The sequence below is a fragment of the Trichosurus vulpecula genome, chromosome 1 (assembly GCF_011100635.1).
Source record: "Trichosurus vulpecula isolate mTriVul1 chromosome 1, mTriVul1.pri, whole genome shotgun sequence".
Lineage (NCBI taxonomy): Eukaryota > Metazoa > Chordata > Mammalia > Diprotodontia > Phalangeridae > Trichosurus > Trichosurus vulpecula.
The window spans coordinates 120,876,251-121,020,429 of record NC_050573.1 but is presented as its reverse complement, the minus strand read 5'-3'; the positions used below and the strand labels follow the sequence as shown (position 1 = coordinate 121,020,429).

The 144,179-nt window shown below is 38.6% G+C and overlaps 2 protein-coding genes across 2 annotated transcripts; one reads left to right on the top strand and one right to left on the bottom strand.

Moving 5' to 3' along the window:
- The first annotated feature begins 29,838 nt into the window (after positions 1-29,838).
- On the top strand, positions 29,839-88,484 carry COLEC10 (collectin subfamily member 10). Its single transcript, XM_036740821.1, has 6 exons — positions 29,839-30,078; positions 67,254-67,325; positions 69,812-69,883; positions 77,811-77,864; positions 81,907-82,002; positions 86,387-88,484. Exons 1-6 carry the CDS (start codon positions 29,931-29,933, stop codon positions 86,773-86,775), a joined length of 831 nt encoding a protein of 276 aa, XP_036596716.1. The 5' UTR covers positions 29,839-29,930; the 3' UTR covers positions 86,776-88,484.
- A 37,891-nt stretch (positions 88,485-126,375) lies between these two features.
- LOC118829739 (septin-10-like) lies at positions 126,376-127,677 on the bottom strand. Its single transcript, XM_036736638.1, has one exon. It carries the CDS (start codon positions 127,675-127,677, stop codon positions 126,376-126,378), a length of 1,302 nt encoding a protein of 433 aa, XP_036592533.1.
- Positions 127,678-144,179: the final 16,502 nt, after the last annotated feature.

Sequence of the window (144,179 nt, the reverse complement as noted above, 5' to 3'; positions counted from 1 at the left end):
ACCCTTATAGGCATGCTCAGAGCTTCTCAGAGGATGGAAGTAATATACAACTTAGTCTCAAGAAACCTATTATACAATGGGGTCATGGCAACCTGATTCAAGCTCTGTGGCCAACTCTGCATAATCTCTAGAGGTCAAGAAGATATGACTGCTCTATGAGACATATAGTCTATCTCTTCCAGACAGAAGGGAATTTTGTTTTTTTTTTTCATATTTTGACAACTAAGCCATGCATGTCAACCATATCTCCACATGTGAAATTAATAGATTGGGGAGAAGGTGAAGAATTCACTTTAGCTGTCTTACCACCTTACAGATGAAAAGCAGTAGATAGTATTGATTATGAAGATACTTGAAATATATGATAGGATTAGGAATGATGCAGTCCAATTTGGTGGCCAGAAGTATATCCAATGTCACTCTTTCTGTCTCCATTTCCAAGTTTTAATAAGGAATCCAAATGCCTATAATTTTTTTTTTTACTTCTTAGTCAGAAAATGCTTAATGGGGACAGTTTTTATTCATTCTTTTCATAGATAAATGCATAATTCAATTTCTATTTATAGTGACATTTTTAGAATTAGTGCGTGTACCGTTCATTAAAATTTGGAACCTACAAATAGATAACAGATGTGATATTTTCTGCCTTAAAATACAGATTTTAAAAAATTTTCTCATTTGGTGAGTTCTAACCCATAGCTCTTTGTTTACATGTTTGCTATTTTGGGTTTGTGTAATTCTAGAAACAACTAGTTTCAGACAGCTATGGTTTAGTGAACATGGGGAATTGCTTTAGCTAAAATTATTGTCACTTGTTTCTAAAAATCCTACTGAATAAATCTATGGTCTTCAGAAAAGCAGAAGTTATTTCCTATGACACATACTATTTGCTGAAAATTTACGGTAGATTGACTCATGTAACTTTGCATTGCACTTAGTTTAAAATACTATAGCTTTGCCTAGTAACAGAGCTGTGTCCATGGTCTCACTATGGCTTATGTGTTTATTTTGATAGAGTAGAGAAAGTTTACCTAATTATAGGCAGCTGCATTATTGGTTCTGAAGCAGGAAAAAAAGCCATCTCAACATTGATTTCTTCTGGAAATGAATCATGCCGTTGTATAAGCCTTGTCTGTCTATATCTGTGATGTTCTTCTCTCAGTGAGCATGAAGTTTGTCATTTTAAATAATGTCTGATGTCTAGTCCCAAGTCTATTTGTGGATTTAGCCTGTCTAAACTGCCAGCTGCTAAGTGTGGGTCACTCATCTATGTTTGGAATCCTCATTGTTGTCACTTTGTCATAGAAACCTGCCCTTGTTTTCCATTATAGAAGCCAACATGTAGATTTTAACAGAGTATGCCATGATTAATGGTGAATATCGTCACTGCATAGTTGTACAGCAAATTGGAATTTGGAACATCTGGATTTCTCATCTGGATGAATTCTGGATTTTATGTTTCAGCCAACTCCATCGCTCAATGTATATTTATAATATTTGATTGTCCATCACACTGTTCCCAGTCTGGCATTGTGGTGAAGAGGGTAGAACACTGAACTTAGACTCAGGAAGGACTGGGTTTATATCCCACCTCGAACACTTTCTAGCTATGTGATGCTGGAAATTTTCTTAACCTTTCTCAGCTTCAATTTCCCCATCTTTAAAATGGGGTTAATAAAAGCACCAACCACCCAGTGCTGCTGTACAAAATAAGCAAAATGCTTTGTAAACCTTAAAGCACTATGTAAATATTATGGTTACTGTTGCTGCTATTATTCAGTGCTACCTTGTAAAAGAAAATACGAGGTTTGGACACTTTGCAGCCCAAATTCAAGCTCCAGATCATGGATAGACATTTTCTCAATCCTCAAAAGATAAGAAGTATCACTGATTTCCACAGAAATGCAATTTAGGCCTTCAATTTGCATGTTAGCCACTCTCTTATTTAACTTGTCTATTATCCTCTTAATATCACCCTCTATCATGACCGAATTCCTGTTTTGTCCCTTTCTACTACAAAAATCACCTTGCTTTTCAGGTAAATGCACTCCTTAGCTCTCAGGTTGTACTTTTTTTAAAAAAAATAATGTTTATTTTTTATTTTTAGTTTACTATGCTCAGTTCCACGAGTTTTTGAGTTCCAAACTTTCTCTCCCTCCCTCTCCTCCCCCCTTCCCCCCAAGACAGCATGTAATCCAATGTAGTTTCTACATATACCTTCACATAGAATTTATTTACATAATAGTCCAGTTGTAAAGAAGAATTATAATCAATGGAATGAGTCATGAAAAAGAAGAAATGAAACCAAAAAAGAAGGGAAAAAAGAACTCAAATAGTTTGCCTCAATCTGCATTCAGACTCTAATTCTTTTTCTGCATGTGCATAGCTTTTTCCATCATGAGTCCTTTGGAGCTGTCTTTGAACCTTGCATTGATGAGAGGAGTCAAGTCTATCAAAGTTAGTCATCACAGATACCATGTGTCTGTAATCATATATAATGATCTCCTGGTTCTGCTCCCCTCACTCAGCTTCAGTTCATATATGTCATTCCAGGTTATAGTGAAGTCCGTCTGCTCCTCATTTCTTATAGCACAATAGTATTCCATTACATTCATATACCACAATTTGTTTAACCATTCCCCAATTGATGGGCATCCCCTTGATTTCCAATTCTTTGCCACCATAAAAAGAGCTGCTTTAAATATCTTTGTACATACGGGTCCCTTTCCCACTTGTACGATCTCTTTGGGATATAACCCTAGAAGTGGTATTGCTGGGTCAAAGGCTATGCACATTTTTATAGCCCTTTGCGCAGAGTTCTAAATTGTTCTCCTCAGGTTGTCCTCTTTGCTGCTCAAAGCCTCACATTCTGTAGATGAAAACTCCATGGGATGCACAAGAGAATTCATCCGCTCGCCTACTTCTAGTATGAAATAAGCCTCTCTTCACATGACATTATCAAGGAATCAGCTCTATGTGTATTGAGAGCTCAGGAACATCTTCAGAAAAGCTTTCAGGTGATGAGTCAGTCTTTTGGAATTAATCAGCCTTTCCTCTAGCTCTAGCCCCAAATGTCCGTTTGTATGCTATGCCCACAGATGATGTGAGGTGCTGGGTCAGGAGGGTTAGAAAACTGTCATTGTAAAGGGACAGACAGGCTCAGAGGCAAGCCTTGGTGTTAGCCATTGTTCTCTAGGATGTAAATATGTTGTATTTCCTGTTGAAACTGGATTATCACGTTTACAGTTGGTTACATTCCACTCTCTATCCAACCCATGAATTAGGTTAAGCCAGGAAATTATGTCTATGCTGTGGGATTGCAGTGCAGAACTCTAAGTCAAGAATTTGGATGCTGCTGGCTATTTTAAGTCTCTGATTGCACATAGGACAACAGGATAAATAATAATAATAACTAACATTTATGTATAATTTTAAGATTTATGAAATATTGATGCACCTTATCTCATTTGAGTCTCACAGCAATCAGGTGAAGTAGATATTACAAGTAAAACCCCATTTTACATATGAAGAAACTGAGGCACATTGAGGTTAAGTGCTTTGTTTAGAGCCACAAATTTAGCATCAGTGATAGAATCCAGCTCAGGTCTTCCTCCTTCAGAATCCATTATGAGGCAGAGATGGAATGTTTTCCAAAGTGCAACTGCCTCCCAAGCTATGCCAAATGGTGAGTTATTTTGTGTTTAGAATGCCAGTTATCAGCGGTCAGAACCCAAAGTTGTTAGGTGGGATCCAAAAAATAACATGGCATTTCATTTGCTAACTTTTCAGCCCCCACCTCTTTCCCCACCTTCCTCAAAGAACTAGCTTGAAGGTACTACATAGAACCTATTTTCTTAATGTGGTGTAGTAGAAAGAGGGTTCAGAACCAGAAGTTTTTATTAGGCTACTGTCTAGGTATATGAGTTTAAATAAACCATTTCAGCTCTAGACACCTTTGTTTTCTTAGCTGAAAAATGGAGGCTACAATACTTTTGTAACCCATGGTGCCTCCCAAACACGGAGAAATGCATGATGGAAAATGGAGTTCTGTTGACAGAGTGGAAACTTGGATTGCAATCACTAGGATGACCATTGGGATACCAAGGTGGGAGAAGAGTCAGGCAGAGGGGTTGGACAGATTTCCTCTACATCAGGAATTTGAAGGAGAGTGTAATGTTAATGGGATTTGAAGATCTTACCCACCTATTAATAGACCTCACTTGGAGTCCACTAGGGGAGGGACTTACCTTGAGGGGAAGCTTGCTGGCACAAAGGCTCACACTTTTTTGCCAATTTCTAATTAGTCATTGAGTCAGTGCCCTCTGGCTCTGAGAAGGGTATATATACTCTGGGGTGAGGTTTTGCTTTGGGGGCTCCCTTATGAGAAGGACCTTATGATTCTGTAGCCAGAGTGGCCTTTGTTTCCTTTGAGTGACTCAGCTTACCTCATTGAGCCTCGCTGGGCCATACCTAGGAGCAGAGAACTTCCTCTGTGACCTCTTCCGGGGCAGGAAGTCCAGAGACTCATGGCCTGCGAGCAGAGAACTTCCTGTGTGATGAGTCATGGGGATGGCTGAGGGGAGGTGTTAACTCCATAGCCATGCCCTGTTGGGTGTTAGCCTAGTCTACACTAGGGGGAGGGGCCAACTCAAGAACCAATCGGGCCTGGTCATTCAGGCAGTGCTTGATGATGTCAAAAACTCTATAAGAGGGGAGAGGACAGCTTGAAGAGCTCTCTTTCCTTTTCCGGTTGTCGTGGTAGCAGTGGAGAGCATGACTCTGGGCCAGCCCTTGCTCTCCGGCTGAGCCCAGATGTTGGTAACTATGAATTGTATTGGGTCTGTCTGTCGATATTTGTAACTTGCTTGTATTTTGGTTTTGAGGTTCGGGGTGCTGTTTTTGTTTTCCCCCAAACTAAATGAATGTTCTGAACCTCAGGGTGCTGGTTTTTTCCCCTGAAGTACATGAATGAATCTGTATTTGGTATGTCTCTTGATGCTTGTCTCTTTGCTCCCCTGAACTAACTGAATGCTAACTGAATGCTGGCGTTTTCCCCTGAACTAAATGAATGTTGTCTGTATGCTAACTGAGTGCTGGATTAAAGTAAGCTGGTCAACCCCTTCACCGTGCTTTCCTTGTTTAAGCAGATAAAAAGAACCTGTGCTTTCCCAGCATCCTGGCAGCCTCCTGGGTGCCAGCAGCCCCCTGGGTGCTGGCTGTGGAGGGGAATCTTACGCCCCCACAGAAGCTGCTAGCTGGGTTGTTAAAGCAGATTCCCTGGTCAAGACTCTGAGTGGCTGTATGTTCAGAGCTCTCTGACTGCCCAGAGGTAAAGGCTCTCTTGATCCAGTGGTTTATGTAAAGTGTATAGCAATATTGCTTTGATTCAGGCAGTAGAGCCCTGTCTGTTAGTCTCTATTTCTGTTTCTTTTTCTCTGTATTTTCTCTGTTTGCATTTTCTCTGAAGTTCAGGGTGCTGACTTTTCCCCTCAACTGGTGAATGTAATTAAAGATTGTTGACCCCTTAAATAGCTTATCTTTCCTAGTAAATCAGATCTAAGAACCTGTGCTAGCAGCCATCCTGGGTATGCCAGCGTGGTTGCCCTTACAGTGAGATGAAGAGGCTTGGCATAGATGAGTCTGAATGGAGAGCTAAATGAACTGAGTTCTGATCACATGGGCAGTGTTTTCATTTTCACTGTTGCTTATAGATGGGGAAGAGACTCAAGGGAGACCATGGGTGAGAGTGAAGGGATGGAGAGAATGCTGAATGAGGGGGTCCAATGGATGACTGGGTGATTATTTTGAGAAGATGCTGTTGCTTCCAGTCTACAAAGACCTTGAGGAATAGTGTGAGTCAAATAGGTTTGGGCTTAGAAAATTTCTCTATGGGACCCCATAAAAAGATGGCAAAGTACCTTAATTCCCTTGCCATTTTTCCCTTTGACTGAGGAGGCAGACATTTACCCTCAAATTTTCTCTTCTTTAAGTTTGTTCATAATTTCTGATTTAATTAGAATTTTGAAGTTGACTTGCTATAAATAAAATTATGATTTTTTAAAATCTCCTTTGGAAACATGTTTCCTTATTAATAATAGAAGATTACAAAAGAGGGAAATAGTGACTGGCCTTGGTATACTAGGTTAAAGTGGATTGGAAGGAAATTTGTATACTGAATAGGGACTGAATAATGATATGAGAAATTATTTTTATAAATGTGTCAAAGCAGGTATAAACATGCTGGATCCAGGGCTTTAGCCATAAAGTGAGTCAATTGCCATTTCTGTCTCATAGGAGGCTGAGCTTGGAGAGAATATGGGAAAGAAATATTTTCTTTTTCATTACCCTCACTCCTATACACAGAGAAATCTCTCTGTGGGGACTAGAGTTCAGCACAGTAACTAGAGAGTAGGAATTACTTTGTGGGAAGAAAGAGGAAATGTTTGGACCCTGCTGACAATGCCCACATTCCAAAGGTGGGAGCCATAAGAAGAAGTGATAGATTTCTTGCTTTCATTTTGAAACTCAAATTATATGTATATATACATATGTGTATACATGTATGTATGCATGTATGTGTATAATATTAAGTATTTTGTAATCATAATGCTTGGGGAAGCTAGGTAGAGAAATAAATAGAGTTCTGGGTCTGAACTCTTCCTGAGTTCAAATTTGGCCTCAGAGCCTTACTACTATGTGACTCAGGCAAGTCACTTAAACTTGTTTGCCTCAGTTTCTCATCTATAAAATGGGGTGGAGAAGGAAATGGCAAATCACTTCAGTATCTTTTGCCAAGAAAACTCCAAGTTGGGTCATGAAGAATTGGACATGACTGAAATGATTGAACAACCATAATGTTCAAAATTTATTAATCCAATTCAACACCTTCTTTGCTCAAGGCTTTGTGATTAGCATTAGGGGCACAGACGAATATGAAACAGTTCCTACCCTTGAAGAATTTTCATTCTACTTGGGTGATTCAACAAGTGCACATTTCAGTATAATACACAGAAGAATAAATGGGAAAAGGAATCTCAGACAAAATGTTCCAGGATTATTTGAGGAAAGAGGAAGCATTAACATCTAGGATGATTATAGATAAAATGAGACTTGAACAGAGCCTTGAAGGAAGAAAAGGAATCTAAAAGGCAGACATAAGGAGGGAATATATTCCAGGTATGGTGGTGTGACCTGCATGAGGGTACAGAGGTCAGAGATGGCATGTTGGATACAGGGAACAGTGAGTAGTCTAATTTGGAAATAACAGAGCACAGGAAGGGAGGTAATTTGATATAAGGATACCAAGGCAGGTTAGAGCCAGACTTTGGAATGTCTTAAATTCCACTAAGGAATTTTTATTTTATCATACAAATACTAGTGGGTCAAAGAAGGTTTTTGATCTGGGGAATGGCGTGATCAGATGCATGCCTCACAAAAATTGCTTTGACAGTCATGTGAGGATTGAAAAGGAAGAGGTTGTAGGCAAGGAGACATATTTGGCGGCTCTTATTACAAGTCTACATCTTCTTTCAAATGGAGTGGTCTTACAGAATTATCAAATTTCATAAGGGAGAGGACTATCAGAAGTCATCTTATTTAACCCATTTCTGGAAAAGAACTCTTTAAAAATTACTGACAAGTGACGAGCTTCCACTTAAAAATCTCCAGTGAGGGAAAACCACTCCCTACCCACCACAGAGGCTGCTTGTTTCACTTATGGTTAGCTCTTAAGTGTTAGAATTTTTTTTTCATTTAGTTATCTGTGCTTGACTATCCATGTAATAGTTAAGCTGAACTACTTACAAACATGTAACCTGGGTTTCAGTTTCTTAATCTGTAAAATGAGGTTGTTGGATTAGCTGATTTCTAAAGTTTCTTCTAGCTCTAAATCCTATGACATCTTTAATATATGCTTTTTAATGGCAGGGACTGTGTCTTACTTAAGTTTGTGAATACTTACTGTCATTAAATTGAAGTATCTCTTTTACAATATTTCATGGCAAAGTGGGTAGTGGGCTAGCTTCGAGTAGTGTTTGTTAACCTTTATTTTTGTAGTATGGACCCCTTTGACAGTCTCAGAATAATGCTTTTAAATGGATAAAACAAAATAAATAGGATTACAAAGAAAATCAGTTAGACCGAAATACAGTTAATAGAATATTAAAAAAAAACCAAATTCACAGAAATCGGGCTAAGAATCCCTTAGAGTCTACTAGCTTGGTTAACCTAGGCAAGTGACTTAACCTCTCAATTCCCCTGGTCAATGCTCTACAACTTTAAGGTACAGATGAGTTGCAGACTGATATGAGTGGAGAGAGTTTCCATATTAGGAATTCCTCCATACCAACTAAAACAGATCTGGACCAATATATATGTTACTCATTCCTTGGCACCCAGATTTGTGCAGAGGAGGACCTTAACAATTTTACTGAACTGAGTTGAGATCATGCACCGCCCCCTCCTAAGGACTTTTTCTAGCTTCAAACTTAAGGATGTTGGGCTGGTATGACTCCTGTGATGGATATTGACTGCTGAATTCATTTTTTTTCTCTTAGGCTTACTGAACATTAATCTGTCTTTTCCACTGAGCCCATAAAGATGAGTAAGAAAGTTCCTTCCTTTTCTTCTTTCACTTAAAGAATTCATTCTCCTTTATCAAGGTTCCTGTACAGAAGAGCTCAATCCTTCACTGGCAAGGATTTTCAGGTTTTAGAAGGAAAATCTGTGTGGGGATGATATTATGATGGGCACATATACAATCCCCAGTGTGATGGTTCTAGGGTTATTTGCGTGAAATTAGAATGTGAGATTGTTTCCCAAACTATAACACTTCTGAAGGATTACATAATGTCCAAAGTATTCTATAAAAATGCTTTAAAATCAAGTCATGCACTTTACAAGTGACAGTAGATTATAGTTAGAAGTTTGCAGAATATAAACATCCAGTTAGTAAAAAGGAACATCTCATTTAGTGAAGACATGCTTCCCAGAAATAATGACATAAATATTTATCTCCATAAAGCAGGAAATATTTTCCCATGACTGGACCATATTCATTGTTGCATTAGGTTAGTAAAAGCCAGAGAATTGTGGGCTTTTAAAAACTTTCAATATTTTCCTTAGACACGTCAGCTATCTTCAAAACTCATTTCAAGTACTACCTCTGTTATGAGGTCTTTCCTGATGTCCCCCAGTGCTCATGTTTCCCTTCCCAAAATTACCTTATTTATTTATATTTACTCATGTTCATGTTACATTCCCTGTGCCCCTTCCAGAATGTAAGCTTCTTGAGGACAGGAGGTTTTTGTTTGTTTTTGTCTTGAATCTCTGGCACTTATCATAGTGGCTGGCACAAATTTGGTACTTTAAAATGTTTGTTGATTGATTCCTTGAGTCTCTGCCTTGTGTATGTCAAGAGAGTGCAGAAATAGACTACATAATCCACCATGAGTTATGAAGCATCAAGTCCACTTATACAAACTTGAAAGATGTGGAAAGAATATATGGTAGGAGTAAGCAGCCTGCGGTGTCTTGCCAACTATGTCAGTTACTCAAACAATGGTGTACATGACATCATTGAGTACATATATAGCTAGTTCAAGAAGTGAGTCAGCCATGTAGTCAAGTGAAAAGTGATGGATAGTGGAGTCCAAGAGGTGCACTGAAATACAAAGAATATTAAAACAGCCAGAAGACCTCTAGGGCAATGTTTATATCTTTCGTGAAGGATTTGTGAAAGTACCTTGACAGTAATCACCCCAAATGAGAAGACATGGGTGAATTCAAAGATCTGCTTTGGTGGAGTATTAAATGTAAGCTCCTTGAGGGCAAGGCCTATTTCATTTTGGTCTCTATATCCGTAGTTCTTAAGACAGTGTCTGCCATATTGATTGATTTATAGTAGGCATGCCCAGACTAACAAGATCATGATTCTGTGAAAGTATTGAAATATGACTAAAAACAGAAATCCATGGCTGGGATATTGTGTCTAGCTCTAAGGACTATATTATAAAAAACACTTTGATAAACAGAAGCATGGCCTGAGGATAGCAACTAGGATAGTATATTATTCCATAAAAGATTTCTTTGAAGAAACTGGGCATGTTTAGCCTGGAGAAGAAAAGGCATGTGTAAGATCATCATTCTTCAAATATTTAAAACTGCTATATTTTTCCTATATAAGCCTTCTCTACTCCAGGCAAAACACTTAGTTCCTTTAATCCATCCTTTTATGGCATAGACAGCAGGTACCAGTTGAAAGGCTAGACATTCAGGTTAGATAGGTTAGCAGCAGATCACTAAACAGTTCCAAGGAAGTGTTAGGGATTTGACTATTTTTCTGACTCAACCAGTTTTCTAAAGTTCTGGCTTTCTATGGAGATGCTCACCTTCTCTGGACCCAGCCTGTGAGAGTCAGGCATTCAGCATAGATTTTTCTGGGTCCAACATGACCCTTCCTGGCTGAACCCTGTGAGTGTGGTTTGGAAACTATCACCCCTCTCAGAATGCAACATAGAAGACATCATATACTTCTAGCTTGGGGAGATTGCTTTGGTAGAAGGAAATATCTGCTCTGTCCAATGTACTGACTTCCATGTTTTCTCTTTGAGGCCACACATCTGCAAGTCCACAGGGAAACTATAGACACAGGGAAACTATAGATGGTTCCTGAGGCTTTGTGAATTGAGAACAGCATGAAAATGCTGTTTTTTCCTCCCAACCATTAACAGTAGTGGGAAAAGATTGGAAGGGTATAGTTGAGAATTGAACAGGCTTATAATGAGCACTAGTGGAATATTTTAGAGGGAAAATCTGTGGATGTTATGTGATGGTATCTTCTAAGGTCAAGGGCTCCCCAGGATTATGATGACTGTCAAAGTAGTAAGGAAACAAGCATTTTAAGTGCCTGCTATGTGACAAATTGTTGTGCTACATTCTTTACCAATATTAACTCATTTTATCCTTGCAATAGCCCTAGAAGAGAGGTGCTATTATCACCTCCACCTTATAGTTGAGGAAAACAGGCAAACAGAGATTAAATGACTTGCTCAGGGTCACACAGCTAGCAAGGGTCTGAAGCTGAATTTGAAATTCAAATCTTCCTGACTCTAGGCTTAGCACTCTATCCACTGAACTACTTAACTGACTCTAGGTATTAAGCCCCCTCCTTACACACCTGTATGCCTACTCATAGTAGGTTCTGCAAATCAGCCTGATATCCAAGTCCCTCAGGTAGTCTTTGCCTATAGGAACTGCCATGTCCAGGATAAGTGCACGAGATAAACCATCATTTTCTGTTCTGGTAGGTTTGGAAACATGGAGTTTATGAAATCTTGAAAGACTGTGTGGCTATTACACAAAGCCCAATATTCATAAAGTCCATCATGGCTCTAGCCAACTCTTAGGCTCTCTTCCAAATGCTAATCTTTTATACACAGTCAAGAAGGGAAGGGAATAAATATTTAGATACTGCTTACTTTATACCAGACACTATACTAAAGAGTTTTTTTTTACAAATATTTTGAACCTTACAACAACTCTTTAAGGTAGGTGCATTTATTATCTCTATTTTATAGTTAATGAAACTGAGGCAAACAGAGGTTAAGTGACTTGCCCAGGGTCACACAGCTAGTAACTATTGTAAGGTCCTTGAGAGAAAGGACTGACTTTTTTGCCTGTTTTTATATCACCAGTACTTAACACAGTGCTGTGTTGGTAAGCAAAATGGGCTCCTCAGCACTTAGTTCAACAAGTGCCCTTGAAGAGTTTGGCTTTTGTTTGCTTTGAGTAATTTAGTGTGTTTCATTGAGTCTTACTAAGTGCTAAGCCCCAGGCCCAAACCCCTATTAGGTGTAAAACCTATGTGGGTGTGGATTGACAACTAAGGTGGGGCCCAAAGTGGGGCTAACTCCAGGGAGGGCCTAGTTTATATGTCTGGGACAGCAGAGGCTTTTAGACCACGTGGGTTTAAGTCGCCTCTTTGTGACGATTCTAGGTCACATGGGTGAGATGCATGTGTGACTCACCCCTGACGCTGAAAAAGATATAAAACCAGGGATTGGAGCTCCTACCTACAGCAGTGGTGATGCGAGTGACTCTGGGCCAGCCCTTGTCCTGAGCTCCCAGGCTGAACCTAGATGTTGGTAACTATGAATCTGTATTTGGTCTGTTTGTTGATGTTTGTAATTTGTTTGCAATTTGCTCTGAAGTTCAGGCTGCTGGTCTCTTCACCTGAACTAAGTGAATGATATTTGTGTGCTGAATTAAAGTAAGCTTGTCAACCCCTTCACCTTGCTTTCCTTAGGTAAGCAGATCAAAAGAACCTGTGCTGTTGGCAGCTTTCTGGGTGCTGGCTGTGGGTGGATCTTACACCCCCACAGAAGCTGCTAGCTGGATTGTGGAAACAAGTGCCTGGCATACAGTATTTGAGAGCCGAAAGGGACCTCAGCACCCAATACCTGCAAGAAATCCCCATTATGATCTACATGACAAGTGTTTAGCCAGTTTTTCTTTGAAGATCTCCATGGTGGAAAAAACCACTATGTCTTGAGACAGCCCGTTCAACCAATGGCCAGCTCTGCCTGTTTGGAAGATTTTTTATGCCATCAAATATAAATTTGCCTTTTTACAACACTTAACTATTTATTTATTCTAGTTTTGTCCTCTGGGCCCAAACAAAATGAGTCTAATCTCCCTTCCATGGGGGAGTTACCTATTGAGTCTGCCCTAAGTCTTCTCTTCTCTGTGGGTAATATCTCCCAATCCTTCTATTGATCTTCCTGTGATATGGGTTCAAGGTAATCCACCATCTTGGTTGTCCTCTTCTGAACACTCTACAGCTTATCCATAAACTAGTCAATTACTCAGCAAATTAAGCCTCTACTATGTTCCAGGCACTGTGATAAGCAATGGAGATGCGAAGAAAGGCAAAACACAATCCTTGTCTACAAGGAGTGTTCTACTCTAATGGATGAAGACATCACAAAAAGAAGCTGAAAAACAGATAGGAGGGAGGAGATGAAGAGATAACTGGCTTGGCTAGATGGCCCACTGAATAGAGCTCTATTCCAGCCTCAGACACTTACTAGGTGTGTCACCCCGGGCAAATCACTTCACCCCTTTCTGCCTCGGTTTCCTCAATAGTAAACTGAGGATAACAATAGCACCTATCTCCTAGGGTTGTTGTGAGGATCAAATGAGATAATAATTTATAAAGTGCTTAGCATGGGCCTTGGTTCATTGTTCTTTGGTCATTTTTCAGCCATGTGACCCTTTTCTGGGGTTTTCTTGGCAGAGATACTAGAGCAGTTTGCCATTTCTTTGTCAAGTTCATTCTATAAATGAGGAAACTGAGGCAAATAGGGTTAAGTGACTTTCCCACGGTCATATAGCTAGTAAGGGTCTGAGGTTGGATTTGCGCTCAGGTTTTCCTGACTCCAGGCCCAGTGCTCTATCTACTGTGCCACCTAACTGCTCGACGCATAGTAGGTACTATATACTGCTAGCTATTATTGGGCACCATCTTTAGAAGGACGTTTTGGTAGGTGTTCTCTGCTCTCCACCCTCCAATGAGAGGGATGGAGGGGCCCCAAGACAGAGTGTACAGATGTAATGTGAGTTCTAATGCTGATTTAATTTTGAAGGAGGAAGATAAAGGCTTGGAGGGGAATACCCATGTCCTGAGGCATGATGGAAAAGTTTAGAGGAGTGAAACCAAGCAGGAAGTGCCTTCTTAAACTGTAGTGCTCCAGACTGAACACAATACTCCAGATGAGGTCTCATAAAGACAGAGAGTAAAGAGACTATTACTTCTTTATTCCTGGAAGCTTTGCCTTTCAATGCAGCCCAAGATCACATTTTGGGGGCTTTTTTGTTTTTGGTTTATTTGTTTGTTTGTTTTTTGGATTGCCATATCACATTAATGACTCATATTGAAACCAGGTTGTAAGCCTCCCAGAGATCCACCTAGATGAAGATCACCAAGCAATGGGGCTGTCATCTACTCCATCGGGTTGTATATCAAGTATGTTAGATAATGACCCTTGATAATAATGGCATTCAGGATTCTGCCATTATGAGACTCATAATTCCCCACTTTTATTTTTCAGTGTATAGCATCTGGGTTCCAGGGGCATATATACTTAACACATAGACTATACCAGTGTATATATGGGTATCAATGACCAGTAATTTTCTCAACTGGCTAAGTGGAAATCTAGATAAATCACTTTTGGGGAGGAGGGGATGGGTTGGTTCTTTTCTAAGAATTTCTACAGGGTCACACAGGTCTATGATCTGACCAACAAGTATATTTGACCAACTGGATCTGGAACTCCTAGAATTAGATTGTTTGCAAAATCAAAAGACCTTTGCAGAACCAATTTTTTTCTGCCTTAACTCCCCTAAATATATCCAGATAATATTGATACTAGTGAGAAAGCTCTTGCTTAGGGTCTATCATGGTCCGTATCTGGATTTCCCATAAATTTTTCCATGTAATGAGTCTAATAGTAATAGGAACAGCTGGTGACCTTTCCTTAATCCCACTCAATGGCTGAAATATGTACTGCAAGTTAATTGGTTTTCAGAAATTCTAGGAAGATGATAGTGGGTAATATTAGGGCTGAATACCTCATGAAAGTTGCTCTGTTGCACTCACAAAGTTGCTCCTAGATCTCAACTTGTTCATATTGAGGTGGGAATCCATCAGTGTTTTGACTACCACTGGAGTAACACATACTTTCTGGGGTATTTATTCTTTGTAGGCCAGAAAAAATTCATAAATTTCACAAAAGTCACAAGTTCTCCATATTTGGAACACACCATACCTGGGTGCTTGACAATTTGATTTTAAGGACCAGAAATAGATTGACCGCAAGATAGGAAGTGATAGGGGAGCTGACATATATCTTTGGATAGGATCTGAGTGGGGTAATTCTATATAATCTTCTGCAAGGAACCCTCTAGGCTGTAATTACTTTATATGTAAAATGACGAGATTGACTAAGTCATGTCTAAGGTCTTTCTCGTTTATAACATTCTTGTTTGGTGCAGCTAAGTGACATAGGGGGTAGAGTGCAAGTCCTGGAGTAAAGAAGACCCAAGTCCAAACCCACCCTCAGATAATTATCAGCTGTGTGACCCTGGGCAAGTCATAACCTCTGTCTTGGTTTCCTCACATATAAAATGAGGATAATAAATAGTAGCACCTTCCCCCTAGGGTTGTTGTGAGGATCAAATGACATAATATTTGTAAAGCACTTAACACAGTACCTGGCACATAGTAGGAACCATATAAACATCAGTTATTAGTATTCTATCTTAATACAGTGTACACCAGGTATATACTGATCTGGTCAAGTCTTGCTAGGCCAAACTCACCTGATTTCTTTATTTTTTTTTGACATGGCTACTAAACTGATTTAAGAAGAATGCAATAGGTAGAATTGCCTAGAATCCAGGAAAGCATTTGATGAACTCACTTTGCAATTATGATGGGAAAAAAGACAGATTTGGATTAGATAACAGTATTAGGTAGAATTAAAGATGATTTAATGGACAAACCCATAGATCAGCCACTAAGGGTTCCATGTCACCTTGAAAGGCAGTCTCCAGCAAAGAGGCTCAGTGTACTTGGATATTTAACATTTTTTATCAGTGACTCAGCTAAGGGCAGCTAGGTGGTTGAGTGTATAGAGCACTGGACCTGGAGTCAGAAAACTCATTCTCCTACATTTAAATCTATCTTCAGACACTTACTAGCTGTTGTGACCTGTTTGCCTCAGTTTCCTCATCTGTAAAAATCAACTGGAGAAGGAAATAAAAACCACTCCAGTATCTCTGCCAAAAAAAACCCAAAAGGGGTCACAAAGAGTCAGACATGACTGAAAACTGAACAACAAAAACAGATAAGGGCAGAGACAGCATGCTTGTCAAATTTTCGGACAGCCCAACATTGGCAAGGATAGTTATCAAATTCAGAATGACAGTTGTGTCTAAAACAAGCATGCAGCTCACAACACTCACAACAGATTAAAATGTAGTTGGGAAATATTTAACAAAATAAAAAAATACAATAGAAAATAGATGTTAGTACATGGTTTTCCAAGTCAGTATCTGTCTAGCAGGGATCCTTATGTATGGTTTAGAGGCCCTCCTTTTCCCTTTCCCTGTTTCTGTTTGAGTCTGACACCACAGACAGTCTTGACAGATCAGAACATTGGACTAAACTAAACAAGACAAAATTAAATGGGGATAAGTATCAAATTTTACCCTTGAGTTTAATTTTACACTTGAGTCACAAGTACAAGACTGGAGGGAAATAGATAGCAGTTCTTCTGAAAAACTTCTGGTCAGTGGTCAGTAAGCCAAATATGAATCAAGACTGTAACAGGGAAGCTGAGAAAGTGATGTGATTGTGTGGCAAGTTAAGTGAGGCATGGTTTCAAGGAATGAGATTGTGATCATCCTGCCATGTACTTTTTGTGCCCAGACCATCTCTAGAGTACTGTATTCATTTCTGGGTGCCACATTTTTAGGAAGGACATGGATAAGTGGGAATCCCCAGAGGAAGGCAATCAGCACAGTGAAGGGCCTTGAGTTTATTCTATATGAGGATTGGTTGGGAAGTCTCAGTCTTTAAGAAAAATAAAAATTGGTTCAAGTATTTGCAGGTGTGTCATATGAAAGAGGCATTAGATTTCCTCTGCTTAGTCTGAGAGGCTAGGATGAGGAACAGTGGAGTGAAGTTGCAAGAAAACAGTTTGAACTTGATATAAAGAAGTATTTCCTCACTTTGGGACCGTCCAAAAGTAAAATGTGGGGGCCCCATGTCTTCAAGCACAGGAGGGATGTTTACTTATCAAACGTATTGTAGTGAGGATGGTTTTTCAGGTATTTTGTGAATATTGCCGCTAGTGTTCCGAAACTGGCTAATTCTGAGATTAGATGACACACTGGCTAATATTCAATAGAGATCAAAACATGAAGAAACACTCAGGCTGATATGTGAGCATGCCTGATTTTTTTCTGATTGGTAAATTAAACTGTTAGAAGTAGCTAAGTAGCCACAGCGGACAGAGTGCTGGCAATGAAGTCAGGAGGACCTGAGTTTGAATCCAGCCCTACACACTTACTACCTTTATGCCCTGGACAACTCACTCAACCCTTTTTGCCTCAATTTCCTCATCTGTAAAATGAACTGGAGAAGAAAATGGCAAACCACTCTAGTATGTCTGCCAAAAAAAAACCCAAATGGGGTCATGCAACTGAAATATCTCAACAACAACAAAAATTAAACTGTTAATATTGAATCAGGTGTGTGTGTGTGTACACATGTGCACACATATATCAAATTTCTTGTGTTGTCTATCCTTGAATACTACTGATAAAATATACAAGTATGTGTGGCATCTTGAAAAAATAATGCCTAAGTAGAAAAAAAAATGTCTCTGACAATGATTGTTATCCATGTAGGAAAGCATAATTGTAAAGACCAACCCCACTCAATATTCCTTTCCACCCTCTGCATTCTCACCCATAAGAGTCAAACTATCATGTCGACATATTCTATTAGCTTGTTCAGAAGTACTCTATATAGTTAAAGTTTTTTTTTTCTTTTTAACTTTCTTGGCATTCTCTTAAGACACTTCTGCTGAAGTATGATATATTATGGTTAGTAGTAGAAAAGTTTGGATTGTATTTTGCCTCAGGATATCACTTGGAGGCCAATTTTATGAAAATTAAAATGCAGAAGAGCAGATGTTATAAAGTTGCTGTCAGCCACTCAGCAAATATTTGGACATATAATTTCCCCCCATTAATTGTGGGTAAAAATGGGGAAAAAGAATAATAAAATAAACATGGGGAGTCGGGGGGGGTTGTGAAACCATCTTATCATTATTCATTTACTTGACTTTTTTTGTACAAGCCTAACAACAAACCAAGAGTTTTAGTGCATTGAGAAATGAAAGCTGGTTTTATTCAAGAAAATATAGCATATAATAAGCAAGTTTGCTTGTCTCCTCATTGATTTGCCTCAAGTCCATGGTCTCAGCAGCTTTTTGAAATATTATTATTATGTCAACCTGTTCAAGTAATTAGATTTATATTCCTATTTCAAGAGCTAATGGCCACCACCGACTGATTTGAAAACATCTGTGAATTTAATTAAATCAGTCTCTTTTTAAGAATTACTAAAAATTAAAAAGGGACAAAAATACTTTAGAGATTTTGGTAACTTCATTATCTATATTACCAGAGGTTCATTCTTAAAATACTAGGTTCTCTTTGCTCAGCTTTTTTTTAATGAAAATATTTCTAAAATGTATTATGTTTGCCTGATTGTGGCCAGAATGGCCTTTGTTTTCCTTGAGTGACTCAGCTTACCTCATTGAGCCTCGCCGGGCACTGGGGCTTCTCTTCCAGGGCAGGAAGCCCAGAAACCATGCCAGGAAGAAGAGAGCTTCCAGTGTGATGAGTCATGGGGCTGGCTGAGGGGAGGTGTTAACTCCAGAGCCATGCCCTATTGGGTGTTAACCTAGTCTACGCTAGGGGGAGGGGCCAACTCAAGAACCAATAGGCCCTGGTCATTCAGGCGGCACTTGATGATGTCAAAAACTCTATAAGAGGTTAGAGGACAGCTTGAAGAGCTCTTTTTTCTTTTCCAGTTGGCATGGGAGCAGTGGGGAGCATGACTCTGGGCCAGCCCTTGCTCTCCAGCCGAGCCCAGATGTTGGTAACTATGAATTGTATTGGGTCTGTCTGTTATTTGTAATTTGTTTGTATTTTGGTTTTGAGGTTCGGGGTGCTGATTCTTTTCCCCCGAACTAAATGAATGTTCTGAACCTCAGGGTGCTGGCTTTTTCCCCTGAAGTACATGAATGAATCTGTATTTGGTATGTCTCTTGATGCTTGTCTCTTTGCTCCCCTGAACTAACTGAATGTTAACTGAATGCTGGCGTTTTTCCCCTGAACTAAATGAATGTTGTCTGTGTGCTAACTGAATGCTGGATTAAAGTAAGCTGGTCAACCCCTTCACTGTGCTTTCCTTGTTTAAGCAGATAAAAAGAACTTGTGCTTTCCCAGCATCCCGGCAGCCTCCTGGGTGCTGGCTGTGGGGGGGGATCTTATGCCCCCACAGAAGCTACTAGCCGGATTGTTATTACACTGATTAGTGAAGAAAATATGCTGAATATCATTGATTCTTTATCTATGGCATAGATTCATCTGTAAAAAAATTAGACTTGGTTTTTTATGGCTCCCTAAAAATGATGATGATGGTGATAATAGAACTTTAATCTTTATAAAGCACTTTATACATTTTTTTTTTTACATTTGAACATGACAACCTTGTGAGGTAACTATAACTTTTATTGTTGCCATTTTAAAGATGAGAAAACTGGCTCAGAGAAGTGATTTGGCTATAGTCAGAGGTAGGATTTGAACTCAGGTCTTCCTGACTCTATGTTGTGCACACTGACTACTTTAAACAGCTCTAAAGTCTCCTAATTCTGTAATTATGTCAAATTATTCTAGGTGTGGGTAGTATATAATGTTAGCTAAATCTGTTCTAAACCCAAGGCACACTCTAGAACTTTTTTTCCCATTTAAATAAGTCCTTCCTTATATTAAATTACTTCCTTATCATTTGGTTCTTTTCCATGAAAACAGAGTATAGAGTACAGTCCTATGTAAAAGAGCTACCTAGATCAATGAACTGGTCCTGAGAAGACATTGTTAAATAAAACAGTCTTTCATGGGGCAATTTCACTATAGGAATGATGTTATTAGTAGGTGATAGGTCAAATAATAATAAAAGCTATCATTTATATAGGACTTTAAGGTTTACAAATTGATTTACAAACATTATCTCATTTTATCCTCATAATAGCACTGGGAAGTGGATGCCATTTTAAAGGTCAAGAATCTGAGGTAGAAAGAGGTTAAAGGACTTTCCTAAGATCACACAGTATATGAGACTGGATTTGAATGGAGGACTTTGTAATTCCAGGTATATAGTCTTCTATCCACTGGGTCACTTGAAGTTTCTAAAATATCCACTAGAACTTGGTGATTCCAAGTTAACAATATCTTTATAAAGTAACATTGTTCTGGTCGATGTCATGGGGGTGGGGCCAGCGGGGTGGAAAGGTGGTTGAAGAATAATGCCTGTAATTAATTATTGAACTCAGGTTAGATTAGTCTCCACCTAATTGATTTTTCAAATTCAACTTCAAAATATTCATGATTACATGAGAGTGGGTGGGTACTCCTACCATTGACACAGGATTGCAACACCTCCATATCTCTGTATGTGATTTTAGGAACTATTGTGGCCAAAAAGAGATGGATGGATGGATGGATGGATGGATGGATGGATGCATGGATGCATGGATGGAGAGATGAATAGAGAGATGGATAGATAGATAAAAATCACATGATGGCCAACCATGGCATTTAACATTGTTGCTATTGTTTTAGTTTAGATTTTTATTAATATAGGAAAGTTCTTGTGTAAAATTCCCTCCACCAATATAGATCGGCGACTGCTTTGTAAAGAGTTTTTAGGGGACCTGGGAGGCTAAGTAAGTGATTTACTCCATTCATATAGTCAGTGTGTCAAAGGGAGAATTTTTCACTGTTTTTAGAACCCAAGTCTGCCTGAATCAAAAGCATTACTCAGCATAATCAGCCATTCTGAAGAATAATATGGCAAACTAGGTGGAATGATGGATAGAAGATAGGGTGCTTGACAAAGAGTCAGGAAGACCTTGGTTCAAATCTTGCCTCAGACCCTTAACACTTTGTGACACCATGGTCAAACTACTTAACCTCTCTGAGACTGTTTCTTCAGTATAAAACATCAGCAGTACTGACCTCCCAGGGTTATTGTAAGGCTCATAGGGTTAATATCTGTAAAGCACTTTACAAAGTTTAAAGCCCTATATCATTGTCAGTTATTATTTTACAATCTTTTGTCAGTTTCTCACAGGGATGTACCATTTTATATTTCCTAATTTCTTTAGAGTGGCTCATTTCACCACAGTTTTATCTTTATCAGAAAACATCACCATCTTGTGGACTTTTAGGATATGGTTGGTAAAATGTATTAAGATCAGGTGGTTTTTTCACAACCACAGGCAAATATGGGATTTAATTACTTAGGATCTGATGTTGTCAATTTTTTAAAGTGTCTTCATTGACTTCCAAGCTTGAATTGGATTTTGGGCAGTTTTATTGTGCTAAGTATTGAGCCCAGTAGTAACTGCTATATGGGTGTATGTATGTGTATATTTATATACATCACATTATATTACATTTGGGGAGAAAACTTATTATGAATTGGACAAGTGGAAAAAAAATCAATTCAAATCATCTGTACTTAGCCTCAGTCCCATGAAATTAGGTCATTCTTCTAAAAAGTTTCAGGTGGGTAAGGAATAAGGGATTTTTTTTGGCAGGGAGGAGGATGGAATTAAATAAATACAATCTTAGTGGCAAAACTTTACTTTTTCAAAATATTGGCACATTATGGTACAAGATTGGTTACTGCCATACAGTGGTATGGCATACACTAAATAAACACACACACACACACACACACACACACACACACACACACATCAAGGAAATGTTTCTATTGTAGGCTATACTTTGGATTTCCTCCATGCCCTGAGTCTTCATTCTACCCCTGGAATTCACACTTTGGAAGTCACCCTCAGACTCTCTGGCTTTCCTTCTGATTGGATGGCTCCTCTTGGAACCTCCATTTAAGGAGGGTGGCCAGACCAGTCATGCACGTCACATTCTTCAACTCTTCCCCACACTTGGTACCTTTCTATCCCCATCCCACACCCAACCTTTTCAGTTTACATTTATGTGTTATCTTTTCCTGTTAGAAAATAACCTTCTTTAAGGAAGAGACTGTCTTTCTACTTGTATTTGACTATATGCTAGGTACTCTGCTTAATAAATGCTTATTGACTGGTTGACTAAGTATTGTCTAGTCATGATTGTCCAATTCTATAAAGCTGATTTTTTGAACCTAGGTATAAAACTTTACATTTATCCCTACTGAATATCATCTTATTAGCTTTGGCCTATTATTGAGAATTTTTTTTAATATGGACTTTCTCGTTTGGTATGTTAACTATCTCTTCTAGATTTGTATCACTGAAATTTTGATAATCATACTATTTTTAATTTTATCCAAGAGATTAATCTTTATTGGCATCCGAAGAAGGGATACCCTACCCCCCCAAAAAAAACCACGAATCCTTGAAATACTGAAATGTCATCATTCTTTTTATGATTAACAATCTAGTACTGTATATGACCTCTTTTATTTTTATTATTTACTTCTGTTAGCCTGTAGCTTTTATTCAGTGATCAATAAAAACATGAGTGTGTTTTCATGGCTGCTTTCTGCTACAAAAGCCCATATCTTCAACATGAATATTTTCCTACTAATGCTATATGACTGGGAAGCATCAAATATTGTGATCTTAGTAGAGTCAAAATTGGTGATGATTCAAAGGGCATCAAAAGATGAGTAGGAAATATAAGTGAGTTACCTCATATTACCAATTAAATTTATACACAAGAAGTGGCATAGGATGTCATAAAGGCAGAATGATGTGATCTGAAGAACACTAGATTTTAATAAGGCCTTCAAACTTTGCCATTTGCTAGCTCTGTGACCTTGGGCAGATCATTTTATTTCAACTAGTAAGTGAATAAGCATTTATTAAGCTCCTGCTATATGACATGCACTGTACTAAGCTCAGGGAATACAAATAAAAGTAGAAAGATAGAAACCCTTCCCCTCCCCTTACATTCGATTGGAAGAAAATATATAAAAGGAAGTTGAAAAATGAGGAAGTAACCTGCAAGAACATGACAGAAGAAATTAGAGTGCAGCGTGGAAAGGAATGAGATGTGGTTGACCTTGTTGGCCTCCTTAAATGGAGGTTTTAAGAAGATGGAAGGAAACAAGCATTTATTAAGTACCTACTATATGCCAAGCGCTATGCTAAGTGCTTTACAAATATTATCATATTTAATACTCACAAGAACCCTAGGAGGTAGACGCTATTATTATTATTATTTATAGTTGAGGAAACTGAGGCAGAGATTAAGTTAAGTGATTTGCCTGAGACACATAGCTAGTAAGTGTCAGAGACTAGATCTGAACTCAGGTCTTCCTAATGTTTTAGGCCTAGTCTTCTATCCACTGTACCACCTAGCTTCATCTGGTTGGTTGACTATTGTCCTTCATTCTCAAAGACCAGAATGGCATCACTATGTTGGGATCAAGTTACAATGTGTTCAGTTATGGCTGATCAGACCAATATGAGCTCAGAAGGCTCTACCACAGGTCTGGCACAAATAGTCCATATGAACATTTGGAATGGAGATGTCTCTAAATCTGCATGTCTCACATTTCCTTTGAGCTATTGCAAATGGTAAAATGGTATGAGTGATGTCTTTTAACTTGCACATAAGTTGGATTTAAGTGAGACAGAGTTGTACAAAGTCATCAGCCTCACTCTGTCTTCCAGAGTTATAGAAGTCCAGTGGCAAGACAAAATTCAAGACAACTGTTGGTGGCCTAGGATTCGATGAATGCCCTTGGTGTCTTTAATATCTAACTAATCTCTAAGTCCTCCACAGAGCCTCATTCAGCTGGCTTCTTGACCATTGAGATGGAACAAATTGTTCTCATCTATCCATTCTTCTGGGGGAATTCTTCACATGCTTGGGGTAGACACTCCCCTAACTCACCAATATGTCTGAGATTCCCTCGGTTACCCTCATTCTGGTTTTGCCCACCTGCTGAAACTGTTTAACAGGTATTGCTGCTGCACGTACAACAGCTTCTTGGAACACAGGTGAAAGTCGGGTGAATCAGGTGGATACCAGAGGTGGAGAGCAGCCCTGAAAAGGGCTCAGCAGCCCTCACACCAGTGGTGCTCGTCCTCCTGAACACCTCTGCACCCCAGCTTCCTCTAGGCATCCCATCAGAGGGAGATGCTGCAGGAGCAGAGGGTACTTACAGTATGTGAATTTTAGGCCTGCAATGAGGCTTCAAACGAAGGTTTCAAAGTAGCATATAAAGTCCTGAATGCAAACTGGAAAGGAATAAGATGTTTGTTCTGGGCCCCCTGGAGTATCTAGGAGGAGCCATCTAATCAGGAGGACAGGCTGTAGAGGCAGAGGGAATTTCTAGTTTGTGAATTCCAGGGCTGAAGTGAGGCTTCCCTGTTTCCTCATCTGCAGACTGAGGAGGTTGAGCTAGGTGATCTCTATGATTCTAAGTATTCTGGGAAACAGAAGTGAGAATGAGAGGCAACAGATGTATAGCCAACCCTACGTCTACACTGGTACAGAGATAATAAAAGAACTGAAGGGAAGGCTTCCACAGTATTGGGTACAATACATATGAAGCAGTATGGTGCATTGGTTGAAATGGAGTCAGGAAAATCTAGGTTTAAATTCTGCCTTTGAAAATGACTAACAATAAGAGTTATGTCATCTTGCAGAGTCTCAGTTTCCTCATCTGTAAAAAAGGGATGATCGTGCTTGATTGCCCTGAGGACTCTTCCATCCCTAAATCTATGATCCTCTAATCTTATACAGGACATTTATAAAAAGATATGGGCCAGAATGCTAAAGGATAAAAAGATATGGTGGGTTGCCATTTGCACATGGGCTGTTTCTGTATTTGTATCCCTAGCAGTTTCCTGCCCTCAAAAATCTTAAGATCTAGTGAAAAGAGCTAGACTCCACTCTGTCTGGCCAGTTGGTAACAGCTTCTTGCTATAATTTTAAGTTTCTTGGAGTATTTAATGGGACTACCCTGCAAGCCTCTTTAACTCAGCACAGAGGAGCTGCTTGGATATACTGCAGTAACTCAACTTCTCCACATGTATCACCTGGTGATGCTATGCCCCAGCAAGCCCTGCAAATGGAGCAAGGATTTTCAAACAGAATCAGATGCAGGTAGCCATTGGGCTATTGATAAAAGAAAATGGCTCCATTATCTCTTTGTCCCTGAAAATGACTCATCTCTCAAAGCAATCTCAAACTACATCAGCTTTTCTGTCTCCTCACCCTGCTGACTTGTATAGAGCCTGAAGTCCACTAAAACCCCCAGCTCTTTTTCTTTTTTTGTAAATAGTATTTTTGAATGACATATATAGTTTTCAACATTCATTTTTGTAAGATTTTGAGTTCTAAATTTTTCTCCTGCCTGCCATCCCCAAAATGGAAAGCTATCTGATAGGTTATGCATGTGCAATCATGTTAAACATATTTCTGTACAGTATTGGTTCTCAGACTCAGGTCAATACCTAAATAAGGGTCATCATCATATTCTTAAAGAATATTCAAAAAAAGGTTTTGTTGCTTTTCATGTAGAATCACAGAATGATAGAACTTTCAAGTAGAAAATGATTGCAGTGGCCAGCTAGTCCAACTCAAGTAAGAAAAGTAAAGACCACATCCTCATTCCGGAAGGCTATGAAGCCTCACTGGAGTCCAAGATTGCATTAACTTTTTTTTTGGCTGCCACATCATATTGAGCTTGTAGTCCACTCAAAACCTCAGATCTTTGTCAGACAGATTACTGTCTAACCACGATAAAGGTCACTCCTATTGTGTATTTGTGAAGCTCTCATGTTGTGAAAGAAAAAGCAGAACAAAAGGGAAAAACCGTGAAAACAAAAAAACAATGAAAATAGTATGTTTCAGTCTGCATTCAGACTCCTTAGTCCTTTCTCTGGATCTGGATAGCACTTTTCATCACGAATCTTTTGGAATTTTCTTGGATCTTGGATATTGCTGAGAGAGCTAAGTCTACCATAGGTGATCATCGCACAATGTTGCCACAGCTCTTTTTCAGACAAATTGTTGTATAGTCACACAAACCTCATATTATAATTGTGAAGTTGATTTTTGTTTTAAATTAAGGGTAAGACTTGGACTGCATTTAGAGTGTTTTGTTTTGTAAAGCAAAAGTTATGAGAGGACGTGAACAAAAATTACATAAAACAAACAGGTCTAGATAGCTTGTGTTCTACCTGCATCACTGGAGAGAATCCCCATTTCAAGGATATCACAGATGTATTTCAGTATTTGAGTAACACTTTAAACTTAACCTTGTTGAATTTGATCATATTATATTAGGTGCTATGACCTGGCCTGTCAAGATCTGGGTGGATCTTGACTCTCCCACCGTGAGTGTTAACTATTCCTACAAGCCTCATATCATCAGCAAATTTGATGAGCATGCCATCAGTCTTTCATCGTTATGAAAATACTGGGAGTTGATAGAAAGCCTAGAAATTATCCTTCATGAATCCAATTCACCTGATTCAGAAGAATCACAGCCTTTGATACTGGCAAATTCAATTGCAAAGACACTTTCAGCGATATTTGAAAGACTGGGTAAAAGGGGAAAGGTACCACAAGACTGGAGAAGGGCAAATGTTGTCATGATTTTCATAAAAGCAATTAGAATAGTATCTGCAAACAATAGGCCAGAGAGCTTGTCTTGGATTCCTGGGAAACTCTTAGGACAGATCATTAAAGACTTGGTTAGTGAGCATCTAACAAAGGGAACTCATGATGACCAAGAGCCAATAGGACTTCATTAAAGATAGATCATACTGGACTAGCAGTTCCTTTTTTTGATAGGGTAATTAAAATGATAATCAGTAGATTCCTGCAAATATAACATTCATGGATATATACTAATATTGCCAAATGGAGATATGCAAAAGTGACAGGAATACCATTAGGTGGTTCAGAACAGGTTGAATGACCAGATTCACAGAAGAATCAATGGCTCAATGTCATCTTAGAAGGAAGTCTCTAATGGAGGGTTCCCCAGCCCTGTGATTGGCCCTGTGATGTTTACCATTTTTATCAATGACTTGGATAAAGGCATAGATGGCATGTTCACAACATTTGAAAATGGCACAAAGCTTTGAGTCAGAGAGAACGCAGTAAAGAACAAAGGTGGGATTCAAAAAGATCTTGATGGATTAGAGCATTGGGCTTCATTTAATAAGATGAGTTTCAAGAGAGACAAATGTACCATCATAATGATGGATTTAAGAAAATCAGCTTCATGAATATACAATAGGAGTGACCTTTATGGTGGTTAGACAGTAATCTGTCTGACAAAGATCTGAGATTTTGAGTGGACTACAAGCTCAATATGATGTGGCAGCAAAAAAAAAAAAAAAAAACTAATGCAATCTTGGATTCCAGTGAGGCTCCATAGCCTTCTGGAATGAGGATGTGGTCTTTCCTTCTCCTATTTGAATTGGACTAGCTGGCCACTGCAATAATTTTCAACTCTAAAATTCTGTCTGTGATTCTACATGAAATGCACCAAAAGCTTTTTTGAATATTCTTTATGACATACGATGACTCTTGTTTAGGTATTGACCTAAGTCTGAGAACCAATGCTGTACAGAAACATGCTATCCTTTCTCCATTTATTTTTTCTCAAAAGTTTTTTTTTTTTAATCTAAACATGGAGGTTAGCCTAACTGGGTCATTCCATGAGGACAGAGACTAAGAAAGCATCTAACTCACATTTCTTCCAGAACATAGCACATTGTTCTGTATAGAGGGAGTACCAATCACATCTTTGTTATTTTGATCCGACCCAACTTTTATTTTACAGCTGAGACCCAGAGAGGTTAAATCAGAGTTATCAAACATGCAGCCTGGGCTACATGCAGCTCACAAGACTCCCAAGAGCAGGAGGAACCAGATTAAAATGTAAGAGGGAAATATTTACCAAAATAAATAAAAATACAATTAAAACATAGATAATACAATTTAAAAGTAAGTCAATATGCAGCCCATAGGGATCCTTATATATGAATTAGTGGTTTTTGTTTCTATTTGAATTTGACACCACTGAGTTAAATGATTATATCTGCCAAAAGTCACAAAGCTGCTTAATGGAAAACCTGGGACAAGAACCTGGATCTTTTGACCAGAGGCATAATAAACAATTTTTGTAAGCATGGTAGGAAGCAGCAAAGGGGCTGGGGACAAATGTCACAGAATATGTTATCAGCACATTTTTTTCTGCACGGTAGGATAGAGTGTAAGAGTAGTTCAAGTCTTCTACTGGGGAAAACAGTTGATGGGGAGAGAAATGAAGGACTGGGCACGAAGGCCTGAAGAGAAGTTAACCTGGGTGCAGCTGTTGGTAGGGAGGAAGTCAGTAGCTTTATATTTTAATTCATTATTCTTATTAATTAAGTGCTAAGATCAGTTGTGCCTATGCTAGTGGACATCAAATGCTGTCAGCATCTTCTATATTTTGGTACCCTGGAACAAACCCCAAGTCAGCCTGCCCTTGTTATGGCTCTGGTCCTCAGGCCACTGATCTTTTCCAACATAATGTTACCTACAACATGAGAGTGAATGGCTTGTGCACAGATGGGTTATTCATTCTCATGGTATAAGAAACAGCATAGATGGCCATATTTGGAAAAGCTTGTGAAAATTGCTAGAATGATCAGATCAGCCATATTATGAGCTACTTTTTTCATTCTCTCTGGCATGGATGGTAAAATTACTAATTTGGTACTAATTCTACATCACTGTAGTGTCCATGAATCTCTTCCCTCCTGGCCTTAATTAAAATAGGGTGGTCTTCTGATGAAAGTCTGAAGCAAACATGTCAACACCAAATCGGAAAGATATGAAAGCATTCCTAAGCTTCTGGTGATTGTAACTGTGGCTGTACCTTAAAGATCTCTCTGACTAAACCCAGACTTCATGCATCTAGCCTTGGGACCATATATCAGGTTCCTTGGGACGGGCATGGTCTTAGAACCATTTCATCTTCTAACTTAAAGGTATGTAGAGGTATTATGAATGGCCCTGGACTTCACTGAGTAAATTCTTTAGTATTCTGGGGCTGGATGGATTTAACACGATGCCATCTGCAAAAGTGTCAAAAGCTAAAATTCCTTAGTAAGGACAAAGAGTAGGACTTCACTATTTATAAGTAGAATTGCACCATTTATAAGGACCTCCGTTTGGACTCAGCACAAGACATCATCCATATGAGTGGCAAGTGGAATGAGCTCTCAATCTGGAGTCAGATGACCTGGGTTCAAATCCCAGGTCTGCCATTTACTCCCTGTGTGACCTTGGACACATGTTTCAATTCTCTGGGCCTCAGTTTCCTCATCCATAATGGGATATGTCTAGATGCGATTGAAGTTTGCTTCTCTGTCTATGATTTTTGTCCAGTCTTCATTTTTTAGATGCCCAAGGTCACATAGCTGGTTAGGAACAAAGCTGAGACTAGAACCCAGGATTTCAGTCTCCCAGCCCAGTGCCAAGATGTCACATAGAATTAAATTAACAATAAGCAATAGCAACATCAGTATGCAAATACATCATGACCGGTGGTTAAAATAAACAAATTATGTGTTCTCTCATGAAGAGTCTCTCAGCAATGACACATCCACAAACTATTTTAAAGGACACAAGTTCATTTGCTTAAACCTAAACAAGATACATATAATTGCTAGAATAACCCCTCATACTGACATGTCATGTCGGCATCTGAGATCTCAGGGCCTAACAGAAAGCAAAACCAGGGCCTACAGTCCCTGAAACATTTCTTTAGACCAGGGCTATTATCTTACAGTTTTGAGATAGATTACAATAAACAGTTGTCACTTTAAAATAAACAGTCTGGACAATGTATGATCTCTGTGGAAAACTGATAAAGTAAACAATCCAGGGTATCTCAGTTTCTTGTTTGAGTCCCTTGGGAATGCAAGCTCCAAATACTTCATTTTCTTCCCAAAAGCAGAAGGTTTTATTTTTAAAATAAAGCTGTTTGTTTGGAACATCTGAGCACTGCTTCTTGAGGGACCACAGAGATGAATGGCTTGGGAGCCCGACTGGGAAGGCATACGCTCACCCTCCTTTTGCTGTTCCTTTTTCAAATTCAGATCCTCTGTCTCAACGTTGACAGCCGCCCTCCTCCTGATGTCTGCTCCACACACACGGTTTTACCTGGACCGAAAGGTGAGGAGAACAAAAGAAAAAAAAAATATTAGTGAATCCAGAAAGATAACTGAGGTCCTCCCTGCCTTTGCCCCAAACTCATTTAATGCCTTTCTTCCTGTCTTCCCTTAATCCCCTACTCCCCTTCTGCTTTGGAAAATCGTAGTTCCTGTTGCTTTCTTAATGTAGATCATTCAGTGCTAGGTAGGCCATATACCTCCTCCATGGACCTCAGCAGAACCCAAGGCAGGAAGAAAGTTGAACTTCCTTAGTAAGGACAAAGATCTCATTTTCCTTCTGATTGCCCCCTCTCCCATCTCCCCCTCGATCTCCTCTTTCTGGTAGGCTGGGTACCCTTTCTGAGGGCTCTGGGGTGGGGAGTGCAAAGGAGGGAAGACGGGGCATATCTTCTCCAGGGGCTGCTCCCCTCCCATCCCCCCATCTAATGCTGAACAAAGGGATTACGTGAAAGCCTATTAAACTGAAAATTAAATCTTTCAGATATTCCGTAGGTCATTGAATTAGGGCACAAGAGCTTCTGGGCACTAATTAATTTGTGGATTGGGTGGGCATTTGTTGTTGTAGTGATTGTTGTTTATTTTTATTTCTTGGCTGGAAGGTTATACAGGAATAAGTGTGTATAATTCCCTCTTTTGAAGACCTTTGAAGACCATTTAGAGGACTAAGAACCTGAAATCAAAGACTGAGCAAATTCCCCCACCCCCACCCCAGTTTCCAATAGAAACAAGGTACAGCAGTGCCTTGAGCAACCAGTTGACAAGAGGGCATTTTCCCAGTGCAGGCGCTTATTCTTTTGTTCTAGAAGTGGTCACTGCAGTGCAGAGCCCGGCTCCTTGCTTAAGAATTCATGCCGTTTCCCTTGGCTCTATAGGGTGGAAGAAATTGCAGCTGTTTTAAATTTTAAATGGGGAAAAAGGGATTTTTTTATCAAAAATACATCTCCTCATGCTTGTCAGATATTTAAATGTGTGTTGCTTAAATTGCAGTTTTTTTTTTAATCAGTGAATTAATTTCCTCCTCAGATTGCAATCCAAGTTTTAACCTTTGATACCATAGAATAAATGCATGGAGACACAATGAGACCTCAGGGCTGCTGAGGAGTTTGTTTGGTGAATAAATGAATAATAGGAGGGTAAATGTTCACAAAAGAAAGTTTGGACTAGAAATAAAAGATTCATTTGAAACTCTTGCTGGGCTGCCTGTAGGTACTACCGAACTATGTTACAGATGGGGGCTCAGAGGGTATTTCCCCCAGGTTTCCACGTGAGCTTGAGTTAGCTTAGAATGAGCATTGGTAAATAGGCTCTCTTTGCACAGAAAAATTGATGGTGGGAGAAGGCCTTTAAAATGGGAAGAAGAGGGAAAAATAAACAACTTCAGTCTGACTGAAAGTTTTTATTTTATAGCTTTTTTAATTTTGTGGGGGAAAGGGGCAGACAGACCTGTGATTTCTTTCAAGCATTTAGCAAACGCCCTCCACCAATGATATGTGACTTATTCCTCTTTACTCATTTAAAATTTAAAATACAGTTGCCTGGAGAAAGATTCTAAGTGACTTTGATTATAGTAACACAGCCCAGATTTGCCAGATGCAAGATTTGGACCCATTTTTTTGGTTTCTTTTTTTTTTTTGAATTTATGGAATAAAACAAACATTTTCATAACATAGTATAATTTAAAAAGATGATTGCACATGAAAGTACAAGTCTATTTTATACAACTTACTATTTCTTTTAAATATGTTGTAATCATGTAATTTTTTCCTTTTTTTCTCCCCCCCAAAGAGATACCATTAAATACAAATTATGTGTATATATGTATATGTATGTATGTATGTGTATCTATATGTCCGTATACGTAAAATTATTCTATACATACTTCTGTCTATTGGATCTTTCTTTTCATGGAGATAACATCTTTCTTCATATGTCCTTTATTTTTGTGTATTTAAAATAGTCAAAATTACTTCTTAGACTAGTCTTCAATTCCCTTTACCTGCTGCCTTGCAAAGTAAAAATACCTTGTAAATAATATCTTGGTTTTTTTGTTCCTTGGCACATTCGTACTCACCATGGTATTTTAAGCTCACCCATTTTCAGATGGAGAAATGGGAGGCTTAGGGGGTTTAAATGTTAGTACCTTGTTTTTTACTCATAATCTCCTTGTCCCACTCCTACCCCTCCATTACAATATGAGCTTCTTAAGGATAAGGACTTTTGCCTTTGTTTGTTTCCCCAGTGATTAACACAATGCCTGGACCATAGAAAGGAAATGATCAGTGCTTGTTGACTGATGGCTGACTAAATCATTGGCAGACCAGTAAATAAAACTCAGATCTCTGGGTGCCTAGCCTTGTCTGCTTTTCCTGTCAGAACATGTGGATTCTTATTATTTTAACAAAAAAAATTAACTTTAAGAAAAATTGCCTTGAAATCGTTTCAGTGAGACACTAACTTATTTTTGTGATAAATGTATCCTTAATAACAAATTCTGCTCCTGTCATATTGTGGTCTTGGGCTAGAGTGTGTTGATACATGTTTAACAATCAGCTCTCTAAAAAGACATACTTTTCTGTTATGTGTATGTAAAAGACATTTGCTTATCGTGCAATGTTTCCATTGCTTTGAAGGACTTCTAATCCATACTCTAACTGAATTACTAAATATTTTTTGCCTAATTTTCTAAACATAAACAATGGTATCCCATTCCCTACCTCTAATCTTCAACATTACAATTCTATAGTTTTTTGATAAGTAACCTAAATATCTTTTACATACACAAATATTATATACATTTAGTGTGTTACTTTTGACATGCTTCTAAATTTAATCTGAATTATTGACATTTCCTCCATAACTTTCTTAGATCTAGACAATCAACAAAACAATAAACCAAATCCTGATATGCAGCCCTGGCCGATTTCTGAGGTGCAAATGTTCACCCTGAAAAATTTAACAATGGGCTCTCAGAAGCCTGTATGAGTTGGCTATAGCAAATCCCTAGCTTGGCCTGTTTACTTCACTTCTCAGTTAAAATAAGGAATTGGCTGTGCTCTCTATAGTCTTTCTATTTTTTCAGAAGAGAAAAATGTGAATGTGAGAGGACTGAGGAGAGAGAAGAGAGAATATTTTATCACCACTTAATTCCATCTAGTTCCCTGCCCTGCCTCCCCAGCTTGTGACCCCATCAGAACCCTGTGCTTAACTGAAAAGGAAGAGAGAGAAGCACTGGGGATTATGGATACCAGGGACTCACAGTTGTAGGAATAGCTCTTTCCCCTCAGACACCCTGCATCCCTGCAGGGAAATGAGCAAACAGCAAAGTTTAGGAAGCATATCTCTCCCTATGAAGATTTAGTGACTTGATTTCAGTTCTTGTGTTGGGGGCAGTCAATGATTCTTACTTTAGATGGAAATAGAAGGTCCATTTTCACTCCCTGAGCTAATTAGAAATAAGGTATGTGTGACTTTAGAAAGAGCTCCCCAATAAATATTGGCAGCTGAAAATATAGTCCATGGGCTTGGGAGCACATGGAGAATATATGTTGCTTTTTGCAAGTCCTTTGTGTGATCACAGTGAAGGTGCAGACAACCTAGCTTCAAATCCAACATCTGCTAACTTGCATAGCTCACTTAATCTTTCTGGGACTTCATCTGTGAATGGAGTGTTGGTGGAGAGTGCTGGACTGGATGACTTCTAAGCTCTGGAGCTATAATTCTGATAAAGCACAGTGCCTGGCACATAGTAGGCACTTAATAAATGTTTGTTGATTGATGAGCTAATGTTAAACTTTCTTTCCTCCTACCCTCATTCACCTCTCCAAAGAAGAGTGCTGAAGTCATTTTTTAAAAGTGAAAGGAAGTGTTGAAATAACATTCAATTCTAAAATTTAAACATCTTAGAGACTGTACTGTGGGCTTTGGGGAGGCAGTTTATTTGAGGGAAACAGCCATCCCTCAGAAGCCTACATCAGCGTCCTTGTACTCTCTCCTACCCAGAACCAGAGGCCTGCTTAGGCTAGGCCATGAACCTCAGAGAACAGGGCAAGGGCCAGTGAGAGTGATTGCCCCAGAGTGAGCCTTATTCTGTGCCCAGGTTCTACTCATGCCTCAGGCCAGAGGATAGAACTTTATTAAAGGATAGAACTGTGAGCATGTCTGGAGATAGTGGGGATTATTAACATCCAGCAGTGTAGAGTATTGGCAAGAAGTGCACAGGCCGGCATGGTAGCATATGTCTGTGATCCCTATTACCAGGGAGACTGAGTATGGTGAGTTATGAGATTCAGTGGGTTAAATCAATAGGGTCAGGGTATCTGTATGGTACAACATCAATGCTGTAAGCACCTAGGAGAGAGAGCCACTAGGCTACCTAAGAAGGGGAGAGCCAGTCCATATTAAAAATAGACTAGCTCAAAAGTCCCATCATAATCAGTAATGGGGTCAGGACTGGGATTAGGCCTAAGAGAAATAGAAAGATGCAGTTAGATGAGGGAGGAGGAAGGGGAAGAGGAGAAAGAAGAAAAGGTAAAGGAAGAGGAGGAAGAAGATGATATAACAATGATAAAGAAGAAGAAGAGGAGGAGGAGGAAGGAGAAGAGGAAGAAGAAGGGAAAAGGAAGAAGAGGAGGAAGAAGAAGAGGAAGAGGAAGGAGGAGGAGAAGAGGAAGACAAGGAAGAAGGAAGGAAGGAGGGAAAAAAGAAGGAAGGTAGGTTAAAAGGACTGAGCTCATTTTAGTTCAGTTGCTAACTAGGTGTATGACATTGGGAAAGTCACTTCATGTCTCTGGGCCTTCATTCTTTTCATCTATAAATTGAAAAGATTGGATTTGATGATTTATGATATTGTATTCAGCTTTCAAATCCTATGATTCACAGAATCACAAAATTTGAGAACCAGAAGGGACCATAGTAACCGTTTAGTCCAACTCATACATGAAAGGAATTCCTACTATTACATACCCAACAGTGCTCAGGGTCTGCTTGAAGGCCTTCAAAAAGTCATAATTCACTGCCTCTTGGAGGCAGCCCAAGATTCTAATTGGATTGTGTATTTCTGACTGTTTCCCAATTTTGAGCTTGGTCTTTGATTGTAGACTCTCAGGAAGGGGTTATTCTTTTGCAACATTAAACTTGCTTGGAGGGCTTTTAATCCATACTCTAACCAAATGACTAAACATTTCGACCCTTCTTTTCTAAATATCAATAATGGCATCCTCTTTACCATTTCTTATCTCTAATTTTCAATATTACAATTCTATAGCTATTTGATAAGCAACCTGAATGTCTTTTAGCTTTAAGCAACTACTTAATATAGTTTTTCCTGAGATTAAATATAACTTCCTCTTGCTATATTGCTAATTGTCTCATCCCCACATTTATCAGTAGCTTTCAGTATTGGTTTTACCACATACTGTGCAACTCTGAACAAGTCATTTGACTTAGAAAACAGCATTAGGATCATGGATTTAAGAGCTAAAAGGGACCTTCAGAATCATCTAGTCCAAGCCTCTTATTTTACAGATGGGGGAACTGAGGCTTAGAGAAATTACATGATTTCCCCAAAATCACCCAGATGATAAATAGCAGTGAAGAGGTTTAAGGTTGAGGGGTGGTGGACACCCCAAAATATTGACGCACCGGGTCCTGCCGAAAGAATTCGACTCAAGCCTTCTCAGCCAAGGGAAAAGACAAAGTTTATTAGGGATTCACCATAGTGGGCTGTCTTAAGAAATCCCCCCACCTTGTGACTCCTGTTTCCACAAGCGGGCCAGATTCAACCTACTGAATTAGATTGAATCTGGGCACCTTCATGGAGGCAAGATGGAGATTATATACACAAAGATTGTAGGAGGGATTGAGGGGTGGTCTGGGGTGACTTGAGGAGGGGTTTAGGAAGGGTCTTGAGGGGAAGTCCCCAAGGAGGGCAAGGTGAGGTAATGGGATTAAGGGTGGGAAGTAGCTGAACAACAAAGGGCAAGGCTAGGTAGAGATTTGGGCCTAATGTTAATGTGAGGCTTGTGGCCTTAGGGGAAGGCCAGATCCAGTTGGAAGATTCAAGGACAGTTCAAGGGGGCTCCCAGAGACTGTATTGCAGATTCAAGGGGGTTCCCAGAGACTGGGCCCTCATCAGCAGAACTAGGTATTTGAATTCAAGTCCTCCGAGTTCAGATCTGGCACTCTTTGCCTGAGTGCCCCCCTCTTTAAAATGGCGATAAAAATACTTGTACCACCCATCTCACAGGGCTGTTGTAAGGAAAATACATTGTAGGTCAACATGGGTCATAATTACATCCCTTACAGACATTTTGAGAAACATTCAGCTAAATGAAATGTTACCAAATTGATTTTTTTTTCTGCTCTGGTATTGTAGAGTGGGAAGAAGACAATCACTTGGGGCCATTTTTTATGGGGGTTGGAAAAGCTGTCAAAATCATGGGATGATAGGGTTAGAGATGGAAGGAAACTTAGAGGTCATGGGGTTCAAGCCCTCATTGAATAGATGAGGAAACATCAAGACATTAAGTAACTTGCTCAGATGGAAGAATGGCAGAAATGGAATTTGAACCTGCGTCCTCTGATTTAAACTGCACCACCATTGCACCAACTGTTTACCATTCATAATACAGAAAACATTCTTACCCTCTACTATCTATGGCGCCTGAAGAGTACTCTCATGAAATACTTTAGTCTGTGCCATTAGGATTTTTGTATTTGAATTCTCTATTGCTTTATCTTTGTCTCATTGTGTGAGCCAAAGTCTGAAACTACTTACTCCCTGCTTAGTGGGAGAAATGCAGCCACTTTTTCCCTGGGCGTTTATTTGTTAACAATTTATGTGTAAGTCTGACCTCTAGTGGTCATAACTGAAAACACACAACTGCTTCAAAAAACACACAAACAAAAAACCAGGCAAGGTAACATGTACAGTTATCCCTTTCACATTGCGACTTTTCCTATTGCAGTCTCAATATATTGTGAGTCAGCATAAGAAATTAAATGGGAATTTTGGGGGAGTTTTATGGAAGCCACAGATGACACATGAAGGCCAACAGAGGACACAGAGCCTATGACCAAATACTTAACCCCAAATTTTACAGTAAGGTACCGTAAAAACCTCATATACAGAAAAGAAAAAATGTCAGTCTTCTTCTCTGGTGCAAAGGGAGAGCCAAAAACATTTACGCTAATTTTCCAGATCATGGGGGCATGCGCTCCTAACCCCTGTGATGTGGAAGGGATAACTCTGTAGCTAGCTGGTTCAAATTATATTTCAATGACTATTGGAAATAATGGAACTGTATTGTGTCCCATGTTCTCCTTTTGTTAGGAGCTATAGCCTGAAGTAACACAAATGGGTGATCTAGAACCTTCATTCTCTGTGTCTCTGCTTCTGATACATCTTTATCTCATTATGTCTCTGTGTCTGTCTCTCTTCATCTCTCTGTCTGTCTCTATGTCTACTCTCTCTGTCTCTGTTTCTGTCTCTGTCTCCTTCTGTCTCTCTCTTTGTCTCTGTCTCTCTCTCTTTGTCTCTCTCTCTCTCTTTTTCTGTGTGTCTATCTCTGTCTGTCTCTGTCTCTCTCTCTCTCCATCTGTCTCTGTTTCTCTCCTTCTCTGTCTCTGTGTCTCTCCTCTCCTTAATTTGCCCAGGGAAGTTTTACCCTGCTATATTCTTGTGACCTGGGCCTTTTGGCTCCTCCTTAGTAATCTGTTCCCCCTCTACTGCTGGAGCCTACTGGTGCTAAACTTAGTGTAGACACTCCATTTGGTCTGATTTTATCAGCAAAGCACAGAGTACATAAGACTTCAGTGCTGATCATTGTTCTAAATGCTGATGTGTCCTAAGAGTTGTATACTTTACCTTCTCTTTCAACTTCTCTGCTTGTATTCAGCTTGTCTCGAAATTAGCATCATAATGTGATAAAAGGGGGGGAGGGGAATCTAGGTTTGTATCCCAAGACTTGTGTTCAAGTCTTATCACCACTTATTAGCCATGTAGCCTTGGGTGTAATCACTTAAGGAGTTTCATCCTCAGTACCCTTACCTGAAAAATGAGAATAACGGTGTTGGATCTCTGACTTACATAACATACAGCAATAATAAATCACTTGCAGATGCAAGTTATTATTACCCAGCTCAGCTTGTTGAGGTGAGAATCAAACGAATTGGATTGCTCCCTACCTTTCTCATCCTTCTCTCTCTTATTTCTGTACTTTTGCTCATTCCCTTCACTGTGTTTAGAGTTGTCTCCAGTTCCTTCTTGACCCACCAGCCCCCATCTCCATCTATTAAAGTCTCTTGCCTTCTTCAAGGTCCAAATCAAGTACCTTTTCCATAAAACTGTTCCAAAAGTCCTCCCTCTCCTAGGTTTATCATGCTTGGCCCTGGTCAGAGAATATCAGGACAATTGGGTTTGGTCCTGGGTACTGTATTTTAGAAAGGTCATAGGCATGCTGGAGTGTGTGTAGAGAGGGAGAAATGATAAATTGACTCAGGAACAATTGCATATGAGAGCTAATCAGAGGAACTGGGGAAGAACAGTGTTTTGTTTTATTTTGATTTGGGGGAGGGATTGGTTCATAGAAGCACAAATGAAGAGTGGACAGGGACTCCCAGAGGCTACTATCTCATTCAACTTCCTCATTTTACAGATAAGGAACCTAAGTCCCAGAGAAGTCAAGTGGCCTGCCCAAACTCACATAGATCATAGACTAGTGGAGAATGTAAACTCAAGTTTTATGACTCCAAATCCACTTCATACTCACTCTTCCATGTTATTATTTATAAGTCTGGGAGGGATTGCATATTGAAGTGGGATCAGATTTTTTCTTACTGATTACAACTAGTAGCAATATATGAGATGCAACTCTTGGTTTAATAGCTAGGTGGCATAGTGGATAGCGTACTGGGCCTGAAATCAGGGAGACATCTTCTTGAATGTAAATCTGGCGTCAGACACTTACTAGCTGTGTGACTCTGGGCAAATCACTTAACCCTGTTTACCTGATCTATACAAAATGAGGTAGAGAAGAAAATGGTAAAACTTCTCCAGTATCTTTGTCAAGAAGACCCCAAAGAGGATGACAAAGAGTCAGACACAATTCAAATGACTGAACAACAATGAATCCTTGTATTAGAGGCTCCCACTGGACATGGAGGACCTGGGTAAACTTTCAAAACCATGATTTTTCTGTAACCCATTGCCCCTACCTTAGTAGAAGTTGGGAAACTCAATACCTAACATTCCTCTAAGCATAATCATTAGTTCATTTTACAAGCACTAAGACCCACAAGGCTTGAAACATAAAACAGTTTTGTTTTTCCATTAAAGAATGTAGGAAATACTCACATCTTAAGCCTCAGAGAGTCAAGAGACAGTGTTAAGCCAAATAGAATCAAGAGATAGTAACCTTCCATTCCCTAGAGACCTGCACCATCTCAATGATATCCAGTACTTCCCTAAGTGGCACCCTGGCAAAGGGGAGACTGGAGTTTACTCCTCTAGCTTGGCATTGAGGCTCTTAATGACTCTGAGGCTATTTGTACCATATTGGTATTTTAATCAGAGCTCTTTTTTACCCATGGCCCCTCCTAGGTCTGTTGTTGTGAGACTCTAATGAGATAATGGATACTTTGCCGACCTTATAGTCAGTGGTGGGATTCAGCCAGTTCTCACTGATTCAATAAAACCAGTACCTAATTTCAGGGTTAGTTCTGCCAACCAGTTGTTAGCAGGGGTGGGGCCTGTGCCTGCCACGTCACTGGCAGGCTGTCATGTCAGCTCGGTTCTGTGGAGAACCCGTTGTTAATTCCTTTAAATTCCACCACTGCTTATAGTGCTATGTAAATGACAGTTATCATTTTTATTATTAGCCTAGTGTCGTCAGGTCTCCAGTCTCATGAGGACTTCATTCTTTGAGCCTTCTACTGTACTCCTGCTGGGCCTAAGCAATATTTATAGAACAAAACAAGTGAGTGCTAGTAAATGGACTATTGAGGGAAGAATGTAAAACAGTTTCAGTATGTCACTATGATGCCAAATCCAAGGGTTGAGACACTGTAGCTCACTTCTTCTTCCTTAACATATCAAGTCCTATGACTTTGTGTATCAAGATGTAATCTTTGGTAGAGCTCATGATTCATATTGCTCTTGACAGTTAATGCAAGAGAATATAATATAGGCCTGTCACTACTTCTGTGAAAATTCTGGATCTCTATGTTTCTTTCTCTATATATACTCCTTGGGAATTTTCATCAGCAATATTCAGTTCCACAGACATTTATTACACGCTTACAAGGTAACGCACTCGTACAATGTATGAGGTGCTGTGCTGGGTATGAATGAATGAAAAAACATGAATTAAGTACTCACTGTGTGCAGAACACAGAAGACTTAGCTGTTAGCACTCCAATAGAGTTACCAGTAAATATCCAATAGCCTAATTTATATTACATTGATTAAATTAAAAGAATTTCACTATGGAGTAAAACAGAGAGTTTGAATGGGAGATAATATGAAAAGACAGAAACGTAGGTGGGAGCCGTGTTGTAGAGGGCTTAATGATCTGAGAATTTTGTATGTCAACCTGGTGGGGAAAGGGAAGGGAATAAACATTTATATAGCACCTATTATATGCCAGCCATGATGCCAAATACTTTACAATTACTGTATTATTTGATCTTTACTACAACCCTTTGAGGTAGGTGCTGTTACCACCTCCAATTTACTGTTAAGGAAACTGGGGCAAATAGAGGTTACATCATTTGTCCAGGGTCATACAGCTTGTAAGTATCTAAGGGCAAATTTGAATTTAGGCCTCACTTATTCCAGGCCCAGCACTCTATTCACTGTGCCACCTAGCTGCCTCTATACTAGAGGTTGTTACCATTAATTTTTAAGCAGTGAAGAGATATGTTTAGATCTTGTATTTTGGGCATATCAATTTGGCAGCTCTGTTGAAGATGGGTCCATGAGAAAAGAAAGTAGATATAGTAGACCAATAGTGACCAGTGGGCCACTGCAATGAGGAGGCAAGAGGTAATAAAGGTAGAAGTTAGCATGTGATTGGAGAAAAGGGGACAGATATGGGAGATGTTGTATAGAATCAATACCTGACCATTGAGAATGAGATGGGAAGTAGGGAAGAGGGGAGAGTTAAGGATGACTTCAAGGTTGCAAACCTGGATGACAAGAAGGATGGTGGTGCCTTCAATAGAATTACTCAAGGTTGGAGTAAGGATGGGTTGGGGAATAAGAATGGTAAAATGTAATGTGTTTCATTTTGGACATGTTGAGCTTGAAGTATCTCCATAACATCCAGGTGGAGAGATCTAGCAGGCAGTTGGTACATCAGCTGACTATTCGTAGATGGAATAGTGCAGATTTCTTTAGAGTACTTTCTGCACAAGTGCACTGAGATAAATATCAATATATTTTAAATTTGTTTAATAAAGGAATTCCTACTTAATGCTACCATGTTTAAATACCCTAAAGTGTTTGCAAAATGAAAAGAAAGTTCCTAACAATTGCCTCTTACAATAAGATTTTCTTCCAAGTCACAAAACAGCAATTACCACATAATGATAAAACAAATTTAGCTGGTCTTTTTAAAATTCAATTTCCCATATGCAGTGAAATGAAAAAGGAATACAGGCAGTTCCTAGTTTAAAAATAGATTGTATTCCAAGGGGTCATACTAAGTTGGTTGTCTTGAACTCTCAATGCATTTTCCCACAGAAACAATCACCAACATTTGGTATGAACAATATGAGAAGAAAAAAAAAGATTCTTCAGCCCCCTCTCCCCCAATACACACACATACACACACACACACACACACACACACACACACACACACGTATTTCCACAGAAAGACTTGCAAGAGAGGGATGCCCCCAGGGAAATAGTTCCTCGTTCTAAACCTTGCCACTTTTATCCTATCTATATTTAGGACCGGAGAAAGTTCATTTGGAGAAACAGCTTGATTTCTTTCCTTCCTCCTCCTCCTCCTCAGTCCCCTGGGTATGCGGCACCACAGAGGGAGGAAAAAAGAAACCAATCAAAAATATCTCCAAAGAAGTCCTTTCCAAGTTGGACCCACTGGTACCACTCACACAGTGTAGAACAGTGAAGGGTTTAAAAATGGGTAGATAGGCATAAATAGGACAGTTTTGTGTAATCCAAATGCCCACCAATATACAGAGTTATAAAGAGGAGTTCTGACACCTGGAGAGACTTCAGTTGGGGGAAAGGGGACACACAGAGGAGAGGCCATTGTTGTCAGGACCATGTGTCTGTGTGGCAGAACTTCTACCAAGAAGCAGTGATCATAGGGCTATAAATTGAAAACTGAAGGAGATTTCGAAGGCCTTAGAGTCCAACCGCTCATTTTATAGATGAAGAAGTTAAAACCCAGGGAGGTTAAATGCCTCCAGATTATACAGATATTATGCCTTAGAGTGAGGATTGAATTCAGGTTCTCTCTCTCCAAAGCCAGAGCTCTTCCCATTGTACAATGCCATTTCCTAGGGAAAGGCAGAATAATGTAATAGATGGTGTGCTCAACTTGGAGTCAAAAAGACTTGTTTTCAAATCTGGCCTCAGATACTTACTAGCCATGGGACTTGGGGCAAATCACTTTGCTCAGTTTCTTCATGCATACAATGACAAGGTTGGACTTGATGGCCTCCAAGATTTCTTTTAGCTCTACATCTATGATCCCATGAGCAAAGTCCTATTGGCCTCACCCTGTAGATAGCTCTTCCATCACCTGATTTTAAAACAAGTAACACATTTCTCAGCCTTTTCTTTCTTTAAATTAAAAATATAACTTCAAAAAAAAAGAAAGGGAAGAGTGAAAGGAAAGGAACAACATAGCTATTTTTCCCCAGCTTAATTTCTTTCTGGAGGGGTTTCTTTATGTTCCTGTAACTTAGGTTGCTTTCTAAATTAACACTGTCATCTCTGTCTTGTTCTGGAACCCTCCCCTTAGGGGAAAGCATGATTTCCTATCCATCTTTCATTCTTAATAAAAATGTTTATAAAATTTTGCTTCTGGAAAATCTCTGTCTCTGTGAGAATAGAAACCCAACCCGATGGCTCTTTGGCACATTCTGCCAAAAATATGACACTACTTCCCACTTCTCGCAGGATGTTCCAACCCATAAATGTTCTTTCTGTTCTATGTACCACATGCTTGATCTGCAATATTCTACTGTTGTGAAAAGTTCTTGCAATTTTCTTTTTATATTGATTTTTTGACTTTTCATAGAGATGAGAGAATGCTAGATGCACACAATGGAATTTTTTCCCCTAACATTCATGTGCTCAAGCTCAATGATACCTGGATGATTTAACTGATCTTGCATGTTTTTTTTATTTGATACCTAAAATCTAACATTAGAAGAAATATAAAAGCCCAATCCAAGGGTAAAAAAAAGTTTCTAGGTGTTTGTTATGTTTCAGAGATAAATATACCTGTAAAAATGATTATTGCAATTAAGGGCTGGGTCAGACAGGCAACCATCCACTCTGGCATGACTATCATCTCTAGAACATAGCTGTAGGCAGTCAATGTGCCCATTAGCATCCAGAGACCTATTCTTCTGATGCTTTGATAAGGTCAAGTATGTTGTTTCTTATACTCTAGGAATGTCTGAGTGCTGCTAATTGCATTTTTAAAGACAAACAGGAAGTGTGCAAGAGATTATGATACTTTGGATATTCAACAGTGTCAAGAACAAGAGTTTTAAGACTGCCTCAGGGCAAATCCACACACATTAAGAGACTTTCAAGGGTCCTAGAGAGTTGAAAATTATCATGAGTCTCTGCTTTTCTGGTATCAGATTGCCCACCAGGAGACAAAGTAATAGCAATTTAATCAAGGAGGCCACCATAATGGTCCTAAGATCCTAGATATAAAACTGATAGGATATTTTAAGGACATTTGATCTGACCCTTCAGTTTATAGATGATAAAACTGAAGTTCAGAGAAATTGCATGACTTGCCTATGGTAACACAGCTAGTTAATGTCAGAGGTGGGATTCAAACACAAGGCTTCCTAAATGCAGGTCCAATGCTCTATCCATTATGCCATGTTGCCTCTAGTGGTGAGTGCGAGGTTGGCACACAAGCACAGTACCAGTATGGCCTTTAACACCAAACCAAAAAATAAAGATACTATTAGATGGAAGTATTCAAACTTCTAAATGGTCTGATACCTCAATGTGCTTCTTGAGCAGCTTCACCAGTTTCAGATTGATGCTGAATAGCATCAGCAACATGGTGGGCACATAACCTGTAAGCACTGGAGAGAGAGGTCCACTCTATATAGAAGAGAATATGAAGGTAGCTTCTTTTGGTGAGCTGAAGCAGGCTATTCGTCAGTAGAGCAAATAGAGGGGAAATATCTTAATGATACTCTGGAATATAATTGCATTTGATGTTTATCTGACATAGATATTTTGTTTGCCAAAGTACTCATCATAAAAGAACCTGGAAGGAGATGTCTCCAGTCTGAAGTCTTGGTTCTGCCACTTACTGACTGACTGTGTAACCTTGAACAATCCCTTTAACCTCTTTGGGGCTGTTTCCTTACCTTATCTATATAATGGAGTTCTGGCCATGGTTGGTGCTGTCAGGGCATTTTGAAGACACCAACAGTCTGATCATACAGCCAATGGAAAAGGAACCCAACATGTGGTAGGACAATTTAGAGTGTCTGCCTATTCTCTAGCCCTCCAGGATCCTAAAAGTAGATCACGCTATCTTCTATATGTATGGAACCATCTCGAGCAATATGGACCTTTCTTAACCCGGGGTTCTTTTTTCCCCACTTGATAGTATTTTACTTTTCCCATTACATGCAAAGATAGTTTTCAACATTTATTTTTATAAGATTTTGAGTTCTGAAATTTTTTTGTCCCTCTTTTCCCTCCCTTCCTCCCTCCCCAAGATGGCAAGGAATCTGATTTAGGTAATATGTGCATAATCATGTTAAATATATTTACACATTAGTCATCTTGTGAAAGAAGAATGAGAACAAATGGGAAAAACAAGGAGAAAGAAAAAACAAAAAAGTTAAAATAGCAGGTTTCAATCTACATTCAGACTCCACAGTTCTTTCTCTGAATATGGATAACATTTTCCATCTTTTGGAATTGACTTTGATCATTGTATTGCTGAGAAGAACTAAGAAAATCATAGTTGATGCTCACACAATGTTGCTGTTACTGTGTACAGAGTTCTAGCTGTGCTCATTTCACTCAGCATCAGTTCATATAAGTCTTTCCAGGATTTTCTGAAATCCACCTGCTCATCATTTCTTATAGAATGATAGTATTCTGTTACATTCATATACCACAACTTGTTTAGCCATTTCCCAATTGAAGGGCATCTTCTCAATTTCTAATTCTTGGCAACTACAAAAAGAGCTGCCATAAATATTTCTGTACATGTGGGTCCTTCTCCATTTTTATGATCTCTTTGGGATACAGACCTAGTAGTGATATTGCTAGAATAATGGGTATGTGCAGTTTTATAGCCCTTTGGACACAGTTCCAAATAGCTCTCCAGAATGGTTAGATCAGTTCACAACTCCACCAACAATGCATTCATGTTCCAATTTTCCCACAACTTCTCCAACATTTATCATTTACCTTTTCTGTCATATTAGCCAATCTGATAGGTATGAGGTGGTACCTCAGAGTTGTTTTAATTTGTATGTCTCTAATCAATAATGATTTAGAGCACTTTTTCATATGACTATAGATAACTTTAATTTCTTCATCTGAAAACTGCCTGTTCATATCCTTTAGCCATTTATCAACTGGAGAATGACTTGTAATCTTATAAATGTAACTCAGTTTTCTATATGTTTATCAGAGACACTGGCTATAAAAAATTGTTTCACAACTTTCTGCTTTCCTTCTAATCTTGGTTGCATTAGTTTTGTTTGTGCAAAACCTTTTTAATTTAACATAATAAAAATTAACCATTTTGCATTTTATAGTACTCTTTATCTCTTGTTTGGTTATAGATTCCTCCCTTCTCCATAGATCTGACAGGCAAATTATTCCTTGCTCTCCTAATTTGCTTATGGTATCATCTCTTATGTCTAAATCATTACCCATTTTGACCTTATCTTGGTATAGGGTATCATCTGTGCCTAGTTTCTGCCATACTATTTTTCAGTTTTCATAGCAGTTTTTGTCAAATAGTGAGTTCTCCCAGAAGCTGGAGTCTTTGGGTTTATCAAACACTAGATTACTATAGTCATTGACTACTGTGTCTTGTATAACTAACCTATTCCACTGATCCATCATTCTATTTCTTGCCACTTTATAATATAATTTTAGATCTGGTATGGCTAGATCTCTTTCCTTTGCAACTTTTTTTTTCGTGAATTCCTTTGATAGTCTTGACTTTTTGTTTTTTTAGATAAATTTTATTTTTTCTAGCTCTAGAAAATATTTTTTGGTAGTTTGATTGATGTGTCACTGAATTAATGGAAGTAGAATTACTGTTTTTATTATATTAGCTTGGCCTATCCATGAGTAATTTATATATTTTCAATTGTTTAGATAACACTTTATTTGTGTGAAAAGCATTTTGTAATTGTGTTCATATTGTTCCTGGGTTTGTCTTGGCAAGTATTTTATATTGCCTACAGTTATTTTAAATGGAATTTCTCTTGTGACTTGGGGTTCTTAACCTGAAGTCTGTGGATAGATTTCAGGGGTTAGGGGTTCATAACTTGGGTGGGGAAAATAACATCTTAATTTTCACCAGCTTCTAATTAAAATTTAGCATTTCCTTTAATTATTTAAAAACAATTTCATAAGAAGAGGTCCATATGCTTTCTCAGAGTGCCAAAGGAGTTCATGACACATACCAAAAAAATTCAGAACCCTGTCTTAAATGAGCTTTAAAGTCCTCTCCAGTTCTACATTTTATAACATTCTGTGATTCTGCTCTTCTCACTAAGCTTTGAAGGTTTTCTAGAACAAAACTTTCTTCAAATGCCATAAAAAGCAATCCCTTGACAAGTAACTATCTTTCGCTTTTATTCAGAAGAGAAATTATTCAAGTTAGAGTTCATCAAATCAAATAATGTTCATGGGTACAATGCTTGTAAGTAGAGCTGGCAAAACTAAGTCAGCCAAGGGATAAAGGGAAAAAAGAGATTATTAGGAAGAAAAAACAGAGAGAATGGAGGTGGGGGAAGAGGAGGAATGCCATAAGGAATGGAGTATGGTTATATAAACAAAAGTGTCTTGAGAGGTAACAAGGTGTAATGGGACAAGCACTAGACACAGGTCTAAGTCAAAGGATATGGGGTTGAATCCTGGCTATAACACATACCAGCCGGGTGATTATGGACAAGGCTTTTAGCCTCTTAGTTCCTCATTTTTCTTATCTGTAACATTTTGAAAATGGGAAGGGGGGAGAGAAGAAAAAAAGGGGAAAAAAGAAAGTTACATGATAACTTTATTATATATTTAAAAAGAATAGCACATTGTACATAATAGATTTACAGTTTCGTGTACAATCATTTTTTCCTATTCTACAATATGGACATGTTTGTTTTATTTCTTAAGTTCTGAATAAAATAAAAGAAATTTAAAATGGTACTTGTTGCTTACTTAATAGGATGACTATGAGGCGCATGCTATGCAAAGATATTTATGCTATATAAATGTGAACTAATATTTTATTAAGGTTTAGTATTGGGAGCACTTAAAGCCAAGTTATCAGGGGTTCACTTTCCACTTCTGACACATACTGGTTGTGTGACCTTGGGCAATCAATCAACTCCTCAATATCTCAGGTAGTTTTGTAGTAATATAAGTTAGAAAATTCAACAAGTCAATAAGCATTTATTAAGCACTCACTATGTGTTAGGCACTGTACTGATCCTTGGGTGATACAAAGAAAAGCAAACAAAAAACAAAAAAAAGTAACCCCACCAAGTCATTAATTGAAGGAATTAATATTCTTTTAAAAATAGGTTTTGATTGATATCTTCTGTTTCTTACTTCATCATATCTACTGTAAATAACCCTCCCCCTCTCAGAGAGCCATCCCCTATGACAAACAATATTTTTAGAGAGAGAAAAAAATCAACATAACTGACCAATTTCAGAAAACACATGTGTAACATTGGAGCTTACATTTTAATGTGGGTAGACAACACATAAAAGTGAAGGTAGAAGGTACCTGCTGAAGGATGGTTGATCTGGGCCCTACTTCAAAATAGTGGCTTTGAGAAGGCCTTGCTAATGGGAGAAGGGAAACATAGGATCAAAGGAAGAAGGCATCTCAAAAGTGGAAGAGAGTGTTTCTTCATTTGAGAATTTCCTATATCAATGAAAATGAATGAAATTGCAGGTCCAGAGCCCTATTATTCTTGGTCATGGATACCTATGCCATACAGTAGTGTCCAATTGCCTCATCTGTAAAATTGAGATAAAAATATCTGCCCTACTGACTGCCCTAGACTATGTCAGTGAAAAACTTGTAAACTATAAATTTGAGAAATTCATATTATTAACTTTTTTTAATTCTAAAGGACTACCTTATCTGCTATCAGTTAGCTTGTGCTCAGGAAATGAAAACCCAGTTGGATAGAGCCTAAGAAAAATGTCAAGGCGTCAGATCTTCCCTAGAGATCATTATCTGATTCATTTCAAAGTTAAATATTCTGCAGGAAGCTGTTACTTGCCTCTCCTCCAGCTGTCTTCCCATCTAAGAGTACCCTCCTGATACTCTGTATTTATATTGCATGTTCTTAGTTATATAGAGATTATCTTACATTAGAATGAATGTAAGCTTCTTGAGGGCAGGCATTATCTTTGTTTTTTCTTTGTATCCTCAGTGCTTAGCATGTGCCAATTTCTTAATGAATGCTTGTTGCTTGATTAATATAAATTGCTCTATGACTAAGTCAGTAATTATAATAATAGCTAATATTTAGATAGGGCTTTAGAGTTAAATATTATATCATTTATTCGCTTAACATCTCCAGACCTTCATTTTCTTTCACATGTACAAGTTATATTGTGATGATCTCTTAGGTACCTTTTTGTTCTAAAAATTCTATGAGTCTTTAATTCTACAGACAACTTTCTAAGACTATAAGTTTAGAGTAAATGCAGATCAATCTAAATAAAGGTGGTTTCCTTACTTGAAGGGCCCTATATCAATGACATTTTTAGAGCAGTTTTAAAAGAAAGATAGACAGAGACAGATGGATAGTGACAGGGACACACTGATGGTGAGACAGACAGAGACAGAAAGATTGATAGATACAAAGACACAGAGACAGAGAAAGAGACAAACACAGGGAAACAAAGAGAGAAAGGAACACACAGAAAAAGGAGATTTATTCTTCAGTGTCATGTGGACTATTGAAAGAGCAGGATTGTGCCAGTCTTCTATTTGTGACTTTGAACCATCTGCTCCTCTTGGTCTCCTCTATAATTTGATCAATGTGAGGAACTTTGGGTGTGCTTATTCCCTCCTCTGACACAGATTGCAATCCCTACCTAGGACTTACATAAACCCTAAGAGCTTGTTTGGGAAATGGGCATGTTAAATGACTTGCCTTCTCTAGGTCTTGCTGACTCTGCACCCAGTACTCTGTCCTCTATGCTGGGCTACTTCCCCCTCCATTAAAAGCAACAATAATGCATAACATCCCTATCTTGCAGAGTCATTGTAAGAATCCATGAGAATACATTTAAATTTCCACTAAGAATAATGTTATGGGAAAGTCATGTTTCTTAGCATTTTAATGAATAATTTTTCTACTTCATGAGCTACGTATCTCTGGATATGGAGAGGATACTTCGAGGCAGGCATATAGTCAGCTAAAGGAAGCAAAAAAAAAACATAGGCAAAAAATCCCTTACCTTAAAAATAGGTTATATTCAAAGGTTATTGTCATCATTATAATGTCTTTTGTTTGGAAAGTAGAACAAAATTCCTCAGAAAAACAATGTTGTATATGGTGGTTAGATTATCAGGACAGTCTATAAAAACACAACACAGAAGTAGCAAAACTATCATGCTAAAAGTAATATGTAACCTGCCTACTGTGTATAGCAATGCTCCTATAGGAAAATAATTTCATATTTCCAGTGTTTGATGTGAATACTGTAATGTGGTGTGATGAAAAGTGCTCTAAATTTAGAACCAAAGGATCTGGGTACAAATCCCACCACTGCCACCTACTATATGATCTTAAGTAGGAAGTTACTTAACTTCTCTGGGCCTTGATTTCTTCATCTGTAAAATGGGAAGGTTGGACTCAATGGCCTCTAAGGCATCTTCTAGTTCAAATCTATGATTCTGTGAGCTTTCCCTTCCATACGCCAGACAAGAAAAGCCATCACTTCTCTCCTTACCCCTATTTCAAAACTGAGCAGTGGAAGTAAGGACTCCAAATTTCCAAGCTACTGATGACCATTTGTGTGGCTGAGCACAGGGGCTCTGGAAGTGGACAGACAGGGAAATACCAGTAGGGGGTTGGTCATGAAAGTAAGGGAAAGGCATTAGGTGGCTGAGGTTAGAGTTCCAGGGGAGAAAATAAACTATAGGTTTCAGGCCTCAGTGAATATAGAGAATTGAACTCAGCCACAAAGCATTTAAGTATAAGTTGGACCTATGAAACATGCCACCATTGCTCAGATTGTCTCTTTTAAGATCCAGGACTTAACTAGAAACTTCTCTCACAGAGAGACTTCCTACGGAAGAGACATAACATATGGGCTCCCAACTGCCTCTCAAGAGTATGGAAAGCCAGGGAAACCATTATAAACACAGAAGAGAATACAAAGGAGGCCATAGCCACCATAGCCAAGTCACTGTAAGTTCCTTGAGGCCACATGTGGCCCTCTAGGTCCTCAGGTTTGGCCCTTTGACTGAATCCAAACTTCACAGAACAAATCCCCTGAATAAAAGGATTTGTTCTGTAAAACTTGGACTCAGTAGAAAGGCTGCCCCCTGGGACCTAGAAGGTCACATGTGGCCTCAAGGCCACAGGTTCCCCAATCCTGCCCTACAGCCTTACCCAGCCATTCACCTCCATATTCTCCCATTCACAATATAAGGAATAGCACCAAAGATTGACTGGTTTGATATTCACACATCAACTCTAGCTTACCTAAGATGCTTTATTCTCTCTCACCTAGATGTCAGTAGAGACTATAGTGTTATCTCCAGTCATAGCTCCATTCTCTTGAACTTGTATTCATTGCTGACTACAAGGGCAAGGATTGTAATAAGCAAGAAGACTAGTATGGAGGTTCCATTGGGAATCATTACTAGAAAAGAGGAAATGGAAAAGTGGGGAAGGGGTGGATCCCAGTGGTATCAGTACTGGAGGTTGAGGAATGGGGCCACAGTGGGTCCTAGGCAATGGTTTTCAAATGGGCCTGAGTTTCATTTTTCACCCATTAAACACATTTTTCTACAAAAAGCATTTAATAAACACTTGATGGGTACAAAGCACTGTGAAAGGCACAGAAGGAGTTGAAAAACTTTAGTGTAACATAATCCCTGCTCTTATAGAGTTCAAATTCTAGTGGAGGAATAAGCTATAAACACAGATAACTATACTATGTACTATATATATTATTATATAATGAGTTACAGGTTTGTTAAATAAAGATCTACATAAGGTCTGGGAGGGGAAAGGTGTTTGCCAGCCTGGCAATGATGGTGATAAATATTGGGAAGTATCAGTATTTCCAGAGTGGATCCCATAGCAGTAAACTAAGTAGAGCCATTGACAGAACCCAAGAAGTCATATGTGACAGGACCTATGTGGCTTCAATGGGGTATTATGGTTCACTTAAATGTCTTATCCTGTTGATATTTCCAGTCTTTACTGATGGAAAGAGGAGGGGATGTTAATTCTGAGGGGTCTCCAGCACTAGTATGGGGGAGGCATGAGGAGATCCTGTAGTCATACTAGGCAAAGATACTGAGACTTAGGGCTGGAAGAGATTTTTGAAGTCAACTAAATAACCCCCTTAATTTTACAGATGGAGAAATTCCATAATGACTTGACCAAGGACACATAGGTAGGAGGTAGCAGGACTATAGAGACACTTGATATTTTGATTTTCTTTGATGATCTAAACCCAAAGAACTTTCCTCTATCTGTCATGCAGAAGATCAGTCCTCAGTAAGGCAGCTATTTGTAAATAAGAGGTTCATAAGTCTTGTGTTTGTAAGTTATTTTAAAACATCTTGAGGCCACAATGATTTTTATGGGTATAAACACACATTCAAAATAGTTTTCCTTGAAAGTATCTAGGGATTAGAAAAAGAGCAATGAGGTTTCATAAGAGTAACATATTTTTAAGATCACTAATTTGCTGGCAACTATGGTGCTCCTGTGTTTATATCCTTGCATTGCCGACTTCCATAGAGGCTACAATAGTGCCAAGTATTTAGAAGGTGCTTAATAACTTTCATGAAACATTCCATAGAATCTTTGGGTTGGACCTCAGAAGTACTCATGAATCCCCTGTAAAACATTACAGATAAATGATCATTCTCTCTCTCTCTCTCTCTCTCTCTCTCTCTCTCTCTCTCTCTCTCTCTCCCCGCCCCCGCTTCCCCCCTCCCAAGGCAATTGGTATCCAGTGTCTGAGGCCAGACTTGAACTCAGGTCCTCCTGACTCTAGGGTCAGTACTCTATCCACTGTGCCCCTGTGATCATTCATTCTCAATTTGAAGACCTGCAGTGACAGGAAATGTACAAACACCCTAGAAAGCCTATTACATTGTTCAGCATCTATAATCTTGAGAAAGCTTCACTTTATATTGAGCTTAAATCTGCCTCTCTCTGCAACTTTTACTCACTAGTCCTAGTTCTGCCCTCAGGGGCCAAGCAGAAAATAAGCCACATCGTGTCCCTTAAAAACATTCGAAGCCAATGAGCAGCCCCCACTCTGAACCTCTCCCAGAGAAACCGTCAGTCTTCTTTCTTCAACTGAGATTTGTATCACATAGCCTTCTCATCATTTTTCAACCTCCTCTGGATGTTCCTTAGTTTGTCAGTGCCCTTATTAATATGTGATGCCTAGAGCTAAACAAACACTGCTAATGTGAACTGCTGACTGGGCCTGAGTATGGCAGGATGCTCACATTCCACATTCTGGGTACTGGAATTGAAGCAACACAGTTCTTATTACATTAGAGTCTTACTGTAATGCCTCATCAAGGTATGAAGATGACCCTGGGTTTTCAAAAGTCATGCTGATGGACTCTCAATTTTTCTAGATCCCAACTAAAGGCCCATTGCATCTTTCCATCAGACTTGAAGCCAAAACTTCCCATACGTCTTGTGTCTTCTATTAAAATGAGAGCTCCTCAAGATCAAGGGGTATCTTACTTTTCTATTTGTACCCTGAGCACTTAGCATGGTGGTTGCACATAGCAAATGCTTTGTGAATACCTTTTTCATTCATGCATATATTCATGAAAGGATACATCCATTCATGCATTCAAGAATGCACGCATCTATTCTTTCATTCATTTATATATGCATACATTCATACAAAGGTAAGATGATTTCATGCTCAGGCCTAGAAATTACCCTATGCTTCTTTTACATGATAAGCTTGGCCTGTAGACCTGTTGGACCACAAGTTGAAATCTTTTGCCCACAGGAATTTTCTAATTACAAAGTTAGAGAGGGGTTATGTCCGCATTGATATAGGCATTTCCCATATCAACACAAGCTGAGGTCCCAAAATATTGAGAAAGTTGATATTAATTTTTGGCAGCAATGTCACACTGTTGGCCCAAGTAGATCTTTCAGCTCCTTAAAACATACATGTATTTTTAATATGGACTGCCATCTAGCCACCCTCCACCTCTCTTGTATTTGCAGTATCAACCTTTTGAACCTGGATTTGTGTGATTGGCTTTTTGGACCAAATCAAATACTTGAAGTTGACTGATTTTTTATGTGTTTGCTGAAAAATAGGATCATAGATTTAGAACTGGAAAAGAGCTGATCAATCCATTTTTAAAAAGTTATTAAGCACTTATGTAGCAGGCCCTGATCTAAACTCTAATAAAAAAAGAAAGACTTAAAACTATTCTTTCTTGCCCTCAAGAATATTAGAGACTACATAGTCCACTGTCTCCCCACTCTCATTTTATAAATTAGGAAACAAGAGGCCCAGGCAGTGGTGTGTTGGAGTGGGCCCAAACTGGCTTTTGAGAATTGAGTTAAATTTTCATTATGAACATTTATATTTTGAAAATTGGCAAAAGATCCAAATTGGGGCTTGATTTATTATTTTGTTGATTGTCTAGACTTAAGAAAGTGATGTAGAAAATGCTAATAATGCATATTGAATTTTAAAGTGTGTTGCCTATACTTTTTTTTTCCTGGAAAGCCAGTTGTTAAACATTTACCAGCACAACCCTGGAGCCAGAAAGAGGAAGTGTCTTGTCACAGGTCACACAAGTGGTAGGGCTGCAGCACTTCCTGTGCCCATTCCATGCATTATGATATTTCTACTGCATCATGTTGCTTCCTAGATATCATTTAGCACTGGACAGCTCCTTCTCTCAAGGAGCTCAATGAAAATGAAAAGCACAATCAGGTAAGATGAAGTAGGCTCCTATGACCAGGCCATGGGGAGAGATACCCCACTTTCTTTTTAATATTCACCCATGTCTCTCCTAAGAAGACTAGAGTAACCACAGCTGTTCAATCTGGAGCATTTGGGAAAACAGAAGCATCCCTTGTAGTCTCAAAATTATTGCATTGCTCCTTATATGTGTTTCTAGCAGCTTGGCTGATGATGCACTTGAATAATGAATGAGACCTGAAGGGGAGGGAAAAGCAACTAATTCTGTATTTTTCTTTAACACAATATTAGCTTTTCTTCTCAGACATGGCCTGACTACAAAGGACCTGGAGGCTCTGAGAAATAGTTCTTGCTCAGCTCAATGAACCTCGAAACTACAGAAGTAGCTACACAGCCCAGTCGTGGATTTGGACTGGGCTGGTGATTATTTTTGAAAGGGGAATTACCATTGAGGAAAGCCCCTCTATCAATGCTCATTGGCAACTTTCCCAAGGTCACACAGCCAGTATTGTTGCAGGTAGACCCTGACCCCTGACTCTGAGACTAATTCTCTATGTAATATGCCATGCTGTGTCTCAGATAGCTCATAAGTCCTTAAACTATATAGTCAAAAATCAATCCAAATATAATATTAAGGGGAGGAAGGAAGAGGATAAACATTTAAATAGTATCTACCATCTACCAGTCAGTGCATTAAGTGCTTTTTATAGATATTGTCTCAACTGATTCTCACAACAATGCTAGGAGGCTTTATTATCCCAATAGACTATAGTGATACATTTGGGGGGAGAGAGAGAGAGAGAGAGAGAGAGAGATAAAGGGGTATATCCCTATATAATAAACATTGCATATTTATTAAAACTATATATGACCATATATATAATTTTATAATAATAAATATATATAATCCTTATATAACATATAGGGATGTATACATATCCCTATATAATAAATATCACATATTTGTTATAAAATGGAACTATTATTATCATATTTTACTGTTGAGGAACCTGGGGCAAACAGAGGTTAAGCAACTTGCCCAATGTAAACAGCTAGGAAGTATCTGAGGCTACATTTGAACTCAGGTCTCCTGACTCTAAGCCCAGCTATCTGTTCACTGCACCACCAGCTGCCTCCACAATGATAATAATACATTATATTTGTAGAGCTCATTATAGTTGATAAAGAATTTTTTATTTGTTAGCTTTTCCATTTTCAAAACAACACTATGATAGAACATAGAAGATTTTTCTCTGTCCTTTGCAGATGAGTAAGCTGAGACTGAGGCAGGATAAGTGATCTGCCCAGAATTAAGGGCTAGCAAGGAACTGACCATACAAAGAAATGTAAGCAATCCTTCTCAAGAACCTTACAATTGAGTTGAAGAGACAAGACACAAGTATGTGAGAGATTAAATAATAATATAAGATTTAAATAATAGCTCAAGGCAATTGAAGAGATGACAGAAGGCAGTACATGATTTATAGCCAAGTTAATGATACAGGCAGTAAATACTGTAGGAGTTCAGAAGAACCCACTACCTCCCATGGCAGTTCATTCCATTCTTGGATAGCTCTAATTCCTAGGAAGTTTTTACCTTAAATTGAGCTGAAATCTATCTCTGCAACTTTTACCCACTGCTTATAGTTCTGCTTTCTGGGGCCAAGTAGAAAAATCCCCTCTTCACAGGACTTCATGGTAAACATGACAAAAGTTGTGATACACTCTTTCTTTTATGTTAAGCATTTCCATTTTTTCAACCAATTCTTTTACTGCCCCCCATACAATAAAAGTTCCTTAAAGATAGGGAGTGTCTCATTTTCATCTTTGTATTATCCACACATTGCCAAGCAAATAGTAAACACTTAATAAATGCCTGTTGGTTGATTGTTTATCTTGAGGCCTTTTACCATCCTGAATGTTCTGGATGTGCACAAGCTTGTCAATGGCCCTCTTAAAATGTCCTGACCAGAATTCAACACAATCCTGCAATTGCACAAGACCTCAACAGATGCAGTCTTGCTAGAGAAGAATGCAGGGAGAATATCACCTCCCTCCTTCTAGATACACTGCCTCTGTGAATTCAGACTCCAGGTGCTGGAGCACTCAAATGGAGGCCTCCCTTTAAGTTGACATTGATCAATTACCACTCTTTGGATCCAGTTACTTCTGTGGCTTCAATAATTACCACTATACATCACTCCTAAACCTATTCCCTAGCATTGACTTCTCTCCCTGGCTCCAGTCCCATATTTCCATCTATTTACCAACATTTCTACTTGGATGGTCCACCTTCACCTCAAACATGGCAAAAACTGTATTATTCATCTTAACTTCTTAAATTGGCTCACTCTCTTAGTTCTTCTGTTTCTATTAGTGTTACTGACATTCTCCCATCTCTTAGTCTTGAAACTTGAGTCATTCTTTACTCTTCTCTTCCTCACCTTTCATATCTAATCTACCACCAATTCTACTGATTCTACTATAGAACTGTTTTGTACCAGTAATTACCTTCCTTTCTAGTTCTTTCTAGTTCTACTTCTCTATCTTAATCCTTTAGCTTTCTGAAAACTCTCTAAATACTCTGTCTCTCCTGCTAGTCTATACTATATATTTATTTTCCTGAACTACTGCTTTGATCATTCCATACCTCTACTACTCAAAAGCTTTCAGTAATTCTCTACTGGGGCAGCTAGGTGGCATAGTAGATAGAGCACCAGGCTTAGAATCAAGAAAGCTCACCTTCTTGAGTTGAAATCTGGCCTCTAGTTGTATGACCCTGAGCAAGTCACTTAACCTTGTTTATCTACTTCATCATCTGTAAAATGAGCCAGAGAAGGAAATGACAAACCACTCTAGTATCTTTGCCAAGAAAACCCCAAATGGGGTTAAGAAGCATCAGACATAACTGAACAGCAAATTCTCTATTACTGTAGAACGACACCCAATCTTGTTAGCCTAGAATTTAAGACCCTTCACAAATTGGTCACAACATATAGTGTTGCAGAAAAAAGACCAGATTTGGAGCTTGTAGACCTGAGTTCAAATATAGATTTGCTATTTATTACCTGGATAGATTGATTAGGTCATCTCTAAGGTCTGGGCATCTTGGCAAGGATATTGATAAAAAAAGGTGGACTCTAAAGGAAGATAACCAATGTAAGAAGAAGGAGAAGGAGGAGAAGTAGTAGTAGCAGTAAGAGGAGGAGGAGGAGGAGGAAGAGGAGGAAGAGGAGGAGGACGACTTTATTCTATAAAAGAGTTTTGTAGAAAGAACTAGGAATGTTTGCCCTAGAGCAGAAGTGCCAAACACAGGTCATGAACCTATTCAGCAGGAGTGGCCCAACCAGATTAAAATGTAATTGAGAAGTATTTTAAAAAATAAATGAAAATACAATGTAACATAGACAATAACAATATGTGGCATTCTAAGGCAATTGTAATCTTCAGGAAACTTTATGTATGGCTTAGTGGCCCTATTTCTATTTGAGTTTTATACTCCTGCCCTAAATAAGAGTTCAGGGGGATGTCAGAGAAGTTTTCTAGTATTTGGAGGGATGTCATACTCGAGAGAGACTAGACTTTTTGTTTTTCTTGGTCCCAAAAGGAAAAAATAGAACAATGGATGGAAGTTGCAATGGGAAAAATTTAGACTTCATGTAAGGAAAAACTTTCTGATAGAACCACCCCAAGGTGGAAGAGGTTGTCTTGGGAGGAGGTGGGAGATCTTTAAAAAAAGGTTGGATGGTCACTGGTAAGGGAAGTTACAGAGGGGTAAGCTAGAAGAACTTTGAGATCCCTCCCCACTCTAAGGTTTTACGATTCTGTGATGAGATTTCCAAGGGAGAATATATATCACCTTTTGCCATTTATGTGAGTTGAATCTTTTACTATCTTTTATTGTAGTTGTGTGTGTATATATAGAATATACCTCCTCATACTGGGTTGTAAATTACAAGGTCTAATACATCTTTTTATCCCCTGCAGCTTCTAATATAAATAACCGCTGAATATGTATAAGGAGAACAGACATCTCGGGCTGAATCCTGGCCAACACTCACATAATTGAAATAAAAAAGAAACTAGTGAAATAAGACATTTAAATCTGGATCACATCGTTACAGAACTATGACAGCAGTTTGACAACTGACAACAATAGGCAAGAATTTCAAGGATGACAGAGTGGTTTTCAGAGTTAATGCTCCAGAGAAATCATACAGAATGAGGACTGAAAAATGGTTTGAAGGATTAGTAGATCCATGATAACCTTGGAAAGTGAAGTTCAGAGGAGGTAGATACATAGATGGATGGATAGATAGATAGATAAACAGACAGATAGACAGAGACAGACAGACAGACAGACAGACAGGTAGATAGATAGACAGATAGATAGATAGATAGATAGATAGATAGATAGATAGACAGACAGACAGACAGACAGACAGATAGATAGATAGATAGATAGATAGATAGATAGATAGATAGATAGATAGATAGAGCATGCATTTATTAAGCCCTTACCATGTGCCAAGTACTGTACTAAGTGCGGGGGATACAAATATAAGCAAACAAGACCACTCCTACCAGAGGTGTGCGGGGGCCATCTTACACAGGCTCCTGAGAACTAATTGTTAAATTTTCTGTGTAAACATATACACCAATCTCAAATGCTAAGAAGGAGCATCCGATTTATTATTTTCTTGATTTCTAGAATTAAGGAAGAGAGGGGGAAATGTTGATAATGCAAACTAAACCTAAAAGTATTTTTGCCTACTTTGTTTTCAGAGAGCCAATTGTCACACATTTAGCAACACACCCCTGATCCCTGCCTTTAAGGAACTCATTCCAATGGATGAAGACAACAAATATGGAATGATGAAAACTGAGGTTAGAGGAGGAGGAAGGATAACTGCTGCTGGAAGCAAGCAGGAAGTAGAGAAAATCTAGGAAAGACTGAGTTAAAAAGTAATGCCTGAAAAATTTACAAAGTAATTTACAAAATAGTGTTTTGGGGAGGATCTTTCCAGTGAGGATACAGAGAGCCCAATGGCTGAGATTTCCTAGACTTACAATGTGCTAGGCTAGGAGAAGGAGGTAGAATCAAGAAGAGAATGAGATCAAACATGGCTAGGGTCTCATCTCATTTAGTCCCGGGGATGGAGTGAAGCACCAAGGAGCCAAATGACAAAGATATTTAGAAATGAATAAAAGGAAACATGAGGTCATGTCTAATGACCTCAGTAAGGTGAAAGAAAGTTGGGTTTGGTACTTAAGGAGAGTAGTAATTTATAATAGCCATTATGTAGTATAATCTAGGGAATCGGCAAAATATAAAAAAGCATTATTGAATAGAAGTGGGGGGTCCAGTTGAAATGAGGAAACCAAAAACTTTAATGTGCCACATCAGCATGTTTTTTTTGGGAGGGGGGAAGGCCAGGTAATTGGGGTTAAGTGACTTGCCCAAGGTCACACAGCTAGTAAGTGTGTCAAGTGTCTGAAGCTGAATTTGAACTCAGGTCCTCCTGACTCATGTTCTTCTCACTGTGCCACCTAGCTGCCCCTTGTGTCAGCATGTTTTTGTGGTTATCCAACAAAACTGCCACAGAAGAGCCAAGAGTAGGAAGTGATCTGGTATTTGGGATGACTCAGTCAAAGATAAATGACAAAGAAATCCATAGTATTAACGAGAGCTGCATTTAAATCAATGATCAGAGCCCAGGCTAGACATTTTAAAATGTACCACCAAGGTGAATTGGAAGAAGTATAGAGATTATAGGTTTCAATTAGTGCCAAGATCCTTGGATCCTATGTAGCTGATGTGGATCAGTGGATGAATATGTACCTTCTTCATTCTTCTTTGTCCTTCTTGGAACCAAGAAGTTCAAAGAAATGTGCTAATGAGGGTTCTAATGGGCAGCCAGTATGAATATTTGACAATATAAACTTGTTAGTGTCAGTTGTGAGGATGATGGTGGGAAAAGGGTTTGGCAAGCAAGAAAATGGACCAAGTGACGGAGTCATCAAGGAAAGCATAAGGAGGGTGGTAGAAAACTGTAATGATTTTTTGGCACTGCTAGTACAGTGGATAGGGCCGCTAGGTGGCACAGTGGATAAAATGCCAGACCCAGAGTTGGAAAGACCCATCTGTCTGAGTTCAAATCTGGCCTCAGACACTTACTAGCTATGTGACCCTAAGCAAGACACTTGACCCTATTGCCTCACTTTCCTCATCTGTAAAATGAGCTGGAGAAGGAAATGACAAACCAGTCCACTGTCTCTGTCAAGAAAACCCCAAATGGGGATCACAAAAAGTCGCAGAAGACTTAAATGACTAAACAAAAATACAACAGGTAGCAAGGATTATGAATGATGTGTTGCAAAATGATGGCATTTCAATACTCTGGAACTGGTATCTACAGAGTTGCCATTACTGCTTTGGGGTCCTGGTAATAAATTTAAAAAATGAAGGGGAATGAAGGGCTAACCAGCAAACTCTCTGACATTTTAGACAAGAAGTCCTAACTTCCTATCTTCAGGCTTCAGTATTTCAGTACTTCTCCAAGACTTCAGACCCTCTGCCATGTGAGTTCAAATACTTTTGCTGTGAGTGATTGAGTCGAAGCTGAATTGAGTCTACATCTCTTGATCTTAATTATCATTAGAGCTCACCCTCAGAAAAAATTGCAAGTAAGCAGATTTGATTTTGACTTGCCCTACAACCTTCCTATTAGGGCCCACAGCACATGCCTGTCCACATTTTCAATCTAAAGTGTAATACTTATGCCTGGGACTTTATTTCTATATCTATAAAATTATGGGCTTGGACTAGAATAAAATTTAGAGCTGGGAGGGACAAAGAAACCCTTAAGTCCATGGCCTCAAAGCTGAGGCCCAGGGAGGTTGTGACTTGACCAAGGTCATACAGGTACTAATTTAGATTAGCTTTAACATTCTGATTTGACTTCTATGGGGAGTCATCAACTTAACCATAGAATTCAAAGAGAGTTATTTATATTTCAGGGACAACTTTAGACCAGCATATTTGTTCTAAGATATTTAGAGTCTGCTTCCTTTTTTTAGGTCACATATTCTCTTCTTCCCAGGGGTATTTGCATTTTAATTTATTCAACCACATGGTCATATTTCAAATCTATGCACTGCCATAATAAATGTGAGCATTTAGTCTTAAGCTTTCAAGATCCAAATGAATGAATCTCTAATAGAGAAATTTCAAGAACTGTCGGGATAAATCTTAGTTGTGGAATCTTGACTGGCCCCTCAGATCCTACCATAGTCTTTTGCCTAGCTTCCTCAATGACCACAGGGATTTTTTTTTCTATTCTGTTTGTAATTATATCCTATTTAAGTGTTAAGAAGATAAAAGACAGGTGGTGATCAATCTTTTCAATAGCCTTTCAAAAAAGAGACAGTGTATCTTAGTGGACAGCGACTGGATGTAGAATCAGGATGACCTGGATTCAAATCCCACACAAGACACTTACTACCTGTGTGACCCTGAACACATCACTTAAATACTCTGATCTTCAGATTCCTCTTCTGTAAAATGGGGATGGTAATAACACCTCTCTCATAGAGTTATAGGAGGATCAAATGAGATTATGTATGTACCTTGCATTGCTTTTTAAATGTGAGCTCTAAGCCAAATCCCTATTTTACAATGAAATAAAATAGATCTAAGTCCTGACTCAAAATGATATAGCGAGAACCCATGTCAGCACCTCATATGCGAAGTTAATCTAATAAATAGTTTTGCATTTGGAGAAAATTATTCAAAAGGGAAAGATAAGTTAGTCTTGCTCTTTGCTGGAATTCCTAGAGATAGATACTTATAACAAGTCCTTAGCCTGAGGGAAGGGAGAGTGTGTGTATATGTGAGTGTACGTGCATTTAAATGAGTTCATCCTATTTTACAGTTTTTTATTTAACTTTTTGACTCAAGTGGCTATTTTTAAATGAGGAAAAGGGAACTTCACTTGTAGGAGAAATGCATTAAGACGTCACCCAAAGGATAAAAGTGGAGCAATGTAGACCATACAGCCTTGCTTTCTCTTGCCTTCTTTTGTAGTTTCTTTCTGTTGTCAAATGTCCAAGCCGTAATGATCCAGGATTGAGTGCAAAGACAAGGCTTTTTTGGCTCTGGATTGTGGCCTACTTATTAACATAGGATTAAGAGCTGGGCTGGAGCATCCTGACTTTTTTTTTTAACTTTGTTACCACATAAGTTGGTGCTGTCAGCCCATGCTGATGAATTCCAATCATAAACCACCAGGGTGCAGCCTCATCCCCAGGTGGCTCTCTTGGCTTTACATAAATTCACACCTGCCTTGGCACAAGGTGTAGGGAGAGGGGGAAGAGGCAGAGTTCTTATGAATTACAGGGAGGAAAGAGTTGTTATGTCAGTATGATTCTCAATCACCTTTTCTGCTACATGGAAGGTCAACTAAGAACAAACCTGGTTCCCACCTCCAACATATGTGTATGTATGTGTATGTGTGGATATATGTATATCTGTGTGTGTGCGTGCGGGAATAGGTACTAGCTAGGTGGTGCAGTGGATAGATTGCTGGACCTGGAGTCCGGAAGATACTTCTTCCCAAGCTCAAATCTGGCCTCAAATACTTACTAGCTGTGTGACCCTGGACAAGTCATTTAATTCTGTTTGCCTCAGTTCTTCATCTGTAAAATGAGCTGGAGAAGGAAAGGGCAAATTTCTCTAGTAGCTTTGCCAAGAAAATCCCAAGTGTGCCCACAAAGAGTCAAATACAACTGAACAACGAGGTAGTCCAGAAATCTTAAGCCTGGAAGGGATTTTGAGACTTCATTTAATTTGTGACAACCATTTCAGGCATAATCCTCCACACCCTTCCTAATCAATGAGAATCTACCCAGTTTGAAATCAAAGAATAATATCTAACATGTGTATCGAGCTTTAAGCTTTATAAGCATTTTACATATTTTGTCTCATTTGAACCTTAGAAGAGCCTTGTGTGGTGGGCATTCAGTTATCAGTATCCCCATTTGACAGAAAACTGAGGCATAGTGAGATGATGCCCATGGTCTCACAGCCAGGGAATGTTGGAGGTGAGTACTGAACCAGCCTTCTCTGGCTCCAAGAGTAGCACACCATGACACCCCACAAAGAAGGCAGACCTTGGGTTGCTCCTTTGTAAATGATGGAGGAAATGACTTCTGAAGTTTAGAATCATCTGAAGCTGACTCTAAAAATTTTGATTTCTAAAGTCCTTCCCAGCTCTGACAGTCTAAGGATCAGGAATTTCTCCCAAATTTCACTGAGAAAACAAGAAAATCAAAGTCTGTTAGTAAAGGTGAAATACTGCAGCCACTGCAATCAGGTCCTCATCATTCTCACCTGGACTGTTGGAATGGCCTCCTAATTGTCTCTCTGCCCCAAGTCTCTCCCCACTTCAAACTGTCCTTCATAGGTCTGCCAAGGTGATCATCCTTAAGTGCAAAACTGACCATTCCATTGTCAGTTTAATCCACCAGCTTCCTTTTGCCTCTAATTCTCAATCTCTTCTATTGAGTTTCCAAAGCCCTTTCCAGCCTTGTTATGCATTACTTGCCTTCCAACTCTACCACTTTGAAGTAACCAAAATGACCTTCTCACAAAGAATACTATACCTCGCATCTCTGAATCTTTGCACTGGCTTTCTGAAAGGCTTTTCCTCCACTCTTCTGCTTCACAGAATGCCTTCTTTTCTTCAAAATTTATTTCTATCCCAACCTTCTGCATTAGGCCTTCCTGAACTTTGCATTTCATATGTATGTGTATATATAAATGTACATATACACATGTACATGTATACACACATATGTAAGCGTGCGTGTGTATTGTTGTTGAGTCAAATATGACTCTTCATGACCCCATTTGGGGTTTTCTTGGCAAAGATACTGGAGTGGTTTGCCATTCCTTCTCAAATTTATTTTATAGATGAGGAACTGAGGCAAACTAGATCTTGCCTAGGGTCACACAGCTAGTAAGTGTCTAAGGCCAGATTTGAATTCAGGAAGATGAGTTGTCCCAACGTCAGGCCTGGCACTCTATCCACTATACCACCTGTTTTTGTTCAGGAATACTAGCACCTCTGTTGTGAGAACTTGCCAAGTCCTTTTCAGAGCCGCTTATCCACCTACCACAGAATGGCATTCGACTCTCACCTGTGGCTCCAAGAAGCTGTAGCATGTACAACAGCCACACCCCAGTAAAACATTCTGGGCAAACAGGCTAAACCAGGCTGAGGGTAACCAACAGGCCTGAAACCTGTCAGTGTGTAGGAGGGATGTCTACCCAAAGCGTGTGAAGACTTCCCGCAGCTGAATGGGTGGATGAAAACAATTTGTTCCAACAGTCATGAAGGCAGCTGAAGCAGACACTGTGGAGGGCTTAGAGCTTGATCAGACACTGAAGATGCCAAGGCCATCTATTACACTGAGTCAGTTTGAGTAAAACTTAGTCATCCACTCCACTCAGAGTTCTTGACTGCAAACCTTTCCTTCTCTATCTCCCTCTTTCTACCCCTCTCTCACCCTTCTCTCCCTTTTACCATTCTCTCTCTTCTCTCCCTCATCTCTCCCTCTCCTCTATCTTCCCCCTCTCTCTGCCCCCCCTTTCTCTTTCTCTCCCCTCTGTCTTTGGTGGTCTTGACTTTACTGAGTCTAGAAGAGAGAATGAGGAGTTTGCTCAACTCTCCCTAATTTCAATACAATTCGCCCACAAATCAAGACCACTTATGATGTCATTAGTCCTCTTTGAAAACAAAGGACTAACAAATATGCATACACACATATGTGTATATATACATATAAAATACATGTGTGTGTTTGTGTGATATATACATGCGCATACACTAATATATACATATGCATATGTGTACGTACATATATACAGGTATACGTGAATAGGTAGGTGTGTATTAGTATAGGTAGTATTTATAGCTCTATAATATACATGTAGATAGGCCTATATGTGCCTGTAGAAAGATATTAGATATGCACATGTATATACATGCATATATACATGTATATGTTATATATTATACATGATATATACACTATATATTATACATGATATATACATGATACACACAATATAATTCATATGCAAATGTTTACATGTATATAAACTTATGCATACTACATGTTACACTTACACATATATTTATTTTTTGTTTGTATCATTAACATGAAGCACAATGCCTGACACATAGCAGGCTTTTAATAAATGCTTGTTGATGGCTCATTAGCCATTCAGTGTGAGATAAAAAAGTCTCTACCTGAATCTCTAGTGCGACAATGTAGGGGAAGGTGCTATTGAATGTACTGCCATTGTTCTGTCCTCGACAGAAAGAGGGAGCAGATATTCAAGAGTCTTCTGGGGACAACTCCCTCGTAGAGGTCATAAGAACACAGATTTCAGCGCAGAAGGGATCTTAGGGATGATCGGGTCCAACATCCTCGTGAAGAGAGAGCCTTCATTGATTAAATCAGCCTGGAGGGGCAGTAGTCATTCCCAGGCTTAGGAGGCTGAAGCTCCAAGTTCTAAACCTGCTCCAAAGTATGTGATTCAATTCAACAAGCGTTTATTAGACACCTACTACCCGTAAGAGCATCTTGTTACTTTATCCTTAAGGATGCAGACAGGAAGGTTGTGATGCCTTCTGGCTCTGAGGGTGTAATGGCAACCACACTGGCATACCTAGGATGGCTGCTAGAGCAGGTTCTTTTATCTGCTTTACTAGGAAAGACAGCTGTTTCAGGCGTCAACCATCTTCTTTAATTAAACAGAAAAAAATACACAGAAGGGAAATAAAGACCAACAGACAGGGCTCTACTGCCTGAATCAAAGTTTTACAGCCACCAATGGATCGAGAGACAGTTGGGGACCTCTGAACCTATGGCCACTCAGAGTCTGGACCAGGGAATCACATTTTTCTCCCAAGCAATCCCCCAAAGCAAAAGCTCGCCTCTCAGAATATATACTCTTTCAGCTAGTTGGCTCAGAGCCAGAAGGCATCACAACCCTCCTGACTCAGTGCCTAATTAGAAATTAGTAAAATGTGTGTAAGCCTTCCTACAAACAAGCAAGCTTCCTTTAATGGGCTCCATGTGAGGTCTATTGATGGGTGGGGAAGATCTTATTCCGCATTGACCTTACACAGGGAGAGAATGAGACCAGGCCCCAAACACTAGGGTTCTTCCTGCAATGTGGTTTAACAGTTTGTGTGTTTTTTCACCATTAGCTATTAGCTTTTTCTGAGCCATGATGGGGGTAGAAAGGCAATGTTATAGCTGAAGTGAAATGGTGCTACAAGTTCCCTTCACCTTAATACCACTTAGATATGAGTGCACATGCACATGCACACGCACACACACATGCGCGCGCACACGCGCACACACACACACTTCATTGATGCTGAATGCCTTCCAAGAGTGAATAATATTTCATTCTGAGACACAATTGATTGCATTTTTATTTGAACTGCTTTTCTGTATCTTATTTTCTTTTTCTAAAGGGGATGACGGTGAGAAAGGAGAAAAAGGAGAAGAGGGAAAGCATGGAAAAGTGGGCCCCATGGGGCCAAAAGGTATGTAAGAAGCTTGTTGAAATTTACAACTACTTTCCAGAGTGCCTCTCTTCTTCCCTGCTGGGCATGTCAAACAGTCTGTCCTTTGTATGGGAAATTAGTTGCTTTCATAAAGCACTTTACCACAGAGATGCATAAAATGTGTTACTAACATGAATTAACTCACCATCCACTATCCCTGGGAGAGTTCCTATCAACAGGCTCTAATCCATTCCTCCACCTGTATCCTTGGTGATGGCACGAGCAGAACTCCTGCGCAGACCTCTCTGTGGGACACAGAGACCTCAGAATCCCTAAAGAACCTGCGTGGGCTTTGGAAGCACATCTTTACCTCCAGTGGCTCTCCTCTAAAACCCCCAAGACCTAGTTCTTCTTCTCTATGCAGGCCATGAGTTTAGAAACAAAGGGGTGAAGGAATAGCTCTTTCTATGTTTCTTTATTTATCATCAAAACAGGCTGCTTTCCTTGGCTCCCCTTGTGGGACAGATCCTTAGCAGAATGAGGAATAACCACCCCCTCCTCTGGAATGTTTATCTACATGGTAGTACAAGGTTTACAGAGGTGACAAGGATCTCAAGGGGGGAAGTTTCTTTAAGCATCTAAACCCCAGAATTTATAGATATATATACATGCATACACATATGTATATACATATATATGCACACAAACACACACACATGTAGATATAGATATCAATAGACAGATGCAGAATATAAATACACATATGGATATATGATATATATTAAATATACAAATATATGAGACAGAGAAAGGGAAAGAGAGAGCAGGAGGAAGAGAGAGGGGAAGAAAGGGGGGGAGAGAAAGTGAAGAGGAGAAAAGAGGGTAGGAGGAAAATATAGTGGAGGGAGAAAGGGGGCAAGAGGAGGAAGAAAAGAAAGAGGTGGAAGATAAGGGGAGGGAGATAGGGGAAACTAGAGGGAGAATGAGAGAAAGGGAAGGAGAGGGGTGAAACTAGAGGGAGGATGAGAGAAGGGGAAGGAGAGTGAGGAGGAGAGAAGAGAAAGACAGAGAGGAGAGAAAGAGAAGAGGTGAGCAGAGAGGGGAAAAGATGGAGGAAAGGGAGATAGAGGGAGAGATGAGGGAGAAAAGAAGGGAGAGAGAGGGAATGGTGAAATGGAGAGAAAGGTGAGAGAGGGGGGTAGAAAGAGAGAGAGAGAGAAGGAAAGGTTTGGGGTCAAGGACTCTGAGTGGAGTGGATAACTAAGTTTTACTCAAACTGACTCAAGCTCTCAATAACATGGATTTTTTTCTTAATGCCGTGCTCACATTCCAATGGAGAAGAAGACGAAGGGTCCAATGACACATTACCCAAAGTAGAAAAGTGAACAATTATGAATCAAATAGGTGTGCTTTGTAAAAGCATCCCCCCCACCCCCTTTTGAAGCATCCTTGTGTTTTCATAGGTGCAGGCCAAAAAGATCCAAGATGAAGAATAATGACAAAGGCTTTGGTGGCTTTGGGCCCTGGCTTGCTTACTGATATGGGCATAGGTGTTGAACTGGAACATCCACGCTCTTTGGTTTACACTTTGTCACCATAATAAGCTAGTGCTGTCATCCCATGCTGATGAATTCCAATCATAAACCACCAGGCTGCAACCTCATCCCCAGGTGGCTCACTTGGCTGCATATAACTCCATTCCTGCTGTGGCATGAATGTGTGGGGAGGGGGGGAAGAGGCAGAGTTCTTACGAATTGATGCAAGGAGGTGTGTTAACATCTTTCTCAGTCATCTTAGATATAAGTTCAAAACTGTTCTGTGCCCCACCCCTTGGGATGAATTCTCCCTGTGACTCTGGGCAAGGCAGGTAACCCCTCTAGGTCTCAGTTTTCTCATCTGTAAAAAAAAATGGGAATTATAATAATTGATTTCTAAGGTCTAAAACCATTTGGGATCCAAAATTCACTGATTCTATCCCTATGACTCTCTAGTATGATAGTTGTAAATAATAACTCACATTTATGATATATAGTATATGTAATCACTAGTTATTATTCTATGTATTTTCAGAATTCATTTTAAAGATGAGCGGCAACAAAATCATGAGAAGTGAAGTTGGCTCATTATTTAGACCTCAAACACATTATAGGAGCTGGATCATAATAGAGCATGCAAGTTCCAAGGTCCAGCACCTTATTTTAATAATCAAATTAAAATTAATCTTGAGTGATGCTTTCATTTTGCAATAAAAGATAATTTTTATTATAATTATCTATTTATATCACATATAAAACAAGTTTTTTAAAACCATCATGTCACTATCTTCTCTTTCCAACATTTATTCATGAAATATAAATACATATAAATTAATGTTGCATGGTACTCCAGATTATATAGCATATATAGAACACATTTTGGTATTTTCTTAAGTGTTTTTTATTTATTCCTTATACCTTAGAGACATAGCAAATATTCCACAAGTTTTATTTTTTAAAATAGCAAATATAACATGGTTTGATTTTCAGGAACTAAAGGAGAACTGGGTGAGGTAGGAGACCAAGGCATCCTTGGCAAAATTGGACCAATTGGTGAAAAGGGTGAGTTATATTGGCTTATTTCCTATTGCCATTTCAAAGCAAATTAAACATGAAATTGTGGTTATTTTCTTAATGGTTTTTTGTTTGCTTATTTTTATGATTCCAAGTCATTAAAATCATATCTATTTTAAAAAATGAATATTTTTAACATTTTACTGCTTGGCTGTATCCTAGTTTCTTCCCCATATATATGAAGTATGTTACATGGTCTCTGAAAATTCGGGATTTGTCCTGGTCAAGTTTGCAGGGACAAAGACCCAAAAGTCTATATGTCAGAGGCATGGTATGCTTTCATCCCTACTGGAGGTAACTGCACTCTCGATAATCTTTCATCTCTTTCATCACTTTTGAACATGGATTATAATTATTTATGTACATGTGGGGTTATAAGATTTAAAACAGGAAGGAACATTAGAGATTATTTAAACCAGCCCTTTCATTTTGTAGTTAAGATATTGAAATCTAGAGAGAAGATGAGATTTGACCAAGGGCATATGTCAGTTAAATGGCAGAGCTGGGACTAGACTAGAACCAGAGACTTTCCAACACCAAATCTGATGTTCTTTCTCTACATCATGCTCTTCCTTTCATATCCTTTCACTCAGTGGTTAACTCTTTATCAAAAGGAAATTGTTCATATTTGCATTCCTTACTATACTACTCACCAATCAGCTCTTCCAAACCTTTTCATCCTTCCTCAAACCTCCTTCTATAGCTCCTCCTCCTCCTCTCATCCTCTCAGCTGAGAACCTTGTTTCATATTCAATGAAAAAAAATGGGGCCATTCTGCTGCTCATGCACATCACTTAGATACCTTCTGCCAATGCCTCCTCCTTCACCCCTACATGAAAAGGTGGCCCTTCTTGATGGGGGAGGGGCACAGAAACATCTGTATGTATAGGTGATCCCATTTCAACTTCTCTTTTCCTATATATTGCCCCCTCTATCATTTCCTTTCTCTCACTTGTCTTCAATCTCTCCCTGTTTACTGGCTGTTTCCCGACTACCTACAAACATGCCTTTTTCTCCTCCATCCTTAAAAAGCTTCCACTTGATCCATCTTCAGTAGTGATTGTCCCATACCTTTCCTCTCTTTTATGGTTTGAGAAGGCCATTTACAATCAATGCCTCCACTTCATTTCCTTTCACTCTGGATTCAGACTTTATCATTCAATAGAAACTTTTCTTCAAACTTACTAATGATCTTTTAATTGTCAAACTTAGTGGTCTTTTCTCATTCTTCATTCTTCTCAAAATCTCTGTAGCCTTTGACACTGTCAGTCACCCTTTTCTCTTTGATACTCTCTTCTCCATAGGTTTCCATGACAATATCCTATCCAAATCTGGTAACTGTCTGACTATCTCTTCTCCATCTACTTTACTGGATCTTCATCCAAGTTCTCTTCCCTATGAATGTTATTTCATTTGGTGATCTCACTGGTTTCCATGGATTAAACTATAGTCTCTATGTTGATGATGAATCCTAGATGTACTTATCCAACCAACCATAACTTCTCTCCCAAACTTCAGACTCACATCTCTACCTTATGAATATCTCAAACTAGATGTCTCATAAACAGCTCAACAAAGCCAAAAATGAACTCATTATCTTTCCCCATTCTCATCCTTTCTGAATTTCTCTATTACTATCTAAGGTACCATCAGGTTCCCAGTCACCCAGTCACTCTAGGCTCACAATCTAGGTGTCATCTTTGACTCTTATTCTCCCTCATTCCCTCACCCAATATTTTGCCAAGTTCTCTTGATTTTACCTTCTTAACAGCTTTTGTATGTGCTCCCTTCTCTCCTCTGACACTGTCATCACCCTGGTGTGGTCCTATGTCACTACTTCACACATATGCTATTGCAATAGCCTATTGCTATTTGCCTCAAGTGTTTCTGTAGTCCAGGCCGACCACCACTCAGCTGCAAAATTAATCTTCTAAAAGCACAGATATGACCAAGTAATCACCACCACCACCACCACCACCACCACCATCACCACCACCACTACCACTACCATCATCCCCATTCAACTAACTGTAATGCCACCATGTCACCTCCAGTTTTAAAGGATCAAATATAAAGTCCTTTATTTGACATTACAACTCTAAATAACCTGGCTTTTTAAAATCTTTTTACATCCTATTTCCTTCCACATATTCTATGATCCAGTGACACTGGTCTTCCTTGTTGTTCCTCACACAAAACACTCCATATCTAGACTCCTTATATTTTCACTGGCCATCCGCCATTCCTGGAATGCTCTCCTTCATCTCTCCCTCCTGTCTTTTTTGACTTCCTTTAAGTCCCAGCTAAAATCCCACCTTTTACAGGAAGACTTTCCCAATCCTTCTTAATTCTAATGCTTTCCCTTTTTTATTATCTCCAATTTATACTGTATATATCTCTTTTGTACACTCTCATGTGCCTGTCACCTCCCTTTCTTGAGGGCAGCAACTTTTTCCTTTCTTTGTATCCCTAGCACTTAGCACAGTGTCTCACATATAGTAGGTACTTAATAAATGCTACTTGACCGACTGACTGAACAAGGCCTTGCCTAGTACAGTACATTGAGACTCATAGGTGATTAATCAAGGTACGTTTGGTTTTTAATATTAAATTGAATTATTGGTCTCTGTTAGAAAATGATCATTGTATGAGAAGACACAGTTTCTACTCCCAAGTCTACCACTGTTTGCTGCAATTTAACAAGCATTTACTAATCATCTACCATTTATAATGCACATGCTAGGAGCTAGGGAAGATACAAAGTTTAGATAAGATAAAATTCCTACCTTCATGGACCTTATATTCTGGTATGGAGATATAGTACATACAGAAGTTGGCAATACAAAATTATATTGGTAATTTATGAAAGAGATGCGATAAAGCTGCTATGTGGTGTTTTGGAGAAAGAAAGGTCATTACAAATTGAGGGAATCAGAGAAGGCTATGTGAAAGTCATGGCATTTGAGTTGGATTTTTAAGGATGGATTTTTAAATCTAGGTTGTACTAGATTTTCAGTCAGGCGATGTGGATTTCAATCCCAGCTCTGCTACTCATGACCTATGTGGTTTTGGCTAACAATATCACCTTTCTTTGTTTCCTTAACTATTCAAGTGAAGGAGGGAGCAACATCTTGTTGATGTTGAAAATATTTTCTAGCTCTAAGCTTATGACCTTAGGAATGAAAAAAGGTCATTGAATTTGCTAATGGAGTGAAATAGAGTTTAAAAAGTTAGGGTAGGATAGTCAGGCAGTAGCATGGGCACAAGTAGGGTGAGTTATCATAAACTTTTAGTGGGTGAAATAATCTTGTTTTTTTTCTGTTTTCTAGTGATGCTTAGCAACAAGAATGGAGAAATTGGTTTGGGAGAGGGGTACCAAAAGATAGGGATTTGCAGATCAGGAATATCAGAATGCCTCGGGACAAGGGATTCTGAAGTAATAACTAGTGAGATATTAAAATGGTAGATCATGACCTTGAGCTTGGGCATGAAGAAAACTCAAAAACCAATGAACATTTATTAGATCCCTATAATGTGACAGGCACTGTGCTACGTAAGTCAAAAATGAGGATGGTATATTTGGGTAATAGAGATTTTTCAATGGGCTAGAAGTCAACATAAGATTTGAGTGGGTTAAATATGGATGGGTGAAGGAGTAGAAGAAGTAGAAGATCAGCAAGCTGTGATTGGAGAATCTAATTAATTTCTGGACACCACAGTTTAAGAATGATATTAATAAGCTAGGGAACATCAAGAGGAGATCAATGAGGGGGGTTCAGAGCCTTCAGTCTGTCATATTCAGATGGAGTGGAGGGACTGGGCATGTATAGCCTGAAGAAGAGAAGATTCAAGAAAGATATGATAGCTGCCAACAAGTATGTGAAGGATTCTCATGGGGAGAGAGTTATTCTCTCTAGCCTCAGAGGGTAGAACCAGGAAAGATGAGTAGAAGCTACAAAGAGACAAATTAAGGCTTGATGCAAATTGGAATTGTTAAAAAATGGAAGAGGTTGTACAAGAGGTTAAAGGATCATAGACCTAGTGCCGAAGGTGCCACAGAGGCCACCTAATCCAACCCGCTTACTTTAGAGCTGAGAAAATTGAGGTCTAGTAAGTTTGTAGATTGCCCAAGGTCATCTTAGAAGCTAAATGTCAGAAAGGGAATTTGAGCTGAGTTCTTTTAACTCTAGAGCCAGGCCTCCTTCCACTCTGCCATGTTGGTGGGCCCCTCCTCATTGGAAATCTTTGCATAGTGTCTAAATGTTCACTGGTCAGGTATGTAATAATGGTGATTTCTTCCCTGGTGTGTGTTGCACTTGATGGCTACTGAGGCCAATCCAAACTCTCAAATTCTGTGGTTTTGGAGTATTTTCTCTCCATTCTCCTGAAACAAAACCCAACCCAAGAATCCCCAATCTTTCCCTGCCAGCAACCAATAAACTACTACTTTGGGGTTTATACTCCTCTGCTCTCTGTATTCTTTATTATAATAATCACACATAGGCTTTTCAAAGGTCTGTGGTCTTCCCTTCTGTGCCAGCCCCACCCAGCATCAGTTTTCATCAATAGGCAATAAGACTCATCCCCTTAAGACATGCCACTGAAATTTATGAGTATGTGCTGGAATACAAAAGGATGAGCCCTCCCTATACTAACTTCATTTTTAATCTGTTCTTTGAAATTTATTACCATCATTTTCTCTGTGGCCCTCCTAAATTTTTCATTAACTCAAATTAATCTCACCTTTCAGGGCTGACCTTAATATTGCCACTTCCCATGGCAAGGTAGCTTTCTGGACATTAATATTTCATTTTAAGAACAGGTACGGGGGAGTATGATTTACTACACATAGGCACAATAGCACGGTAAGGTAAATGTTATCATTTATTGTAAATAATGCTTTTTTACTAAATGCTGTCACTCTCTTCTCTCTCCTTCCCTGTCTCTCTCTCGTTGGCCTTGGGGATCCAGTGTGGTATTAGTTATGCTATATTTAGAGAGAACTGTATGACCTGGAAGTCAAGAGGGGAAAGGGGTATGAGAGGGAAGGGAATAAGCATTTTTATAGCCTATACTATATGCCAGGCACTGTGCCAAGTGCTTGTTACAAATATTTTCCCATCTGATTTTCACAAGAACTCTGTGAGGTAGGTGCTATTATTATGCCCATTTCTCAGTTGGGGAAACTGAAGCAAATAAAAGTTAAGTCACTTGCCCATGCTCATACAATTAATAAGTATCTGGGACCACATTGGAACTCAGATCTTTCTGACTCTCACCAGCTGCCTCTAAGTCAAGAACTCCTAGGTTCAAAAACTGCCTCTGAAATTACTAGCTGTGTGAACATGGGAAAATCATTTACCCTCTGTGAATTAATATCAGTTTTCTCATCTGTAAAATGGGAAGAAAAATATATGTAACACTTATCTCACAAGTTATTGTGAAGACCATATGAGGTAGTATAAGTAAAGTCCTTTGTAAACTCTAAAGAGCAGTATATCACTTTTATTGTAAGAGTCCTGAAAGTCACATAATCTCTCTCATTCTGTTTTTTTTCAGTAAGTTGGGGATAATATTGCTTATTTTTCAGGGAGTCTGTGAGAAAAGTGAAGCCATAGAATCTAAGCTTGGATTTCTGAAGACAGAGAATTGATACTGAATTTAATAGCAAACTCACTCGGTGACTTCACACATTACTCTTAATCTCAGCTCTGCTTTAATTTGCCTATCAATCAAGACAGGAAAAGGTCAGAAAAATTAAGGATTCTAGGACCGTAATCAAAACACTTACAGGGCCTCAGAAAAAAGTCCCACTTGAGTTTAAGAGGCTATCTTCCAAGGCCCCCTCCCCCCATGAACCATTTGTTCGAATACTGTCCTTCCTCTCTACTCCCATTACATTCATTATGTATCCAACTCATTTTGTCACATGACATTCATTCTGATTCATCTTGTCTTCTGGGTATATTTGTCTTGCCTCCTAAATAAGAGCATGAAGGCCTTAAGGTCAAAGGCCTCGCCTATTTCTTTTGCATCTTCTGTGGCAGCTAGCACAATGCTAGAGAGGCAATCCATAAATACTTATTGTATAAGTAATACATAAGTTGAAATTTCACATAAAGAAGAGAAGATCTGAGCAAAATTAAAAGGTTGGGTTCAGTTCAACCCTGAGTTCAACCCAAAGGCCATGTCATCTTTAGCAGTGTTAAAGTTAGTGACAATACCTCCCTACCTTCACTGAAGAGGCTAGGGACTATAGATGTAGGATACCAAATTTATTGTCAGATACAGTTAATGTGTGGTTAATATGGCTACACTGCTTCAAAAAGGGAATTTCTTATTCTTCTTTTAATAAGAGTAGAGTTACTGAGTGGGGATTATTTTCAGGAAATAAAAGTGATTTTAAAACAAAAGGTAAAATTTAAAGAACAGTAGTGTTGGTGGTGGCAAAGAATTGGAAATTGAGGGGCTGCCCAACAATTGCGGAATGGATGAACAAGTTATGGAACACAATTTTGAGGGAATATCATTCTGCTACAAGAAATGACAAGGGGGATAGTTTCAGAAAAAACCTGGGAAGATCTACATGAACTGATACAGAATGAAGTGAGCAGAACCAAGATGTTGTATACAGTAACAATAATATTGTAATGATGATCAACTGTGAAAGACTTAGCTACTCTGATCAGTATGATCAGTATGATAATCCACTGCCAGAGGGAGAACTAAAGAACTCCCGGGGCAAATTGAAGTATATTTTTTTTACTTTATTTTTCTTGCTTTTTTGTGACATGACTAATATGGAAATATGTTTTGCATGATTTTACATGTATAATTAATATATTGCTTGCCTTTGCAATGGGTGGAAGAAGGACTGGAGGGAGAAAGAGAATTTGGAATTCAAAAATTTTAAAAATGTTAAAAATAAATAACAAATTAGAAAAAAGAAAGAGTAGTGTTAATTGAGCCCTTTGACAGTATGTTCAATAATTTTGCCTTTCATTCATTAGTGACAGCTTGCTTTAATCACTTGCATCTGCATACCTCTATATTGTTACTAAGTTCTTTTAGACATTTCAATTCATATTGAGACAGGGACTGGAACTGTGATTTCGTTGATCCAAAGAACTCTCAAATGAAAATAGTTCCCTCTACCAATACAGTCTGGTTCTTTTCCCTATAACTTAGAGTTGTAGAGAGTTGCTAACTGCACTGGGAAGTTCAGGGACTTGCTTAGAGGCACAAAGTCAGAACGTTTCAGGTACAGAACTTGAACCTGGTGGTCCTGACTCTAAGATTGGCTTTCTATCCATTGCAATGGGGCTCTCTCTCATTCATACTACCTCCTGAACCATCTTTCCCCATTTGCAGAAAATAGAAATAAAGGAAAATAAATCTCAAGCTCGAAGGACATTCCTTTTGGCCAGGCTACTTGCACTGGCTTAGGCTATGACATAAAATCCCAGAGAGTGTTTTTGTAGTTCTCAAAAGCAAGGCCACACCCAGCAAAACTTAAGATCTAATGAATTCATTGGTGCTGTAAGGCAAATGTAATTCTGGACCACAAATCACTCATTGATCCTCACTCAGAAAATTGGTCCCTTTTTTAGTCTTAACAAACTCTGTAGAGTTCACATTACCCTTAGCACTGGTACCTGATGAAATGTAAGCAGTAGAGCGACAAAGTGTCCAACCAGTCCTTCCCCATCCTCCCTATACTCTGTGTGCAGAGCAATTACATAGCTAAATGCTTGACTGGTCACACATGGACACACCATAGTGGATACAAGAATATAGAGCCAAGAAATTAGTTATCTTCTTAAATATGTTCTTTCCTTTTCTTCACTGGCTGTCTTGCAATGATTAGTGACTACTTTGTTCACTCAGTTTCAGATTTTGTTTCATTTTCATGCAGGTGACAAAGGGGAGAAAGGCTTGCCTGGTGCCTCAGGGGGAAAGGGCAGAGCAGGTATGTTATATTTCACTTTCTCTTCATTCTTACCATCTTTGCAGAATCCCTCAGGTTGACATCAATTGTTCATTAGCAAATATGATTTTAAAAAAAGAAAAAGAAAAATCAGCATTCCCCTAATAGTAACACTTTCCTCGGGCTGGGCCACCAAGTTTTAATAAGCCAGTGGGAGAAATGGGAACTTTCCTCTTAGGTGATTTTCCAGGCACTAGTGAAATAGGGCTGTGCAATCCACACCTGTCAAATACACTGTCAGAGAGGTTATCCCAGACATACCAGGGAAGCAGACTTGATTATTTGGATAAAGATATTGGGGTGGGGGGAGTGCCAAAGTATTCCAGCAGTGCTTTGCTGGGCATGCTTTACACTCCTCAAGGACTTTCATCTAAAGATCCCCTAGACTTTTAGGGGATAGGGACTATACCTGTGATTTTATTGGAGGAGAGACCTTCCATTTGAAGAAATGGCTTTTACCATTACAGGTCAGATTCATTAAGTGATTTGCCCTGGTCACACACTATTTCACAAATAACACACGGGAGGCACTGGAGCTTTTGTACTGCAGCCTCTAACAGGTTCACTCTTGATCCAAGCAGACAGGAAGACAGATTTCGGAGGGATTAATAATCTTACTTTATTCTAGTCTAGTCTTCTCAAAGGGTAGCTGATAATGGGAGCACCAACTCCTAAAGCATTCCCTAATCACCCTTTTTGCAGGTGCCAGTGAGAAGGGGGGGCAACTACCCTTACATCTCGATGGGGTCAATTGAGATGGGCACCACATTCCAGCTTATGCACTCCCCTAAATCCCCTCAAGTCTTGATGGGGGCTGGTTGAGGCAGGTGCACACATTCCTCTTTTCATTACCCAAATCCCAAATCCCTATGGGTTCTCTGCTCAGGGACCACAGCCCTCTTGCTTTGTAGGGAAACAGACAAAGAAGGCATCTTGCCAATAATAGTCTCACAAGTTTATATTATCTTACTGTCATATATCACTGCACAGTGGCTGTGGATACTTAAAATTTTAAGCACAAATGTTTCTATTATTTATCAATATATGACACTAAATAAGCATGGTGGAGATGTTTACAAGTCATGAGCCTGGGAAATACACATTCTTATGGCCATGGATCATGAGAAATATTATCTAAAAAAGAATAACAAAACCCACCTTACACACACTAACATCCAACTTACTTATGCACACCCTGTATTTGATGGAGGTGGGATTTGAACACAAGTCTTCCTGGCTTCTAGCCCTGCCAGCTCTTCTGCAAGTATGAATTGAAAGCTGCTTAAATCAAGCCTTTACTCATCTTACCCTTCAGGACTTTCCCACTTTTTTGCAAAGCTCTCCTGCTGAGAGGGGACTATTTCATTGGCAATATTTTTAAGGAAAGGTATTTGGATTGCTTCACTGTAACTTCATCTTTGCCTTCTCATGGGAGAATAATGAAAAAGTTCTACCTAAACTAAAGACAACACTTAATTATCTGGGCTACCTGGAGGGCATTAATAAAGGAAACTGACAGATCATTTTAGCCAAACATTTTTGCCTCTACATTAGCCCCTCTTCCCCTACCCCAAATAGATTTTGTAAAAAGCCATCTAATTGAAAATCTTTCAAATAGCCAGATGTACTCATTGAAATTCCCTCAAGTTTGAGATGGTTAATGCAAAGGACATTAGGCTGGGAATCAGGGACTCCCAGTATGAGCCACCACTAGTCACAGCTCTGTCACTAACCCAGCCTATGAATTATTAAATTATTTCACATCAATGGATCATAGTTTCTTCATGGTTTGATATTACTACCCCCTGTTCCCTATCAGAAAGCAGAGTTGTGAGGGAATAGGATAGGAAATATGTATGTTGTGATGGGACAGGTGGATGTAGGAAAAGTTGGGGGATATGGAGAAGCATCAGGGTCATTAAGTCAAAAAATTGAAGGTCATTGGTCTCCTAGAAGGCAAGACAAGGGAATTTCTTTTTAATGAGGTGAATGGAAAAATCATAGGATCATGAAACTAGAATATAAAGGACCTCGGAGGACAAGTTGAACTCTGAGATCCTTGGCAGCTCTAAAATATTTTTATTCCACCAAGACTTTTTTCCCTGCCCGTTCCTTGTTTTGCAGAAGTTCAAATGCTCCAATTTGACTCCATTACCATACACCTGAGTTATTGCTAGATGGGTATAGTCCTTTTTTGGTTTTTGCTCTGAAAGTTTTAGCTTAACTATTTACCACTTTCTCTAGTTTTAGCTTTAGCTACCTCCCCCCAACATGTCCCCCAGCCAGAGACAGCTCTAATGGTGAAATGCCTCAGTGTAACACCGATCTCTTTTATCAGTTGCCTTTTCCTAACTGAATTCTCAATAAAAACACTCAGACGAGCATACACCTATGGTTAACACTGTTGATGAAGACAAAGTAAATATTTTTTAAAGAAAGATAAATAGACTTTCCCCTGTGCCTAGGAGCAAAGGTTTCAGGTTCCTGTGGGAAAAAAAGGACAGAGAAAAAAAATGGCACAGACAGCTCACAGTCTATTTGACCTGACTCCACCTAAGGAGTTACACATTCTCGAGATCCTTAAACAGCTCCTAAAAAGGCACAATTTCATTAAAATCTTAATAAAGCCCCCCTATGATATAAAAGGCATCTAGGTGGCTCAGCGGATAGAGCGCTAGGTCTGGAGTCAGGAAGACTTGAGTTCAAATTTGGTCCCAGATACTACCTAGCTGTATGACCCCGGGCAAATCACTTAACATCTATTTGCCTTAATCCAACTGAGAAGGAAATGCAAACACTTCAATATTTTTGCCAAGAAAACTCCTTGGACAATATTGACGTACTATGGTCCATGAGGTCATGAAGAGTCAGACAGTACTGAACAGCAACAATGACGTAAAGGATGTCCCAAAAGTCTCAATGCAGTTTTGAGCCATTAAAGCTTAAATCTGTATTTTGAGATGAGTGACTTCTCCTATTCAAGGAAATGCTTTATATAAACTATGGGAACAATTTAGAAATTTGGGTGAAGGCCGAATTGGATAAGAACTTTGCATTTGGTTCAGGTGTTTTGTAATGTGTCAATGACTTCGATGAAAGTAGAGATGCCTTCATTATTAGATTTGCAAGTAACACAAAGCTAATACGTTGGATGATAGAATCAGAATCCCCCCCAAAATTCTCAACAGGCTAAAACATTGAATTGGATTTTGTAAAATAGGCAAGATAAACACAAAGACCTATGCTTAGGTTAGAAGAAAATGAGCTGCACAGGTATAGAAAGCATAGCAAAGCAACAGTGAGCTACTCTAGGGGGTTCTCGTGGCTACGCAAACTGAGTACAAGTCATCAGGTGACATGACAGCCACAAACCTGCTGTGATTTTCAGTACATCGATAGAAACATAACGTTCTGAATGGAAGGACTAAATAGTCCCTGTGTTCTTCACTGTAGTCAAACCACAACCGCGTCTTAGGAAGAACGTTGACAAACTTAACCAAATCTAGAAGGCAACAAATCCAGATGGTGAGAGGACTGATGTATAAATACTATTTGGGGGTGGAAGGGAGGAGTGGAACCCAACTGAGGATATTTATAACCAGGAATAGAGGACTTAGGTGAAACATTTTATCTCTCTTCAACTATTTGGAAGGCTGACAAATGGGGAAAATGTTTAGATTTGTTCTTCTTGGCTACACAGGGAATAACTAAAAGCAGGGAAGAGGATTTACATTCAAAGTACTGAAAAACTTCTAAAAATTAGAGTTGGCCAAAAATAAAATGGGCTTCCTCAAGAGGTAATGGAAGGCAACGGAGATTAAGAGAGGGAGTAGTGGAAAGAGTGTTGAAAGTGTAACTACTTGACCAGGAGCAAGTCATTTGGTTTCTCAGCCGTAAAATGTGAGTAATAATTCCTGTGCTTGTTGTGAAGCTTAAATGAGATAACGTTCATATAAAGCAGTTCTGGCTGAATATGTACATTTTCTCCTCCCAGTTTATTCATGATTCCCTGTAAATTACTTAGGTACTGTCTGTGATTGTGGAAGATATCGTAAAGTTGTTGGACAGCTAGATATTAGCGTTGCACGGCTCAAGACATCCATGAAGTTTGTCAAAAATGGTGAGTGTTTTATGTGCTTTTGAATGCATTCGAGTTACACCATACTTTTATTGCCTATTTGCAATACAAGCCGTAAAAGTTGGAAATGGTCTGAATATATTCAACTCAATGACTCAGTAATTAAGCAAAAGCTTAGGTATCCATACTGAGGTCTTCCAAATTCTCCTATATCACGGTTTTGCTTTTATGACAGTAGTAAAAGGCTAAATTCAGTATGTCTCAGCATTTTTTGTGCCTGTTGAGTGTGGCCCCCTTCTAAACTAATGCCCCCAGAATGAACTCAGTCTGAATCACAAAGGACACTCTTCTTCTATAGTTCCCAATTAAGGCTTATTGGGTGGTAGCGATGGCAATGTTATCATTGAAATATTAGGATTTGTTTCACAATTTCAGAAGATCCATTATTTCTTTTTTTTGGAAGGAAGAAGCCAGGGCAATTGGGGTTAAGTGACTTGCCCAAGGTCACACAGCTAGTAAGTGTGTCAAGTGTCTGAGGCCAGATTTGAGCTCAGGTCCTCCTGACTCCAGGGCCAGTGCTCTACTCACTGCACCACCTAGATGCCCCAAAATTCATTATTTCACCAGTGATATGGGAATTCACTCCATCAGTGTACATCATGGCCCTTTCATTGGTAGGTGCCTCATGAACTGTTATGTCCAAAATAAATTCAGCAATTGATTGCAGGTGTTTTGGTTCTAAGCTTCTGAGCCTCACTAGGCTAGTTCTCTGATGACAGTTCCTTTCTGGTTCTATCCTTAAATTCTTTCCATTTTGATAAAAAAACCTACCAGAATTTTGGTCCACAGGAATGACCTTAGAGGATCCAATGCTATCTCCATACCATTATGAAGTATCAGAATAGTATATTGTATGAAAGTTGAGGAAAAGGTATATTCATTATAAAAGTGAATGTTGAAAACTAAAAATAAATAAATAAAATTTAAAAATAAATAAATTAGAAAAAAAGCACAATTTTTTTTAATTTAAAAAAGGTATATTCAGACAATACCAGGAAAAATTTCCTAACAATCAGAGCTATGCAAATGTAAAATGGATTGGTGGAAAGTCCCGGTGACAGCCCCCTCATCTATTACCCCATCGCTTTTCAGCTTACTTTTGTGTGTCATTTTCTATAAGCTTGTTGAGGGCAAGGTCTGTCTTTCTTTTTTCATTTTGTATTCCCAGTACTTAGCCCAGTTCCTGGCATATAATAGGTGATTAATAAATATTTTTTAAATTGAAATGAATTGATTGACCCTATCTGTTGTCCTAGAATCTATGTGGGTAAGTTTGGGGAACCTTATCACTAGAAATTTTGCCAACAGGTAATAAAATTTCTTGGTCATTGAAGTAAAGAGGGGGTCACAATCTATAACAATGAAGGAACTAATCTGTGAATGAGATAATGGATTCTTGGAGTACTGAATTTACTTCAACAAACATTTATTAAAACACTTATTATGTGGAAGACACTGGCTCTATGAAGACAAAAATGAAAAAAAATCTACCTATTCTTTTTTTTTAAATAGTATTTTATTTTTTCAATTACATGTAAAGATGGTTTTCAACATTCATTTTTATAAGATTCTAAGTTCCAAATTTTTCACCCTCCACCCTCCCCAAGATGGCAAGGAATCTGATATAGATTATACATGTGCAATCATGTTGAAGAAGAAACAGAATAAAAGGGGAAAACAATGAAAACAAAAAGCAAAAAAAAAATGAAAATAGTATGCTTCAATCTGCATTCAGACTCCATAGTTCTTTCTCTGAATGTGGATAGCATTTTCCATCATGAGTCCTTTGGAATTGTCTTGGATCATTGTATTGCTGAGAAGAGCTAAGTCTATCATAGTTGACACAATGTTGTTGTGACTGTGTACAACGTACTCCTGGTTCTGCTCTTTTCACTCAGCATCAGTTCATACAAATCTTTTCAGGTTTTTCTAAAACTATCCTCCTTGTCATTTCTCATATTATACTAGTATCCCATTACATTCTTATACCACAACTTGTTCAGCTATTCCCCAATTGATGGTCATTCCCACAATTTCTGATTATTTGTCACCACAAAAAGAGCTGCTATAAATATTTTTATACATGAAGGTCCTTTCCCCTTTTTTATGATCTCTTTGTGGTACAGACCTAAAAAGGACCTACTCTTGAGGTTCTTAAGGAAAATTTATCTACTAGATGATATAAAAATATATATAAAATAGTTTAGAGACCACTAATAATTGAATGATCAGAGAAGGCTTCCTATAGGAGGCAGTGCCTTAGCTGAGTCTTGAAAGAAATTAAGGATTCTAAGAGATGACGGTAGGGAATGATAATTTGATATAATAATAATGGAAAATTTCAAAAGTATTAAAGTAATGATAATGCTTGGATAATAGTGAATGCTGGAGTAGTGAGGTTAGGTTGGAGCCTGTGGGAAATATAATCAAATGTTTGTCTTTACTTTTTATGATGCTCTTTGCCTGGGGGAGGATAAATCAAATGTCATAAATTTTCATCTTTGGCCTCTTTCTGGCACAGCCACCAATTGTACCTGAAAACCTAAAGCAACTCTGTAAGGTAAAAACATGATTTTAATTTGGCTCAAATATGGCTCAAATAGGAAGGAAGTGAATTCAGAAATAATACTCTCTAAGAAACTTAAAGTAATCAGTAATTGAACAAAAGCACCTGAAGACCAATCTCAATTGTGAAATACCTCAATAAAGTTTTCATAGAACATCATAGTTCTGTGAAAAGGTCTGATAAAGACTTTTTAAGTGCACAGAGAGCTGGAGATCCAGGATTAGGGAATCTGGGCCTTGAGCTCAATTCTAGCATGGACTAGCTGTTTGGCCTTTGGTAAATCTGTTAAATATTTTATGCCTTATTACACCCTCCTATAAAATGGGGATAATTATTGCCTCCTTTCTTCTCCCCCCTCCACCCCTGATGGCAACTTCCAAGGTACTTTATTAAAGACATAACAATGGCTTCTATTGTTTTGGGGAGTACAGTACTTCCTGACATCAAGGCAGGTACTAACAGAGCAACTGTTAAATCTACAACCCACTAATTGTTCCCTAGTGGACTGGATGAATTAATGAGCTTCCTTTACATGCCTAACTTTTAAAAGAACAGGAATTTATGCACTGCAGAGGATTCAATTCAAAATTCAGTAGAATCATATTACAACAATGATGAGGGGGGGAAAAAGCCAGGTTAACAACTTTGGTATAAGCTTCCAATTTGATACTGATGTTGTTGTTAAATAGTTTCAGTCATGTCTTCATGACCCCATTTTGGGATTTTCTTAGCAAAGATACTAGAGTGGTTTGCCATTTCCTTCTCTAGCTTATTTTACAGAAGAGGAAACTGAGGCAAACAGGATTAAGTGACTTGGCCAGGGTCACACAGCTAGTAAGTTTCTGAGGCTGGATTTGAACTCATGAAGATGAGTCTTCCTGACTACTAGTCCATTGCTTTATCCATTGCACCACCTAGCAGTTATACTGATAGAAAATGATAATAATAGCTGACATTTATATAAAACTTCAACATTTGCAATTTATACATAATATCCCATTTCATACCCAATAGGTTGTTACAATTCTGAATCCTACAATCATATGCTTTTTTTTGCAATGGGGTATGATTTGGACCATGGAATTAATTCAATTTCTGATATAGACAGGAATTTGCCCAAGATGTTCCCTGGTAGCCCCCTTTTTCACAAACTTAAAATAAGGTGATGAGAGAAGGGAGTTTTAAAGCATTTAATTCACAGAAGAATTGATACTGGTTTTGCTTGTCTGTTGCATTTCGATTTCAGATATGGATCAGCTCCGTTAGGTTGCTCTCTTCATGATTTTATGCTAACATTTAGCTTGTATCTTCAGATCTTGGGGGTTAGAGTAGCAGCAGTGATAGCATTAAGAAATCAGGTCCAAAAATGGCTGAGTTGAAAGAGAGTAGTCCTCTCTAAGGGCATGCTCATTGCTTGCCTAAATCCAGACATAGTCTTGTGTCTGGATGGAAGTGAACACCCCAGGTGATCAGCTGTGTGCCTCACAGCATTCTACTGTTTCATTCATTTTGTTTAGTCTAGCTCACAGCTGGAATACTGGACAGGCGGGCTCATGGCAAGAATACTGGGTGAGAGGACTCATAGCTGAAAGTCTGGATGGAAGGGTTTGCAGCTAGAATGCTCAGTAGGAGGCCAGGAAAGGAAAAACAAAGTATGGTTGTCCTTATTTTTTTAAATCAAATTAACAAAATCTGAGCTGAAAAAAACTTCCACCATTAATATTTTATTATCATTAATATTATTTGTTGTTGTTCCTTGTCAATATGAGTAAGTCCGTTTGTGTTTTCTTCCCTCCAAAGTCATAGCTGGGATTAAGGAAACAGATGAAAAATTCTATTACATTGTACAAGAGGAGAAGAGCTACAGGGAGTCCCTGACCCACTGCCGAATCCGTGGAGGAATGCTAGCCATGCCCAAGGATGAGAGGTCCAATCAAGTGATTGCTAAATATGTCTCAGACAGTGGCTTCTTCAGGGTGTTCATTGGGGTGAATGACCTAGAGCGGGAAGGGCAATACGTGTTCACAGACAACACTCCACTACAGAACTACAGCAACTGGAAGGAGGGTGAGCCCAGTGACCCCTATGGCCATGAGGACTGCGTGGAGATGCTGAGCTCTGGCCACTGGAATGACACGGAGTGCCACCTCAGCATGTACTTTGTCTGTGAATTTGTGAAAAAGAAATGATCTTCTGGTACCACTTCCCTATGGTTATGACTAAACTTTGGAATAACCTTTTTTACTCAATATGTTTTGATTCCTCTCCCCACCCCCGCCATCATAAGCAATGTCAGGTTGAAGCTTGGGATATTCATAACCACTCTTCCCTTTAGTGCTAAAAACAAAAACAAAAACAAACCAAAAGAAACAAGTGAAAACTTTGCCGTTACTGACTAAAACCCTCACCGGATAACATGGGCATCTAGGGAAGGTTTAAGTTCGTGTGCGTATACAATTTTAGATTAGACTATCTTTTTGAAATTTCTCTACTTTGTTCCTTATCCTACCAGGGGTCTTAGAGGAGTCTCATGGGAAATCGAGCAAGTGACCAGCGACCTTCCAAGTATTCATTCATTCACACTGACTTTATTATAGTTCAGACTCTCATCACCTCTCACTCAGACTCTTACAATAGCTTCCTAATTGGTCTCTCTGCTCTCACTCTTCCCTCTCCAATCCATTCTACACACAGCTGCCAAACTGGTGTTCCTCAAACACAGATATGACCATATTGCTACTTTACTTTGAAGTCCCTATTATCTCTAGGATAAAGTACAAAATTCTCAATCCACCACTAAAAGGCCCCGTATAAATTGGCTATCACCTACCTTTCCATTTTTGATTCCTATTACTTCTCTTCACTGCAGGCTTCATTGCAACTAGCTTGACACCACATTCCATCTCCTGTCTCAGCTTCTTTGCACATTATGTCTCCTGGGTCTGGAATATATCCTCTCCTCATTTCTGGCTCAGAACATTCATAGTTTCCTTCACAGTTAAACTCAGGTGCCATGTATTAAACAAAATTTTCTTGATCCTTGTAGTGACTTGTCAGTCAATCAGTGAAAATACTTATTATGTGCCAAGAATTTCTAAGTGCTGGGAATACCAAAAAAAAAAAAAAAAAAAAAGACAGACCCTGCTCTTGAAAAACTCACCTTCTAATTTGCTGAGCAAGAGAAGAGCTACAGGGAATTAATGGACAAACAACTATATACAAACAAGCTAAATACATGATAAATTTGAAGTAACCAATAAAAGGAAGGCACTAGAATTAAGGGTGATCAGAAAAGGCTTCCTTTAGAAGGTGGCATTTTATCTGGGACTTGAAGGAAGCCAGACAAGCTAAGAGGCAGAGATAAGGAAGAAGAGAATTCCATGCATGATGGGGGAGGCGGGAACGATAAAAGTGCCCATAATCAGGAGATGCCCTGTTCAGATCACAGAGTACCTGGGGGAGTGAAGACTGGAAAGTTGGGGGGAGGGGACAGGTTATGAAGGGCTTCAAAGTCCTCCAAAGAGAGGGATTTATATTTGATCCTGAAAGTGGTAGAGAGCCACTGGAGTCGATTGAGTAGGAGTAGGGATAACATGGTTCTCATTTATACTTTTGGAAAATCACTTTCTCCCTCCCAAAATTCCTTGATCCAGAGCTGGAAGGGATCATCAAAGTCATTAAGTTCCAATCCCTTCATTTTCCTGAGGAAAACAGATTTGTAGTACTTTCTATATAAAGAGTAAGAAACAATCTATTCCTTCAATCAGTTTATATCCTAGTAAGAAAATAAGATATGCCAAAGTTGAAAGTTAAAGAATAGCAAACATTGGCCACACCCCTTCTTTTATTCTCTTAATCTAATCCCCACTGATGACAAATAAAATTTCTTGGTTTTAAACTTATGTCTGTAGAATAATGCTTATCTTCTGATATACAGCCCAGACAATTAGAGTTGTATCACAGAGATATGTCTAGAGAAAGTTTGAATGTGAATTTATTGAATCTTGGAAATTATGCTTTGAACTGCAAAGCAAAAAAGTAAAAAGTTTTCATGTGGAACATAGACATAGACAGTACAATAAAACTTACCTAGAGCCCTGTAATCTGCCACTATAGCCAAGGTCTAGGACATTTATACAGGCTAATTAAATGCAAAGGCAAATGCAGATACTATATTAAGCTTAAGCCACTTAACTATAGTTGAGAATATGCCAACTCGTTATAAGATATGATGGGATAAATGAGCTGATGATGATGAGCCCAAGTCCCTACCCTTCCATTAACTAGGCCATGTGATGTAGGCAAATCATTTAACATATCTAAACCTCAAGTTTCCTCATTTGTAAATTGAGGGGGGGGGGTGGAGTAAATGGTCTTTACAGTCTATTATAGCTCTCTAACATACCCTACAATTTTGGATTTTACAGAATCAATGTTTTAAAAATGCACATTTTTCTTTATGAAAATATCCTTCAAAATGATTCCCTATTCGATACTTTAAAGAATGAGAACCTGTGATGCACTTGAATTATGACTTACCAAAATCTGAATTGCACTTAACTTTTCAGAAACACACACCCTAGACACATATGTATAGTAGAATTCTCAAGAAAGAATAACAAGCAGCTTACTGCCTTGGCTTTGGAGGGGGGGTAGGGAGGCAGGCTGAGAGGTCAGTTGAGTGGATTTACAGCAGATGGACAGCACTGCAGGAAGCCATGTCTAAAGTGGAGGAGTGCCCAAGTGAAATAGCTGAAAAATAGAAGAAAAGCCAGATCTCAGATTCCAGATAAGCTGGGGTTGGAGCTAAGGATAGTAATCAGGTCAGAAAGGAGATGGACCAAGTAAGTGGAAAGGTCCAATAAAGTTACAAGAATACATTCCCTAGGTCACAGAGCTCAATAACCTTCCCGATTGGCACTCCTTTTATGTGGGCATGAACCAATCAGAAATGGAGTTGGATGGGACCTCACAAGTCAATTGGTCCAACCTGTAGCTTACCTAAAAAGAGTTCATCCAACTTCCACTTGAACACCTCCAGTGATAGCAAACCTACTGCCTCCTAAGATGGAATACATTCCTCTTTTGGAAACTTCTAATGTAAGAAAATTTTTCCTTATGCAAAATCTGCCTCATCTGCACAATTTCTACCTGTTGTTTCCAGTTTTACACGCTGATAAGAACTAGATTAATCCCTTTTCCACATTATCCCTTCAAACTTTTGAAGGCAGCTCTCATGTGCTTCTTATGTCTTCTCCCCTTCAGTCTGAACATCTCTAGTTTCTTCAACCAATCCTCATATAGCATGGAGGTGTACAAAATGAGGGATGCTTGCAGAATCAGTCACAAAATCTCAGAGTTGAAAGGGCCTTCACAAGCTAACAAATCCCACCCCAAAATAACCAAGGATCTCCTCTTTGACATTAATTAAAAGTAAGTATTTAGCCTCCACTTGAAATTCTCCAAAGAGAAGAAACCCACTACTTCCTAAGGTAGTCAACTGAATTTTTTTCTGCTATGCTGAAATTTGCCACTCCACACATTCTACCTACTGTTTCTTTTTCTGCCCATGGTCAATACTATCCCTTCTTAATTCTTAAAAATATCCTGGAATTTGACATGTAGAAATAATTAACACAAATCTAAGAAGCAGCATAAGAAAATATATAAAGCTAATTTCAAAGTAAAGAAGATGTGGTTTCAAGGCACATGTCTGGAGCACCCTACAAAAATGATTCTGGGCAAGTTACTTAACCTCTCTCTTGGCAATTCTCTAAGGCAATAAAATGCAGAGAAAGTATCAACCTGCATTGGTGGAGAATTTCCCTTACCTGAGAATCACCTGTACCAATGAGATGGCAGTTTTAGTCCCTATCCCTATGAGAAACCAAGAACCATTCCCCAATAGTTAAGTGACCAAAGGCTATGAAGAGTTCTTAAAGTAGAATTGTAAACTGTTAACATTCCTATGAAAGATTATTTTGAATATTAGTAAGAGGGAGAGAGTCAAATAAAGACAATTCTGAGATTTCATCTCACACTAAGCAAATGGGCAAAGATTACCAAAAAATGGCCAGTCATTGGTAAAAGGGCTAAGGGAACAATGAATAAATAAATGAATAAAATTATTAAGTGCATACTATGCGCCAACTCTTCTGCTAATACAACCAATCAGAATAGTCCTTGCCTTCAAGGACCTTACATTTTAATAGAGGAAGACAACACACATAGAGAAGTGGTAGCCAGGGTGCTTTGGAGAGGGAAGTCAGTGTCATAGGACAAATGGCTAAAGGACATAGGACAATGACTGAGTATTGAGATGTCCTTTCCAGAAATAATAGTGCTGATTTCATTACTATTCTCACTGCTGGAACTGGAAAAGGGAAAGATGTAAGAAGGGAACACGTGGTGGCATAGCATGGAGATAAGCAGACTAATAAATACATTGTTGATGGCAACTGTGAACTGGTCCCACTGTTCTGGGAAATAATTTAGAATGCAAAAGTGACTATAATGTCCAAACCCTTCCATTCATATGTACTACTTTTAGACATACACCCCAAGGAAGTCAAGGTCAAAAGAAAGATCCCATATATACCAAAATATTCACAACAGCACTTTGGGGGCATGCATCATTTGGGGGATGACGAAACAAATTATAGGATACAAATGCAATAGAATGGTACTGCTGCTGCAAGAAATAACAAATATGATGAATTCAAAGAAATACAGGAAAACTTATAAGACCTGATGCAGAGTAAAGTATGTAGAACCAAGAAAACAATTTACACAACAACCTAAACAATGTAAACAAAAAGAAAAACAAATGAAACTTAGTGTTGTAGAGAAGAAATGAAGAAAGTATATCTCTTCCATGCACTGGAGAGCTGGGAGCACATCAGTATATGTTGCGAGAAGTGATTGCCCTGACAGTTTGCTTAACATTTTTTTTCCTTTTTTACAGGGGAAGAGTTCCTAGGGAGGATGGGGGTATATTCATGAGCGATTATGATATCAAAACACAAGGCATCAATAATAACAAATAAAATATATATAGGAGGAAAATAGAAGAATCACAGACATACGAGTATTACATCAACAATTCTATTTCATAACAATATAGGATCACAATGAGGCATTCTAACAATATAAAAAGTGGTGGACACTAAAATCTGGAGACCTTGGTTAAAGTTCAAGTTTCATTATTGATTAGCCATGTGACCTTGAAAAAAATCACACATGCTATCTGTGTCTCAGTCTTCCCATCTACAAAATACAAATTTTTGACTTGATTTTTTTTTCTCACATCCTTTCTAGTTCCAATGTTCTGAGATTCTAGAAAGGGCAATATATTCCTTGGTACTTGGAAGATACTCCTTGTTCAGACAAATTTATGGTGAACACTGATCAAGTTTGGGACAGCTCATCCAGACAAACTATCCAAATCAATTCATGAAGTGTTTTTGCTGGGTTTCATCATACTTTGGTATACAGGTAGAGTCAATAGTCATAAACATTTATTAAGCACCTGCTATGAGTCAGGCACTGTGCTAAGTACTGGAGGATACACATAATAAGAAAAAAAGACAGCCCTGGTCCTTAAGGAGTTTATGATCTAATGGAGGAAGACAAAACATTAAAAAAAAAAGCTGGAAGGAGGGTGGGGAATGTGCCCTATGGTAGAGAAGTCAGTCAAAGAAATCTCAAGGTAGTGCAAATAGACTAGAAATGAGTAGATTTTTGAGCTGATATCTCTCTTTAAATGGAGATTAGGAGTTGATGGCCCCACCCTCTAATCAAAGAGGCAGAGTGTAGTGACGAGATATTAAGGCCAATCTTACAGGATGTTAAAGTTTTCCCAGTAATGAGCCTCTGGGAGCTTGGTGGAGTCAGAGAAGGCCCAATGTAGACAGGTGAGAAATGAAAAGGCATGAGCCTCCTGGTCAAAAGGGTTAACTAGATAGATAGCTAAAATCCCTGACACAAGCTAAACCCATGCTTTGGTCAAGGGTTTGTTTTGTCAGAATCATCCAGTTGGGGAAATTATGGCACAACTCTATAAAAGGTGACTCAGGATTTGAAAAATGCTCAAAGGAGGAATAAAGGAATTTTCAGGACATTAAGCAAAATGAAGATAATCCATTAGAATGGCATGACTGACCATGTTAGCCTAGGGCTAGCTGGCAAAAAGGACAGAAGTTTTTAAAAAGGAAAAAAATAAAATCGATCATAATAACGAATTAAAGAAGATAGAGCAGGGATGGGCAAATTACTACCCCACTTGCAACCTTTTTTTTTTAATCACCTGCAAGCTCAGAATAGTTTTTTTTTTTTTTTACACTTTTAAATAAAACCTTATTTTAAAATGTAAAGCTATTCTTATCTCTCAGGTCATATAAAAACAGGCAATGGGACAGACGTGACCCATAGGCTATACTTTGCTGATTCCTGCTCTAGAGCATAAAGAGAGCATTTTTTCTGTAAAAATACTGATTATTATCCCTACAAAGAAAGATGAGTAATCAGATATTTAGAGCTTGAAGGAACCATGGAGGCTAGTTCTACCCCAACCTTCCCATATGGAAACTGAGGCTCAGAAGAGTTAGGTAACTTGCCCTAGATCACTCAATCAACACTGTTTACTCTGTCCCAGACAGTGTGGTAATTGCCAAGGGGACAAAGAAAATGTGAAAATGGTCCCTGCCCTCTTGGTGATCTCTCCCATGGTAATCTTCCAAGTAGTATCACTATGAAAAAGATTCCCAGATCTACACGTGCAACCTGAGTCTCTTTCTTGAGCTTCAGTACATCTAAAGGACTTTAAATTTTAATAAGGGAGACAGCATATACTTACATGAGTACATCCAAGACAAAGTAGAGAAAAGGTAATCCCAGAGGAGAAAGTGGGAGCAGCTGGCGGAGGGTTGGTGGGTGGGCAGGCTGGGGAAGACTTCCTAGAAAAGGTGGAATTTGAGCTGAAAGAAGTTAAAGATTCTAGAAGCTAGAGGTGAGGATGAAGAGTGTCCCAGAAATATGCAGCCATTGCAAAAGCACAGAGATGAGAAATGGAGTTTCACTTGTGAGAAACAGGAAATCAGTCATTATATCTGGACCATAGAGCCTGCACAGGTGAGTAAATTAAGTAGGAGGAAGGTGGAATGGTAGGAAGAGGGCAGGTGGTCAAGATTTTAAAATGCCAAAGAAAGGGCTTCACATTTGATCCTGAAGATAAACAAAGCCACTGGAGATTATTGGGTGCAAGTAGGGGAGATCACATGGTCAGATGAACTTTAGCAAAAATCTCTTTGGCTGGGAAAGGTGAATGGATTGGAGAGAAGAGAACCTTGAGGCTATTGCAATTGTTCACATAGGAGTGATGAGGGTCTAAACCAAGGAGGTAGCTTTATGAGAGAAAAGAAAGCGACATATAAGAGGTGTTGTGGAGATGGAAAAAACAAGATTTGGAAATGGATCAAATATGTGGGGTGAGGGAGAGTGAGGAGTGGATTTTGTCCATGGGGCTTTCTTAGCAATGATACTGGAGTGGTTTGCCATTTCCTTCTCCACTATATCCCCATTTCTCAGATGAGGAACTGAGGCAAATGGAGGTTAAGTGACTTGCTCAGGGTTGCATAACTAGTAACTGTCTGAGGCTGGATTTAAATTCAGATCTTCTGACTCCAGGTCCTGTGCTCTATCCACTGTACCACCTAGCTGCCATAACAATAAGGAAGTCAAATGAGGGATGGGTTGAGAGAAAAAGAAAACATACTTTGTTTTGGTCTTTTTGAATTTTAGTTATTTACAAGATATCCAACTTGAAATGTCTAATGGGTGGTTGGAGATGTGCAACTAAGCTTGGAGAAGAGACTTAGGCAGAATATAAAAATCTGGGAGTTATCAGTATAGAGATGATAATTGAATCCATGGGAAAGATCACCAAGTGAGAAGATATAGGGAGAAAGGAGAAGAAGGGTCAGGACCCTTGGTAGACACTGACTAGTGGATGTAGCATGGATGAAGATCCAGAAAAGAAAACCAGAAAGAACCAGTCAGACAAGTAGAAAAAGAAATAGGAGAGAGTGGAGTCATGAAATCTATGGAGGAGTGAGTACCCAAGAGAAGAATATAGTTAATAATGTAAGATATTGCAAAGAGGATGAGGACTGAAACCAGATGATTAGACTTGGGAATTAAGGAATTATGAGACTCTGGAGAGAATAGTTTCAGTGTATTGATGAGATCAGAAAGCAGATTTCAGTTCAGAAGACATTGAGAAGTCTAAAAAACAGAAGTACAAATTGTAGAAGGCTTTTTTCAAGGGATTTAATTGAGAAGAGGAGGAGAGATATAAGCTGATACCTATCAGGGAAGGTAGTATCTTATGATTTTTTTTTTGAGAATTATGGAGACTTAGACATATTGTTAGGTAGCAGGAAAGAAACCAGTACACAGGGGAGATTGCAAATTATCACAATAGGTAGGGTTGTAGTGAGAATAGCCTACTAGAGAAAACCAGAGGGAATGTAGGATCAAGCTTTCCAAGAGTGGCCTCAATTTTTTGAGGTCCTCAGCTGAGAGAGTATGGAGAAGTGATTATGTTAGAGGCATGAGGAGAAAAGAGGAGCTTTGCAAAAGCCACCATAGTGAGTAGGATATCAGTTAGGGAGGAATAAAAAGATTACCTGGCTGCAGTGAGTACACAGTTGAGATTAGATAACATAAATTTGAAGTGGACCTGATTATCACAGTTTGGTAGCATCCTTCACTTGTTAAGCAGATGGTGGGAATTTTATAGGGATTAGCCTTAGAAAGATAGGTAAACAGCAATTGGAAAAGGGGCTAGGGACTAAAGTGTAGGAGACAATTTGCAATGAAACTTGTCTCCTGATAGTAGTGATAGGCACAGGCTTTGAACCCAGATCCTCTATCTTCAGAATTAGTAGTCTTTCTACCATATCACATTATTTCTGTGATAAAACTGCTCCCCAAAAAGTCTCTTTGGAATACTAGAACAGTTCCTTAATTGAAATTCACACCACTCTAGTTCAAGCTTTTATCACCTCTTGCCTGAACTATTGCAACAATCTCCTAATTGGACTCCATCCAGTCTTTCTCTTCTCTCATCCATTCTCCACACAGAAGTCAAAATCACCAGCTGAAGTCAAAGGTACTCATGACATGTCACCCTTGTTCAAGTACCGTTAGTGACTCCTGGTTTTCTCTAGAATAAAATGCAAATTCAGCTTAGCATTTAAAGTTCTCCATAATCTGGCTCTAGTCTACCATTCTAGGCTTTAAAATTATGTTTTGCTTTGTTTTCAATGTTACAGAGGTATATTTGCTGAAAAGGAACAGCAACAACAGAAGTTACAAAGCATTTCTCCCCAAAACCAGGGACACACTCTTCCTCTTCCAACTCAGTCTTTGGAGAAAGTGGAATTGATTTAAAATCATTACTACAAAGAAAATACCCCTACCAGAAATAATATTGCTACAGTGCTACTGCCCTTCCTCAGACATGAGGCCATGTCTAAGAGTACTTGACCCTTTCAGTGACAGAGTCCAACCCTCCATCTCCTCCCCGATTGGTGAGTGCCTGGTGTGGTCCACTCTACCTAGATCCCCCCAATCACACTTCACTTTACATTCCAACCATCATCTTGCCAGGTGCCTGCAACTAGTTGCTTCTTCCACCTCCCCTTTCCAGTACTAGAACCAGAATCTAGTCAATACTGTAACTACCACTATGAAGGTCATGTTGGCTATTCTACTCCATTTACCATCCTTGCATATTTCCAATATAAATTACCCCTCACAAGCCAACACTTTCCTAGATTCCTTAATTGAAATTAAAGTTTATTAAAATATAAGTTCCTTGAGGCCAGAAATTGTCTTTGCTTTCCTGTTCGTACATGTAGCAAATACCATAGTGCTTGGTACGTTTTGTTGTTTCAGTCCTTTCAGTCATGTATGACTCTCTGTGACCCCATTTGGGTTTTGTTTGTTTTTTTGCAAAGATACTGGAGTAGTTTGCCATTTCCTTCTCCAGCTCTTTTTACAGTTGATGAAACTGAGGCAATCAGGGTTCAGTGACTTGCCCAAAGTCACATAGCTAGTAAGTGTCTGAGGCTGGATTTGAACTCAGGTCTTTCTGACTCTAAGCCTGGCACTCTTCCACTGTGATACCTAGCTCCCCTGAATGGTATAGTAAGTGCTTAGTAAGTGTTTTTTCTTTATTTATTCACTAATTCATTTATTTGGGGGAGGAAATTCTTTATGGAAAACAGTTTACACAGTCCTTTGTTCTTCACAATGTATCCTTAGCTCAAAAAATGTCTCCTTGTTAATTATTACAGACCATATTACACAAAACACTGGAAATATCAAGGTTTAAAACATTGGTGTACTGGACTGTTAAATTATTTGCATGCTGATATAGCTCACAAAGGGCAGCTAGCTGGCACAGTGGATAGAGCACCAGGCCTGAAGTCAGGGTAACTCATCTTCCTGCATTGAAATCTGACCTCACTTATGTGACCCTGGGCAAGTCACTTAACCCTGTTTGCCTCAGTTTCTTTATCTGTAAAATGAGTTGGAGAAGGAAATGGAGAACCATTGCAGTACTTCTGCCAAGAAAACCCTAAATAGAGTCACAAAAAGTTGGACATGACAGAAACAACTGAACAACATAGACCACAAAATCTTTGTATTTCCATGTTCCTGATTTAAGTAATTCCTCTCACAGTCAAAGCTGTAAAGTAATACTTTAGACTAATATAGGTTTTGATTCACCCCATTCATGATGGGTATCACTTGAGGATTCCAAAGTGGGTCACAAGACCAGTGGCACAAACATTGTAGAAACAAGTCATGGTCTCCTTTATAAAGCTTGAGACATTTCCCTGGCCCTGGGCATTTAAGCTTGACCATTGAAGGTAAGAGAATTCCACAGAAGACGAGGGTGATCAGATGGGTCAACAGTAAGAAGAAGTTCAAAGTTTCAGCTGTGATTTTGCTTCCGTCCTTCTGCGTGGCCTCCAGTGAGTCATTTAATTTTGCTGGATACTTATAAAGCCAATATCCATAAATTCAACTGTGTGGGAAAGAAGAAAAAAAATGAGACTACCTAAATCATAGCTCAATAAAGCATTTCCAGGGATGCTGGATAGCCTTAAAACCTGAGAGCATTTCACACATTCCTCAAAAGGGGCAGAGCTGTTCAGACATTTAAGAAATCGAGCTCACCACTGCATTCTGTCTTCCAGAGAAGACAAGGAAAATGAAGTCTGAGACTGGGAAATAATCTTAATACTGATAAAAAGAGTTTTACAAGGAAACTTGTGGAAGCCCAAATCCTGCACACAGTATAAGGACACTCCCTGAGAAGGCTGAGGAGCTGCCCGATGAGAAATAACTGTGCCCCGGTGTAGAGAGGACAGATTATGCAATTTGGACTATTGGCTCCCGGCTTTTGTGATTTAGGGAGCACAATGTGAAGGGAAAATAAAGAGTATAATCTCCTTTCTAAGGGCACCTTTTGTACTCTCAGGGAAAAATATAAATGAGTGTATTACCAAGACAGAGGGAGGCCTGCTTTTCTGTTTGGGATTCTGAATGCATTCAGCTCCCTCTACTGTGGAAATACTAGACTAAACAGGGCAAAACCCTATCAGATTATTGCTGGACAGTTTTAACTGACTGACATGGCTTTCTCTGTGGTAGAGTGGAGTGGTAGATGGGGACTTGGCCTTAGCATCAGAGAGATGTGGGTTCAAGTTCTAACTCAGACACACATTAACCAGGTGTCTGGGAGTGAATCATTTAACCCCATTTTCAATCTGCAGCCTATTTTGTTTGGGTAAATTTAATTAAATTCTCCTTAATCTTAATTCATTCTTTCTATTGATTATCTCTAATTTATCCTGCCTACATCTCTTTATACATAGTTGTATAAATTTGTGTCTTACATTAGACTATGAACTCCTTTCTCACCTCCACCTCCTAGAATACCTACTTCCCTTCAAAGCTCATTTAAAATGCCTTTTCCTACACCAATCTTCTCCTGATATCTGTTGGCTACAGGTGCCTTTCCACACAAATTACCTTGCATTTATTTTGCATATATTTGTATATGCAAATTATATTTATACATTATTATATATTATGTTATTGTATTGTTTATATTTATATATTTGCATATATTTATAAGTGCACATTTTATTTATATATGTATATTATACATTACATTAGATTTTGTTTATGTATCACACGTTTATATGTGTACATGTTGTTTCCTGATAGAGGTAAATTACTTGAGGGCAGGGGATTTCACTTTTGTCTTGGTATCCCTAGCATCTATGTGCCTGACACATAGTTAGTACTTAATAAATGCTTGTTTGTTTGATTATTTATGTCCTTGATGATGTCTCGTGTAGGAAAAATACTCCTAGTATAAATAACACTTATAACTATTGTAATGTGCCCTCAGCGCTTCTCTCTCAGACTTATACTGATATGAGCAAATGAGGTCCGCAAATAAGAACTGCTACCTTGGATCTGAGGGGTAACCCTGAGAGGTTATACACTGTATATAGTATGATTCATAGGCTCTAACCACTGTGTTTACCATTCAGCCAGTAGACTTAATTAGCTCTTAGCAAAGATAGTTATTCAAATTGCCCAGCAAACAGAGTAGTTATAAAACATGTCTCCCTACCCACCTCCTTAAACCCTGAGGCCATACTTTTCCACAAATACACTCAGAATCTGTGGGTGGATGGGGAGCAGAAAGAAAAGGGAGTGTATTTATTAAGCTCCTATCTGGTGTCAAGCACTGTGCTAAGTGCTTTATATGCCCTGTAAATATGAGTAATATGAATACTTCTTTTGATTTTTATTCAGTAATTGCCAGAGATCCATCATATCTACTTTTTCTAAAATTGTATTCAGGACCTTAACTTCTTTTTTGTTTGTCGTTTCTTTAGATTTGTCTAAGTCTGAAAGAAAACATTCAGGTTTGAACTAAAATAGTTTTGCTACTTCTCTCTGTAATTCTATTAGCTCTTCCTTGCCATGTAATTCAGTGAAAATGTATAAAGTATTGGTAATATTTCACTGATGTTGGTGCTTTTCAGCATAATGTAGTTGTCTTGTTTATCTCTTGTAACTAATTTTTAGTGCTACATTGTTTACTCTCTCACCTTACCCTTACATTTTCTGAAACATACCTTAATTCTGTGTGAACCTTTATGTTTCAAGTGTTTCTCGAAAACAATATTTTTCCATTGTTTGGAATATGTTTCCTATGTCATGTTCTAAGCTATTTAGTCCTTATTTTTTTTCAGTAGTTCTAATTTCATTTTCATTTCACTTAGCCACTCTTGGAGTTCTTGTGGGCAAGTTTTTCTTTTCTCCAAGGCTCAGCTTATACTTGTGGAAATTCTTTTTTCTATTGCTCCTTGGGCTTCATTTAACCCAGAAGAGTCCTTCATTATATTTAGAGTCATCTTCTGTTTACTCCTATCTCTGGCTTGAGATACGAGTCCCTGGATTGAGGCTTTAGGCCAGGGCGAGATACTACCTGCTCCCTCACTGTAGGTAGGAACAGACTGGACTTGTCTGTTCTATATCATCTATAAGCTAAATACCATTTGGCTAGGGCAAGGGCCCTCTCTCTGCCATAATCCTTGATTTCCACCTCTTGCTTCTACCTCTTGGTGTCCCTACATGTGTGCTGGGCTTGACTCTTTCTCTGCCTTCTTTTCCTTACACAAAGGGATTTCGGCTCTGTCTCTTCTTGTAGCTCTGATGAATGTCAATCAGATGTCTTTGATTTTCCTGGTTTCTGGCCTCCTGCAGGGTGGTTGTGTTTGTCCTGCTCCCCCGCCCCCCACCCCAGGTTGTGTTTGTCCTTCATTTTCAAAGAGGACTGTGGCATCAGAGAAATTACAACATGACTTGCAGTTGACTTTGATTTGAGTGAGGGAGGGCTATGTAAGGTCACCAGCCTCACTTTCTCCTCCAGAACCATCTGGATCCAGTGACCAGATATTCATCTGGATGACTGGAGATTGCGGTGGGAGACCCTGGCCCTTTTAGGCTAAGGTCTTTGCATGTACTCACTTAGAATGAGGTAAAGACCATTCAGTGAATAGGCCTCTTTACGAAATGAGTCAAGGGATGGCCCCTTTAATTAGAAAAAAGAAAAAAAATCAAGCTGGGAGCGGAAGATCCTCAGGGTTGCTGTCCCAAAGAGAAACAGTTACCATTGACATTCACTGTAAGCCAGCAGGGCCCAAAATACAACCATTAAATGGAGCTTGGGCAGGGAGGGTCCAATATATGAGCTTCAGAGTGAACTGGGTTTAAGGTGTTGTGAAAGAAGAAAGGAAAGAAAGAAAGAAAGAAAGAGAGAGAGAGAGAGAGAGAGAGAAAGAAAGAAAGAAAGAAAGAAAGAAAGAAAGAAAGAAAGGGAAGAAAGGAGGGAAGGAGGAAAGGAAGGGAAGAAAGGAGGGAAGGAGGAAAGGAAGGAAGGAAAGAAGGAAGGAAAGGTGGAAAAGAGGAAAGAAGGAAAGAAAAAAAGAAAGAAAGAAATCTAGCCAGTAAACCCCAAGTTAAGTGGGCAGCTTCTGGCCATCAAAATTTACCTTCCTTTGGAGAGGAGAAGGAGAAAGACAGGGAGAGGGAGAGGATGAGCTGTCTCACACACACACACACACACACACACACACACACACACACACACACACACACAATCTGCAGGTAGTCTGGATACCGTACTGGTCCTTTCTATTTTTGACTCCTACAAAAGGTCCAGGAATCTTGGAAAACCTCAATGATTACGTATTCTTCCCTGCCCTGTCTCCTTGCTCAGTAACCTATGGGGACTGACTCTGTAGGATCCCACTGGTGTCAAGTCCCATTTAGCAGAGCTCACACTGCTTTCCACCTACCTTGGTATGTCCCTCCTCCAAGTGCTCAGAGCCTTCTGTTTGTTTTCTTGTACAGTTCTGGGCTGTGTGTATGAACTAACTGGTGGTTCTCCTTGAACTTCTTTATAATTGTTCCAACTGCTGCCCTTTCAAATGGTTGCTGAGGTGTTGGTCAGGAGAAATGGGTTCCTCTGTGACTTTTCCTGTCAATATCCTAAGCAGAAGTGGCTGATCATTATAATTTCACCGTACTTAGTTTCAATCTGTCAATCTCATTTACATATACATCTGCATGGAGGCAGCTAAGTGGCTCAATGGATAGGGCACTGGCCCTGGAGTCAGGACGACTTGTGTTCAAATTCAAACTCAAGACACTTACTAGCTATGTGACCCTGGGCAAGTCATCTAACCCCAATTGCCTCCAAAAAACCCAGAACAAAACATTTACATCTGTATAGTTGTCACACATGTCTTTTGCCTTATTTTGCTTATTTTACTTTGTATCCATCACTTGATACTCTTCGTATTCATTATTTCCTACAGCATGGAAATATCCAAGCACATGCATATATCACAATTTGTTCCCATCCCGCAATAAATAGGTATATACTGTTTTTGCCCACTATTTGCTACTACAAAAAGTGCTGCTATGAATATGTTGGTCCATGAGATCTTTCTGTCTTTGACTTCCTTGGGGTAAATGCCTAGCACTGAGATCTGTGACTTGAAACATATGGACATTTTAGTTTCTTTCTTAGCACATTTGCAATTTGCTTTCCAGAATTGCTACTAACAGTATGGTTTGAATCTCATTTAAAAGCTTAGGCTATGAGTTAAATCTTGTACACTAATCATAGCCAAGTGAGGGTGGGATGGCAAGAATATGAGGGCAAAAATTTATGATCCCTTTAGAAATATGTGACTTGTCTCAGACGCTATCAAAGTATGGTTTTGTTACCTCCTGATAATAATTTTGTAAGTTCATGTGACTGTTAGGTCTTTGGCCAATGCTCTCTCTCGGGGGGCTATTTTATAATGTATGCTGAGTGGGATGCTGTGATAGGTGGCATATAAATATTATTGAGAATGTGTCCCCCAGCAGTGTAAATGATGCTTAAATCCATGAGAGTTTTCCCTACAGATGCAGAATCTGCCAGACCCTTGAGATTCTTGTGTCACAAAAAGAGGTTTCTTAAGTTTTCAGCTATGCAAAAAATTAAGGTACAAAAACATTCATTTCCTCTAGAATGGCAATCTGTTCTGTTTTTCTCTGCATTTGTGATTTAAATTTCAGAAATGAGCCAAATGACTCAGCTCACTAAATTACAGAGCATTTTTTTAGAAAACATGTTCTTGACAATGAAGTATATTCTGAAGATCCCTACTATAGAAATTCGTAATAGGTTTGTCTTTTTTTTTTCATATAATTCAAGAACTCTGAACCATGGTTGACCCACAAAAAAGGCGGTATTTAGACTTGTTTTTGTGGTTGTTGTTTAGTCATTTTCGGTCATCTCTGACTCTTTGTGACTCCATTTGGATTTTTTTTTTTTTGGCAAAGATACTGAGTGGTTTGCAATTTCCTTCTTCAGCTCAATTTACAAATGAGAAAATTGAAGTGAACAGGGTTCAGCGACTTACCCAGGGTCACATAAGATACTGTAGTGGTTGCCATTTCCTTCTCCAGTTCATTTTACAGTTGAGGAAACTGAGGCAATCACGGTAAAATGATTTGCCCAGGGTCACACAGCTAATCAGTATTTGAAGCCAGACTTGAACTCAGTTCTTCCTGACTCTAGGCCTGGCACTCTGTCCACCATACCACCTAGCTGTTCAGTATTCTATTCACTACTTTGTAAAACATCAAATGCTCTATGAATGAGGTCTTACTGTTTTTACCAAATGAGATAATGCATGAAAAGCACTCCGTGACTTTAAAGTGGTACATAAATGTGAGTTATTATTCTACGATAGCTGACTTTGCACATTTAAAAGGGTAAAGCTGTTCAGCTGAGAGCACAAAGATGTATATTTGTACATTCATTTAAAATGGAAGAAATCTTATTGAAGACTAAAATACAAAAGAAGAAACATTAAACAAATTTCAACAGTGACAACTAAAATTTGTTAAATATTGGCGATTAAAACAGAAATACTAAAAGAAACTAATAAAAATATTTTATCGTGATGTTCACTGGATTTATTCATCATCCTGGCTATACTCTAATCCTCAGTACTTCAAAGGTCCAAAAGGTCAAAGGTATGAATCTATCAAACTAAAAGATAACTCCTTATTAATGATGAGATGAATGGCAAGAGTGACTACGGACAAAAATTTTAATACTTTGCAGGCAATTTTGTGATGAACAGTTAGGAACTCATTTAGTCTGGTCCTTGAAGGACATACAGACAGTTCGTCCCCAGGATCGTATTTAAATTGATTATAAAACTTCCCAGGAGACTTTTATTTTTAAAAGGGGAAGGTAGTTGAGGGGGAAGCCCATTAACAATCCATTATATCTATCTATACACACACACATACACACACACACACATATATGTGTATGTATATATACATACATGCATACACATCTTCCACAACTTCCATAGCATCTAATATTTTCCAATTTTATAATTACATATTTGTGGTTCTCACACAAACGCCCTTTCAGTTATTAATAATGATATATAGCACAATTTATACAGCACTTTGACATTTACAAAGTGCTTTACAAATGTTATTTCATTTAATACATGTAACAACCCTAGTGGTAGATGCTATTGCTAGCTCCATTTTATAGATAAGGAAACTGAGGTAGACAGGGGTTAAGTAACTTGCCTAGGGTCATACGACTAGTAAATGTCTAAGGTTGGATTTGAACTCTTATCTTCCTGATTTCCTGTCCAATGTTCTATCCACTGTGCCACCTAGCTTTTATTTATGCTAAAAGAGTTTTCAGATGTGAGATAGACAACAAGTAATGTTCCCTTTAGAGTCTTAATAGTTTCCACTCCACCCTCACTCCTGCCGTATTTGAATGTGAGAATGATTACAAATGCAAATATAATGTTCTATATAGAGATCATCACACACAAAGGGAAAAGTCAATAAGCATTAATTAAGATTTTACTCTACGTACCAGGCACTGTGACAATCACAGTGGATGGGGAAAAAAAGACAAAAATAGTCCTTGCCTTCAAGTAGGCTAGAGGAAAAATTTGAGCTGAGTGAAGGAACACAGGGACGCTAAGAGGCAGAAACGAAATAGCAATACATAGGGTAGAAGGACAGTCAAAGCAGAGGCAGGGAATGGAGATGTTATGTGCAAACAGGCCTTTGAGGCTGAATTGCAGACCATGTGGAGGGAATTAAAGGGGAAGGAAGCTAGTAAGATAGGAAGCAGTTAAGTTACAAAGAGCTTTAAATGCCAAATAGGGGACTTTATATTTGATCCTTTGGTGAACAGCGAATTTAACACAGTAATTTAATTAGATGCTTAAAGCTACTACCGTCACTTGTCCCTAAAAAATTTACTTGGCGTTGTTGTTTTATCAACATTTTCTATCTATCTATCTGCTGTCCCTCTGATTGTTATCCCCATTTGACTGCTGTCCTTCACCTGTTATCATATGAACACATCGTGTACATGTGTATTTGTGTGTGTGCCTGTGTGTGTATGTGTGTGTGCCCGCGCCCACCTGCGCCTGTTTCCTAGAGGAAGGCTTACGGAGCAGTGGGAAAGACACTACATTTGGAATCAGATAGCAATACCAGAAGATCAAGGAGGATCAGGAAGTAGATTTCTGTTCAAATCCCAGATCTCTCCTACTGTGAGCATGGGCAAGTCACTTAATCCTCTGGGCCTCCATTTTCCTCATCTGTAAAATAATGGAGTTGGACTTATGATGGCCTCTAAAGTCCTTTCCAGTTATAACAGACTATGATGCTAAAGTGGTGTGCATATACAAGCACTAAGAGTTGAATGAGAAGGAGAAGGGAGGATAATAAACATTAAGCACCTACTATGCTCCAGGCACTCTGATTAGTACTTTATATTTTATTTGATCCTCACAACAACCCTGTGAGGTAGGTGCTATTGCTACCCCCATTTTACAGGTGAGGAAACTGAGGCAGGGGTTAAGTGACTTGCAGAGGATCACTCATTTAATGTCTGAGGCTGGCATTGAACTGAGGTCTTCCTGACTCCAGGCCTAGCTCTCTACCCACTGTACCACCTTATAGCCCCAGGATTCTTAGAAATCATCTCATCCAACCTGAGTATTTATTTCATAGATTTATTTTAAGAAGAGAAAAGAAAAAAAGACTGGGTACATCAGGGCAAGGAATAAAATGGAGATGAAGAGAAAATGAAAATCATAGAACAATTTCTCTAGAGGACCATTAGGGGTTAGGGTGAGGGAGAAAGGGATGAGAGGAAGACTAGAGTTCTTAATAAACTGAAGCATGGGAGAAATTCTGAGAACAATAAAAGGGGACAGGGGTGGACTTCTTAAAAGGTGGATTTAGAGTGCGAAGAACAAAGAAGAAATAGACCACTGTTTGAGGCAGGTGGTAAAATCAGGGTTTCTGCTTTCCTGCTGCCTATGAATATCCAGGCTAGTTTTCTAACCACATCACATTCAATTTCTTTTCATGGAGCTGTTTCAGTTAACCTGGATTATTAGCTGCTCCCTCAACTTGACATTTCATTAATCTGTTTTCCTTCCTAATCCTTCCTTTTTTCCTGATCCTTCCTTCCTTCCTTCCTTCAATCCTTCCTTCCTTCCTTCCTCCCTCCCTCTGTTCCCTTCCTTCCTTCCTTCTTTCCTTCCTTCCATCCATCCCCTTCCTTCCTTACTTCATTCCTCCTTTCCTCCCTCCCTCCCTCCCTTGGCCTTCTAAAAGAGAAACAATTACTATTTACATTCACTCCTAGCCATCCAGCCCCAAAAGTAACCATTAAGTGGCATTTGGGCAGGGACTTATTGTTGGCCAATCAATGATAGCTAGAGTGAATTGGGTTTTAGGTGTGTTCTTTAAGAAAGACATCTAGCCAGTAAACCCCAGTAATATCAAGGTAGGCTTCAGCCATAAAATTTGCCTTTCTTTGGGGGAGTACCCTCAGGTCCAGGGCATGACACTGGAGAGGAGGAGAGGAGAGAAGAAGAGAGGAGAGAAAAGGAGAAGGGAGGGGAGAAGAGGAGAAGTGGGAAGGGGAAGAGAGAGGAGGGGAGGGGAGGAAAGAGCAGTGAGAAGAGGGTGAAAGAGGGGAGGGGAGGAGCTGAGTTGCCCAACTAGAACTTGCCAGTTGGGTCCTCATTGGGCAGCTCAGACTACTCACAGGTTGGGTCCTTCACTCTTGAAGAGGACTGTGTTTCTTTTTTTAATTAAAGGGGTGATCCCTTGGCTCACTTCTTAAACATCCCTAATCACTAAATGGGCATTGCCTTAGTCAAATTGAGAACTCAGAAAGACCTTAGCTTAAAAAGGTCAAGGTCTCCCACTGCATCCTGGGTCATCTCCAATTGTCCTGATCTATATCTGGCCACTGGACCCAAATGGCTCCAGAGGTGAAAGTGAGGCTAATGAACTTGCACATCCCTCCCTCACTTAAATCCAATTCACTTGCAAGTCATGGCATCATCTTCCTGGTGTCGTGGTCCTCTTCGAGAATAAAGGAAAAATCACAACCTTTGTCCATCCTTTCTTCTTTCAATTTTTCTATCACTGTCATCATACATATGTACATTTACATATCTTTAAGTTTGATAAAACTTTAAAACATATTTTGACCTCACATAAATGTTCAGATATAGTCACTGAAGATGATAACCCATGCCTGAAAAGCATTCCTTCTTCATTTTGCTTCTCATAATGTTTATATTTCTTTAAGACAGTTCAGGAATCAGCAGCAAAAGTGTCTGGAGCTTTCAGTCCACAGAGAGTAAGGGGGTCAAACAATTGGTCAGAAGGAGATTGCAGAGGTCCTTTTTCTGGCACTGGGTGCAGGACTCTGTTGCATTGCCCTTAGGCAGATCTGGGTTACAGGCCTGGGTTGCACTTCCAGGGTGAGGAAGAGCACTAGCAGACTAGAACTTACAGCTGCAGCGGAGCAAGAACCATGGTCACAATTCCAGGGCAGAAAAGAGTGCTTGTTGTTGCTCTCAGACCAGATCGCAGGTCAGGAGAGTAATAATCACACTTCTTCTTAGATTATATTACCTTGTAAGAACTTATAGACCCCCAGAACTAGCTCTGAAAACAATAGAACAAAAAGCCTGAAGCTTCAGAAAGTACCCCCGCCTCCAGCCCAGGAGCAGAGCCCAACTTTAACGTAAAAATAAAAATAAAGAAATAAACTAGAAAATGAATAAACAACAACAAAAAAGAACTGAACCATCAAAAATTGCTATGATGACAGGAAAGATCAAAACATAAACTCAGAAGAAAACAACAAAGTCAAAACTGCTACGTCTAAAGTCTCAAAGAAAAATGTGAATTGGTCTCAGGTCCAAAAAAAAAGAATTCCTGGAAGAGCTGACAAAGAGTTTTTAAAATCAAATAAGAGAGGTAGAGGAAAAATTGGGAAAAGAAATTATGATGCAAGAAAATCATGAAAAAAGACAACAGCTTGGTAAAAGATGAAGAAAAAAATATTTTTAAAAAACCCTTTAAAAACAGAAAATTCCAAATGGTAAAAAAAGGGAACAAAAACCCACTGAAAAGAACTCTTTAAAAAGCAGAATTGGCTAAATGGAAAAAATATGTACAAAAAATCACTGAAGAAAAGAACTCCTTAAAAAGTAGAATTGGCCAAATGAAAAACAAAAAGGTACAAAAGCTCACTGAAAAAAAAATTTCCTTACAAATTAGAATTGGGCAAGCAGAAGCCAATGACTCCAAGAAACTTCAAGAAACAATCAAACAAAATAATAAGAATGAAAAAACAGAAGAAATTGTGAAATATCTTTTGGGGAAAACAACTGACCTGGAAAATAGATCAAGGAGAGATAATTTAAGAATCATTAAGCTACTTGAAAGCCATGATCAAAAAAGACAAGGTAGTTACAAAGGAAAACTGCCCTGATTATCCTAGAACCAGAGAGCAAAATTGAAACCGAAAGTATCTGCCTTTGAGGATTTTCAAACATAAGACTCAAGAGAAACATAAAAAGGTGAACAGGAAAGAGAAACCTTGAGAGATTCAATAAGGTTAAACTGTTTCCATTCCTACATGGGAAGATGATACTTGTAACTCCTAAGAAAATTTTCTTTATTATGGCAGTTAGAAGGAGTGTACATAGCGAGAGGGCATGGGTTTGAGTTGACTATGATGGGATAGCATCCAAAAAAAAAAAAAAACAAAATTAACAGGTGAGAAAGAAGAATATACTGAGAGAAGGGGGAAAGGAGAGATTGAATGGGGTAAATAATTTTACATAAAAGAGGCAAGAAAGAGCTTTCACAGTGGAGGGGGAAATGGGAGAAATGGGGGGGAGCACTTGAACCAAAGAGGGTATAGCATATATACTTGTATGTATATGTACAAGCATCTATATGGACAAATGTATAAAAATCTATCTTACCCTATGGGAAAGTTGGGGGGAAGGGGATAAGAAGTAGGGGGAGCTGATAGGAGGAGGTGATAGCTAGAAGCAAAACATGTTTGAGGATGCACAGGTTGAAAAAAGAGAGAGAATAGGGTAATTAGGGGGACAAATAGGATGAAGGGAAATGTACAGTAATCATAAGTATAAAAAAATTGATGGCAAGTTTCTTTGATAAAGGTCTTATTTCTCAAATATATAGAGAACAGAGTCAAATTTATAAGAATATGTCGTTCTGCAGCTGATGAATGGTAAAAGGATTTGAATAGGCAATCTTCATATGAAGTAATCAAAGTTATCTATAGTCATATGAAAAAATGCTCTAAATCACTATTGATTAGAAAAGTACAAATTAAAACAACTCTGAAGTATCACCCCACAACTATAGGATTGGCTAATATGTCAGAAAAGGAAAATGACAAATGTTGGAGGGCATGTGGGAAAATTGAGGCATTAATGCATTGTTGCTGGAATTGTGAATTGACTCAACTATTCTGGAGAGCAGTTTGGAACTATACCCAAAAGATTAGAAAACCATACTTACCCTTTGACCCAGCAATACCCCTACTAAGTCTATATCGCAAAGAGATCGAACAAAAAGGAAAAGAACTTACTTGTACAAAAATATTTGTAGTAGCTCATTTAGTGATGGCAAAGAATTGGAAAATGAGGGAGATGCCCATCAACTGTGGAATGGTTGAACAAGTTGTGGTGTATGATTGTGATAGGATACTATTGTGCTATAAGAACTGTTGAACAGGATGCTCTTGGAAAAACCTGGGAAGACTTACATGAACTGATACAAAGTGAAATGAACAGAACTAGGAAAACATTGTACACAGTAACAATGATATTATATGATGATCAACTATCTATTCTCAGCCATACAATGATCCAAGACAATTCTGAAGGACTTAAAATGAAAAACATCATCTACCTCCAGAGACAGAACTGATGGAGTTTGAATGCAGATCAAAGGACATTTTTTAAAAATTGTATTTTTCTTGTTTGGTTGGGTTTTGGTCTGTGTTTTCTTTCACAACATGATTAATATGGAAATATATTTTACATGAGTGCACATGTATATCCTATATCAAATTGCTTACCTTCTCCATGGCAGGTGAGTCAGGGACAGAGAGAATTTGGAACTCAAAATTTTATAAAAACAAATGTTAAAAATTGTTTTACGTATAATTGGGAAAAATAAAACATTAAATGTGAAAGGGGAAAAAAGACAGTTCAGTTTTTACCTCAGCTGAATCTTTGTTGACCTCCCCTGTTGTTCTTTTCCTCCTCACATTTCTTGGTATATCTATTACACATGTGTATTACTTCTCATTATCCATGTTATATTCTTCTAATTAAGTCTAAGTTCCTTCAGGGAAGGGACTATTTGATTTTTGCCTTTTGCCTCTGTTGCAGACATCCATAGGCTTTTATGTGTCATGGGCTCCTTTTGGCAGTCAAGTGAGACCTATGGAACCCTTCCTGGAATAATGCTTTGATATATATATAAAATAAGACATATAGGATTATAAAAAGTTATAAATACATATAGAATCATAACCAATTTTACTGAAACACACATATACACACATACATGTATGTTTGTGTATATATATGTATATATAATTTTACAGATTAAGAATCCTCACCTTAGTGCCTAACATAGTGCCTTGAATATATTAGGAATTCTCTTACTCATCTTCAGTCTCTTCTAGTCTACTGGCTGTTTCCCTACTGGCTATAAACATGTCTTTCTCATCCTCAAAAGGCCCTCTTTTGATCTATTCTTCTCTCTTAGCTATTATCCATTATCTCTCCTTTTGTGTGGCTGAACTCCTTGAAAGGGACATATACAATAAATGTGTGCAATTCCTTTCTTCTCATTCATTTCCTAACTCTTTATAGTCTGGTTTCTGACCTCGTCATTCAACTGAAACAGTTCTCTTCCAAGGTATTAATAATCTGTTAATTGCCAAATCCAATGGTCTTTTCTCAATCCTCATTCTTCTTAGCCTCTCTGCAGTCTTTGACCCTGTCAATTACTCCCTTCTCCTTGATAGTTTTGTTTCTTTATTGTCTCTCTCCTGATTCTCTTTCTCCCTATCTACTTGTTCCTCTCAGTCTCCTTTGTTGGATCTTCATCCAGGTTACACTTGGCTACCATGGGTGTCCCATATTTGTCTGTCCTGAGACATCTTCTCTTCTCCCTCTTGACTGTTTCTTTTGGTAATTTCATCAGCTTCCATGGATTCAATGATTATATCTATGCTGATTATTCTCAAATCTGCTTATCAAGCTCCAACCTCTCACCTGACCTCCAGACTCACACCTCCAACTGACTTTTGAACATTTCAAACTGGATGTCCTGTAGACATCTTAAATTCAACATATCCAAAACTGATTTCATCTTTTCCCCTCAGACTTCTCCTCTAACTTCCCTATTATTATCAAGGGAACCACTGTCCTCCCAGTCAGCCAAGCTTAAAACCTCAGCATCACCCTTGAGTCCTTATTCTCTTAGCCCCCATACTGAATCTATTGCCAAAGCCTGTCTATTTTACCTTCGTAACATCTCTCAGATATGTCACAGCCGCCATCCTGGTGCAGGCCCTCATCATCTCACACCTGGACTGTTGCAATAGCCTGATGGCTAGTTTGGTTGCTTCAAGTTTCTCCCTATTCCATCCCTTTTTTTGAGTGGGGAAGGCAGGGAAATTGGGTTAAGTGACTTGCCCAATGTCACACAGATAGTAAGTGTGTCAAGGGTCAGAGGTCAAATTTGAACTCAGGTCCTCCTGGCTCCAGGGTGGGTGCTCTACTCACTGCACCACTAGCTGCCCCCCCCACTCCATCTTTTACTCAGTTATTAAAGTGATCTTTCTAAAGCACAAGTTTGACCATATTATTTCCGCTACTCAATAAACTCCAGTAGCTCCCAGTCACCTCCCTATCACCTCCAAATATAAAATCCTATTTGGTTTTTAAAGACCTTCATAACCTGCCCTCCGACCTTCCCAGGCTTCTTATGCCTTACATCTCCTCCCCTTACCCAGTGGCCTCCTCACTTTGTTGTTCCTCTTACAAAGTCCCTCCCTCTCCTGCCTGGGCATTTTCACTGACTGTCTTCCATGCCTGGAATGCTCTTCCCCCTCATTTCTATCTTGTAGCTTCCCTGGGTTCCTCCCAGTCCCAGCTAAAATCCCACCTTCTGTAAGAAACCTTTTTCAAATGCCCTTAATTCTAGTGCCTTCCCTAAATTGATTATTTCAAATTTATCCTATACACAGTTTGTTTGTACATAGTTGTTTTCAAGTTGTTCCCTCACATTAAACTGTGAATTCCTAGAGATCAGTGACTGTCAAATTTTTACCTTTCTGTGTATCCCCAAACACTGAGCACAGTGCTTGGCACATAGCAAGTGCTTAATAAATGTTTATTGATTGACTAACTGACTAACTATATGTTGGATTGAATAGAAAATAAAAAGGAAATATAATTTCTTGACTTCTTTTTTACATTCATTTTCTGTATTAAGAAGGATGATTTTCATTCTGAAAAATGTAGAGAAAAAACTTAGTTTACAGAAGATTGAAGCCTGGGCTAAATGAGAAAAAACTAAGACAATACCCAGATGCTTTTAACAAGTTAGATATCCAGGCCCACATAAATTACTGAGAAACTTGCAAATGAAGGTAATCTTTGAGAAACCACAGAGAATAAAGTGTATTTTAGAGGACTTAAGAAAACTATGCATAAAACATTTTCCTAATTTCTGTCTTCAAATATTTAATTGGTTTGTACATGAAAAATGGTTTAAAATATTTACTCCTAGCTGAGTCAGCTAGGTGGTGTAGTGCCCAGAGTGCTGGACCTTAGGCAATTAGTTGTGTCCAACTCTTTTTGACACCATTTGGGATTTTCTTGGCAAAGATACCGGAGTGGTTTGCCATTTCCTTCTCCAGCTCATTTTACAGATGAGCAAACTGAGAAAAACAAGGGTAAAGGATTTGCCTAGGGTCACACAGCTAGTAGGCATTTGAAATTGGATTTGAACTCAGGTCCTCCTGACTCCAGGGCCAGCACACTATCCACTCTGCCAGCTAGTTGCCCAGAGTCAGGAAGATGTGAGTTCAAATCCAGCCTCAGATACCAGCTTTGTGACCCATGGCAAATAATTTAGCATTTATCTGCTTCAGTTTTCTCATGTGTCAGATAGGGCTAATAATAGCACCTACCTCCCAGAGTCATTGTGCAGATAAAATGAAAGAATATTTGTAAAGTGCTACTCAGTCCTTAAAGTACCATGTAAATGCTGTCTACTATCATTTCTTTGTAATGCCATGGGATAGAAATTGGACTAGAAAGTAGGCACTATAGGAGGTAAACTTGGGCTCAGTAGGAGGAAGAACTTGCCAAAAATTAAAGTGAATGAGATGGAGAAATGTTTATATTTTCAAAAAGATAAAAAAAGAAGTCTAGGAATTAATGATCAGGTATTCCTATCCCTGGAAAAATTCCATAAGCATTTAGAAAAATTAAGTAGTAGCAGCTAGCATCAATTCACTAATAATTAGCTATTTTAAGCTGCTATTTTTCTTTTCAGAATGGATTACTAGAGCAGTAGATTAATGAACACTATAGAAATAGTGTACCTGGAATTCAACAAAGCATTTGACCAATTCTTTCATGGCAGCCTTAGAGAAAAGAGAGAAAAATGGAAACTGAATGATAACATAGTTAGGGAGATGATCACATCCAAGGAATGATGATTAAAGATCAATCCTAACCTGCCACAATATTCAGCACTCAGTTATCAGCCTTATTTTGGTCAAGATTTTTATCATTGATTTAGATGAAAACATGGAAGTCATACTTATCAAATTGGCATATAGCACAAGGCTAGTAAGGAAACAAAACTATCACTCTTTGCAGATGTTGTACTTAGAAAATTCTAGAGAATTGGGCACCTAGGTGGCACAGCGAGTAGAGCACTGGCCTCGGAGTCAGGAAGACCTGAGTTCAAATCCGGTCTCAGACACTTGACATGCTTACCAAGGGTGTGACCTTGGGCAAGTCACTTAACCCCAATTGCCCTGCCTCCCCCCCCCCCCCAAATAAGATGAGCAAAGTCTAAGAGGGACAAACATAGACTGTTGTTGTGGTGGTAGTTGTTCAGTCTCTTCAGTGATATCCAATTCTTTGTGACCTCATTTGGGGTGTTCTTGGTAGAGATACTGGAGTGGTTTGACATTTCCTTCTCCAGTTCATTTTATAGATAAAGAAACTGAGGCAAACAGAGTTACAGGATTTGCCCAGGGTCATGTAGCTAGTAAGTAACTGAGAGCATATTTGAACTCAGGTCTTCCTGACTCCAGGGTTGGTGCTTTATCCACTGTGCCACCTCATTGCCCAGAATCTCATACTTAGGTTAAAAATATTAACTGCATAATTAAAGAATCGAGATTTTCTGGCTTGTTTGTAATAATGACAAGGCTGTCTCGAAAGTTAATGCAATATTCGGTTGCATTAATATAAGTACAATAAATAGAAGAAAAAATCATACCCTGTTCTTGTCAAACATAGCTGGAATATTGTGCAGGTATCACATTTAAAGGATGTTTGGAATATTATCTCTGAATAAGTGAGATAGTGAGGAAACTCCAGGCACATCACATGAACAATTGTCAAGGATGATTAACCTGGAGAAGATAAGATTTAGGAGAACATGACACATTTTTAAAGTATTTACTACATGAAAGTCACTGTTACAAAAACTCTCTTCAAATATTTGAAGGGTTCTTATGTTGAGGAGGATGTAGACATTTTCTTGGTAATTCTATGGGGTAGAAATAGGAACAATTGATAAAAGTTATTGGAAGGTAGATTTAGGGCCCACAGAAGAAAGAACTTTATAAAACTGGAGCTTTCCCAGAGAACAATAGACTGTCTTGTAAATTAGTGAGTTCCTTTTCTACTCTATATATGAGCAAATGGTGAAAAACCACCCACCAGGGATGTTCTAGAGGGGAGTCTGCCATAGAACAGGGAAACGGGCTAAACAACGTCCAATGTCCCTTCAAGATGTAAGATTCTATGACTGTTATACTTAGATGAGAAAAATAGCTCAGAGGTAGAGAAGGAAGAAGAAAGGACAAAAATTGTGCCCCTCATTCTTCAAATGTACTTGAAATACATTCCTAGAGAAATGATCATTAAATAAATGATAAATACTCGATGAAGTCCATTTTTCCCCTAAGTGTTACATGGAGGTGCTATGCCTAACAGACATTAAATGAATATTTATTAAATGAATGAATGAATGAAAACATGAATTTGCCAAACAAATTGTATCGTGCATTTGCCCGTAGGAGATTAAGATAAATGATTCACTCATTTACCTGAATGAAGCTTTTTCTGACCGCCTTCACCCCATGCCAGTTGCTAGTATTACCTGCAAAATATTTTTGTGGTTCAGTCATAACTGACTTTTCATGACCCCGTTTGGGGCATTCCTGGCAGAGATACTAGAGTGGTTTCCCATTTCCTTCTCCAGCTCATTTTACAGATGAGGAAACTCAGTCAAATAGGGTTAAGTGACTTGCCCATGGTCACCCAGCTAGAAAGTATCTGAGGCCAGATTTGAACTCAGGAAAAGGTCTTCCTGATTTCATGCCAGGTACTCTATTCACTATACCACCTAGCTGCCCCTTCAAACTATTATCTTCTTTTTATTCTGTGCTTAACTTGAATGTGTGTGCGTGTGTGTGTGCGTGTGTGTATGTGTGTGTGTATGTGTGTTGTTTCGCCCAGTAGCATACAAAGTTAGGCAAGGATTCATTTTTTTTCTACCTAGAACACCAAATCCGATGCCTCATTGCCAAATACTTACTGAACACACACTCTGTATGCATTGTGATCATTTTCAGTAGGTTTGAACAATATGAAAATGAATTACAACAGGTCCTCGCCCCCAAGGAGCTTATGATTATTAATGGAGGAGATAAAAACAAATACATAAAACACTATAATTCAAAATAGAATGCAATAGTTAAAAGGAATACCTAAAGTATATGGTACTTATGGTACTTTAGATCCTGACTGGATCTAAAATGATCTTCACAGATACAATACTGGGCCACACTTAACAAGGTGAAATTAAATAGAGATAAAAGTAAAGTATGTCATTTGAATTTGATTAGTTTCATAAATGTAATATGGGGTGGAATAGTTAGATAATAGTTCACTTAAAAAAAGAACAGGGGGTTTTAGTGGTTTGCAAGCTCAGTATGAATCAACAATATGACCGAAAAGTGAATACAGTTGTACATTGCATTAAGAGAGTGGTGGGGTTCAGAATGAGAGTGGTGATCAGATATTATGAGTGCCATATTTCAAGAGGGACATTAGTAACCTGGAGAGCAACCAAGGGAGGACAGCCAAGATAGTTAGGGTATTGAGATCATGCCACATATTGAGCCTAGAAAAGAGATTTAATTAGCAAAAGAATGATAGCCACCTTCAAAAAATTTGACAAGCTATGTAGAAGGGAGATTAGATCTGTTCCCAGAGAGCAGAACTAAGAGTAAGATCTGAATTCAAATCTACCCTCAAATACTTACTAGGTGTGTGACCTAATAAATCACTTAACATCTCACCCTCTCTTTTTCATCATGTAAAATGAGTATAATAATAGGGTTGTTGTGAGGAGAAAAATGAGTTTATATTTGTAAATCACTTTGCAAACCTTAAAACACTACATAAATGTCAGCTGTTATTATTATTAATGGTTTGTAGTTGCAAAGGAGTACAGTTAGTCTCCACAGAAGGAAAAACTCTAATATTTCAAAAGGGGCAAGGATGATGTGGAGAGACACTATTTTCCTGACCACTAGATGTCTTTAGGAATAGCTAGATAACCATTTGCTGGAATTCTCTAAGGGAAATTCTTATTCCGACAGTGGTTGTGCTAGATGGACTCCTTCCTAATACTTTGATTCCTTAGGAAAAGAGATTTTAGTAGGACTAGTGAAAATTAATGAGATCACAAGATCAGTTCCATCTAATGATATGTTATTAATGTCATAGCAATTCAAAGACATATCTCTTTAACTTAGCTAAAGGTACATAGGGTTGTATTCAGAGTGACCTAGGATTTATATAAATAGGGATGGATGGTCTTCCTACATGTCTATATCATCTTCACACAGAAACAACAGTAACATATTAAATCCTTAAGAGAAATAATTCTATTGCTATTAAGGAAAAAAAGTCTTCATAATTAATTTCTATTTAAATCAAAAAGACCCCGGGACCTGATCATTCTGTAGCTATTAGACAAATTTTCCAAGCTGTGAGTATTCTTAGAGGTCTCCTTGCCAACATGGTTCTTTCTATTCCTTTTCTAGGAACAGAGGCTTTTAGAAGTGGACATTATAAGATTCAAGGAAAATATTTAAGGGGGACTAATGGTTTACAATTATTACCTCTATCACCCCTCAGGCTCTGATAGAGACAACTAGGACTTGAAACTCAAGAGTCTTGGCAATAGAAATTCTTCTAGCCTTGTACCATCAGCCATCCATCATCCTAGGGTAAACCCCTTTGGGTGATGCAGCCTGGCAATTGCTCCTCTAGGTACTAGAGTTACCACAGTTACTGAAGACCCAGGTAGATTTAAAAAAAAATTCTTACCACCGAAGTCCTAGGCACTGTCAAATGAGTCAGCATTAGAAACTGATGTTTTATTGGTGGAAATGACAATAGAGAAGTGACATCAACATTCATTTTGCCACTATACTTTAAGGATGATGGGAGCTTTCTGTCTTGATTTGCAGACGATACCTTCAAAATGTGTTATATCTCCCATTAGAATGTGAGCTCTTTTAGAGTAGGGACTGTCTCATTGTTCTTTTAAAAAATATTTTATTCTGGACTTAATAAAACAAGTACCATTACATAAAATAGCAGAATAGAAAAATCAAAAGATGATTCCACATGCAGCTGCAAATCTATTACTTGCTATTCCTTTTAAATATACAATAAAACTGTCATTTAACTTTTTTTTACCTTTTTTCCCTCCCCCCACCTCTGGCCTTAGAGATGGTTATGATTAGACACGAATATATATTTATATATGTATGTATGTATGCATGTGTATATATGTATGGATATATGTATTATGGTAATTAGGGTGGGACTTTGTTGTTATTCTTCTCTTTCGAAATGCTAAGGCCATCAAGTGACTTTAATGAGTCTTGCCTTTGTTTGAATGAGGCAGGTAAAATGGGACCTGTTTGTCTTTTGTTTCGGAGTGCTTCTCAGCACTGAGGTAATCAAGTACCTTTGATGCGTTTTGCCTTTCAAATGTAATGGCAAGCAAAGTGGACTTTTTGTTTTCTTTGTTTTAGAGTGCTTCTCAGCACTAAGGAATATTTGATTGAATGGGAGTCTTTCATGACCTGCTTACATCAAGGAAAGGCCTAGTTGACATGGGTTTGAATTGCATGGTTGTGATACCCTTTGACCCTGAAGAAGTGTATATATACTCAGACGTTAGCATTTTGCCTTTGGGGCCACACTCATTGGAAGAATGTTGGTGATTTGGCCAGAGAAGACTTTGGGTAGCCATTGAAGCTCACCCCACCCCAGCTTTGAAAACCCAGATGATGGTTCCTCTCTCTCTGGTAACTATGTAATTCCCGGGTCAGACAGCTAGAGGCCTGTCTGTTGATTTCTGTGTGTGTTTGCTCTGTTTATATAATTTCTGCTTGCAGTTTCTATTTGTATTCTCTCTGAAGTTCAGGGTGCTGGCTTTTCCCCCTGAACCAAGTGAATGGTACATGTATGTTTAACTAAAGTAAGGTTGCTAACCTATTGAAGTTGCTTTCCTTAGAAAAGCAGATCAAAGAACCTGCGCTAGCAGCCCTTTTGTTGTTGGTCTTGTTGTTGGTCTTTCACCTCCATAGCAGCTGCTCACAACATTGTCGTTACAATATGTAAAATTATTTTATACATACTTCTGTTTATCAGTTCTTTCTGTGGATGCAAATAGGTCCTTTGCAGTTAATTTGGGTTTTTACAACAGTCAAAATTACTTCTTCATTCAAAGTTGTTCTTAAAACAATACTGCTATTGCTTTATACAACATTCTCTTGGTTGTGCTTATTTTGCTCTTCATTATTTTGTGCAAGTCTACCCACATTTTTTAAGATCATCAAACTCATTTCTTATAGCACAGTAGTATTCTATCATAATATATATCACAACTTGTTCAGGCCATTCCTCAATTGATGGGCATCCCTGTAATTTCCAGTTCTTTGCTGCCACAAAGAGTGCTGCTATAAATATTTTAGAATATAATATAGTTTTTTTTTTCTTTTTCCCTAATCATCTTTGGAAACAGACCTAGTAGTGATATTGCTAGGTCAAAGGGTATAGGCAGTTTAATAATTCTTTGGGAATAATTCCAGATTGCTCTCCAAAATGGTTGGATCAGTTTACAGTTCCACCAACAGTGAATTAGTGTCCCAATTTCTTTCCCTTTCAATCATTTTTTGCTAAGTTGATAAGTGGAAAATGATATCCCAAGGTTGTATTAATTTGCATTTTTCTAATCAATAATGATTTAGAGCATTTTTTCATATGACTATAAATTATTTTGATTTCTTCATTGGAAAACTGCCTGTTCATATCTTTTGCCCATTTGTCAGTTGGGTAATCAATAGTATTATTAAAGTTTGACAAAGTTCTTTATATATTTGAGACATGAGACTTTTATCTGGGAAACAGTCTATAAAAATTTCCCCCAAATTTTATGCTTTCCTTTTGATCTTGGCTACATTTGTTTTATTTGTACAAACCCTTTTTAATTTAATGTAATTGAAATCATGTCCATTTTATACATCACACTGCTTTATATCTCGTTTATTTGTAAATCATTTGCCTGTGCAGAAGTCTGATATGTAATATGTCCATTTTCTTCAAAGGTCTCTCTATATCTAGATCATGTCCATTTTGGCCCCATCTTGGTAAATGGCATAATTGGTCTAAGCCCAATTTCTGCCTGACTACTTTCTAGCTTTCCCAACAACTTTGACCAAATAATGAATTCTTACCCCCAAAACTTAAGTCCTTATACTTGTCAAACACAAGGGTACTATAGTCATTTGCTGCTTTAAATAGTATGTTGCTACTGATCTACCTATTTCTTTTTTTTATGCACACACACACACACACACACATAAATATGTGTGTGTGTGTATATAGTGTGTATATATATATATATATATATATATATATATATATATATGTGTGTGTGTGTGTGTGTGTATGTATGTGCATATTCCTTTCAGCTACTCTGATACTGAGGCCTCGTGAGTCATACACAACATCTTTCCATGTAGGTATGTAAACAAAACAGTTCAACTTTAGTAAGTCCCTTAGGATTTCTCTTTCTTGTTTACCTTTTCATGCTTCTCTTGATTCTTGTGTTTGACAGTCAAATTTTCTATTCAGCTCTGGTCTTTTCACTGAGAAAGCTTGAAAGTCCTCTATTTTATTGAAAATCCATATTTTGCCTTGGAGCATAATACTCAGTTTTGCTGGGTAGGTGATTCTTGGTTTTAATCCTAGCTCCATTGACCTCCAGAATATCATATTCCAAGCCCTTTGATCTCTTAATGTAGAAGCTGCTAGATCTTGGATTATTCTGATAATGTTTCCACAATACTCAAATTGTTTCTTTCTGGCTGCTTGCAGCATTTTCTCCTTGATCTGGGAGCTCTGGAATTTGGCAACAATATTCCTAGGAGTTTTCTTTTTGGGATCTTTTTGAGGAGGCAATCTGTGGATTCTTTCAATTTCTATTTTACCTTCTGGCTCTAGAATATCAGGGGAGTTCTCCTTAATAATTTGTTGAAAGATGATATCTAGGCTCTTTTTCTGATCAAGGCTTTCAGGTAGTCCAATAATTTTAAAATTATCTCTCCTGGATCTATTTTTCAGTTCAGTGGTTTTTCCAATGAGATATTTGACATTGTCTTCCACTTTTTCATTCTTTTGTTTCTGTTTGATAATATCTTGATTTCTCATCAAGTCACTAGCTTCCACTTGCTCCAATCTAATTTTAAGGTAGTATTTTCTTCAGTGGTCTTTTGGACTTCCTTTTCCATTTGGCTAACTCTGCCTTTCAAGGCATTCTTCTTCTCATTGGCTTTTTGGGAGCTCTTTTGCCATTTGAGTTAGTCTATTTTTTAAGGTATTGTTTTCTTCAATATTTTTTTCAGTATTTTTTGGGTCTCCTTTAGCAAGTCATTGACTTGTTTTTCATGGTTTTCTCACATCACCCTCATTTCTCTTCCCAATTTTTCCTCTACTTCTCTAACTTGCTTTTCCAAATCCTTTTTGAGCTCTTCCATGACCTGAGACCAGTTCATGTTTTTCTTGGAGGCTTTTGATGTAGGCTCTTTGACTTTGTTGACTTCTTCTGGCTGTATGTTTTGGTCATCTTTGTCACCAAAGAAAGATTCCAAAGTCTGAGACCAAATCTGAGTGTGTTTTCACTGCCTGGCCATGTTCCCAGCCAACTTACTTGACCCTTGAGTTTTTTGTCAGGGTATGACTGCTTGTAGAGTAAAGAGTACTTTGTTCCAAGCTTGAGGGTATGTGCCATTGATTTAAGAGCTATTTCTATACAGCCAGCTCTGTCACACCCAGCACTCCTCCTTCCTCAAGAACCACCAGCCTGGACCTGACTCAGATCTTAAGCTGGCTCTGCACTGCTGCTCTGATGTGCCACTTAATTTCTCCCACCAGGTGGGCCTGGGGCCAGAAGCAGCTGCAGCTGCAGTTCTGTAGCTGCGCCACCTCTGCTGCCCCTGGGGGGATGGCTAAACTTGGAACTCTTTTCACTCTGTCCCCGGCAGCTTTTCCCACTAACCTTCTCTGTTGTCTCTGGTGTTTGAGGGTTGAGAAGTCTAGTAACTGCCACAGTTCACTGATTCAGGGTGCTAGGGCCTGTTCCACCCGGCTCCAGGTCTGGTTGGTCCTGCTGCCACCCATGCTGGGCTCTGCTCTGCTCCTCTCCTGGCTCCGTGAGTGATAGACCTCATCCAGCAACCATCCAGGCTGTCCTGGGCTGGATCCCTGCTTCACTCTGCTATTTTGTGGGTTCTGCAATTCTAGAATTTGTTCAGAGCCATTTTTTATAGGTTTTTGGAGGGACCGGGTGGGGAGCTCAGGCAAGTCCCTGCTTTCCAGTCGCCCTGATCTACTTATTTCTCAGCCAGTAACAGATAGTTTTGATAAATACTGCCTTATATAATTTAAGGTCTGGTAATGCTAAATCACCTTCCTTTACATCTTTTTTCATTAGTTCCTTTAATATTGTTGACTTTTTGTTCTTCCAAAGTAATTTTATTTTTTCTAGCTCTGTAAAATAGTTTTTTGGTAATACAATTGGTATGGCTTTGAATATATAAATAAGTTTAGGTAAAAGTGTCATTTTTATTATATTGGCCCTGCCTGCCCATGAACAATTAATATTTCTCCAATTATTTAAATCAGATTTTATTTGTATAATACTTTTTTTATAATTCCATTCATACAGCTTCTGGGTTTGTTCTTATAGGTATACTCCCAGGTCTTTTATACTTTCTTTTTTTTTTGAAGTTTTATAACCGCTGGTTTTTTTTGAGATTTTCTATTTTTAGTTTACAACACTCGGTCCTACATAATTTTGAGTTCCAGCTCTTCTTTCCCCCTCCTCCCTCCCTCCCTCCCCAAGACGGCATGGAATATGATATATCTTCTATATCTCATTGAACTTATTTACACAATAGTCAAGTTGTAAAGAAGAATTATGTCCAATGGAATGAATCATGAGAAAGAATAAACAGAACCAAAAAAAAAAAACCGAAAACTCAACAACAAAAACAAAAAGAGAAAAAAAAAACAAAGGGGGAAAAAAAGGCAAGCATAAAGTGTGCCTCAATCTGCATTCAGACTCCATAGTTCTTGCTCTGGATGTAGATAGCTCTCTCCAATGTGGGTCCTTTGGAGTTTTCTTTGCACCTTTATTGCCGAGAAAAGCAAAGTCTATCAGGGTTAGTCATCACAGAATCTATATATCTGTGGTTATTCTCCTGGTTATGCTCCACTCGCTCAGCATTATATCATGTAGGTTTTTCCAGGTTATTATGAAGTCTGTATCATCCCCATTTCTTATAGCACAATAGTATTCCATTACCTTCATACACTACAACTTGTTCAGCCATTCCCCAATTGATGCACATCTCCTTGATTTCCAATTCTTTGCTACTACAGAAAGAGCTGCTATAAATATTTTTGTACGTATGGGTCCTTTTCCCACTTGTGTGATCTCTTTGGGATACAGCCCTAGAAGTGGTATTGCTGGGTCAAAGGGTATGAATGTTTTTATTGCCTTTTGGGCGTGGTTCCAAATTGCTCTCCAGAATGGCTGGATCAGTTCACAACTCCATCAACGATGTAACAATGTTCCAATTTTCCCACATCCTCTCCAGCATTTATGATTTTCCTGTTTTGTCATGTTTACCAATCTTACAGGAGGGATGTGGTACCTAAGAGCTGTTTTGATTTGCATTTCTCTAATCAATAGTGATTTAGAGCATTTTTTTCATGTGACTATAGATATCTTTAATTTCTTCCTCTGAAAACTGCATGTTTATATCCTTTGACCATTTCTCAATTGGGGAATGACCTGTATTCCTATAAATTTGGCTCAGTTCCCCATATATTTTAGAAATAAGGTCTTTATCAGAGGCACTGGTTGTAAAGATTTTCTCCCAGTTTTCTTCTTCCTTTCTAATCTTTGTTGCATTGGCTTTTTAAATGTTAAAACATTTCAATTTAACATAATCAAAATTATCCATTTTGCATTTTGTAATGCTCTCTATCTCTTGTTGTGTCATGAATTGTTTTCTTTTCCATAAATCTGATAGGTAAACTATTCCTTGCTCTATTTTATACTTTCTAAAATTATTTTAAATGGGAATTCCTCTTACTATCTCTTCTTACAGAATGCTGATAATTTATGTGGATTTACTTATATTGTTACTTTTATAAAATTATTGTTTCAACTAACTTTGCAGTTGAGTCTTTAGTGTTTTCCAAAAATGTGTTTCTACTTGTATCCCTAGTGCTTTGCAAATAGCACAAATAAATGCATTATTCATTCATTAAGTTAAAGCTGTCTGCTTAAGATTTTCTTTAATATACTTTTAACCAGAGTGTGTATTGAAAGTGTTGGCTTTGTATAGTTCCTTTAAAAAAAAGATTAATTTTTTTGTTACTCTGAATTTGAGAAAAAAAATAAAATTTCCATATTCAAAGAGGAGAAAGAAAATTACATATGAAACTATGAATCTCCTTTATGTACAGCTTGGTTTTTTTAAAGTATATTATAAATTTGACACAGTTTCAACGCCATCTTGCTTGTGTCTCCCTCTGAACTTCCTTCTGTTTTCTTCTATGTGTATGCTTCCTTTTAAAGAAAAGATCATCTAACCAGTGCATTCAGAACAAATTTTCTCCCCTTTCTTTGTTCCTTTTTGGCATTGAGTCTCTCTAGTTTCTAATTACAACAGCTGTTTTGGTGCAGATTGTTTGAAAGAACCCTGTGTTAGGAGATTACAGGGATCAGAGCCTGCTTTAGCAGCTTGCTCTATCCCTTTGGAATAGACCATTCTAAAAGAGTGAGTACTGAAGTGTTGAAGGCTTAAGGGGAGCAAAATGAATGATGAATGTGCTCCATGTGGTAACCTAACAGCTTGTTCAAAATATCTGAACTAGACTCTTTGAAGATCCCATTACTGGTTCCTATTGAATGTTTCCTAATGGCTTCAAGAGGATTTCTATGTTACCAACATGATTCTTTGCTCTAGTTACTATGTTGCTCATGTTCCTCATTACTGTGCCACTATTTGTCATTGTTAAAACTACGAAAAGACTTAGATGTATAAAGAAGAGATGAGAACAGGATTCCCTCAGCGGACAGTGTAAATTGATTTCCTGACTGCACAAGCAGGTGACGAAATATGGTGACATTGTTTTGTTTTTGCTCTTATATGTACAGAAATTTGTCAAGTCAAATTATTTATAAAAAATATCACAAGTACAAAAAGATGACATTAATGAGAGACTGCTGCTGCTACCTAAGAGTTAGAAATCGCTTATTTTTAGAACAATACCAAGACATTCTAAATCCAAACACACAGAATACTTGGGCAGTACAGAATTACCTGGAATTTGTTTAATTTCTTTAGACAGTAAGTAATCTAAGATTACTTTCTAAGCACTAACTTTTCTTTGTATGTCTTTGGATAAAGATAAAAATGATTAAACCTCTTTTTTTCTCTCTTTTTCTCTCCCAGGCAAAATAAGACAGGATTTAAAAGTATAAAATGACTAGGCGGTACAAATCAAGTCAAAATCAATGTGATACAACCAGATTTCCTATCATAAAGACACATGAGGCGATAATCACTTGAAAATGAGTTGATATGTCTGAGTACTTTGACCTTTGTGTACTCGTTTAAAAAAATAATAACAATAATACAGCAGCCATGAAGACATTTATCAATGTGGCACTCCAAAGGAAGCCATTATAAAGGTTTATTACAAAAGCTTACACTCATTCTCCCAAACTGGATAACACACCTATGAAAATCATCCATAAAATTATTAAGTGGTTAAATAGCCTTGGTTATCTCTTTTTTTTCAGAAATTATCTGAGAGTTAAACGCCATCTAATATGTTTAAATAATCAAAATGATCACACTGGAGTGGGGGGGGGAGATGATTCTTGTCCATACATGAATTTAACGCATACTGTACCAAGTAAGGTACTTAAATGGTACTGAAGTTTTGCCTTTGGTTCAATGTACTTTCAAAGTGCCAACATTTTGGCAATACAGAGAGACAATCTGAGTGTATCTTAAGGAAACAACATATGAGAAATGTTAATTGAAGACTAATATCATCATTGCCACATATATTATTAGTTGCTGTGGTCATCCACCAGATATGGCCTTAGGGGAAAAAGAGTAAAAAAGAAAAAAGTCAGCAAAGAAAATCAAAGCATACTTCTAAACATTTAATAGCTTTTGCTTGTGTAACCATCTGTGCTACATAAATTTGGAACTTCTGTATTACATAAAGTTGGAGGTCTTAAGAGCCTTTTTTGAAAACTGATACCAGATGCATTTAAAGACTGGCTTTTAGTTCAGATGCAGCTTTCCTTTTACCAAGAGCACTTATTTCCTCTTCTAAAATTCTTCTCTTTTCTTCAAGTTTCATTCTTTCTTCTTGATTAATTCTTTTAAGACGTTCATATCTCGCCTGGAGCTCTCTCTCAGCCTCTTTCAAAATAGCTTCTTTCTCTTTCACTCGCTTCACAAACAACTGTTTCATCTCCTCTTCTTTCCTTTGAAGTTCGCCAAAAGATTCATACCTTTTGAATTCATATGCTTCTTGAACATTTACAGGTTTTCTCTCTGGGTTTACATCTTTAAAACCGGTTTCCTCCAGTTTGCAACGTCTATAATTTTCGTAGTGTTGAAGATGGGTTTGTTCTCTCAGGTCTTCCATATTTGTGCAAATGAGCATTTCCCGGAGCTTTACAAAGTCACAGTGATTTTCATTTTCCACTTGCACAATGCCCCAAGGGTACTGACGAGCTTTCACCATCTTATTTCCCAGTTTGACCTCCTCTGTACTACCCACAACAGCAAATGGTAAATGTCCGTTCATCGAAGCATTAAGCTGAGCAACAGTTTCATCATCTGTCGGGAACTGGTATATTTGGATTCCATTGGTGACCAATTCATTCATGAGTCTAAACTTAAACTTATGCAGTTCAGCTTTAGTAATTGTATCCGCTTTGGCAATCACAGGGATGATGTTTACCCGACTATCCAATTTCTTCATGGTTAACAAGTCAAGAGACTTAAGGGAATGTCCTGTAGGTGAAATAAAGTAAAGGCAGACATGGATTCGAGAATCTCGGTAGTTAAAGAGTGAACGTTTAATCTTCATTTCTTCTTGGAGATAGGCCTCAAATTGAGCATCTATGTAATCCACAATTGGTCGATAGTTATCTTCTTTATTTATCTGGTCTCCAAATCCCACTGTATTTACGATAGTCAATTTCAACCGGACATTGCTTTCCTGTAGTTCATATGTCTGGACTTTAAGTCTTACATTCGGGTGAAAGTGTGAGGATACGGAGCTATCAAAATTAGTGTTAAACAACGTGTCTATCAGGGTTGACTTTCCAATTCCAGTTTCTCCCACACAGAGAATGTTGAAACAGAACCCTTGCTGAAGGGACCTGTTGACCAACTGATCAGGCAAACTTTCAAAACCCACATGACCAGTCATAGTTAAACAACGAGGGTTTTCGTCTGTTATCTTTTCTTCTTTGCATGGTTGGGAGGAGACACAAGTTGCTTTGATTCCCAAAACTGACTGATAGACCATATGCCGCGCCACATCGGAGGAAGCCATGGTCCCCAGGGATGTAGTGAGAAGCGGACTGGGCGGGATGCAGGAAAAGCAGAAGCCGCAGTTCCCCTTCCCTCTAGCCTCCAAAGGTGGAGGGAAAGCCTAAGAAGGAAGAAAGTAAGTCGCCACAGCTACCGCTTCGGGCTCCCCACGGTTGGAATTTAACCGGCGGCTGGAGACAGTCTAGAGCACGCGAAGGCAGGTGGACTAAAAAGTAAGCCAGCCCGAACTCGGAGGCAGGAGAGGGTGGAGCTGGGGCCGGGCTAAAAGGGTTACATCTTGAAAGAAAAAGGGGTGACGGGGGTTCCCCTAGCTTAAAACCTCTTAAAAGGAGAAGCTCTGCTCTTCTTTGTACTTTAACCTCACCATAACTCAGTGAAGGTTTATTCCACTTCCGCAAGTCAGTAGACAGGCTCAGAAAGACAGGATGACTTGCCTCTAAGTCAGATCCAGACAATCTCTCCCTAATCAGCCTCGGCCCACCCAGTCAAGTACGAAGTGAGGAGATCATGCTGCTCCCTTAATTAAAAAAAAAAAAATCAGTGGCTCCCTAGGGACGCTAGGAAAATTAAAAAAAAAAACTCCTGTTAGGCATTTAATGCAACTCCTCCCATTTTTACGGTTGTACTTGCAGGTTTTTAAGAAGGAAATTGCCAAAGTTAGGTCTGTGTTTTCTAACACTTATTTTGTGGACCTGGGTGGAGAATGATTGGAGAGAGGAGAGACTGGAGGCAGAGAGACGAATGCATTAAAAAAAACAAAACTTGTATCTGTGTGTGTGTGTGTCTCTGTGTGTGTGTGTCTCTCTGTGTGTGTGTGTACATGTATATGAATGCTTATGCTCATTTCCATATAGGTCTCTATATATGCAAAAAAAGCATCATTGAAGATACATGCTATCCAAAGAACATTAAAGTTAGATATCTCTAAAACTTTTTCTATATAATGTTACATAATGTATATGTGCCTACATACAGATATTAGATAAATAACACTTTCTACCACCACCACTCTCCCACTGCTCACCCCAAATTAAATTTTCACTTGTAACAAATACTATAGTCAAGTGAAACAAACCAATTCATTGACCATGTCTGAGAACGTATGTCTCATTCCTGTACATCTAGCCTACCTTCCCTCTTCCAAGAGTGGGAGACATACTTAAAAAAATGATAATCAAAAGAAGTACAGCAGGGAACACAATTACACACACATATTGTACAGTTAGGTAAGCATAGTCACATATGTATATGATAGAGACTTGGCCTATGATTTTATTAATATTGGGAACTCCCTGATGACAGAGATATCTTTACCAATATAAATTTCCACCTTGTCTGCAGCTTGCTGTATATAGAGGGCCTGTGATCGCTGAGAGGTTAAGTGATTGCCCAAGGTCACATATGACTAGCTTAAGGTCACAAAATCACTATGTGTCAATGGCAGAACTTGACCCAGGTCTTCCTGTCTCTAAGGCTTGCTACCTATCCATTAGGTCACACTATCCCTCAAACTACATGTGTGTGTATCTTTTAGATATTGTACATAACTTGTACTTTTTAAAAATAATTCTCTCATTCTTGGAATATTTAAATATGTTTATCAATTATTAAGTTTGCAGCAAAAGAGAAAAAATTCACAGGAGGTTATTATTATAGTTCAGGTAAAAACTGATGACCTGAATTAGGGCAGTGGTCATTGAGTGGAGAAAATTGGGTGGACAAGAGAAATATTGTGGAGGTGGAATGAACAAGACTTGGTTCCTGATTGGATGTGAGGAAGGAGAGAGAGAGGAGCAAAGGATGACTTTGAGGTTGCAAACCTAGGTGATTGGAAGGACCATGGTAACCTCAACAGAAACAGGGAAACTGTGAAGAAGAATGGCTTTAGGGGAAGATAGTGGGCTCTGGTTTTGAGGGTGTTGAGTTTGAGTTGCCTGTAATAGTTCCAGCTTTAAATGTTTCATAAACAGTCCGTGATGCAAGTGTGGAGCTTCAGAGAGAGACTGGGACTACAAACAGAGATTTGGGACTCATCTGCATAAAAATCATTGAGAAAAGGAAGTTGAATGATTTTTAAAAGTAGATGCTATCTAAGGTCTCTTACAACTCTAAAATTCTATTACTGTATTTGCAGAAAGGTATTATAATGTTTGCCATGGCCTGGTATAGGTATAAAGCCCCAAGTACCCAGTCCCACATGATTGAGCTCCATCTGTAAACAAGTCAGAGAAAAGGAGGCAGGACTTCAGTTAGGTGTGAATGACATCTGTATTCATAATAAATGGAAACTGGTTGCAGAAAGAAAAAAGACTAGAACTTTGGAAGAAAGTAACTATACCTTCATGGTCTTTCCAATAAGGAGAATTTTCCCTTTCTTATGAGGAATTCTAAATGATTTAAGACCATAGAATTCCACAGTCAAACATATTGCAAGGAAAGGCAGTTGGGGTGAGATAATCTAAAAAGCAAATTTCTTACACAAATGCAAGCAATTCTAATTTAGAAAGAAAGAAAAAAAGGAAAATGAAAGAAAGGAAGGAAGGAAGGAAGGAACGAAGGAGGGAAGGAGGCTGCCTAAAGAGATCAACATGGCTACTAAGGGTCAACTGACTTAGATTTATAAAAGACATGTGCAAAAGGTAGACTAGAGGGCAAATAATAGAAAATAAATATGAATGGAATGCCACTGAGAATTAGCAATAGAAATACTAAAGCTAGATGAGGCTGAGGATGGTGATAAAAGTGAAAGACAGTAAGAAGCCCTTATGAGAGTATCAAAGTATGGATAAGATTGTTGCTTGGATGAAAAAAAGGCTATTATTTCAATTCAACAAATATTTAAGTGCCTACTATTTATAAGGCACTATGCTAGATATAGAGGATACAAAGATTAACAAAAAATCAACCTGATATCAAAGAGTTTGCATTCTACTGGGGAGATACAGTAGCATATACATAAATGGGCAAATACAAAGTATATACAAAGTACTCAAATATTCACATGGAGCTATGGCCTCTGAGTTAGAATGCCCTCTAACAATGCATATTGGTACCTATCCATCCTTGCCCATCCTGTGGGACTCTCATCAATTTCCATCTGTAAGATGATCACACACCTTCTTCCTCTGGGGCATCATCATGTCATAGAGGTTACATTAGGTTCTTCATGTCTATACCAAAAGAGAACAAACTCTGGCAGTTTCTACCATGCTGGAAAGTCTTAAATGATATTCTTACTGATTATCCAAGTGTTTCTTGAGAACTAGCCTAATTAATGACAGAGAGGCACATCACCAGGAAGTTGGCCATCTAGTCATGATTTTTTTTTTTATTTTGACCATGGCAAACCATATACAAAGTTGTTGTTGTTCAGACATTTGAGTCATGTCTGGCTCTTTGTGACCCCGTTTGGGTTTTTCTTGGCAAAGATACTGGAGGGGTTTGCCATTTCTTTCTTCAGATCATTTTATAGATAAGGAAACTCAGGCCAACAAGGTTAAGTGTTAAGCCCAGGTTAAGCCCAGAGTCACACAGCTAGTCAGTGTCTGAGGCCAGATTTTAACTCAGGAAGATGAGTCCTCCTGATTTTAGGCCCAGTGCTCTATCCACTGTGCCACCTAGCTGCCCAATATACAATGTGATACAACTTAATTTCAAGAACAAAGGAGTACTACCAGCTGGAGTGATAAGAATATGCTATGTAGGATAGTGTATTGTCTTCAGTGAGTATTGGATTAAAAAAAAGATATTGGGCAGGAAGCCCAATTAGGAATCCACTTCGATGGTCCAGGAAAGAGGTGATGTGCAGTCTGATAAATATAGCTAGTACTCACTACAGGGATAGGCTTTATTTAAATGTGCACAGAGAGAGAAAAATTAGTTTTCTTAATAGTGGGTAAAGAACCCACCATTTGACAAAAAACTGATTGCAAAATTGGAAAGCAGTCTAGCAGAAATTAGGCATAGACCATTGTCAAGATAAATTCCAAATGGATAAATGACTTGGACATTAAAAGTGACATCCAAAGCAAATTAAAAGCAAGAAAGAAATTATCTTTCAGATGTATGAGTAGGGGAATAGTTCATGACCAAACAAGGGATAGAGAGGATCACAAAAGATAAAGTGGGTGATGTTGATGATGTAAAATTTAAAAGTTTTTGTACAAACAAAATTAATCTGGTTAAAATTAGAAGGGAAATAACTGGAAAAAGTCTTTGCAGCAAGTTTCTCTGATAAAGGTCTCGTGCAAGATATATAAGAAACTGATTCAAATTTACAAGACTAAGCATCATTCCTCAATACATAAATGGTCAAAGGATATGAACATGTAGTTTTCAAAGGCAGAAAGACAAGCTGTGAATACTCATGCAAAATGTTCCAAATAATTAATAATAAGATATATACAAATTGAAGCACTTCTGAGGTTCCTTGTCATTTCCTATTGGAAATGGCTAAATAAATTATAAAAAATGAATATTATGAAATGCTACTGTGCCACACAAAGTGATGAAATGAACAGTTTTGAAAGAAACTGAGAAGACCTCAATGAACTGATGCAGAGTGAAGTAAGGAAAAGAAAAAACTTTACAATGATCACAACATTATAAAGAAAAGCAACTTTGAAAAACTTCCTTTGTGATGATGAAACATGATTGCCAGAGTACTGAAGCTGAAATATGCTACCTCCCTCCTTCCAGAGAGATGACAGTTTGTTTAAAAACTAGCATTGAGTTAGCACTTTAAGCTCTGCAAAGCACTTTACATATATTATTTTATTTGATGTTCACAACAACCTGAAACATGTGCTATTTATGATCCCCATTTTATGGTTGAGGAAACTGAGGCAGGTTGAGGTTAAGTAGCTTGCCCAGTGTCATACAACAAGTGAGTATCTGAGGCAATATTTTTTTAATTTATTTATTTAACATATTTAGTTTTCAGCATCGGTTTTCACAAGAGTTTGAATTACAAATTTTCTCCCCATTTCTACCCTCCCCCCCCCACTCCAAGATGGCATATATTCTGGTTGCCCTGTTCCCCAGTCAGCCCTCCCTTCTGTCACCCCGCCCCCCTCCCATCCCCTTTTCCCTTCCTTTTTTGTACGGCAAGCTAAATTTCTACTCCCCATTGTGAGGCAATATTTGAACTCAGGTTTTTGCCTGATTCCAGGCCCAGTGTTCTATCCACTGACCCACCTGACTTCCTCAGAAATAATTTAAAATGCAGAATAAAATAAATTTTTGTACATAGCCAGTGTTGGAATTTATGCTGTTGTACTATGCATATTTGTTATGAGGGTTTATTTATTGCTCAATGGGGAGGTGTGGGAGGGAGAAATGATAAATGCATGTGAAGTTTTTAAAAAGCTAAAAAGAAGAGCTGATATTTCATCTTAGTGACAATAGAAAGCCATTAGAGTTGATAGGTCATATATTACTGATTTGTTTTTGCATTGCACTTTGCCTTATAACAATAATAATAATACCTCTATTAATTGAAAGAAAATATCACAAAAAAAACCCACTTCATTGTGAGAAACTTCTTTATCAAAAGATGGAAGTAATGGGATGTACCCTATGCTTAGTATTGCATTTCCATCTCACCTTGGTAGACACTTCTTTGCTCTCTCCCTCATCTCTAGGTAGGCAGGGTGTGAACAAGCATTTATAAACCCTTAATGAGTCTTCCTATCTTCAGGCACAGCACTCTATCTACTGCACCACCTAGTTGCCCTAAGCATTACACAAATACCTACTATTATGCCAAGCACTTTGCTAAGTCCTTGGGGTCAAAATACAAACAAAAAGACAATGTCTAACTTCAAGGAACTCCCATGCTAAATGGGAAAGATAGCACACAAAAGAGGAACAGGATACATTGGGAGTGGGAGGGAAAACTGAAAGTACCAACTTGGAGACATGACATTGAAGTCTGGAAAGCCAGAAGCATAGCCGGGAATGGAATGGAGGCTGGTAGGCCTGGGACCTTCCCTGAAATGGAGGTCCAGGCAGGAACACACCAATGAGAGGAGACTAGTGTGTGAGGTAAGTAAATGAAATGTGAAGACTAAACAGGGCAGGATGTGTATAATATTCATATCTATATATAGGAGTGTTTGAAAATCAAGATATAGGGAAGGGGAAGATTCTGAGGCCATGAGAGTCTGATGGCTCAGCCTCTGGGAAAGTTTACCCGGAAACTTTTTGTTCTTTCTTCTGGTTCTGGTTTAAAGATTTGCTCAGTAAGAACAGGGTCATAATGACCTATTTTTCTCTACTGTAAAGAATGGAGAGGGTCTCCCCCTCCTCTTATCCTATTCTCCTTCTTTAGATTTATAGGTGTCACCTCAGTTGCAATCATTAACTAAGGGAATGGGAATTGGAGTTTCTGTGCCTCAATTTTCCAGGTTCTTTGTCTAGCTTTTGTGCTCAGATTGTAAGCCCACCTCCCAGCCAATGGTGAGAAGGGTCAGAGGTGGGCGGGAATTCTCTTATGTTAGGTGTAATCATGGGTGCCCAGCCCCTTGTAAAGTGCCTCCCTTGCTGGATTTGTTCTAGTAGGGGATGCCCAATTCTCGAGAATTGAAAAAAATTTATTTCTGTTCCCATCTTGACATGGCTCCTTATTAACTTTTAATTGGTGAGGGTCTTTCATCCCACACACTAGTATGATAGAGGTCTGTTCCAGGGTGAGAAGGCCATAGGGACAGATGGATCTTTTAGGGTGGGAGGCCCCAGGCCCTGAGGGATTGAGGGAAGATTCAAGATGAGACTGCGACTAAGGCAAGGTGTTGAAGTCCAGAAAGTCAGAAGCACATCCAAAAAGGAAAGGGAGGAGAGTTGCCCCAACTGTCTTTGTTCTCCATCTTAGGACAGTCTGAAGCTTCTTGATAAAGAAGACAATGAGAATCCTACTTCCTTCTCAGCTACCCTGAAGCCTTAATGCTATACCTTACTCAGTAGTTGGGCCTCCTCTTACATTCCGTTGACCCAGCACAAAGAGGCTTGGAGCTTTTCTCTGTCCCTCCATCCCTAGGCAAAGAGTTTGTTTGTTGATGATTTGTTAATACAAGTATTTATCACTCCATAGTTTTTTTTTTTTTTATAACCAACAGAAGCCAGTTGAGAACTGAAAATCAAATCAAAGAGAATTTTTTTAAAAAAAATTTAACCTATCTGTTATGATGAAAAATGCTATCCTTCCCCAGAGAAAGAACTGATGATGCCTGAATATAGACTGAAGCATACTTTTTCTTTACTTTCTTTATTTTTCTTGAGTTTTTTTGGTCTATGTTTTCTTTCACAACATGACTAATATGGAAATATGCTGTGCATGACTACACATGTATAACCTATATCGAATTGCTTGCCTTCTCGATGGGGAGTGGGGGTGGTAGGGAGGAAGGAAGAAAATTTGGAACTCAAAGTTTTAAAAATGAATGTTAAAAATTGTTTTTACATTTAAATGGGGAAAAAATAATATATAAATACATTTTTAAAAAATTTAACATAGCTTTCCCCCACTCCCCTTCTCTACCACTGTAATAGGAGGGCAGAGTTTATAATCTCAAAGAGGATCATAAACATGTCTGAAAGGTTCGGAACCGCCGGATATAAGAAACTCTCAAAGTAGAAGGCAGAAGAATCAAAACATATATTTAGGCTCCACAGTAACCAACCCATGAACCAGCAACCCCATTTTGATATATTGATCAAAAGCTTCCAGGCCCAATAAGTACGCCTTGAAAGAGTAACCAGGAGGCTACAGAGAAGCATGATTGCGTAAAGCAAAATCATGCTTCCCCCTCTATAGTAAAAAGATTACCCACTGGCCTGAAGTCTTTGTTCAGCTTCCTCCTGTAGGTCAGCTCTGCTACTGGCAGCTCCTGCTTCAGCTGTGGCTGTAGCTGTAGCAGCCTCTGGCTCCAACGGGAGCTGCTTTTAACCATCCAGCTTCTGCGGGGGTGTAAGGTACGCCGGGGGAAAGCACAGGTTCTTTCAATCTGCATAAGCAAGGTGAAGGGGTTGACCGGGAAAGCACAGGTTCTTTCCATCAGCTTAAGCAAGGGAAGCAAGGTGAAGGGGCTGACAAGCTTACTCCAGTCCAACATACAAACAGCATTCAGTTCAGGGGAAAAAGCCAAACTAGTCAAGGCCACTTGTTGACTAAGTGCTAAGGAGCCCATTTTTGGTTGCCAATACAACCATGATGGCTACAGATTATATTTTGGCAATCAGAGAATGATGATATCATTAATACATCTAAGAAAACTAATGCACTTTTCTTGGTATTCCCTGATTTTCAGTCTTCAGTGAGAGAAAAGCACACCATAATGCCAACAGACCCAATATAAATGATTCATAAGAGCATATAGAGAAAGATGGAAGAGACCTCAGAGACTGTCTATGGGAAAGGAGGGAAAAAGAACAAAGAAATTCAACACTGAGTGGGTGTATACTAGGCACCAGGCTCTGTACTTCTCTATGAAAAACAAGAAGTTTAAGACATAATTTCTGTCCTCATTGAACTTTCATTTTAGTTAAAAAGAACAAGACTTATGCACAGGAATCAAGAGAAGAACAAATCCAGACAGTATCAAACAATTGCATATAGTAAGTGTTCTCATGCAGAGTTTAAATCTCACAAAAGTATTTCACTGATGCCTTTTTTTCGGTTCCACAATAATTTCTCCTAAAATTCCCCTTGTGTCATCCACAAAATCCTCTCTTGTAAAGAAGGAAAACAAGTAAAAGTGACCAACCAAGCACCTATATCTGACAGTATATGAAATATTCAGCACCTGTAGTCTCCCATCTTTCTATTAAAAATTATGAAAGTATGTGTTCAATCATTAGCTTTGGGGACCATCATTTTTCATTGCAATTAATAGCAATCTAGATGCCTTTATGTGTTATTATTGGGTTTGGGGCATTTTGTCATGATCATCATTGTCATCATAGTAATTGTTTAGTTTGATAGTCATTGTATGTGTGCATGTATATATGTGTGTGTGTGTGTGTAAGTGTACATATATAATTCTATATATGTGTGTGTGTGTGTGTGTATAGAGAGACAGAGAGAGAGACAGACACAGAGAGATCTCCTGGTTCACTCACTCAGTAAGCATTTATTAAGTATCCACCATGTGCCTGTGACTGTGCTAGGTACCAGTTCTCCTTTGGCATCATTTCTGTAGCTTCTATAAACAGTGCTCTCAACAAATGGACAAAAGCTTAAAGCTAACAGGGAACTAGCCACTCATTGTCACTATTTTAGCTTTAATCAATTGATTACAAATAAAATGATGACCAAAAATGAGAGAAGACTATCACAATTCAGGAAATACAAAGCCACAAGCAATAAACATCTCTGTCTGTAAAGAAAAACAAAGGAACCTGGTGTGATTGGGGAGAGAATGAAGCTAAATGAGAGGCATGTAGCAGATGTCATTTGTTTTGATTTTAGTCTTAGGAAAGCTTCAGCCAGATTCTCCTGCTATGAATCTTAGTGTTTCATATGGGCAGATGGCAACAACAGTCATGAAATGCCATTTTAAAAAAAAAGGTATCCAGATTAATTGGGAAGATGAGCACAATTTTGCTAGCAGATTGAAATTAGAAAATACAGATGCACCCAGCAAAGTGAAATATCTTGTTACACCTATATTCAAAGGTGTGAAGTAATTTGGGGGTGAGAAAAAGGATGTCATTATGAATTGTCAGCAAAGTAGAGATAAAACAAAGCTGGAAGGGACAGCTACCAGAATGGACAAGAGAGTTGGGATCCAAAAAGTCTTGATGAGCTAATAAGATAAAATGTAATAAAGATAAATGCTAAGTCTTACATTTGGGTTCAAACATTCAACTTTGCTAATAGAAGATGCCGGAGGTATAATTGGAAGGAGGTTGTCTGAAAAAAGATCTAGGGATCTTAGAGGATTTTAAGCTCAATCTGAGTCAATAGTATATTATAGCATCTCCAAAAGCCAATATTTTCTTGGCAAGTGACTTAACCTCTCTCAGTTTTAGTTTACTCAAGTGTAAAATGGGCATAATAGTAATATCTACCTCTCAGGATTGTTACGAAAGTCAAAGGAAAAAATATATATATAATATGTTTGTATATACGTGTGTATACATATATTTGATATATACAAATATATGTATGTACACACACACTATATATACATGTGTGTGTGTGTGTGTATAGTGTGTGTGTGTGTAGTGCCTTGCAAAGTTTAAAGCATTACATTTGTTGTTGTTCAGTTGTTTTCACTCATGTCCGATTCTTCGTGACCCCATTTGGGTTTATTTTTGGCAGGATATTGGAGTGGTTTGCCAATTCCTTCTCCAGCTCATTTTACAGATGAGGAAACTGAGGCAAACTGGGTTAAGTAATTTGTCCAGGGACACAGAGCTAGTGTGTAAAGCCACATTTGAACTCAGGAAGATGAGTCTTCCTATCTTCAGGCCCAGCACTGTACCACCTAGTTGCCCTAAGCATTACATAAATGTCAGCTATTATCATTGTTATTAATCATTGTCATCATCTAGGACTGATGTAAAAGAAGCATGAGTCCCAGGAATAAGGAGATGATAATCCTCCTGTACTTATCCTGATCAAACCACACTTGGAATACTTTGTTTAGCTCTGGCTACAGCTTAGAAAGGACATCAGTAAGCTGTGGCCAGAGGAGCAAAACCAGGATAATGAAGGGCCTTTTGTCTAAAACATAGGATGATCAGGTGAAGGAGCTGGGGAAGTTTAGCATGGAGAAGAGAATGGGGTGGGATAGAGGAAGAGTTGTCTTCAAGAACTGAACACTATCCATAGAAGAGAGATTAGACATGCTGTTTGGCCTCAGAAGGCCAAACCAGGAAGGAATTTTCAAAGGAACAAATTTAGTCACAATGCCAGAAATATAACTTCTTAAAAATTAGAGCTACACCTAAATGGAAATGTCTGTTTTGGGATGTACCAGGTTCCCCTTCATTGAATATATACAAGTAGAGGCAGAAGGGTGATGGTTTGTATACATTGAGTAGAGATTTCATTTCAAGTATGAGTTGGACTGGATGGTCACTGGGGTAACTTTCAATTCTAAACTTTGAAGAAGTTTGAAGATTTTGTGATTCAATAGTGCATAAGTCCCTAGATATGAGTTCCAGACTGGCCCTTACTTTAACACCCATGATTATCATGGGTGCATCGCCTAGCCTCCCTGAGTGCATCAGCTTCCTCAGCTGTAATACTTGCACTATGTAACTCCCAGGACTGTTGTAAAGATCAAGTCAGATAATGAATCTAAATATTTTGTAAATGTATATTGTTATATAAGTATCAGTAACTATTAGATACATAATTTGATATGAAAATATAATTCATGTTAGATGGTTAACATAAGGTAGTAGAAAATGATTTTATTTTGTTTTCCATGATTGGAATTATATAACCTTCTTTTTTAAATTTTATTTTGAATTCATGGAACAAAACAAGCATCTCCGTAACAGTACGATAAAAAGGATGATTGAACACAAAACTTCAAATCTACCATGTACAACTTGCTGTTCCCTCCAAATATACAAGTTACTGTGCACATTTCTTTTTTTCTTTTTCTTTTCTTCCCTCTACCCCCTAGCCCTAGAGATGACTGCCATTAGATACAAATAGGAAAAATATAGATATAGACATGAAATTATTCTATACATGCTCCTATTTATCATTTCTTTCTCTGGATGCACATGTGTAACCTATTTCAGATTGCTTACTATCCAAGGAGGGGGGAAAGGAGGGAGGGAGGGATAGAATTTGGAATTAAAAACAAAATGTTAAAATTATTTTTGCATGTAATTGGGGGAAAATAAAATATTATTAAAATAATAGAAAATTATTTTATTTGTTTACACCTAGAACATTTTTAAAAGAAAAATTTATTATAAAAAACAGGTAATTGAAATGAAGGGCCAGAAAAAATAGAAATCCTTCTGATTAGATATCTAGAAAGAGAAATTTACTGGAAAATCTCATTTTCTCACTAGTAAGTTATCCAGAAAACTAAAGCTTGTCTCGTTTAGATGCCAAATTTTAAAAAATAAACTTCTAAAATGTGTTTTATATTTCCATTATCTTAGAGCATACTAACATAATTTAATGGGGTTTTTATTTCATTATTCAAATGGAGATGGGATCTCATGTATGAGGGCATTCCCTCCAAAAATACAGATCTTAGTCTGTGCCTGCCCATACTATGTGAATCTTGTCTATGTCCACTCAAGTGGCCAGGAGCCTTCCTCCATTTCTCCTGATGTTGTGAGTGTATCAGTGGACCCTGTCCATTATCTGTGATTCCTTGTTTTCATCCCATGACCAGCCCAGCTACTTTGTACAAATATTCATTTTCGATGGCAAGACCCACTTCTTTATGATCCCTTGTTTATAATGTGTCATATTCTCAGCTTGGCACAGCCTTGGACTGTCTAGCTTCTTCATCCTTCTTTTCTACCTTGCTGCCTACTGCTGATCTATCTTCCAAACCAGGGGTTCTTAACCTGGGGTCCATGGACAAACACCCTTCCCTTCATTGAACTTGAGATGGGAAAAAAAAAACTCAAAAATATCTTTAGTTTACATCTCTAGACTGAACCTCCAGAAACCGTGTATGGGAACCCACTGAGCTAACCCACTCAGTTTGCCAATCCTCAGGGCCATGTAGCCTCCAATTCACAAGATCATTCCCTGCCCCTGCCTCCCACCACCCCGCCCCTTCACATGCATCGCCATCATCCTGTTTTCCACCTCTTCCTTTGTGACCTGTAATAAAATCAGCACTACTATTACTTCTGAAAAGAATGTGTCCATTGCCTTGAAAGGGCCCTATCATTCTATTCATCTTCTCTATTGCTTCCTAAAACATAAAGTCCTTCCATTGCCTCCATTCCTCTATAAATGTTGTCCTGCTTCCTTCACTAGGAGGTAAAGTCCTTAAGAGCACAGATTATCTTGCTTTAGTGTGTGCATCCCCAGTTCTTATCATTATACTTGGCACATAGTAAACCTCTAATGTCATTCTTTCATTTACCCTTTCTACTTGCTTCCCTAGTGTCCCTGGAATGATCATTAATTCAGTTCTTTGGTGTCCATAGTAGGGATAGGGCAAGCTAAGTGGCTCAGTGGATAGAGTGCCTGACTTGGAGTCAGGAAGACTCATCTTCCTGAGTTCAAATATGGCCTCAGATATTTACTAGCTGTGTGACCCTGGACAAGTCACTTAATCCTGTTGCCTCAGTTTCCTCATTTGTCAAGTAAGCTGTAGAAGGAAATAGCAAACCACTCCAGTATCTCTACCAAGAAAGTCTCAGATATCAGACATGATTGAGAAGACTAAACAAAAATGACAAGTATGGATAGGCATAAGGATCATTACTAGACCTGTGATGTTAGTGGGAAGAAACTGAATGAAGAAACTCCCTCTACCAATGCAAGTCAGCACATTCTCTTCCTCATATGCTCCTAGATAGTTGCCCAGAGGAATAAGAGATTAAATAGCCTGCCCAGGGTTGCACAACCAGTATATGTCTGAGGTAGGATTTGAACCAAAGCCTTCTTGTTTTACAGGCCAGCCTTCTAGTCATGCCTCCATTCCAAAGTGATTAGTATGAACACGGATTGTTATAAGGCCCTATAATACAATGATGCTTCAAAGGGCCAGAGAGGTGTGTTTAGCTGTCAGATTTGTCGCAACACTAAATAACACCACATAATCATGCCTTTATAGTATTTGAGCTTCTAAATTTTCTTCACTTTTCTCTCTTCCAATCTGTTGCTTCTTACTATCAATGAAGCTGTATCTATCCCAACTTTGCTGCCTTTAATCTTCTGTGGTCAAGGAAACATCATGTCTAAGTTTGTTAAAATTAAGTATTAAATAGGCATCCATAGCCTGGGTGAGGGAACTATGACCTTTTCTTGACAATAGAGTATGGGATTTGCAGCATGGATTTCATGACAGCAGTTTTCATTACTTAGAGAACTTTGTCTTTCTTTCTTCTGGGTTATCTACTGTTCTTTGGATGGTGGGGGTTTCTGAAATCTGGCCTCTGGATAAGTGACATATAACCATGTTAAAAAAAAGATAGAAGCATTTTAATGGAATAACTCAAAGTTGATATTGTAGTTTTCATCATTTATTTTAATGAATGTAATCTAAAGAGAGAAAGGAATGTTTATTTATGATTTTAGCCTTTTTTTCCCCTTATATTCCCTTGTTGCTCACTTTGATTCCTTCCACTTTTAGGATGAATTTACCCCCAGAGCTGCATTTAAAGTTGACTTCTCTTCCTCCCACATTAGGGAATTCACTTTTCATCAGAGTCTCTGCCCCAAACAATTTGGTGTGGAACTGACCCCAGCTAGATGTCAGTCTCCTTTTCTTAAAGCCAGATGCAGCTCAAGAGGATACAACACTTCCCCCGTTCCCTCTATAATTTTATTATCTGACTGTGGGGAATCAATGTGTGACTTTTTTTTAGACTTGGTGGGGGGTGGGCAGTGAAGGTTCTGAGCAGAATTTCTGCCTCTTGGAGTTCTTTGACCTAGCATCCTACTCCAGTAGAACTCAGTCTTGGGAAGATTTGTATGACATGATATAAAATAAAGTAAGCATAACCAACAGAATAATTTACACAATGATCAAAATAATATAAAGGAGACCAACAACAAAACAAATCAGAACTCATGTCAATGCAATGACCTGCCTCAACTCTACAAGAATGATGAACCTGTGATAATTATAAATTTGGTATTGTTTGATATTATAGTTATAATGATGAGACTTGAATGTGGATTCAGGCTAAGTGGTCCTAATTCCTATAAAACATATAGGCAAAGACAAAGTTTGTACTTTTCCACTGTTCTGACCTAGGTCTACCCTATATCTGTCTGACATAGGATTGGATAATTGGATAAAACTCTTGACCAACTACAGCAGGTCTGAGTCATTCTCCTCTAGGTACCTTGAATAGTTAACTCAGATCCTCTCACAATTTCTGGTCCTGATAATGAAATTTCCTCTACCTGAGCCTAACCAAAGCCTGATATTGATAAGCAAACACAATAATGTCTCCACCATATCTGATTCTGATTAGGAATGTCCCCTTCCATATCTCCCAAATCTGCCATTGCTTGCCTGTTCTCAATCAAGCCCAATTTTAGGGTATATAATTGCACCACCTGAACTTTAACCGTGAGTGTGTTCTTTCCCTGACAAATCTCTCTCTCTCCCTCATGTTGGTTGAGTTTCTTACATCTATGGGGTCAAACATCTGTCTGTCTGTATTGCTACATAGAATGTATGTATGTGTATATGAAGATGTGTATGTGTGTATAGTTTTCATCATTGCTGCAGTAAAGCAAATATACACACACACATACACACATATACACACATGTGTGGATATTATATATAGCAGCTAGGTGGTACAACAGATAGAGTGCTAGGCCTAAAATGAGGAAGACTCACCTTCCTGAATTAAAATCTGGCTTCAGACACTTACTAGCTAAGTGACCCTGGGCAAGTCATTTAACCCTGTTTGCCTCAGTTTCCTCATCTGTAAAATGGCCTGGAGAAGGAAATGGCAAACCACTCCAGTATCTCTGTCAAGAAACTCCTAATGGGGTCACAAAGAGTCAGACACAACTGGAAAAACAATATATGCACACATATTTCTGTTTGTATGTTGACAACTTATTGTACATTATAATAATAAAGCTCTTGCTTGCATCAGTTTCCTGAGTACCAATTTCCTATAAATTCCTGACCCCATATCAATTTGATCCATAAGAACTAACAGAGCAGAAACGTTCTCCTCTAAATGGAGAAGTGTCAGATTACAGGTGAGGCCTGAGGCCTCCGCTTTCGGACAAGGCCATTGTGTGAAACTGTTTTGCTTAATTGTGCTTCTTGTTATTAGGGAAAGTTTGGGGGCAGGGCATGGTAGGGGGTATATAGGAAAACAACAATAAAATAAAAGAAAAAGAATCATAGATTTATATCTGGAAGAGATTTCAATGGTCATCTAGTTCAACCCTTCATTCCCCACTGCCTCCATTTTATAGATGAGGAAACTGTGGCCCAAAGATACTTGATAAAAAACTAGAGACATAGTTTCTGGGTAATTAATCATTTTATTAATCATGCTAGCAGATAATTACTAAAAGGGGTCAGTGGCACCCTCAAATGCCAAAGACCCCTCACAGAACTCACTCAATGCTTATATTCCCTTGGAAGAATGGGTGTTCCTGGGGGTGGCAATCAACTCTGATTCATTAACAATTAATGAGAAGAATGAATATTATAATGAGAGGTAGACTTATTCTAATGAAAGGCTGGGGGATATTACTCTGATTCCTCAGTCTTGGACAAAGAGATTTATCTCTCATCCAGACTAACCCCACCTACGACAATCTGAACAAAAGGGGGTCCACCTCTACTAAGACCTGGCTGA

Bases quoted from the DNA above. Each gene is read 5' to 3' on its own strand.
- LOC118829739 (XM_036736638.1), bottom strand. From the start codon at position 127,677: ATGGCTTCCTCCGATGTGGCGCGGCATATGGTCTATCAGTCAGTTTTG.
- COLEC10 (XM_036740821.1), top strand. From the start codon at position 29,931: ATGAATGGCTTGGGAGCCCGACTGGGAAGGCATACGCTCACCCTCCTT. The intron at 67,326-69,811 runs GTATGTAAGAAG...TTTGATTTTCAG, and splicing joins GGGCCCCATGGGGCCAAAAG to GAACTAAAGGAGAACTGGGT. The intron at 77,865-81,906 runs GTATGTTATATT...TAAATTACTTAG, and splicing joins AGGGGGAAAGGGCAGAGCAG to GTACTGTCTGTGATTGTGGA.